Source organism: Bombus bifarius, unplaced genomic scaffold (assembly GCF_011952205.1).
Source record: "Bombus bifarius isolate JDL3187 unplaced genomic scaffold, Bbif_JDL3187 scf7180000007992, whole genome shotgun sequence".
Lineage (NCBI taxonomy): Eukaryota > Metazoa > Arthropoda > Insecta > Hymenoptera > Apidae > Bombus > Bombus bifarius.
Window position 1 is genome coordinate 4,138,108 of NW_022884373.1, and position 136,588 is coordinate 4,274,695.

General features: G+C 40.9%; 22 protein-coding genes, 1 long non-coding RNA gene and 1 pseudogene across 24 annotated transcripts; 3 read left to right on the top strand and 21 right to left on the bottom strand.

The window, feature by feature from the left end:
* Window positions 1–17,649: 17,649 nt before the first annotated feature.
* LOC117205680 lies at window positions 17,650–19,625 on the bottom strand. Its single transcript, XM_033444348.1, has 2 exons — window positions 18,731–19,625; window positions 17,650–18,599 (listed from the first exon to the last, which is right to left on the bottom strand). Exons 1-2 carry the CDS (start codon window positions 19,284–19,286, stop codon window positions 18,337–18,339), a joined length of 819 nt encoding a protein of 272 aa, XP_033300239.1. The 5' UTR covers window positions 19,287–19,625; the 3' UTR covers window positions 17,650–18,336.
* LOC117205683 lies at window positions 18,521–26,212 on the top strand. The gene is made up of 4 exons (XR_004487271.1): window positions 18,521–18,607; window positions 25,232–25,697; window positions 25,751–25,874; window positions 26,101–26,212. It is a non-coding gene; the product is annotated as an uncharacterized LOC117205683 (long non-coding RNA).
* LOC117205681 lies at window positions 21,991–23,129 on the bottom strand. Its single transcript, XM_033444349.1, has 2 exons — window positions 22,871–23,129; window positions 21,991–22,642 (listed from the first exon to the last, which is right to left on the bottom strand). Exons 1-2 carry the CDS (start codon window positions 23,069–23,071, stop codon window positions 22,094–22,096), a joined length of 750 nt encoding a protein of 249 aa, XP_033300240.1. The 5' UTR covers window positions 23,072–23,129; the 3' UTR covers window positions 21,991–22,093.
* LOC117205682 lies at window positions 25,043–26,164 on the bottom strand. The gene is made up of 3 exons (XM_033444350.1): window positions 26,061–26,164; window positions 25,568–25,929; window positions 25,043–25,490 (listed from the first exon to the last, which is right to left on the bottom strand). Exons 1-3 carry the CDS (start codon window positions 26,162–26,164, stop codon window positions 25,210–25,212), a joined length of 747 nt encoding a protein of 248 aa, XP_033300241.1. The 3' UTR covers window positions 25,043–25,209.
* Window positions 26,213–26,921: 709 nt separating the features above from the next.
* Window positions 26,922–31,531, bottom strand: LOC117205679. The gene is made up of 4 exons (XM_033444347.1): window positions 30,062–31,531; window positions 29,732–29,964; window positions 28,892–29,643; window positions 26,922–28,190 (listed from the first exon to the last, which is right to left on the bottom strand). Exons 1-4 carry the CDS (start codon window positions 30,705–30,707, stop codon window positions 28,052–28,054), a joined length of 1,770 nt encoding a protein of 589 aa, XP_033300238.1. The 5' UTR covers window positions 30,708–31,531; the 3' UTR covers window positions 26,922–28,051.
* Window positions 31,532–37,238: 5,707 nt separating this feature from the next.
* Window positions 37,239–38,001, bottom strand: LOC117205757 (keratin, type I cytoskeletal 10-like). The gene is made up of 3 exons (XM_033444466.1): window positions 37,976–38,001; window positions 37,835–37,938; window positions 37,239–37,777 (listed from the first exon to the last, which is right to left on the bottom strand). Exons 1-3 carry the CDS (start codon window positions 37,999–38,001, stop codon window positions 37,239–37,241), a joined length of 669 nt encoding a protein of 222 aa, XP_033300357.1.
* Window positions 37,934–39,452, bottom strand: LOC117205758. Its single transcript, XM_033444467.1, has 4 exons — window positions 39,286–39,452; window positions 38,582–39,000; window positions 38,264–38,362; window positions 37,934–38,191 (listed from the first exon to the last, which is right to left on the bottom strand). The coding sequence occupies exons 1-4, from the start codon at window positions 39,450–39,452 to the stop codon at window positions 38,031–38,033; spliced, it is 846 nt and encodes a 281-aa protein (XP_033300358.1). The 3' UTR covers window positions 37,934–38,030.
* A 1,106-nt stretch (window positions 39,453–40,558) lies between these two features.
* On the bottom strand, window positions 40,559–42,905 carry LOC117205627. The gene is made up of 2 exons (XM_033444237.1): window positions 41,567–42,905; window positions 40,559–41,483 (listed from the first exon to the last, which is right to left on the bottom strand). Exons 1-2 carry the CDS (start codon window positions 42,087–42,089, stop codon window positions 41,101–41,103), a joined length of 906 nt encoding a protein of 301 aa, XP_033300128.1. The 5' UTR covers window positions 42,090–42,905; the 3' UTR covers window positions 40,559–41,100.
* Window positions 42,906–47,477: 4,572 nt separating this feature from the next.
* Window positions 47,478–50,858, bottom strand: LOC117205715. The gene is made up of 2 exons (XM_033444410.1): window positions 49,411–50,858; window positions 47,478–47,915 (listed from the first exon to the last, which is right to left on the bottom strand). The coding sequence occupies exons 1-2, from the start codon at window positions 49,874–49,876 to the stop codon at window positions 47,578–47,580; spliced, it is 804 nt and encodes a 267-aa protein (XP_033300301.1). The 5' UTR covers window positions 49,877–50,858; the 3' UTR covers window positions 47,478–47,577.
* A 718-nt stretch (window positions 50,859–51,576) lies between these two features.
* LOC117205714 lies at window positions 51,577–54,074 on the bottom strand. Its single transcript, XM_033444409.1, has 3 exons — window positions 53,338–54,074; window positions 52,949–53,134; window positions 51,577–52,163 (listed from the first exon to the last, which is right to left on the bottom strand). Exons 1-3 carry the CDS (start codon window positions 53,558–53,560, stop codon window positions 51,772–51,774), a joined length of 801 nt encoding a protein of 266 aa, XP_033300300.1. The 5' UTR covers window positions 53,561–54,074; the 3' UTR covers window positions 51,577–51,771.
* A 2,398-nt stretch (window positions 54,075–56,472) lies between these two features.
* LOC117205716 lies at window positions 56,473–58,652 on the bottom strand (annotated as a pseudogene).
* A 1,731-nt stretch (window positions 58,653–60,383) lies between these two features.
* LOC117205700 lies at window positions 60,384–62,759 on the top strand. Its single transcript, XM_033444380.1, has 3 exons — window positions 60,384–61,232; window positions 61,453–61,918; window positions 62,330–62,759. Exons 2-3 carry the CDS (start codon window positions 61,660–61,662, stop codon window positions 62,515–62,517), a joined length of 447 nt encoding a protein of 148 aa, XP_033300271.1. The 5' UTR covers window positions 60,384–61,232; window positions 61,453–61,659; the 3' UTR covers window positions 62,518–62,759.
* A 447-nt stretch (window positions 62,760–63,206) lies between these two features.
* LOC117205699 lies at window positions 63,207–65,985 on the bottom strand. Its single transcript, XM_033444379.1, has one exon. It carries the CDS (start codon window positions 64,556–64,558, stop codon window positions 63,776–63,778), a length of 783 nt encoding a protein of 260 aa, XP_033300270.1. The 5' UTR covers window positions 64,559–65,985; the 3' UTR covers window positions 63,207–63,775.
* A 2,709-nt stretch (window positions 65,986–68,694) lies between these two features.
* LOC117205637 lies at window positions 68,695–70,567 on the top strand. The gene is made up of 3 exons (XM_033444249.1): window positions 68,695–69,497; window positions 70,125–70,307; window positions 70,389–70,567. The coding sequence occupies exons 1-3, from the start codon at window positions 69,212–69,214 to the stop codon at window positions 70,535–70,537; spliced, it is 618 nt and encodes a 205-aa protein (XP_033300140.1). The 5' UTR covers window positions 68,695–69,211; the 3' UTR covers window positions 70,538–70,567.
* A 209-nt stretch (window positions 70,568–70,776) lies between these two features.
* LOC117205687 lies at window positions 70,777–71,951 on the bottom strand. Its single transcript, XM_033444354.1, has 3 exons — window positions 71,585–71,951; window positions 71,428–71,487; window positions 70,777–71,340 (listed from the first exon to the last, which is right to left on the bottom strand). Exons 1-3 carry the CDS (start codon window positions 71,949–71,951, stop codon window positions 71,099–71,101), a joined length of 669 nt encoding a protein of 222 aa, XP_033300245.1. The 3' UTR covers window positions 70,777–71,098.
* A 2,182-nt stretch (window positions 71,952–74,133) lies between these two features.
* Window positions 74,134–76,515, bottom strand: LOC117205688. The gene is made up of 2 exons (XM_033444355.1): window positions 75,291–76,515; window positions 74,134–74,756 (listed from the first exon to the last, which is right to left on the bottom strand). Exons 1-2 carry the CDS (start codon window positions 75,769–75,771, stop codon window positions 74,335–74,337), a joined length of 903 nt encoding a protein of 300 aa, XP_033300246.1. The 5' UTR covers window positions 75,772–76,515; the 3' UTR covers window positions 74,134–74,334.
* Window positions 76,516–76,593: 78 nt separating this feature from the next.
* On the bottom strand, window positions 76,594–78,529 carry LOC117205686. Its single transcript, XM_033444353.1, has 3 exons — window positions 77,902–78,529; window positions 77,604–77,776; window positions 76,594–77,521 (listed from the first exon to the last, which is right to left on the bottom strand). The coding sequence occupies exons 1-3, from the start codon at window positions 78,153–78,155 to the stop codon at window positions 77,202–77,204; spliced, it is 747 nt and encodes a 248-aa protein (XP_033300244.1). The 5' UTR covers window positions 78,156–78,529; the 3' UTR covers window positions 76,594–77,201.
* Window positions 78,530–83,196: 4,667 nt separating this feature from the next.
* Window positions 83,197–85,736, bottom strand: LOC117205684. Its single transcript, XM_033444351.1, has 3 exons — window positions 84,611–85,736; window positions 83,981–84,483; window positions 83,197–83,727 (listed from the first exon to the last, which is right to left on the bottom strand). The coding sequence occupies exons 2-3, from the start codon at window positions 84,462–84,464 to the stop codon at window positions 83,438–83,440; spliced, it is 774 nt and encodes a 257-aa protein (XP_033300242.1). The 5' UTR covers window positions 84,465–84,483; window positions 84,611–85,736; the 3' UTR covers window positions 83,197–83,437.
* A 1,252-nt stretch (window positions 85,737–86,988) lies between these two features.
* Window positions 86,989–89,903, bottom strand: LOC117205596. Its single transcript, XM_033444178.1, has 3 exons — window positions 89,372–89,903; window positions 88,965–89,140; window positions 86,989–87,852 (listed from the first exon to the last, which is right to left on the bottom strand). The coding sequence occupies exons 1-3, from the start codon at window positions 89,626–89,628 to the stop codon at window positions 87,458–87,460; spliced, it is 828 nt and encodes a 275-aa protein (XP_033300069.1). The 5' UTR covers window positions 89,629–89,903; the 3' UTR covers window positions 86,989–87,457.
* A 4,600-nt stretch (window positions 89,904–94,503) lies between these two features.
* On the bottom strand, window positions 94,504–95,986 carry LOC117205731. The gene is made up of 3 exons (XM_033444433.1): window positions 95,560–95,986; window positions 95,373–95,475; window positions 94,504–95,255 (listed from the first exon to the last, which is right to left on the bottom strand). Exons 1-3 carry the CDS (start codon window positions 95,893–95,895, stop codon window positions 94,921–94,923), a joined length of 774 nt encoding a protein of 257 aa, XP_033300324.1. The 5' UTR covers window positions 95,896–95,986; the 3' UTR covers window positions 94,504–94,920.
* A 6,307-nt stretch (window positions 95,987–102,293) lies between these two features.
* Window positions 102,294–109,801, bottom strand: LOC117205759. The gene is made up of 5 exons (XM_033444468.1): window positions 109,294–109,801; window positions 108,563–108,914; window positions 103,489–103,931; window positions 103,291–103,407; window positions 102,294–102,634 (listed from the first exon to the last, which is right to left on the bottom strand). Exons 1-5 carry the CDS (start codon window positions 109,799–109,801, stop codon window positions 102,366–102,368), a joined length of 1,689 nt encoding a protein of 562 aa, XP_033300359.1. The 3' UTR covers window positions 102,294–102,365.
* A 6,718-nt stretch (window positions 109,802–116,519) lies between these two features.
* Window positions 116,520–118,875, bottom strand: LOC117205658. Its single transcript, XM_033444298.1, has 5 exons — window positions 118,712–118,875; window positions 118,342–118,481; window positions 117,791–118,112; window positions 117,508–117,701; window positions 116,520–117,339 (listed from the first exon to the last, which is right to left on the bottom strand). The coding sequence occupies exons 2-5, from the start codon at window positions 118,457–118,459 to the stop codon at window positions 116,963–116,965; spliced, it is 1,011 nt and encodes a 336-aa protein (XP_033300189.1). The 5' UTR covers window positions 118,460–118,481; window positions 118,712–118,875; the 3' UTR covers window positions 116,520–116,962.
* Window positions 118,876–120,219: 1,344 nt separating this feature from the next.
* On the bottom strand, window positions 120,220–125,191 carry LOC117205719. 2 transcript variants are annotated; one of them, XM_033444415.1, is made up of 5 exons: window positions 124,886–125,191; window positions 124,159–124,769; window positions 122,820–122,993; window positions 122,337–122,629; window positions 120,220–121,967 (listed from the first exon to the last, which is right to left on the bottom strand). In XM_033444415.1, the coding sequence occupies exons 2-5, from the start codon at window positions 124,607–124,609 to the stop codon at window positions 121,545–121,547; spliced, it is 1,341 nt and encodes a 446-aa protein (XP_033300306.1). In that variant the 5' UTR covers window positions 124,610–124,769; window positions 124,886–125,191; the 3' UTR covers window positions 120,220–121,544. The 2 variants fall into 2 exon arrangements, with proteins under 2 accessions (XP_033300306.1, XP_033300305.1); XM_033444414.1 differs by having other exon boundaries at window positions 122,820–122,939; window positions 124,036–124,769.
* A 4,179-nt stretch (window positions 125,192–129,370) lies between these two features.
* LOC117205741 lies at window positions 129,371–132,712 on the bottom strand. Its single transcript, XM_033444451.1, has 4 exons — window positions 131,971–132,712; window positions 131,170–131,437; window positions 130,720–130,980; window positions 129,371–130,130 (listed from the first exon to the last, which is right to left on the bottom strand). The coding sequence occupies exons 1-4, from the start codon at window positions 132,196–132,198 to the stop codon at window positions 130,033–130,035; spliced, it is 855 nt and encodes a 284-aa protein (XP_033300342.1). The 5' UTR covers window positions 132,199–132,712; the 3' UTR covers window positions 129,371–130,032.
* Between the last annotated feature and the right edge of the window lie 3,876 nt (window positions 132,713–136,588).

Genomic DNA, 136,588 nt, shown 5'->3' on the forward strand with positions numbered 1-136,588 from the left:
AACTAGCAATTTACAACGTCTAAACCATTAATTTACAACACTTAAGCTATAAATTTATAACATTTAAGCAATTAATTTATAACATTTAAGGAATTAATTTATAACGTCTAAACTATTAATTTATAACATTTAAGCTATTAATTTACAACATCTAAACCATTAATTTACAACATTTATCCTGTTATTTTATACAATTATGCCATTAATTTCTAACATTTAAACTATTAATTTCTAACATTTAAACTATTAATTTCTAACATTTAAGCCATTAATTTCTAACATTTAAACTATTAATTTATAACATTTATGCCATTAATTTATAAAATTTAAGCTATTAATTTACAACATCTAAGCCATTAATTTACAACATTTAAACTGTTATTTTATACATTTATGCTATTAATTTATAACATTTAAGCTATTAATTTACAACATTTAAACTGTTATTTTATACATTTAAGCCATTAATTTCTAACATTTAAACTATAAATTTCTAACATTTAAGCCATTAATTTCTAACATTTAAACTATTAATTTGTAACATTTAAGCCATTAATTTGTAACTTTTAAACTGTTATTTTATATATTAATTCATCCCATTAATTCAAAGTAATTATGCTCTTAATTTATAACAGTTGTACCGTTAATCGGATGTAACTCTACATTCTTTGATTTAAATCAATACCATCAATTCGTAGTGAGTGAATTAATGATTTATTTTGTTTTATTTTATTAACGAAATCTATCAGGTCTTTGAAGTACTGTTTTATTACTATATAGCATTATTTTTTAATTTTAAATACAGTACTTAATTTCTCATTTCGCTATTTCGTATAAACCAGTGGTAACACAGAGTGTAATTTTAAGATGTAATTTTCTATGTCTGCTCAAAACCAAGGAAACAACACCATATCCATGGAATCAAGGAAGCAAGTGCAATTTAACCGAAGGCAACAACATCTTATCTGTAGCTGCACATGAGTCAAAGGACATTTCAAATCAGAGTCAGAACTCGACATTCTTGCCAATAGGTTGAATATCGAGAACGATGCATAATGTTAAATAACTCATGGGCGGGTCTCGTGCGTAGTCACCTCCTCGTGGTGAGACCTGGTAATTGGCATCCTTTTCCAAAAATTAATCAGTTGATTAATCTTTGGAAAACGATACCAAGCCAAGAACTACGCAACAGTCCAGTTTGGGTCACCAAAAGCCTCTAAGAGAATTTTGGATGATCTAGACTGGACTGCACCGTGGGACATCGTTGGACACCGTGGGACGACGTTGGTCCAGTATGGATCACCAAAAGCCTCTAAGAGAATTTTGGATGATCTATACTGGACTGCAACGTGGGACATCGTCGGTCCAGTGTGGGTCACCAAATGCCGCGAAAAGAATTTTGGATGACCTACACTGGACTGCAACGTGGGACATCGTCGGTCCAGTGTGGGTCTCCAAATGCCGCGAAAAGAATTTTGGATGATCTACACTGGACTGCAACGTGGGACGCCGTGGGACAACGTTGGACACCGTGGAACATCGTTGGACACCGTTGGACACCGTTGGACACCGTTGGACACCGTGGGACTCCGCGGGACACCGTGGGACACCGTGGGACACCGTGGGACACCGTTAGACACCGTTGGACACCGTTGGACACCGTTGGACACCGTTGGACACCGTTGGACACCGTTGGACACCGTTGGACACCGTTGGACACCGTTGGACACCGTTGGACACCGTTGGACACCGTTGGACACCGTTGGACACCGTTGGACACCGTTGGACACCGTGGGACACCGTTGGACACCGTGGGACACCGTGGGACACCGTGGGACACCGTGGGACACCGTGGGACACCGTGGGATATGTCTTGGCTATGTCGAATCCATTCTGAGCCCATTCTGTACAATGATACTTATCTGACTTGGAACGAGATATAAAAATCTATTCTTTTTTTCCACTGAATCTTGCGGTTATTTTGTGCACAGGAGTGCGTCGCGTGAGTCCATTGATTCTTCTGAAAGATCCCGATGTATGAAATCATTCTCTTATTTCAAACCAATTTTTAACGAATTATCTTATTGTTTCAAAGTGAGTTATAACGTCATAAACTTGCAAATTAGTAACAGGTAGATTCAAATACCTCGAAACAAGGTTTCGCGCGCGTTTGCACAGTATTCTTTAAATATATTTAGTGGCGAACTTTTGAATTCTTGCAAATATTTTCCATTATTTAAAACACGCGACTGTAGTGTATTATTGGAATGTATATTTTGTATTCTAATAACGAAAATTTACAGTATATATTCTAATTGCGAACAATATAATTCTTGCAAACGATTGCATTGCATTTACGTTATTCATGAGCATTTGTTTGCTATCGAAAAATATCTCACAATTTTCAACTAAATAATATTTTTCAAACTTGTTCCAATTTCTTAATAATAATTTTTAAGCGTAAAAAAATAGCAGTATTTTCTAAATAAACGTTCGATAGGAAAAAGAAGAAAATTGTCGAAACGAAGTTTCGCTTCTTCCTCGCCCCCCCCCCCACCCGCCCTTAAACAACCACCATTTCCACCACTGGACTTTACACGGTTCCTGCCTGATGTTAGTCTCCCTGATGACATTCGCTGGGATACCGCAGCATCCAGGGTAACGTCCTCTGTTTCTCCGCATCGAACGGTGAGTCGCATGCATTTTTGTTCCTCCGGTCACTCAATCATGTCGTAGGATGAAAGGTCCGAATCGGCACGGGTGACCGGTTGTATTACGTAGAATTTTGTTGCGAGCATAGTGACCGCGGGTATTTTTATACCCGTGAGTAGTAACATTCTTTTTTGAAATTTATTAGTTTAGGATAGGTCTTCTTGCACAGCGCGAGTATAATAATTAGTTTAAATACATACACTTGAGAATATATTCGTGTTATTTATAAATATGCATGTTAACATTCCTTATAAATATTTGCAAATGGCAAATATGTACACGAATATACCTGTTTAACATAAACATACTTGATTTTAAGCAATGAATTAATCGTGACAATATCAAGTCACGTTCGTTTATTTCATTTCGGTTAGAATTTAAAATATGAGTCAAAATTCATTTTTTCCCGTACAAGAATGTGTGAAATTTTACGTGCAAGAAGACACTTCGTGACAGGCAGATTTTTGAATCAAAGCAATAATTTTGAACACTGCTTCTGCACTTTCGAGTATGTGCTTTGATAAAGAGATCGCCTGAGAATATTTCTTTCTTAGTAATATATTTAGAGTCAATTATTCCATTTGATCGAGTCTCAGTCTTTTTCAATTAACCTTTTTGCAATATTAAAGTTTTGTTCTGATTTATTAAATTAATAAAGTAGAGTTACTTAGTTATTATTAAATTAATAAAGTAGATTTAATCAGATACGAAGTAGTAAAATATAAAATCAAAGAACGTTAGTCCGTTAAATAAAAATTACACGAACTAATCATTTCTTTTAGATCAGGATTTTCAGGTTTAACCCTTTCCGTGCCCATTGTCAGGATCTCATTCACGTGCCCAGGTGCTACTTGAATGGGAGAAAGACACTGGGCACGATGATCTAGAATTAAGTAATGTAATAATTTGTCAGCGACTGACGATGCGTTAGTGTACCGTGCACGACGTATTTTCCACGTTATGTGTGTGTGTTGTTAGGCCGTGGAACTGCGTCGCTTTTTTTCATTCGTTAAAACATCAAATATTAAAAATGTCGAAACATATATCGATTCAATTTACGTCTCGATACAATCACAATTTGTGATAATATCGCCCACGCGATTAAGTGTAACCACGCTTTAAATATTGACGTAAATTACAATTATAATTCCAAGTTTACTTACATTTATTTTAACGATATCATTTTCTCAGACGTGTTTTATCACGTTTTACGCAATGGTCACTAGCCTTCGTCAGTCGATTTCAGGAAAACGGTACGTACCTTAGAGTGTGCATGGTGTGTGTTAAGCTCGGGTGTCGGAGGCGTCCCGGGACGTCCTCTCTAGTGTAGGACCTTTGCGCCCGAGCGTTTGTGTGAGAACCGTGGAGCGAGTGTGTTGGTGTGTCTGTTTTGCCATTTTTAAACATAGCGCTAGGTAGGATAGGTAGTATACTTTCTGGTATGTCTGTTAATTATAAGTAGGTAGGGCCGGGCAGGTTGGCACAGTCTCTGGTCGGGTAGGCGCGTTTTCGTGTGACCAACCTGTTTCTGGAAATCTAATTTGAAAAATCGACGGTGAAACTGGCACGAGTAGAGCATGCACTCGTCTCTGGTTTTGCCTTTCGATTTTTCGAATTTCGCGGTCGCGGTCGCGAATGGGTCGAAACGAACGTTTATCGCTCGAGCACGCACATGCGAGTGAGCAACGATCACTGCTGCGATCGTTGGTCAGTCCATGTGCACTTCAATCAGCTTCCGCGGTTTATATTTTTATTTTCAAGTTTTTTTTTTTTGTTTGCGATTTAGAAGTCTCGAGCTTAGATGTAAGTTTCAGCGGGCATTGCGCCCGAAGAAAGAAGAGGCTATAAGCCGAAGAGGCCCGGCAAACTGCCACTCAAGAGGGCAACTACTAATGGCTGCCCATCCTCTGGGTCATCCAGAGCATGGGAAGTCATTATTGTTACTACTTTGTCACTATGCTCGATTTTAGTATTTGTAGTAGTAGAAGTAGTAGTAGTTTGCTTTTTGGCCGATGTACATATCGGTCCATCGTCCCATTGGGCAAATCGCGATTTTTCTTATTAGTGTCGCGATAAATTAATTACGGGTTGTATTAGAGTTGCGAAATAACATCGCGGCTTTTAATTAGTGTGGCGAGAAAATGATTACGGTTTGAATTAGAGTTGCGATAAAATGATAATCGCGTTTGCTTTAGAGTTGCGAATTACGATATCGCGATTGTCTTTTGCAATTTTTATTATGAATTTTTATAATTTCTTATAGAACTATACGTATCAGAATTTATCTTGTTTTCTATTGTTTAAAATTACATTATAAAAATGTTAGTTTTCAATTAATTTATTAGTATTGCAAGTAGCAATACCAGAATATTTGAAGTAGCTTTTTCATATAGTAAATAGTAATTTTCATTGAATTCACTGTAAAAATTAGCGTTGCGATAATGAATGATCGCGTTTTGTTAAGTAGAGTTGCGTTTACAAAATGCCCAAACCCTCCGACTGCATTTATCGGACACTGTTCCTGGATCACACGTACAGCTACAAGAACTGTATATGTGTGATCGTCCGTCGGCAACCTCCTAAATGGTTGCACTGCGATATATCGGCCCTCCACTCGCGATTTTTCTTATTAGTGTCGCGACAGATTAATTACGGGTTGAATTAGAGTTGCGAAATAACATCGCGGCTTTCTATTAGTGTCGCGAGAGAATGGTTACGGTTTGAATTAGAATTGCGATAAAATGATAATCGCGTTTGCTTTAAAGTTGCGAATTACGATATCGCGATTGTCTTTTGCCATTTTTATTATGAATTTTTATAATTTCTTATTGAACTATACGTATCAGAATTTATCTTGTTTTCTATTGTTTAAAATTAGATTATAAATATGTTAATTTTTAATTAATTTTATAGTATTGCAAGTAGCAATACCAGAATATTTAAAGTAGCTTTTTTATATAGTAAATAGTAATTTTTATTAAATTCACTATAAGAGTTAGCGTTGCGATATTGTTCCATCGCGAGTTCTGCTTATTTTTCCTTTTAGCGTTGCGATAATAAATGATCGCGTTTTGTTAAGTAGTGTTGCGTTCACAAACTGCCCTAACCCCCCGACTGCAATTGTCGGACACTGTTCCTGGATCACACGTTCAGCTGCAAGAGCTGTGCAAGTGTGATCGTTCATCAGCAACCTCTTAAATGGTTGCACTTCGATCTCTCGCTATTAGTGTTGCGTATTGCTAAAATACGAGTGCGTAGATTTATACTTATTAGTGTTGCGTATCAAATATCGGGAATTTTCAGGCTTAATTTTTTTTTTTTTTAATGGTAGATTATCGATATTGCAGATATAACGAAGCACTCGTCGCGGTTTGATTTTGAAAATTTTCTGCTTCATAAATATTAGTAGTAAATTAGTGTTGCGAAAAAAGAATATTCAGTTCCACTCTCGGCGTGTTGATCGGGTTTATATAGAGTGGAATACGATTGAATTTTAGTAGCCCTTCTGGCTACTGCTTTGTTTCCTTTTCAGCGTCCCCTATTACCACGTTTATTACTGAAAATACTGCTATAAGACATGTTTCTTGGTCAGCGTTAACGTTACCATAACTGATAAAATAAAAAACTTTATTACGAATGTATATTATATATAGATTTACATATATGAAACTGTGAGCGATTTCATGCACAACAAAGTATTATAATGAAATATCTTAATGTTGCTATGAAGGCTTAAAATATTTTTTAAAATTTAATTCATTGCAATTGGAATCAGCGCTGGTGATTGTTCGTTCTTAGAACCATGACTTTTAACATTTTTTCGATCGCGATATTTTCAATCTTTTAACAGTAATATAGAATTTTATAAATATTCGAATTTCATATTGAATTTTTAATTCAGATTAAATTCAATTACTTAAAATTCTTGTTTCCAACGTAACCCTAGTTTCGATTAAAAAGATACAAATGATTCACTATATTTGCTAAAATTTAATCAATAGTAATTTGATCTATAATTAACCATTATTAGTAGTTTATTTTTCATGTATAAAATGTTCTCGTTTTAAAGATACCTGTTTCTTTCATATACCACATCAAGTAAATGAGTTTGTTTCAAATTTATCAACTAGCAGAAAGTAGATTTCAATTACATACATGAACATTTCATAGCATATTAAATATGTATGCTAGATACCGAAATGATTTTTCTTCCATTGTCTGATTGTTCAGGCTTCTTCCCGTTTCCCCATTTTTAAAAGAAGCATATTGCGGTAACGTTGGAGTATATAACTTTTCGATATTTTCATAAGTTTAGTACAACGAGTCGTATGTCTCTTCTGCAAGATTCTAAATTGTATATGCAGTGTCAATAGTTTCATTTCCATTCTTTCGTTCCAAGTTAGACAAATGAATCATTGATACCGAATGTTGCCAATACGGTTGCGAATTATTGTACAATGCTTGTACTGATGGATGCAATCGTTTTCGCAGATTCATCAGTTGATTAACTTTTGGAAAAACACTACATCGATAAGTACAAACATTGCACAATAATTCGATACTAAGATAAGAACCACGCTAATACAGTCCAGTTTGGATTATGAAAAGACACGAAGAGAATTTTGGATAATCTAAACTGGACTGCAACGTGGGACGCCGTTGGACACCGTAGGACGCCGTTGGACACCGTGGGACGCCGTGGAACACCGTGGGACGCCGTGGAACATCGTGAGACGCCGTGGGACATCGTTGGACACCGTGGGACATCGTTGGACACCGTGGGACATCGTTGGACACCGTGGGACATCGTTGGACACCGTTGGACACCGTTGGACGCCGTGGGACGCCGTTGGACACCGTAGGACGCCGTTGGACACCGTGGGACGCCGCGGAACACCGTGGGACGCCGTGGGACATCGTGAGACGCCGTGGGACATCGTTGGACACCGTGGGACATCGTTGGACACCGTGGGACATCGTTGGACACCGTTGGACGCCGTGGGACATCGTTGGACGACGTTGGACGCCGTGGGACATCGTTGGACGACGTTGGACACCGTTGGACATCGTTGGACATCGTTGGACGTCGTTGGACGTCGTTGGACAACGTTGGACACCGTTGGACGTCGTTGGACGTCGTTGGACAACGTTGGACATCGTTGGACATCGTTGGACACCGTGGGACACCGTGGGACACCGTGGGACACCGTGGGACATCGCTGCACACCTTGGGACACCGTGGGATGCGTACGTTTTGTCTCAATTAATTGTAAGGTAGATACCTATGTTAAGTGCATTGTGAGCTCATTCTGTACAACGACATTTATCCCCCTTAGAACGAAAAGAAGAAAAATCTCGTCTCCCTTCACTCGCTTACCACACAGTACTTATTGTACTCGCGATTTATCGGTTCGCGATCACTCAGTTCTTTCAATCCGTAGCGTGACGTACTCGCTCGCGCGTATTCCGCGTACGTGCGGGTCAACGTGCACTGGACAACTCTTTGGATTCGTAAGTCGCCCCAAGGACACCGCTGTCTTGGTGACTGCTCGACGACTGCTCGACGTTCGCATCGTATCGCGGGAGTTGTCGTCGCGCCGGTGATGCCAGCGAATCTGTTGTGGATTCAGTCGTGGATCTGCAGTCCTGTCCGATTGGTACTTTGGTACTCGGTCAGGGACCTGCAATTTCACGTCCTCCGTAATTCTGTTCGGGCCCGCGGGAGTGGACCCCACTGTTCAGTTGAGGTCAATGCCTTCGTAATCCTGTTCAGCGGTCCCTCCCCGTGAGTGGACCCCACTGTTCAGTTGAGGCCTCTTGCCTTCGTAATCCTGTTCAGCGGTCCATCCCCGGGTTCCACATGTTCAGTTGGAGTGTGTTAAGTTGCTGGCCTATGTGCTGGATCCACGGCTGAATTACCCGTGGATCACTGGCATCATCGGTCGGCGCCATCGACCGCGACTCGTGTAAGTTTCGAACGGCGAAACAGGAATCGAGTTACGGTCAATTCTTGGGCTTTCCGCTGAACCTCGGGGTTATCTCGTGTACGGGGGTACGTCGCGTAGGTTTGTTAGTTCTTTCGAGAGATCGCGATCTCGTTCGTTTCGGGCGCGCCGCGATTTTTTCCTTTATCATCTGATTCATCGGGCATTTTCTTGTTTACCCATTTTTTTTTTTTTAAGGGATACTTATTGAGATCACGTTAGAGTTTATAACTTTTCAGTATCTTCAATATCTTACAGTGTCGCAAAAATAGAACGATAACTAGTTTAGTACAGCGACTCGTATGTCCCTTCTGCGAGACACGAAATGGTATATACAGTGTGAGTAGCTACATTTTCTTCTTTTCGTTCCAAGTTAGATAAATGTGTGTTTGATACCGAATGCCGCCAGTAGGGATGCGAATTATTGTATGATATTTGTACTGATCGATGTAATCGTTGTGTGGGAGATGGATGTTGCGTTACGTAGGCTTTGTTCTACGTTTGTAAAGATTCATGTAAGCGCTGCGTTGGAGATATGTGTTTCGCAGTTAGGCTACGAAACAACTATTTCCATACGCAGGCCCATGGTTAAGTAGAGTCAAAACTCGACATTCTGCCAACAGCTTGAATGTCGTGATCGATGTGTAGTGTTACATAACCCATGGGCGGGTCTCGTGCGTAGTCACCTCCTCGTGGTGAGACCTGGTAATTGGCATCCTTTTCCAAAAATTAATCAGTTGATTAATCTTTGGAAAACGATGCCAAGCTAAGAACTACGCACCAGTCCAGTTTGGATCACCAAATGCCTCTAAGAGAATTTTGGATGATCTAGACTGGACTGCACCGTGGGACATCGTTGGACACCGTGGGACGTCGTCGGTCCAGTGTGGGTCACCAAATGCCGCGAAAAGAATTTTGGATGATCTACACTGGACTGCAACGTGGGACATCGTCGGTCCAGTGTGGGTCACCAAATGCCGCGAAAAGAATTTTGGATGATCTACACTGGACTGCAACGTGGGACATCGTCGGTCCAGTGTGGGTCACCAAATGCCGCGAAAAGAATTTTGGATGATCTACACTGGACTGCAACGTGGGACATCGTCGGTCCAGTGTGTGTCACCCAATGCCGTGAAAAGAATTTTGGATGATCTGCACTGGACTGCAACGTGGGACATCGTCGGTCCAGTGTGGGTCACCAAATGCCGCGAAATGAATTTTGGATGATCTACACTGGACTGCAACGTGGGACATCGTCGGTCCAGTATGGGTCACCAAATGCCGCAAAAAGAATTTTGGATGATCTACACTGGACTGCAACGTGGGACATCGTCGGTCCAGTGTGGGTCACCAAATGCCGCGAAAAGAATTTTGGATGATCTACACTGGACTGCAACGTGGGACATCGTCAGTCCAGTGTGGGTCACCAAATGCCGCGAAATGAATTTTGGATGATCTACACTGGACTGCAACGTGGGACGCCGTGGGACAACGTTGGACACCGTGGAACATCGTTGGACACCGTTGGACACCGTTGGACACCGTGGGACTCCGCGGGACGCCGTGGAACACCGTGGGACGCCATGGGACATCGTGAGACGCCGTGGGACATCGTTGGACACCGTGGGACATCGTTGGACACCGTTGGACGCCGTGGGACATCGTTGGACACCGTTGGACACCGTTGGACATCGTTGGACGACGTTGGACACCGTTGGACGTCGTTGGACAACGTTGGACACCGTTGGACGTCGTTGGACAACGTTGGACACCGTTGGACGTCGTTGGACGTCGTTGGACAACGTTGGACAACGTTGGACATCGTTGGACACCGTTGGACACCGTTGGACACCGTTGGACACCGTTGGACACCGTTGGACACCGTTGGACACCGTTGGACACCGATGGACACCGTGGGACACCGTGGGACATCGCTGCACACCTTGGGACACCGTGGGATGCGTACGTTTTGTCTCAATTAATTGTAAGGTAGATACCTATGTTAAGTGCATTGTGAGCTCATTCTGTACAACGACATTTATCCCCCTTAGAACGAAAAGAAGAAAAATCTCGTCTCCCTTCACTCGCTTACCACACAGTACTTATTGTACTCGCGATTTATCGGTTCGCGATCACTCAGTTCTTTCAATCCGTAGCGTGACGTACTCGCTCGCGCGTATTCCGCGTACGTGCGGGTCAACGTGCACTGGACAACTCTTTGGATTCGTAAGTCGCCCCAAGGACACCGCTGTCTTGGTGACTGCTCGACGACTGCTCGACGTTCGCATCGTATCGCGGGAGTTGTCGTCGCGCCGGTGATGCCAGCGAATCTGTTGTGGATTCAGTCGTGGATCTGCAGTCCTGTCCGATTGGTACTTTGGTACTCGGTCAGGGACCTGCAATTTCACGTCCTCCGTAATTCTGTTCGGGCCCGCGGGAGTGGACCCCACTGTTCAGTTGAGGTCAATGCCTTCGTAATCCTGTTCAGCGGTCCCTCCCCGTGAGTGGACCCCACTGTTCAGTTGAGGCCTCTTGCCTTCGTAATCCTGTTCAGCGGTCCATCCCCGGGTTCCACATGTTCAGTTGGAGTGTGTTAAGTTGCTGGCCTATGTGCTGGATCCACGGCTGAATTACCAGTGGATCACTGGCATCATCGGTCGGCGCCATCGACCGCGACACGTGTAAGTTTCGAACGGCGAAACAGGAATCGAGTTACGGTCAATTCTTGGGCTTTCCGCTGAACCTCGGGGTTATCTCGTGTACGAGGGTACGTCGCGTAGGTTTGTTAGTTCTTTCGAGAGATCGCGATCTCGTTCGTTTCGGGCGCGCCGCGATTTTTTCCTTTATCATCTGATTCATCGGGCATTTTCTTGTTTACCCATTTTTAAGGGATACTTATTGAGATCACGTTAGAGTTTATAACTTTTCAGTATCTTCAATATCTTACAGTGTCGCAAAAATAGAACGATAACTAGTTTAGTACAGCGACTCGTATGTCCCTTCTGCGAGACACGAAATGGTATATACAGTGTGAGTAGCTACATTTTCTTCTTTTCGTTCCAAGTTAGATAAATGTGTGTTTGATACCGAATGCCGCCAGTAGGGATGCGAATTATTGTATGATATTTGTACTGATCGATGTAATCGTTGTGTGGGAGATGGATGTTGCGTTACGTAGGCTTTGTTCTACGTTTGTAAAGATTCATGTAAGCGCTGCGTTGGAGATATGTGTTTCGCAGTTAGGCTACGAAACAACTATTTCCATACGCAGGCCCATGGTTAAGTAGAGTCAAAACTCGACATTCTGCCAACAGCTTGAATGTCGTGATCGATGTGTAGTGTTACATAACCCATGGGCGGGTCTCGTGCGTAGTCACCTCCTCGTGGTGAGACCTGGTAATTGGCATCCTTTTCCAAAAATTAATCAGTTGATTAATCTTTGAAAAACGATGCCAAGCTAAGAACTACGCACCAGTCCAGTTTGGATCACCAAATGCCTCTAAGAGAAGTTTGGATGATCTAGACTGGACTGCATCGTAGGAAACCACGGGATATGTCCTGACTATGTCAAGTCCATTGTAATTCCATTTCGTACAATGATACTTATCTGACTTGAAACGAAATATAAAAATGTATTCTTCTTTTCCACTGCATCTTGCGATTATTTTGTGCACGGGAGTGTGACACGTGTGTCCATTGATTCTTTTGAAAAATAGCGAACTCGTTTATTCGCTCCGCGATTATTATTTTATTCTCTGATCGATCGTGGTTTCTCTGTCGTTTCTTCTTGCATACTTTGAAGTGAAATTTCAAGCATATCGGAGTTTGCAATTTTTCGATATTTCCAAAAGTTTAATGTCGCGAAAATAGAATGTTTAAAACAGTTTAATACAACTCGTTTCTTGTTCCTTTCGCAAGACACGAAATTGTATATACAGTGCCAGTAGCTTTATTTTCTTTCTCTTGTTCCAATTTAGACAAATGTGTCTTTGATACCGAATGCTGCCAATAGGGCTACGAATTATTGTACTATGTTTATAAAGTTCGATGTGATCATTGTGTAGGATGTAAACATTGCATCTATACATGCTTCGTTTGATATTTGGAAAGATTCGTGTAAGCGCTGCGTAGAAGATGAATGTTTTTGTTGATGTTTATATTTTTTTTGTAGATCGTTAACTGTGTTCCTGATTGTGTCACCGGCTCGTGCGTCCCCTCCCCTTCCCCCGCCACTTTGGAAGATGCACAGCGAAACTATGGTACAAGAAGTCATTCAGTCGTCTGATTTCGTACCGATAACGTGGATCGCGTTGTGTCAGGTTTGTAACGTATTCTAACCTATTGGTGGTGTCGGTTCTTTATTGTTATTATTACTATGTTTTGTACTATTCATTATTATATCTTTTACCATCGTCTATATCTCGTTATTAATATCGTTTGATTAATACACATTTTAATTATTTATACATTTGTTTTAACTTGTAGTTATTCTTTGTGCAGGTTATTGATCGATAGCAGGGATAATATAGAAGTAACTGTAGATTAATGTAGATTAATGTAGTAGATTAATGATGAATCCGATGAATTTTCATGGAAATTTAGTAGTGTTTAATTTATTTTAACCAAGACAGCTGTGTATGAGCAATTCTATTGCCTTGTTATACGAGCATGGGTAACATTTGATATTCAATTTATATTTACTTTATAATATATTTGATACATATTTCATAATGGATAATTTCGTAATTACTTGGAATACTAAGATGAAAGTAAATACGATTAAATAAATCATTGTTTTAGTTCGAACATATGAAATCATTCTCCTGTTTCAAACGAATTTGTAACGAATTATTTTACTGTTTCAATGTAATTTGCGATATAGAATTCTTGATAATTTAACGATAGCTTCTTGTAGACAGTTTAAAACATAGAAATCTTAATAAAAATAGCTTTAACTTATTTTGATAGGCATTGTAACATTCACATATCGAATTAAAATTATTTTGGTATATTATGTGAATTTGCTACAGTTAACGTCATATACTTGCAAATTCGTAGCTTATATCTTTTTCATAGAGGTGGCGCGCTAGTAAGCTCAAACACTTCAAAGCAAAGTTTCGTGCGCATTTCTGTAGTATTCTTTAAGTATATTTAGTTATGAACTTTTGGATTCTTGCAAATATTTCTGAATATTTATAACACGCGACTACAGTATCGTAGTGCAGTGTATATTTCATATTCTAGTAACGAACATTTACAGTATAATTCTTGTAAATGATTGCATTACATTCACGGTATTTGTAAACATTTGTTCAATATCGAAAAATATCTTATAATTTTCAACTAATATTTTTCATACGTATTCCAAATTCTTAATAACAATTTTTTAGGTGTACAAAGAATAGCAGTATTTTCTAAATAAACGTTCGATAGAAAAAAGAAGAAAGATACCGAAACGATATTTCGCTTCGTTTACACCCCCTCCTCAGTCCGCCATTACACAATTTTATTTTTAGAGAATATTTGGGACCGAGCACAATGCGGTTTGCAGAGTCAGTGTTTGCTATGCAAAAGTATTTTTTAATACTTCCAAATCATGATAGTTTTGATGAAATTCAATCGAATAATCACACACGAAAGTAATAAAATTTTAAAAAAGAAATTTGTACGCTATATTAGAGTTTTTATATATATACTCTTTTTTTTTTTTTTTTGAACATTCGTTTTCGGTATTAGAATCATTGCATCTCTTAAGAAGGTAAAGCCTATCCAGGAGCTCAAGAATGTAAGTAGTTTTATATATTGTACTTCACTTTGCTCAGTTTTTTGTATTTTGTTTCAATTATTGTTAATTACAGAATAAAAGTGACCGATAATTTAAAAAGCTATAAAGGTTTTTTTTAATTGAAATTGTCTTAAAGTGTTAACATTCAATTACAATAAAACTGTCTGACACGCATCAAAAGTCAGTGAATTCTCAATTTTTTGATTTCAAACTTTTATATTAGAATTTCAATTTACACTACTTATTGAAGTTTATTAGAATTTCAGTCCTTATTATTGCTAAAGTTCCAAGTTTGTTATTATGTATTAACAATATTAATGATATCTTATGTTTTGTTATAGACATACCACTGCTTCGACTTCTTCATTTTTTTTTGGAATGTTCTAACAGTGACTCAAAAGCCAAGAAGTAAGTGTTTTTACATATCGTACTTCAATTCTGTCTATTCTGTATATTTTTCTTTGATCACTATCAATTAAGAAATACAATTTGATTGTAATTTGAGAGGTTAGGATCTTCTGAGGTTATTCTTTTATTAAAATAATATAAGTGTTAAAGTCTTAATACCGAATTATGAAACAAATAACTAACATATTTAAAAAATCATTAGATTCATTAGATTAATTTTTAAATTTTAAACTTTCATATTAGAGTTTAAGTTTTTACACTTATCAAAGTTTATTAGAATTTCAATCTTTATTATTACTAAAGTTACTAAAATTAATAAACTTTCTAATTATTATAAATAATTAATAACTTTCTCCAACTTTTCTAATAGTCAGCAATCACTCATCGTGTTTTGTTTTGTAACAGATTTTTCGCAACCTCCATTTCCACCATTGGCCTTTCAACGGTTCCTGACTGATGTTAGTCTCCCTGATGATATTCGCTGGGATGGTGCAGCATCCATGGTACGTCCTCTGTTTCTCCGCTTCGAACATCATGTCGACAATCATGTCGTAGGATGAAAGGTCCGAATCGGCACGGGTGACTGGTTGTATTACGTAGAATTTTTTGCGAGCGAAGTGACCGCGGGTATTTTTTATACTCGTGAGTAGTAACATTCTTTTTTTAAATTTATTAGTTTAGGATATGTCTTCTTACACAGCGTGATTATAATAATTAGTCTTTTAATAATTAGTTTAAATATATACACTTGAGAATGTATTCGTGTTATTTATAAATATGCATGTTAATATTCCGTATAAATATTTGCAAATAGCAAATATGTACACGAATATACCTGTTTAACATAAACATACTTGATTTTAAGCAATGAATTAATCGTGACAATATCAAGTCACGTTCGTTTATTTCATTTCGGTTAGAATTTAAAATATGAGTCAAAATTCATTTTTTCCCGTACAAGAATGTGTGAAATTTTACGTGCAAGAAGACACTTCGCGGCAGGCAGATTTTTGAATCAAAGCAATAATTTTGAACACTGCTTCTGCACTTTCGAGTATATGTTTTGATAAAGAGATCGGCCTGAGATTATTTCTTTCTTAGTAATATATTTGGAGTCAATTATTCCATTTGATCGAGTCATAGTCTTTTTCAATTAACGCTACCTTTTTTCAATATTAAAATTTTGTTCTGATATATTAAATTAATAAAGTAGAGTTACTTGATTACTATTAAATTAATAGAGTAAATTTAATCAGATACAAAGTAGTAAAATATAAAATCAAAGAACGTTAGTCCGTTAAATAAAAATTACACAAACTAATCATCTTTCTAGATCAGGATTTTCAGGTTTAACCCTTTCCGTGCCCATTGTCAAGATCTCATTCACGTGCCCAGGTGCTACTTGAATGGGAGAGAGACATTGGGCACGATGATCTAGAATTAAGTAATGTAATAATTTCTCAGTGACTAACGATGTGTTAGTGTATCGTGCGCGACGTATTTCCCACATTGTGTGTGTGTGTGTGGTTAGGCTGTGGAATTGCGTCGTTTTTTTCATTCACTACAACTTAAACTATTAAAAATGTCGAGACATATATCGATTCAATTTACGTCTCAATACAATTACAATTTCTGATAATATCATCCACGCGATTAAGTGTAACCACGCTTTTAATATTGCCGTAAATTATAATTATAATTCCAAGTTTACTTACATTTATTTTAACGATATCATTTCCTCAGACGTGTTCTATCGCGTCTTACGCAATGGTCACTAACCTTCGTCAGTCGATTTCAGGAAAACGGTACGTACCTTAGAGTGTGCATGATGTGTGTTAAGCTCGGGTATCGGAGGCGTCCCGGGACGTCCTCTTTAGTGTGGGACCTTTGCGCCCGAGCGTTTGTGTGAGAACCGTGGAGCGAGTGTGTTGCTGTGGAAATTCGCGATCGCAAGGTACGCTTTTATGAATTTCCATGAGTAAATAGATTTAATGTTCAATCTACCATTTCTTTCGCAAAACGTCGCGCGGAATTGTCTACGTTTTTGAATATTGTTTTCTTCTTCTTTATGATTTGTACAAGGTAAGCTACCGCCCATGTGTCGTTCAGTTTGATGATTATACTGTCTACCCCGCTGCTTAGGCTGACCTTCTTTTGTTCGTGTAAGGAGGTTTGCTCACATGCAGGGATATTTTTGGCCGATTTTTAATTGTCAATAACTAAGAAACAAAGCCGAAAAGGCTATCATGTTATTGTTGATTTTCGTCTTCTTGATTCATGGTTTATTTCGGCTTCAAGAATCACCTCTTAAATTTTTTGATATCTGTAGCCGAATACACTGTATATATGATTTCGAAACGCAGCTATGTACATAGTACTGGTCAGTAGATTTACACACTCTGTTTGAAGATACGAAATTAATTAATATTTGGAAATTATAATCAACTATTTCTTTTTTATATGAAATCGAATAATTTTTTTCGTGAAAACTTTCGGTTTTATCTCGTTAATATTTATAAGTATTTGTTATTCCAATATTCATACTGTGTTTTTTGTATCTCCTTCACCAGACTTTAACAAATAAAAATGTTTATTCATATCAATTTGGGAAAAATTTATTAAAAATGACAAAGACTGGGAAGAACGTATGTCTTTTAAGATTACCTGCCTTACAGTAATTTATGGAGTATGGCACTTTCTGACGCTTATACTCCCTACGCGATCAGAATTATTTAACTTTAATTAAAGGAGAAAGCACATTGGTCTGCACGTCACATACACGAAATTTTATTAATCCTTTTCTTGGAACAAAATTTCAATGAATACAATTATTCGCTAAGGAAAAGTGTGTAAAAAATAGGAAATCATACTTTGTTATTCACATGTCTTTATTAACAAATGCGAGGGGATAATAAATAATCGTGTCGCGCGAGTAATAAATAAAATACAACAATGTCCTGGCGATTGTTAAAAAATGAAAAACTCTTAAGCCAGCCTCGAAATTCGACCTCTTCGACTCGTCGTCAATCGAGCCAGGTGCTCGTCTCTTTATCCTATCAATTTCTTACCGAATCAGTTACCTTTTACCGCGTACACGTGTTGTTGAACGAACGGTCCTAATGTTCCATTCTCCCGTCTCTAAACTATCAATTTCTAATTTATCAACTTTGATCTCAAAAGAGTCATAAATAATTTGATTGTTCGCACGACGAGATAATAGAACTTTTCTTCCGCTCTGTGTGGCAGAATGATCGACAATCTTCGATCGATCGGTCGTATAGCACAAACTAGCATCGATCGACGATCATCCATTGTGGTTCTGGTGGTTATTTGGCGTGCGTCTCTTTGGTCTCTCGATCGTACGATCGATCCATCGTTAAGAATATGAGTTAATCATAGAATGAATCATGGCGCCGATGGCAATCGACGTATTTTTGTAACCGCGATCTAATAGTTTCCTGATGAGCTACCGGAATTGATCGACGACGAGGAGGCCGAGGAGGACGAGGAAGAAGAATACGAATTCGATCCGCTGCCTGGCGAGTAATAGGAGTATGCGAGATTCTGGGCTTCCACACCGTTGGTCGGCGTCCAGACGCGGGAATACGGTCCATTTCCGTCCCATGTGTTCGCTGGATCGTAGCTCGACGTGGTCGAGGGCATAGGTGGAGCTCCGTACGCCGGTGACGCAGCTGGTTCCATCGACATTCCTGCAACAGTAAGTTTCGCTGTTCTCATCTTTTTCGTCGAAAATTGTTGTTCGCATTGTAATGATATTGAATAAAATGTCGGTTTTCTCGATACCTAATGGAATTTATCTGATTATAGTCGCAATACATACCCATTGGCATCATCATTCCACCCTTCTTAAAGAACTGCACAGCGATGAATCCAACGACTAAGAGGATCGCGAGTTTCGAGAGCACTAGAGCCTTCAATGCTTTCAAACCAATGATAGCAACGAAGATAGGCATCAAAGCCTTCAATTTTAGTTTCAACAACAACAGGAATGGCAACAGCAGCTTCTTCTTTAACATTCCCCTAGCTTGACTGGTCGCAACTTCGTTTCCTTTGAATTCGATATCCAAATCAGCCAAACTTCTGCTGGGTCTGTACTTGAGACTAGCATCCACGAAGGGTAAATCGATTCCATAGTCAAAGCTCTTCAGGTACTTGAAAGTCCTCGCAACGATAGCTTCGTCCACTGTATCCAACGACCTAGCTTCCGTGCTAGTCCCGAGTTTTCCATCTAAATATCCAAGCACCTCTTGCTTCAAGCAAGACATCCAAGAGTCCGCGGCGATGCACTCGTTGAGAGACTTGGAGAGGAAATCTTGACTGGCCAGGCAGCTTCCTGCCATCAACACAACTGCTACTGTCGCTACGAAAATCCTCATGTTGATCCTTTGATTATCCCTGGAATTAGTTATCCCAAAGTGGTCTTCGCTGCACGACTTCTACACTTTGTTTCTCGAACAAAACGCGAAACGATCGATCGTCCACCCGTATGTGTGCGAGCGAGCGATCGCCGATCGAACTGCGACTGGCAGAGGAGTGGCCCGCCCCTTTTATTTAATTTGCCCCCTGTGAATCTATGTTATTCGGTCGCGCATGCCGGGAATTGACGATCGAAGGAAAATTATTCAAATTTCACTGGCACATAGAGCGGCTTCTCCTCTACACCCCTCTCTCTCTCCTCCTTAAGTACGTGCGTGCACGCGTCCCGACGCGTTTACGACCGCGTATACGTATGTAGCGTCGCGTATCGCGTACACGATGGCATGCGCGACGCCTCGCCACACGGGAAACGGAACTTGTCCCGCGTTCACCATCGATTCGTGCTCTCCTCAACTTGGATGTCGTTTCTAACGCCCCACTCGCAAGCACGCGATCTCTATGCCTTCTATGATCTGTAAAGAACACACGCTTTGGACAACGAATAACCGTTCTCGTTGTACGTCGACAGATGGCCGGTGAACGGGAACGTTTTAGTTTCCACCGACGATTTTTGATCGTTTGACACGATCATATATGGATCGATGGAATGTTTGCTGGGTTTTAATAGATTGTGCTATTTCAATAAGTCGTTGGTATGCAGGTTTCTTGGCTGGTGTTACTGTTATAGGGCATTTCATAAAGTGAACCGATCTGGTTATATTATTATTTATTTGTGCAATTATTTTCATTAATATTCGAGCTCTTTAAAATGGTATAACTTTTTTAATATTGGACTAAACGACTTGAGTTTTTTTAAGAACTTAGAAGAATCAGTTTATTAAATGTCGTGTAGGAAAGATTTTGAAAAAGCTGCAATTGGCCAGAACTGGAAAAAAAGGAAGAGAAATAGTACAATACATTCTTTACAATGTTTTTTATCTTAGTCTGTACTGAAAATTCAAACAATGCGTTTCGTAGATTTTTGTCAGTTGCATACGTATTAAAAATTTCATCGAGATCGATTGATTGACAGAAACAAGCGGCAGGCACCGAAAGAGACTAACAATTTTAAGACTTTTTATTACAATTATAGGTCAAAAGTTATGAAAAACTGTGATTTTCCCTAGCCTTAACTGTTTTTAGCTCATAGCAACGTTTACAGATTTTGATGATATATTGTACACGTATATAACTTACATGAATTTACAAACGTATTTAAATTTTCATAAAAAGAAATGAAGGAAGTGACTTCCGCTACGTTTTTTAAAATTCTGACAAACTGCAATTTCCTTAGAATTTTTTTCACATCTAGTAAATTAATTCTTCTAACTGATCTTTCAAAGAAAAAGAAACTCGTCGTGTAGTCCAATTTTAAAAAAGATATTCTGTTTTAAAGAATGTCCGAATATTAATGAGAGTGACTATATTTTTTAGGGAAGTTTTGCATATGTGAAAAGATTATTTCACAATTAAGCTAAATTTTATATATCAGTTAAAAAATTCGATATTTCAAATGACGTAAAGATGGAACCTTATAATTTCAACTGTGCGTACGAGATTTACTTGCAAGAGATACGTTAGACTATTGAGTCCGATTTAAAGCTTCAATTATAAAATATCAACTGTTACTCCTAAGATGATTAAAAAATCGACGCTTTAGTGGCCTGCAAGAAATGTGTATAACTTTAAAATGCTGTAAATCGTTGAGTGAAATGTTGCACTTCAGTGTGATAATTGCATATCATCTACTACGATAACGACATAATCGGAAAGCGTAGTTTCGAATAAATGATGTTTAAGGTTTAAAGAAAAAGGAAAGCACAAGGTGCTGGAAGATCACTGCAAAGACGAAACAGGATTTCCATTTTATAGGAACACATGTGCGGAACAAAGCGATGATTTCCAAGCCAAGCGAAGTAATAGCTGCGTCTGATTATTGTCGGGCATAATCTTCTTGCAAAACCGGACTGCGTCTGATTCTACTTAACAATAATTTTTTATCGTGTTTTTATAATTAATTGTCGACAAGGATGGATCGTATCAATTACAGGGGAGAAGTTCCATCGCCATTCATGCCGTTGAGCTATAAAATGAGCTACACCGTTAATGGGCCATTTACGTTCATGATGCGATAAACGTTGCTTGAAATAGTTTCACGCATTACCGTGAACGAAGATCTGATTTCTTGCGTGTTAGATGAGACACGGGGCCATTTAATAATATCATTTAATGAATCGTTTTGAATCTTCGTCGATGTCTTTTTGTTCTCAAGATTGGGTTCCAGGGCTATTAGGATAATGATAGTAATAACAGGTACATTCTTATTGTAACACGGTTATATTAGATCCTACAAAGACATCATTGTAACGTGATCAAAACCTAAGGCTACATATTATTACAACGATAATCTAGATTATCATCTTCTGTGAATTATTTCGCAGGTTAACATTTATTATGAAGAACTTTCTATTACTTTTACTTCAGACTCAGATTGCTAATTTTAATCTGAAATACTCCTTTCAATCCTTATAAATAATGTTCTCTAACAGATTTCATCCTGTTATTATCCACTACTTATACACATTAAGTACATACTTCATAAGGATTATGAAGTTATTATTGCAGTATAGGTGTCTATATAAAGAGAAAGTCAAACAGGCCGAGTAAATTGCAATAATAATTTATTAAATAAAGAGTATAGAGGAAAGGTGGAAGACAGGTATTTTACAAAAGTCGCGACAGTAAACAAGATGTACGGGTGAGTGTTTTACGATTGCGCGTGTCCAGAATACGCAAGGTTTTGCGCGAATGACGCCAATGGCTGTTCGTCGTCTTGGAAGGATCTATATTGAGCTTGGTACTCCCATGGTCCGTGAGCGGTCAATGGAGCTGCATGACCGTCAGCGGCAATTTTCTTGCACAGCTGGAAGATCGCCATACCGACGGAGACGATGAAGCTGAAGAATGAAAGTTGAAGAGCGTTCCAGGCTTTAAGACCAAGGACACCGATGGCTAGGGGGATGAGAGTCATGGCCTTGAGCAAGACGAACACCAGGATGGGGATGACGACCTTCTTCAACTTGGACTTGCGAGCCTCTTCGACGGCACGACCTTGGCCAAACTTGACGTTGAAGGTGAGCTGATCGTCGTCAATGTCCCTGGCGCTCACCTTCACGGACGAGTCCATAGGCAGCTTAAAGGTCACGTCGTGAGAGGTCAGGTAGGTCTGCACATTGTCCAGGAAAGAGCCCTCGCTGCGAGCCGAGACTTCTTCGACGGGGTACGAGTTGCGAGTCACCTCCACGGTTTCAGAGACCTGCGACCGACAAAGAGGAAAGTGAATCTACTTTCGTGAGCATTGGGTTCAAACCAGGTTAAACGAAATCATGCAACGCCATTTCACTCTCTAAAACTACCAAACCGTAAAAGTGATTGGGTCACAACCACTGTGGTAACTGGTTGTGGATAAGGTGATAAAAGTAAAGCGAGAATGGAAAGATGATTGCTTGCATAACCGGGTTGGAACGAGTTAGCAGACACTTGCCTTGAAGCTGTCTTTGCGGAAGATCTGGTCCAGGAGATTTAAGACCTTGAATTTCATGCAGGAAACCTCGTCGTTCTTTTGAGAGCACTCGATTTTCGTCTGATCAACCATCTGGTCTATACCACTACCCTTCCAGAGGTCGTTCTTCGCGGGTTGAGCGGCCGCCAGGGCCAACATGGCGCACAACACAAACAGCTTCATGATTTTCCTAATGTGGAGACGAGAACTCGTGGTACCCTGAAGAAGATCTTGAGGACGATTGCACGACGACTGATGCCAATGGGTTGGGCATCAGGCTATTTATACGGAGCCCCCGTCGTCGAATCGTCGGACGTTCGTCGCGTAGCGGAGCATCCGACATACACGACGCCCCCACTTTCATCCGGCCACGAATTTTCTTTTCTTTCAGTATGGTGTTCGATTATCGAGGCCTCGAGGTGATCGTGACGGGAATATGGGATTGTGCAAGATCAGCAAAGCCGAAAGAAAGCTTCGCCGCGACCGATATCTGTCAAGAGAGTCGCGTGCTACGTTAAAGACACGCTATTATGCTACACGATAACGGCAAGTGTTACGTTGATCCCCACCAGGAAGAATTTTGTTAACTATTAGCTGTGCGTGTTTTGTGCACTATTTTGTAATCTACTCTCGATTGTGAGATCAAGTTTAATATTGATTTAGTATAAATTACATTTGGTATTTATATCTTAGGGTTGAAATGGAAAATAAGACATGAGAAAGGTAACTTTACCATATTGCGGTTTCGGTTAATAAGTATTATATCTATGATTAGTTTTTAAAATTTCTGCTATTGACATAGAAGTTGTACAGTTGATATTACTTTATGTCAGAATTGAGGGTTCGCTTGACATTCATACCAAATTGATCAAAATATCTATCATTTCATTAACCTCGATCATGTATTCATAAAAAAATCCACTCACGCATTAAGCTGGGCGAAACTTTCGAATATTTGGCCTGCTATCATACAGCATCGTTTTAGCTAGCAAAGCGGAAGTGGCGTGCGCAAGCCAGTAAGAACAGAAGACCCTTCATCCTTGGCACCAATGCCACCGTAACATTGGCATTGAATCGATCGTTCATTCATACCACGAACACGGTACTTTCCACACGTCTGTTTCATCAACACTTGAGTGCTCCCCACCCCGTTTCGAATGATGACAAGATATCTACCCTTTGAATCAATCTTTGAAAATTAGGCATACCTGAACGATACAATTTTCATTTTATTACATATTAATCTTTATTTCATATAGAATAACCTTATAAAGTTTCCAATTTTATTACAATTTATAAAATTCACGAAATATCTTAAATATAATAAAACATGGGATCTACGAATAATATTTATAGACACAAATTTCATTCGCTTCGTTTATTTTCTGAAACTAGCTTTTGAGAAATATATTTATTTGATTTATTTGGATTATGATGTTTAATGAAGTTTAATGAAGATTGATGCGTACATTTTACTCTTTAATGTTTCAATTAAACCTCGTGTACTATCTGATTTGATAAAGGAGTTGTTCTAATCACATTAGAGATGCGCGTTGCGTGCGAGTTTCTCGTGCGAGAATGTGCGCGTGGGGTTGTGACAAGACACTTTTGTCCGCCTTGCCGACTTCCTTCTGCTCGTAACAATGAACCGGTAATTGGAATTTTGGGTCGAGTTTGCATAAGCATTCAGGACGTTGTAGTGCCATCGATGTCACCTTTCCGACTCTTCGAACACTCTAATTTTTCCTTCGTGAATTTCCACGCTCACGACCTGTATTTTCCCCGTTTACGTTCCCTTTTGGCTTCCTGTCCACGCAGAGCCGTGGTCGATATGGAATCATGGAACACGGGTTTATTGTAATGAAATTGCACTCTGAAATTCGCGGAACTGTTTAGAATGAAGAATTAATTCTAGTTAGCTTCATACATCGATTTTGACAAGAACAATATCTACTTTTACTATGTCATGAACGATCTCAGACTTTGCTGTTCGAGTTGATCGATTTAATTACTCCCACGATACTCGATTTCCAGCGGATCTACCTGAACGACCACTGAATGCCAAAGTAACTTTTTCCACTTTCTCGGTCATTAAACACCCACTTTGATCGATTCTCATCGCGTAGGCAAATGAAAAAAAGGAAAGTGATCAAATTCGCCCATTTCTTTTTTTCTTTGATGATTAGGGTGAGAATGACAGATGGAGACAAGATATGATGAGACCATGTAAGAAATTTTATTTATAAATAAGTCAGAGTCGCGCTTTAATAAATAATAAATAGAACGATTCTAGGGGGAGGAAATTGAGGTTCTTCGTCAGCTTATTTTCTGTACCCCCTATAGGGACCATGAGCTGCCGTTTCCCAGTGTGGTGGGTGCTCTACTGGTGGGTGTCCGTAGTGCACGACCTCGTAGGCGACCTTGGGTTTCGTCAGCTTGAAGATCATCATCGCTCCACTGAGCACCATCGAGAGGAGACCCAGGGTGAGAGCTTTCCAGGTCTTCAGAGCAATCAAGGCAAGAGCGAGCGGCACCAGAGCGGTAGCTTTGAACTTCAGACCCAGCAGGAACGGTATCATAACCTTCTTAACGAATCCACGGCCTATAAATATCATCCAGATAAGTGTATGAGATCAGTTGTATTTTATTTCTTCCTCTTTATAAAACAAATTTTGTTACCTTGACCGTTCGAGGAGTCAGACAAAGGAACAGTCAAGCTTCTGGGCATGGTATCCACTAAGGCTCTCGGCACAATATTGGAGCCAACGATAGCCTCAGGCAGCTTAGCCTCCAGCTGGTGACTCGACAGGTACGCGTCTAGTTTCTCCAACATCAAAGACCTAAGTAGTTCTTTCCTTGCAGGATCTACTGAGTCGTACTGCGGAGGGTAGTATTCTTCATTGCTTTCTTCGGCCATGTTTCGAGATTTAACTATTGCTAAGTCGTCCGTAATGGCTAGTCTGTCTTCTTTCACAGCTTGGCTAAGGTAGGCCAGAACTTTGGGTTTCACGCATGATAACATGGACTCGTTGTCGATGCATCTGTAAGATGAAATTAATTATTGATCGCTAAATCCAGAGCATAATTTTATTATCTTTGTTACTTTTAAAATATATTGCAATAACTTCATTTTTTTAATGAATAAATTTTTTGTTTTCATCTTCGAGCTCACCTGTAATAAATGTTTTGAAGAGCGTCAGCTGTTGTTTCAGTCCTCTGCGCAGCGGTGAGGGCGGCCAGAAGGGCGACAGACGAGACGATCGTTGTGAACTTCATGACAGTACCCACCGATTTGCGAGTCTAAGCACCGAATGCCGACTCGAATGAAGACGACGCGGTTTTATAGTCGATGGAAGCCACGCACGGCCGATGAATTTTGATCAGGGACGTGTGCCCGGCTGAAAAGAAAGAAGAAAGCCTCATTATCTAGGGTGCCGATGTTTTCACGGCTCCGTATTCTTTCCCTATGGGACGATTTTAGTTTCGACATTCGCTATTTCCGGCCCATTTTAGCTCCACATATGACCCGAAACTATATAGAGGAAATTTTTCGTTTCTAGCTGTCGTGGCGCTCGCGAAATAACACGATTATGGACGATTCGGGAAGACAGCGTTTAAAAAAGAAGGCACAGCGTGATAGCTACTTCGAGCAAAGGAAAACTAACGACGACGAAGTGAAATTGTACGAGGGTCAATCGTGAGAGGAGAATAGATGAAAGTAAAAACTGTTTATGTGTGAGGAGTAATGAGGGCTAGTGGAAACTGGTAGAAAGTAATTTTATACGAGGATTTGGCTCGCGCTTGCGTAAGATTCGTGTGAATGGGTGGCGCAGTGTTTGTTTTCTTAAATAAGGTACGAATCACGAGCGTAAATTGATCTTACCGTAGTAGAATTTCAGCTCTGCACAGTGAAAGATAGATGATTGTCGATATATTAATTAAATGAGTTTGTCATTTCATTCTTCTAATAATTATGATAGAAATATGTTCGTGGAATGCTTAGCAAATAATAAATTTATAACATCGACCGAGGTTTCGATAAGCATTGCATTATATTATACTGGTTTTGGTAATATAAAGTATGATACAATAGTAGTTGTTCTTTTTACATCATTTATTACGAACGAAACAATAATATACGTTACAACTTCGAGGTAGTGTAATCGAAGTATTAGTTTATCTTTGTACAATACATAACTTACAGACTATACATAACCTAGTTGTTAACGCGTACAATAAATAATAGTTGGGTATGGCACCCGAGAAGGTAATAATAAATAATCATATCTAAAAATAAATAAATCATTGGATGTAGTATTAAGATTCCCGTATTCGATCCATTCGCACGTATAATGTATCGACTTACATTTGAATTAAATTATTTATAAATTACACATACATAAATTACCACTTTCTTGTGACTACACAACGATATCGTACTGGGTAAAATGTCACAGAGAAAATATTTTTAATTGCATAAAATATGTAAGAAAATCTACTATTGAACAGTAGTACTTGGAGAAACGTGAAACTATCATAATCACGCAATCCAGTGCATGATCGAGGATTGTTATCTAAGAGTTACATTTCTGTTACTTTCCTGACAAAGTGTCAAAAGAACGAAGTTTGACATTTCATCAGAAAATTTCATTCTGCTTCAGATAGTACCGAAGATTGAACAAGTGCTTAAGAAACACTTCGTAACAAAAACTCCAAAAAGATCTTGTATTTACATTCCTAATAGAAAGTATTTAATGAAATCGAATAGAAAGCTCGTTTCTTCTCGATTTAGTATTCGTCCCATCACAAATTCCACGTAACGCTACCATGACTGCAAGCACTAAGCTTCACAAGGAACAATCGAAGTACTTTTACATATTACAAAAAGTGTCCTTATTATCATAGAATACTTTAATAAATTGGACGTAAAATTATCTGACATTCTCTACCCAAATAATCAATTCATGGCCTTGACACTAACTAATAGCCTACAGCCGTGTCCGTGGCCGCCTTGATAACGCCTAGCGGAACAGACCCACCAGTCGTACCCATGTCGGAGACTTCAACGCGTGGCGATGTGATGCCAGAAGTTGGTGACTTCAACATATGTTCTTGTCCCCACGACAATTCTTCATTACTTAGTAACAAAAATTCACACCGAGTTTATTCGGTATTTATGTGACATGGATACGTTCTCAAGCAATCTCCACCATCTTGACCCAATCTAGCCGCGTTGAAATATCTGTGGAACTTCTTGCTGGACGAGCTTTCGGTCCCCGTACGTTTCAACTCCTGTGGATCTCTGAAATAGAAAAGAAAAATTAAAATCAAGTTGTTAATGTACTCCTGACACCTTTTCGCATCGAAATCAGTCGATAATCATGTTATAACATAAACCCTGACCCTGTTTTCCTTACCAACGCTTGCATCTAGTCGACATGCGTGATACTTTCGCCATTTAGCGGCTCTAGGTTCGCTAACAAGATAATTTCTCTTTAATAAACGAACTACGGAAGAATTTGCCAAGTGATTGCATTACTTCCTGCTGGAACTAATGATTCTTTTGTGAGCCGCGTTTATTGTTGTCAGAGAACAGTCAACGGAAAGAGCGTAAGAAGAAAAAGAGTCGAATCCGCATGGAACGTGATTCAACGTTCCGATTCGAGCGATTCGGAGCAGTGGCCACCTTTCTCTTTATGATTGACGCCCGAAGTGATCGAATTCGAACGTGGTACACAGGTGAATGAATAATTAATAGCACGATGATCGATACGACAACGATGGAATTTTTGCATAATTTATAGATTAAAAGAAATTAGTTTTAGAAGAACTACAACGGTAGTGGAAGCTATTCTTCGTATTTGTCTACCGGTAGACGAAACTACATAAATTCGTTCTCTTTTCCACGCTTTCCAGTACGATCATAAATTAAATCAGCTTCCTTCGGATAATAATAACGAACGATGGATTTAGTTGACCGTACGATTCATCTTTTGCTCTTACCTGGACAGTTCGTTCGAAACGAGGTTGCTGTGCGGCGTATACACAGCCGGATTCTTGTACATACTGCACACGAGCCTCTCTTTGCAACTTTCTTCGACGAATCTAAGTTGCTTAAATATATCTTCAAGTCTGTTAATTATCGGTCCATAATATTCATCGTCGTATCCTGATCGTTGCGTAACCACTGTTGCTTTCGAATCTATCTGACTGCTCTTCGCCGAAACTTGTCTTGCATTTTGCTGTCCAAACGCAATGTACGAATTCTTTATATTTGTCGCAGTTGGCAACATCGTTGACGGCAGATTTGCAGGATTTAAAGGGACATTGACGACAGTTGGCGAAGCTGGTTGAACAACTGTTCTACGATTATTATCAACGTATGCTGAGTAGGCCAGATTATGAGCAGATGTCAGTGGACGTTTTTCTAAATACGGAGAAGCTATTGGCTGCGCGTTTGGCGCATACTGAGGAATACCATACGTTCCAGAGTAAGTGGGCGCTGGGAATGGCGCCGGCAGCACTCCTGGTGGAGGTCGAGCTGGCACCGTGCCAGCTCCTACAGGCTCGGTTTGAACTTCGTAAGGCTCTTCGTAAGGTTCGATGCCCCATTCCTTCAATTCCTCGATGTCTTTTCGATATTGAATATGAGGATGAGCATAATCGTAGCCATCGAATTCATCGTCGTGATGGTGATGGTTGTAGTAAGTTGGAACTGGTACTGGAACTGGTACGTGGTGATGATGATGCGCTACCTGGAATAGTAATGGAATATTAATGGTAATATTTTAGAGATCAGCCCTTATTGACATCAAAGTGTCGTTAGAGTGATGTAATAATCACCTGATGATGATGGTGGTGGTACTTTGTACTGTGCGCAGAATAGTAGCTCGAGCATAGCTTAAAAACGTGCGCAAATGCTGGGATAAAGAAAAGTAACAATTTCAGGAAGAGCTTCTTCGCTGTGCCGACACCGAACAGGAACGGTATCACGAACATGAACTTCAATTTGATTAGCTTGATGATGAGCAACAGGGCTAACAAGCTTGTCATCAGCTTGTTCTGTATAAATTTTCCTGAAATAGGAAGGGTCGATTAAATCCTTCAGAATGTTTAACTCGCTAGAAAGATATTGATATGTATTATCACAAATTAAATAATTATTCATCGTACTAATTTTCTTGAAGATTCTTCCTTGGCTTTCTAAGCCTTGCTGACCGAAGTCTACTCTAACCAAAGCGCCATTTTCATCAATCTCACGAGGACTTATTCGAATCGTGGCTCCTTCGAAGAAAAAATCGGGTAATTGAATCTGATAATCCCTGGTCGCGAGAAATTTCATCGCCCTCTTCCGCAGCGCGTTAGTCACTTCCTCCAAAGGTGACTGCTCCTCGCCGAACTGTCGACCTCTTTCCTCTCCCTTCTCCTCTTCACTTTCCTCTTCGTCGCAATTATCCTTACTGGACCTTTCCACCAGATTCTCATCCATGGAATCATCTTGATCACTCTTCCTGCGACACGTTCCATAATCCAAATTATTTTTCGTCATAGTCAAACCCTCAAACACTGTGATATTGTCTCTCTCCACGAAAACATTGTCTAGGTATGTGTAAGCATTTTTCTGTATGCAGGAGAACGTTACGGATCGATCACAGTCCCTGATCAATCCTTTCCACAATTCATTCTCAGTCTGGTTTAGCGACAAACCACTGAAGTTAAATATCTTTGCGTAATTCTTCAAATTCTTAACATCGAAGAACTGGCAGTTTGCATGCACCACGCACAAATATACGATCACGATCACGGATCTTAAATGCATCCTTGACGAAGACTAGATTTCACCGGATAAGTATTTTTTAAATATTTAAATAGAACTTCACCTGTATCTGATTGAACAAGATTTAGCACAATCAAAGATATAGATAGTTGAAGCGTGTATAGACCAGAAATCAGAACGACGATTAATACACTTTTGATTTCGTCACACCGATATTACCCTATCCACGTGCACCTTTTATCACTTCCGTTGCCCCCTCCAATGATCACGACCTCGATATCAATCTGAATGGATCACACCTCCTTCAAACGTTTTAGGGATCGGCGATTCCTTCCTTCGATTTCAAACAATCCAGTCGCATCGTAAATTGTTTATCGATTCGTTCGACATGTCCGTGTCATTTAGCCGGCATGTCACATCATCTTCGCCCAACTTGTTCGCCTTCTCCGTTCCTTCTCGCGAGACGCGTTCCGTTCGATCTCCCGCTCAAAACTAACCACAAGCTTCTCGGTTCTCGGTTACAATTCACCTGAGCGTCAAGTGTGTCAAAGACCCTCCTACTCCGTCTACGGCCGCTCCGTGGAAGGTCATTATCGTCTCCTCTCTGACTGCAACCGGCCACGCGTCCAGCTACACGCGCGCGCGTGTTAAAAGGCGTTGACGAAGATTTCGGACTTTGTATGCACCGTCAATCCAAGCTCCTTGGCAATGCGCACGGTGAAAGCGGCTGGGAAACCTGTCAACTTCTCTTCGCAACGTTTTCAGTCGAGTTAAACCGCGTGAATCGCATTATGGTCACCGAGGCATTTTGGTCACGTGCGACGGCACTCGACGCTGATATGAAAATTACAAGTTATACCAAGTACTGGAACCTCTGTGATTCAGTTTGTTGCTGCTATTATGAATATTACGGGTATATAAACTCATTAAGCATTAACTTAAAGCTTACTTGCATTTAATGGCAGGATTATGAATAGCGCTAGATATTATTAACTCGTTTTATTGTTGTATCTGAGAGGACTCGAGCCTAACAATTATTTTAGATGTTAAAAAGCTACTGCAACGGTATTATATAAACAATTTTCTATGTAACATATTAAACCGTTAACAAGTATCCATTGTAACTGTCGTGACAGACAAAAAGAATTCGCAAACTTGCGACAAATGTCGTCGTTTCTCGTTAAACTTCTTCTATGGATTCAACAGAAACTGCAAATCATTGGACCGTTGCAGATTGCTGTTTATGTGCCATCAGACCGGTCTGGTGCGAGTTCGCAAGTGATCCCGTTTCGATTATCTCTCGATTATAGCCGCGGGACGTCTAGGATTGCTTCTTGCGGTCGTAATCGGCTACCAAAGAGTCACTGTATATTCGAATAAATGCAAAACATAAGACAAAAGTAAAAAAGTGGAACGCGAGAGTGAAATTCAGAGCGTTCCGTGAAAAACGAAGCGCTAAATGAAGAAGTCCACTGTGTGGAATATTAAGTAATACTATCTGTTCGTTACTTTTCATATCGAGGTTAATTATCGTGGAAGATCGCAGCAAAATTAGAGATTTGACTCGGTTAGGAAGAGGAAGTAATTATTACACAGCGATCTGGAGCAAAATCCAAGATGATCGCCGGGTCTTTCCAATCAGTGTCTGTCGCTGTGTTCATATTTTTCGTTTAAATGGCGTCGTCATATACTTGGAGGATACTTTAATTGCATTGCGTTTCTCCTTTAATTAATCGTGATTATATTTTTAGTAAGCTTTTGCAAAGGAACAAGCGTTGTTAGTTGTTCTACATGTTAGAATAAATTCGTTACATCATTCTGGAGTTATCTACAAACTTCATCTGCAAATAATAATTCTTTAGTTCTTGTTGATGAATGTAATAGCTCTATCATGGACATCACACTGTTACGAATTCTCAGCCAGGCTCCACACCGGAGTTTTCGCTAATAGATTGTTGGTGAAGGTGTTCCCATTATCGGGATCGACGACTCCAGCGTCACTTCGACAACCTACATTCGAGAAGAACGGTCGATAAGCGTATCATCGCGTGGCTACAGGCACAATTTTCATCGATCAATGTTTTTGTCAAGGAAAAATGATTTCAGTGTCGTTTCTTCTCGGCTAGGAAAATGCGACCTTGAAACGGGAAACCGGAAACGTAGCAACAACATATTTCACAGCACGCTTGAAACACCTTCTAGATTACGGATAATTATAGAAGTAATTGAGTTATGCATAGTTACAGAATGTGGCTGTGAAAGAGGGCAATTTCACTGGTACTCTACTTCCTCCAATTGTTCTTTTAAACCTTATTCTTCTTACGTAAAATGTTCAATATCAATTAATTTACAGTGAAGAGAAAGAAACTTCAATACAAAATCAATCAACATTATAGAAACTGATTACTACTACTATTACACTTCATTTACATCATTTATTACTTCCACTTGAACTCAGAAAAATGTTGCATCCTGAGAACTATCTGAAGTACCTTATACAATCTATACATCTTGCTACGAAACACATGACGTGTCGAGTAACGTTATTCCACCTTGCTTGGTTATGTTGGGTTCCAAGATCGTAAGGAGGATCGGGTGGGTCAATACTGGCGAACGTGGTCCGGCCGAATGAATTCCATTGACCTACTATTGATCTGGCCGGTAGGTAGGTAGGTTGAGCGACGACCGGCTTGGTCGCTCAATGACCGCCGAAAAGCGATCTTGTAGAGCGTACACGGCATTCACGGAAACGAACGCTCCTACGCGCGACTTCTGCCTCTTTTTTTCCTGCGGCCCTCGATACTCATGGAGGAAGAACGGGTACGTTTCAACCAGCCTAGATATTAGTACCAATGCGTAGAATTCCTTAACAGTGGTTTCACATCGTACACACTCTACCATCTAATTAGTCAGGAGGATATTCATAACAGTGGATCGCTTTAATCCTCCGATCGCCATTGCTCAGATTACGAACTTGTTCATTTTATCAAATTTTGTTCATTTCTACCTCTATTGAAATATTGATACAAAACATCAGGCATAATAAAAAATGGACGAAATCAAACATAATGCCAGCAGCATTATGAATTAATATATCAAACCCGATAGTAGACTAAAACGTAAACTGAAACACATTGGAAACTATCAAGTTATTTATGTTGTTGAATAAATGAAAGCTGGTATCTGCTGGTATCTACGGAAATCGGAGAATGAAATCTTTTTTTACTACAATTCCTAGGGAGATATGAATCAACAGAACTCAATTAGATTGGAATTTTCTGGTTGCTTGTTTTATGTAAATTTCATTAACGATTTCATGAGATTCTAAGAACCGATAATAAATAGGGGTTAGACAGACATGGATGGACTTGAAAAACGACTAGATGTGGCGGGTAAACAAAAAAGAGAAACTCAAGTGTCGAAGTAGGCTGAAAGAATTGTGTCGCCATGTACGATAGGAAATTCCCCAAAACGCGCGAATCGCGCAAGCTGCTTCGAATCGTAAGCCTATACGCGTTTTCAAGTGAGAAACCCAGGCCGCGTCGCGTCGGCCGGCTGAAAGTATTTGCACAGACACGGTGCATCGGAACTGGTTTGCATGTGCTTGAAGTGAACCAAGCAACTGGGACACGTTACATATATTGGGTGGACAGAAAAATTTCGTGCGTGCATGGCACTCCTGTTCGACGTCACGTACACAATCGAAAATTAAGATCGAGAGTTTAATACGTATTATTAATCATGTTCTGTGATAGCTTCGAATATTTGAAATAACACGGGATGATTAATATCGGAATGGTAAAAACGGTGGGAGGAATGTCGAAATGGTGAATTTAAGAATTCAGAAACATGTATGCTGTCGAGAGTCCTAAATTTATGATTTATGTTTCTATATGTATAGGCAAGATTGACCTACGAAAGTCCAAAAATTGCCATCTGTATATTTGATTATTAATTTTATGGAATAAAAGATAGCATGAAGCCATTCGATACTTTATGTTTAACACCCCGTATACAGGAACAAACGACTAAGTGGTCGGTGAACTATAATCGTTTCCATTGAAGCTTGCGTAACGTTAATAGCGTATTCAAAATAATTAATAAAGACCTTCACCGAAATAGAAGGTCAAGAAAGTTTGTGTACTGAGAAAAAATGAACGGGACATGACATACATTTGTAATGCGGAAGAAGAGTAAAATATAAAACGAGGCTTTTACCAGGATTCATCGGAATCATCACCATGTGCGTTGAAAACATACAAACATCGTGTACATGTGAAAACAGATACAATTTCTGTACTCTTTAATCTATCATCCGCGATTTATGCCGTCATGGGAAATGACTAGATCACAATAAAATCGTTTCACATTTGTGTTCATTTTACTCTCAGGTTGCTTCTTCGTGCGGGTAATTTCTGTTACGTCAACGAAGGATCGGGCAAAGATTCATCGCGAGACACGTGCTGCGCGCGTAGGAAAGTGAACCGATCCGCGAACTGTTGGCGTGACACGTTCTACCTATTTCTGGCGTGATAGCAGTCCCGTCTGGACTCCTACACTGTAACTTTCACCGATTTTCCAATTCTTTGGTTTCTGTTATTCTCTTGTCGATCGATGACTTAATACTCTTTCCATTAAATAATTAAATCCTTCACTTTACGTTTTTATCGTCTAAATCTCTTAATTGAGAGTTCAGTACTTTCTGTATTTACGTTACTGATTATGTGTGTTTGAATTATCGATTCTATGAAAGTTTTCAAACGTGTCGTAAATTTAATCTAAAATACTTCAAGCTTAAATGAAGATAGTTTGCAGAATTAATGTAACTTAATAATTCGAAGTGATCTTTGTGGAGAACAACCTAACACTTCGATTAAATTAAAATTCATTTGTATTCGTAATAGTTTCGAGATATTTGAATCTTTCTACGAGAGAAGAACGTTTCTTTGAAGTTATTGACGACAAAGAAGCAGTTGAAATCGTCAAGCGTTGTAGCTGAAAAATCCGTTATACCTTTCAAATCAGATCGCGTTGTCTCCAAAAATGCTACGTGTTATGAGTATAAAGTGGCTAAACTCGTGGACCAATGTGGGTCAGTTATTGTGCAGGGTCGATTCTAAGACGAGCTCGTCAGCACATTCTTATGTACAGCATCGAGACACGTATTGCGATGTGCGGTTCAATTCCGCGACGTACAGTTATCGCTCAATTAATGTGTGTACGAGTCATTTCTATGCGTACCGGTTGTGTACATTATGGAATCATCGATCTGTTACGTTGCTCAAGGTACTCGTTCCATGTGGGTTACCTAGATGGTAGCTAATTTGAGATTCGCACGCTGCATACTACTATCATCTAATATAAAATATCTAATGTAAACATCAGACATGTAATATAAAATCGCGATTTGCATAGAATTTGATGCAATAAACGCGATATTTCGATAGAGAAGGATTAAATAGAACAGAAAAAGAAAATTGAATAGATTAAATGGAGGGAGATTTTAAAAAGTTTCCTTGATAATTTTGCAATTTAAGATCGTTGAACGAGTAATCCAGATTTCGCGCTAAGAAAGATGCCTATAAATTATAAACAGACCTGATACTGGATCGTAAATTCCACTTCCTCATGATTACGAACCACTGGAGAAGGAAGAAAGGAACGTAGAAAAAAGTTTAATGATTATCAATTATACAGTCTTAGAAGACATCGCTGCATCGTCACAAATAAGTTAAAAGGTGTACGACTTTCTGAAGATAACTCGCACATTGTACGCATTTTGTAGACCTAGCTATACTGTAAATATTATTATTATATACATATTATTTGAACTATTCTGAATTTCATAGTGGAAGTCGGCCGATGGCTTTGGACACCTAGTGACAGTGTTCTTCAACTTGTAACATCTTACTCAGTCGATACCGCGCTATCCTGTAGTCACAGACAAAAGATAATATCTATTCAGAGATCAGCTGAGAACCATAGCACTTTTTTACCATATATGTAGGCAGATATCTTCTTGATTTCTTATTATCATATTTAGATATTTATGTAGGTAGGTGGTTTTCCTCAAAGCTTCTTCTCTTGTTCATTTCTTATAACGACCGTAAGATCAAACATTTCGCAAAACTTATTTAAAAATGTGAAATTTATGTGGTATTGGTAACGTTAGAAATTGTTCAATCATTAAAGTGCTAAAAGTGCTCTAGAGTGTTGAAACGTACATGGGACGGTAAGTCTATCTTGTACCTCACCTGCATTTATGCTTCCTCTTTGCTTCAATGCTACGAGGAATACACCTAGCGAGAACAGGTAGAACTCTCACCTGTGAAGAGCCTTAGTCAATTGTTCGAAAGATTGCGCCACCGCCTTGTGACCAGTGATACCGAGTTTGAAATCACGGTCGCTTACACATGAAATTATTTATTGGTTTCAAGCCACTTTCACAGACAAAATACTAAACTTTCAATATTAAATTTATTTCCAAACGATACATTTAAATTGACAATTTCTCTAGGATTATATTACATTCACCATACAGAAGAATTTTCAATATTCGAACTCCTCACTTTCTCAAATTCTGCTCAAATTTGATGAGAACTTTTCCTCCGTGGGTTGCCATTCGTCATTATATACCGAATGCATTACACTCGTATCATGATTGCTCGCTACATGATTTGTCGAAGTGACATGACCACTATTGTCCAAATAGTTTGGCTTTGAATCTGTCACATAGTCTCTCGAATCACCTATCGAATCATCAACCTGATACGTTTCAATGTCGTAATTATCGGATTCTGAGCGCGATGATGGTTCCATTTTATCACTGTTTACCACATTAGCGACGTTGTTAGTCAAATATTGGTATTTCTGTGGTTCCACGGTATTGCTGGAGTTCCAGTTCAAGTATGTAATATTGGCAATAACAGAAGGATGTCCATAATTCTGATAGGCAATTGAGTCTGTCCTTGATACAAGTTGTTCTGTTTTAAGGGACGAATCTTTCGATTCTGTCGCATATCCTGTTTTCCCAAGATTGCTTGTTATAAACCGCCTTCCGAAGCTGCGGCCCCAACCACCATAACCGCCACCACCACCGCCACCGCCACCGCCTGACGGTGCACCATAGCTCGAAGGCGGTGGAGCACCATAATCGCCTCCACCACCACCATAACCTCCTCCACCTCCACCACCGTAACCTCCGCCGCCTCCACCACCATAACCTCCGCCACCTCCACCACCATAACCTCCTCCTCCTCCTCCTCCGCCTCCACTAGATTTTGTTAGAAGAATGATTTCTTTGTACTGACCTGAAAATATTAAAGTAATATCGCATTTAATTCATATCGTAATAAAGTTGGCAATTTACAGCAATTCATGATAATGTTGGTAATTTGTGGCATTACCTCCTCCTCCTCCTCCGCCGCCGCCATTGCCTCCTCCTTTCATATACTTTTGCATCAGCATTGCCATGGATATCATTAGGGACATCCCAGCCATCATCATGCCCTTCATCGTCGCTACTCCTGATATTTAGAAATTTGATTAGGTATTTTAGAATGTCGTAAAGAAATAAAGGGCTACAATTTATGCGTTACCCATGAATTTCATTTTGAGCATCATAAGACCAGCCATCATCATTGTCTTACATTTGCCACCTTTGTCTTTGCCGCCTTTGCCTCCTCCTTTGCCTCGCCCTAAAGGAGAGCGTATGTTTTAACTCATTTAGAATCAATTAAGACAACACTTATAATAATGTTAGAAATACTTCAATTATTTTTGAATTTTGTAAAATTGTAAAATCTTGTGTAGAAGAAGCAGTGATGCAAAAATTATTAAACGAATCCTTAGTATTTCTTTCCATAGTTAATATAACATTTAATTGTCACTCGTACATCAAGTATTTTGATACAAACCCTCGGAAACAGGAGTTTCGTCAAACATAACATCTATCTGATTTTTTTCTCGGTTCCCATTCCACCTGGGTAGTGTAATTCTTAAAGCAAACGTATCGAAGAAGTCATTGATACTTCGTTCTATAGTGTCATTGCTATCATTCACGGATCTATGGTCGTTAATCACTCTGGTTTTCACTAGTTTAACATCTTGACCCATTAAATAAATCTCGTTTAAGTCCCTAATAGAGTCCAGGAATCGGCCGAGACGTTTCTTCGCGCAGATTAGCGAGAAATCGATGACACAGCGGCCTATGTCTGTCGTTGGGAACTCTGGGAAGTCATCGTCTTTCGCAGAATCGTTTTTCAGTGACGGTACCACTCGAATATCCACTCTAAAGCCGTTCCTTCGGAAATCGAGCACTTGTCGACCAGCGCTACTAAAAATTTTAATACAAATATCAAAATTGAATTAACCATCATTTTATTTAATAATTCAACGAAGATTTTATTTCTTCGACTATCGTAGTTATTTCTTTAATTATTTCACTCATCAGAGACTATTGCACGCAAATTGAATTAACCATCATTTTATTTAATAATTCAACGAAAATTTCATTTCCTCCACCGTTGTAGCTAATTCTTTCATTATTCCACTTAGCAAAAGCTACATAACACTCAATAATGAAATGGAAGCAACGATTACAAAATAAATTTCACAGTACTATTGACGACCGCTGGTCCCAATAATCTTGTACGGATCCACGTTAACGTTGCCATCCGTGTGTGTTCCATTGTTTACTTGATTTCGAACTTGTTTTACGATCGAAAGCACTACAATCGCTACGAATATGGATCTGTGCACTATGTAAATAATCTTCAGCGTTGACATCGCTCGAAACCCGATGATCGATCTCGTACTTTACCGTCAGCAAAGACTGAGTTCCGTCAGATCGTAATCGCTTAAATACAATAGGATTTATGTCATTTGTCAGATTTTTTCAATGCCTTGTCACGATTGCCATTTACTAGGCCGCTAGGAAAATAACATAATAATACGTCTGCCTCGTAGTTTGGTCTTACCGCGGTTCCTAACCTGCGAAACAAGATCCCGCCTTTCGAGATTTCAGGGGCAACTCGATGACTTCCTGCGTGAAGAATAACGAGGGCTCAAGATCTAGTCTATAGAACTGAAATATTTTTTTGTCGGCTATTCGAAAGTTGTTAGCGTCCGCTGAGTGATGGTTGAAAGAATCTAGAATGTTTAGAGGAAGTGGTATGTACGTTGCTGTTCAAAAGTCTTAGGATAATTTAATTCATTTTTTATAAAAATGTAATGTATTTGATGCAGATTATGAATTTGATGCAGATATGTATTTTTTAGTAGTATCGTTAATTGATTAGCTACTTTCTTTGTCATATAAAGTATGTTGATTATAATTTTTAGTTCACTTTTTCTTTAATTTCGAAATAAATAATAATTAAATCGTGGATGTTTGCACATATTTGAGTTAAATCGGGATATCTGAAGAAAACCAAAAGGAATGAAAGATCTCTATCCTTCGAAACGAGGTGACTCACTTGTGTATGTTAAAAAATTCCTTTCTATTCCTTCTCAATAAGGAACGTTCGAATCCGATTACATTTGTTGGCTGCACCTGAGAAATTATGACCGTGCGCACCTCGATGACCAGAGAATGTCTAGGTAGCCTAACGTACGCGCCTAGAAGCGGACGACCTTGTTTCGCATCAATTTAATTGAGTAACCATTCGTCTCGTAATTACGATGCGACACATATAATTTTCTTTGCAGCAGACCGAGCAAAGAGCTGTCTTTATTTTGCGCAAACTGCTACTTGATTCCAGCCACCTTTTCTTCCACTATAATCTATCATATAGTGAATCAAACAGAAAAAAGATTCGTCATAAATCTTCAGAAACCATAGTTGGTTCCTTTCGTAAAACGTGATGCGATCTTATAAGAACGACAGGGCCAGGGAGCTTCTTAAAAACGTGATTTATTAAAACTTTACACTGCGCATAAATACATATAAATAACAAGAAGGAGAAATCATGTACATGATACGAAAATGGTCCATGTGCAACGACGACCAGCTCGAGCCGTGTGACCGTGGGGAGTAGAGGTACGTGGGAGCATGCTTGGCAAATAAATACCTACGAATCTACGAATATAAATTGGTGATGGTGGTGATGGTGATGGTGGAGAGACGGGGCGATGAAATGAGACCAGGCGATGTGACTGAAGTGACGGACAGAGGCGCGAGCAACAAGAAAGCGAAACGAAGTTAAAGATGGGAGAGACGTGAAGGAGGAGTAGGAGAAATATAGTTGATGGCAGTGGAGAGCGTGATGAAGAGGTGGAGGTGGAGTAGGAGCTAGATACAGATTGAAAGGAACCGTGAAGTGTGAAAAGAGGATAAACGGAAACAAAGTGGACTCGGTGAGGTAGAGACGTGCTACTAGATCTCTCGCGTGCCACCAGCTGCTCCTCGCTGGCGGCTCCTCCGATCACGAGTTCGTTAATTTTGCCGGAATAGCGATCGACGATCCCGCGCGTTGCCATATTTCAGAACGGCCTGCTGGACGCTGTCGTGGATCGTGTCCAAGGATCTCCCGTATCCGGAATGTCCATAGCCGTGGCCGTGGTGCTCCTCGGAGCTGTGAGTATGAGAACTCGAGTATACGGGTTTACTGACAATCTCGTAGGTAGTCTTCTTTTCGCCACCACCGGCCAAAGATTTCAAACCAACGATGGCTGATAACATGAGGGCCATCAGGCCAGTCATCAGAGCTTTTCCGGCGAGTAGGGCGAGGGCACCGAAACCGATAGCGCCGAGGGTACCCTTCATCATCATCAGACCAGCAAATAAACCATTCATACCGCCCTTCTCCTTCTTACGTCCTATATGATGATCAATGAAATCGTTATCATGTGTTTTCATTCACGATAATCTTAATCTCTCTCTAAGAAGAGTAATTCCTTACCAGTTCCGACACTTTGTCCACCGCCAAGGCCAAGTTGAGCCAACGTTTCCTCGTTAAAATTCCTAGCAGCCTCGAAGGTCCTGGGGTCGAACAATTTGATGGATATCGAGTGGCTGTTCAGGTAGCTTCCGACCTTGTGAACCAGATACGCGTCCAGTCTCTTCTCCACGTCGTTAGGGAAATCCCTAGCCAGATTGGCGACAACCTCGGAAGCTGGCATACTGGCAGAACTATTTTCTTTGATCACCGACACTCCCGGTAGGATATTGATGTCTTCCTGTTCAGATAATCTATCCAGGAAGGACACCACGTCTAGTTTCAGGCAAGTGGCACTGTAGGACTTGCCACAATCCTTGCTCAGAGTAGAGGCTAGAGTCTCCGGAGATTCCTCAACCATTTGTTTCGAGGTACGTCTCTCGATCTCGCCGACAACGGAGCCGACGAGAAGAAGAGGAAGCAGCAGCAGCAACAGGGCCTGCTGACGATAGACCGACGACTGACCGAATACCGCAAATCCCTTCATCGTGCTGCGCGAATTATGCGACGTTTCTGAACCCGGACGCGACAAACTCTGATCTTAAAGAGATCCTGCTGGAGAAGGTCCGGCGGTTGGGATAAACGGCGTAAAACGGACTTGTTGCACGTGGTTAGGATTCGATCTGCTGACTGAAGCTGACGGACGAGACGCGTACCGTGCACTGGACATACCCTCGGATAGTTGCAGTATATATAGAGCGAGTCACCGGGTAGTCCTTTTTCCTTTTTGCCTTTCGGCCGTTCCATACATTCTCCTAAGTCGAGAGCAACGCGCCGGCGACGGTGTGCTCTCTTCTTTCACGGTGGTCCAAGAGAGGAGGCGAGGGGCTCTCTCGCGTCCACCACCGCCGCTGCCTTGTACGTACGCGGCGAGAGGGAGCGTCAAATAGAGCGGAGAATTCGAATCTCTGTCGAATTTGCGGAAAAAAAAGGATACCGGAGACGTTCTAATGAGAGCGAAGCCTCGTGATCTTGGACTTCCATTCAATTGTCGCCACGGAATCATCTCAGTGAATTCGCTCAGTGGTCATTGTGGATGCTGCTCGGCCAAACTTTCTTCGATATCGATTCCGTTTGCTCTAGAAATCGTTACACTCGCAATCTGGATTCAGAAAGTACTCGTATCGCGCTTCGTACGCTGATCACAGGGAATTATAGACAGCTGTTAAAAGATGGAGTGGATTCTTCCTGCATCGATAATTCCGTCACGTTTAATTATATTTATGAAGTAAATCAACATCTGTATCACTAGTTGTTAAAGTTTAATTCATAGTTTTACTGGGAAAAAGTAGCTCCTGTATCTATGGACATATATTTCAGCTCGTTTGATCGATTGGATATTGCTAGCAGTGACTTTTTTCGTACTCAAACGTACAGATCAATCGAATAAGCTAGGATCGCAGATCGTCTGTGGCCGATGGCGACAGTGACGACCCGACATGAACCACTTTCGATCTCGACGACGAAATCGAGGCGGTCGATGGTCGGACAAAATCGAGCCTCCATATCCGGCTATGCGAAGAGCATCTGAATATTTAAGAAAACTACAAAGGGAGAGGGAAATCACGGAGTATTATTTCCCTCGACTGAGCGAAACGAGACGGAGCAGGCCTACTTTAAATTAGCCCAGTTAACTCGCGGGAGATCGGATTTTCGCGCGCCACGCTCGAACGACAGCGCAACAGACGGATCTGACGGCGAGAAAGTGCGCGGTCAATTTTCACAGGATCCACGCGCCAGAGATGCATCCAACGTTTACTACGCTTTGGAAATCGCGTGGCCACTTACGCGTTCGAGGAACTTGCATGACTTTAGACTCCATATAGTCTGTTCGATTTTATCGAACTTTTGTGGGTCAATCGCGTGGCGATGGTTAAGAATATTGGTTTCTTGAATGATTTCGAAGAAAAGGAATTGAAAATAACAAAGAAGATACAGTACGAAGAATACAATAAAATAACATAATATTTATAATATTGCGCGTTAATTTTTTTATGAACGATATAATCTTGATTATAATCCTGAATATAATCTTGATTGAGTAAAGGTATCTCTTCCAAGTAATTGATAATTGAAGGAAGGACAAGTTTGGATAAATCGATTTCTATTTTGAAAATAAAGAAGAATCATCGCTCCGGGCTACTGAAAATAAATTCCGATAAAAGTCAGAGATACGTATTTGATCAAGTTTCACCAAACATTGAGAGCTTCTCATCGTCGCATTCGAACTAAAGTGTTACATTTACGCGGCCGCACGCGAACTCGAGAAAAATTCCAGGCTGCGCATTCCGTTGAAATTATTTATCGTCAATAGGGCATGCAGTTTCGAGCGTGGTGAATTCGCGGCGTGAACACCGCGTAAGGCGTTCATGGACGTTTCGTACGGCCGAAACGATGCGCTCGCATGCTCGGCCAGCAGGTGTGTCGGAAAGGAGAGGATTAGCCTTCTTTTCCAGGTATCTATTTCGCTACTTGTTACTTCCTTTTACCGCAACGCCTTCCTTTCGTTAATAATCGCGCGATCTCCGGTGAGCTACTCTTGTTTCGATCCGGCGCAGAGTCGGCCAGTCGCTCTGTCCTTTGCGACCGTAGTCTATCGAATCGTATAAGTTCCCACAACATATCATATTCTTTCAAATTTACAGTAAAACTCTATTTTAGACAGTTGGCTGAAAAGTGAAACCCCATTTTAAACAGTTGAGACGATTGGCGTGAAATTTGTTTAAGAGCTTGCAAAAGTTTAAACGTATAATATCGATATTGGTAGAGTTAATGGAAAATGTCGTGTTACAATGTTACGGTTTGCCGATTAGATTTGATACTTGATTTTCATCGATCGATCCTGGTCATGCCTTTCCAATCACCGGCAAGTACCGAACGTACGCGAACTGTGCCGCAAGTGAAACGTGAATGGGCGCTCCTCCTGTTTCCCATAACTGTTCCTGATATACTGTTACTATCCTTTTAATACATTTAATACGTAACTCGAACGAGTATATCGAACATCGGCCGAATTTCCTCGACGGTGTCGATCGCGCATTATTAAATCTTTCTGTCCTCGACAACCTTCTGTTGGAGAGTCACGCTGAACAAAAAGTTATAACAAATAGAAACGGCATTTCCTACTCTACTTTCCAGAATCCGCGAAAGCGAAAATTAAAACCATTTGACGATTTTACGATCGATTTGCAATTTTATAAGCGTCCTTAATTCTCTGGCCAAGTTTCTACAACCATCATCCGAATGATATAACAGAATTTGCCAGCTTTCGACCGCTTGAATTATCGAAATATCGTACGACAAATGTGAAATAAGTTGGACGAATTAATCGATGGAAAACAACCGGGGTTAATAAGTGGAAGGTTTTCAACTTCGTAATAATTAACATGGAAATCAGAGAAAACAACTGGTTAAAGCGATCGAGTTGTCCATTCAGTCGATAGCTGTTCGATTTTACTCCACTGTCCCTGTCAATGCCACAATTGGGACAGATCTTGTTTCCGATTTCTTCATACGATTCTGTTTTGTACGTGTTTAGTCGCTGGATTCGATTCAACGCGTTGTACATTGGAAACGGTGAACGTAATTGCATAGCATTTGCCGATTGATCGCGCGCGGTTAGCCCATTTTCGTTTCGAAAATCGAGATGGACGTTGAGAAAGTCGCTATTAGTCGCTAATGCACATGGACCACGAGAATTCCCGTAAGATCCACTGGAGATCCTCGAAGGAAACGGCCCGATCGTTTCCCGGCCAGGATCGCCGGTGAACGGCGCGTTATTTGGAAAACCGTGTCGCTTGGAACGAAGAGCGACCGCGTGTCTGACCAGGACGGATCGCTTTATTGTTCCGCTCGGAATTGGGCAATTTGCGATTTGCGTAGTCCTTATGGATTTGGAACTTTCAATCCTTTGCATGCAGGAGAACGTGCTGATAGTACTTTTTGTAATATCGTTTTTGTTGATATTTTTTGTTTTCTTCCTTCGTTCCAAGCTTTTACTTGAGATACGAAACTTTCATACAGACGTATTTGCAGTGTTGTAAATTTTCAAAACATACGGGAGCTCCGATTTGTCTGAAAGCATTCGATGTTCGACATTCGTACGTTGAAGAGCAATTCAGGCTTGAAAACTGTTTACAGTATAAAAAGCCTGCAATATTTTGGACATTTCTAATTCCAAAAGCTTGCAATTGATTAAATTTGCTTCACCAGAATAACATTCCAAAGTAGAATATGGATTAGGTGAAACTATCCTTTAATCCACCTCTATTTTATATTAATATGCTCTCATTGTGATTTACACAAATATCGTGTAGTTTCTTTAAACCGTACACCTTCTCAGGCTGTTCATGCGCACGTGCATTCGGTTAGTTTAATGTTCTCAAGTTTGTTGAACGCATTTGCGTTATCGAACCGTGGGTCAGACGGTACAAAAAAAGTCCGAGGTACATCGACAGCGACTGATGCCGGTTGCTGGCCGAGTGGCTGCTTAGACCTCATTAATTCGACACAGAGCACCAGTTATGCGCTCAAAATGCATCGTGCGCGATCATACTTTCGCATTTTTTCAAAGTCAATTTGTAAACGTCATGAGTTTCCCGTTCATATCTAGCCATTGTCCGAGCAATCGTTCTGGTATCTACATTTTAAATATTCAGCAATGAAAGCATTGAAAGATCAAGTTTACCGAAATCTCTTGAAAGTTACCAGGATTTGGCCTGAAACTATTTTTATGATAGTTCGTAGAATGATGCGAAGTGTGTTAATTGAAAGGACTTCGATATAGTATACTTTAAATCGTTTGCTCACTTTACTTATCAGAGAAAATCTTGCTTTTTTGAGAGATATATACATGACTAGTATGTTTTAAATAAAACTTTTAACGAATTAAAAAATCACGGTTAATAAACTTTTTATCGACTTCGGAAATCAACAAAGAGCATTCAGAAATATTTCAATCAACTTCTGAACTCGACAAAGGAAGAGAAGCAAACTCACTCTTAAACCAAGACATTTATAACAAGACCAATCTTCGATAAAAATGAAACAACAAGTTCATTAAATTAACCTTTTCCTACTGAAGATAGAGAAGAGAAGATTTAAGAGAGAGGAGACTTTGTAAAATACTCCAAGTATGTATTCTTATCGATTTGCCGAAATACTTCCAAAGAACTTTAAAATGCCCGGTGGTAATCAAATTTATCAACAAAACCGTAACCCAGCATTCGACTCATTAACTTCTTTTCGCCTCGAGTTCTCCATTCTCTTGACAGTGCTGTCCTCTCGATCGGCTTGTATATACCCAAGGTTTCTGCCCTCTCCACGCAACCTAATCACAACTGATACCGTTACTCGCCGTCTCTCCACTCTGAATGGGGGGAGGCAATGATCGCTCGACGAAGAGGGGAGAACGCAAGGTGGGAGTCCACGTGGAGGTAATGACCCAGTGCCCTTGATCCTGAGAATTCACCCAGGGGGAAGCAGAAATGGCCAATCACCGGCTCGGCCACTTTTCCCACCTTTCCTGTCACAGTGACCCCGATTCCTTCCTGTTCCTACTCCCCTACCTCTTCCTTTCTCCCCACCTGTCGTTCTCTCTCCACCGAGCGCGTCGCACGACTCCTATTTGGGTCGTTAGCCTTCCCCGTCTCCGTGATAACCTGCTTTACCTCGGCGGTTATAGATTTCCAATTATTTATTTAATTATTTTAGCTGTCAATGGCTGTCCGCTCCAGCGGAGAGAGGAAAGTGCATCGATGTGTTCGATGGTTCACGTATTCGAACACTCGTGGAAAATTCGAGGAATGAAAATAACGAAAAACACGAAGATTAGGAAGGGTGGAAATTAAAAGAAAGCGCAAGATCGTAGAAACGAAAGGACGCGATGTCTTTATTCAACACAATGGAAATAACAGAGAGGAGATAATAAATAAAATGAAGGGATGAGAAGATGAATCTTAACTTGAAGACCGAATTTAAGGGATGTCTTGGTAGGGATACTGCTCAGGCCCGAATTCCGGGGCCCACCCTCTGTACGGTTGATTCACTTCTTCCTGTGACCTGTGCCAATGTTCGTGGTGAACTTCAGGTTTTACTATTCCGTACGACACCCTGGTGGGATAGGAGGGTGGTGGTGGTGTTAGTAGAGCCTTGAGAGCGACCGCCCCGGAAAGAAGAAGGGACAGTAGACCTGCACCGAGTCCCTTGATGCCTATCAGACCGATCAGAGTGATGGCAATAGGAAGGACGATCATGGCTTTGAGTTTGAGAGCCAGTAGTAACGGCAACACGATCTTCTTCAGCTTGGTTCGGGCTGGAACGAAAGCGAAACGATGCAAAATCTAAAATCCACGTAATCGTCGTACATTACTTTTATCGTAGATACTCCGTAGATCTTAGAAATTTGTTAAGAAATATAAAAATAATAAGAAGAAATTGAACAAAAAAGAACAAAAGTGTTCATTAATGCGTGTCGACGAATTTGATGGATCGGATGAATCGTCAAGTGAAATTCATCAAGCTGATCAGACTGCGAATCTGGAAGGGGTATCTAGAAGCCTCTAATGGCCATTTATCGGCTATCTACTTTCTTCGACATGTGGCACTCTCGTTCAAGGTCCTCGTTCGTCGTGTTCTTCAGGCAGCTGTCCCAGAAACCCGGAATCCCATCGATGGCCCACTTTATCTCAATCCCTGCCACATTAACGTTTTCGCGGATGCAGAGGAAGTGGGACGCGTCTTCGTGGCTTTCTATGCTCGACGCACTGCTACTTTCCTCCCTCCATTCTTCATCGCGTTCCAACCGTTTATTCCTTGCGTGGGGAACGCAGGATACATCCCGACGACTCAGTTCGGGGAGAAGAAAAAATTTGTGAAAACTTCGAGGCGCGTAAAAGAGGCCGAGAAAAAGAGCAGCAGGCAGAGGCGTTGGTTCGTCGACGAAGCCAATCGGAAACATCGCCATCTGAAGTCCCACTTTACGACCAATCGTTCCTCGTCTTCGTGGCTTACTTCCATCGTATTGGAGAGAGTTTAGAAAGGCGAGGTACTATAAGTTCGTGGCCGTGGTCCAGTCGATTCACAGCAGCGATTCGACGCGACGGAGATCCACTTGTCTTGACGTTGAAGTATAAAAGTGTCTCCTGGAATTTAGTTCCTCCTCGAGATCACTTCGGGAAATCATGAATATTTCCCCTTTCTTTCAGTGTTTTACGCTTTGGTAGTCGAGAGAGTGAGTCTCGAATGCTGAAGATGTTAATGTAGGCTAAAGGAGAGATCGAAGGAATACTTGTAATAGAAAGTTTCTTCGATTTTTCTTCGTGATAGATTCTTACTTCTGTTGTCTGTTTTTGATTGGTTCTTTTTCGAGCAAAAGCTTCGCACCTCTTGCACGATTTAAGTGAATTTTCGTTTTCTTCTTGGGACATAGTCTCCCTTTCTCTGTAGATTTTTCGATGATTAAAAGAGATTGAAAAAAGCTGTAGAATTTAGCACATCGTAAACATCGTAAACAGTACATGTGTCCAAGCTCGATCTACGATCGAAATCTTTAAAATTACAATCAAGATTGATGTTCATCGCGACTGCAAAAGTTGATTACCAATATTTAAAGAGTTATATAATTAGAATTTCGCTTAGAAAGTAATCAAATACTTCTAATAACCTTCATACCAATACTGAAAAAGTTTCATACAATCAAAATTATACTTAAACCTCACCGTTTCGAAGCAAAATGACGTTTGGAAACATTAAATTTCTTCAACCAACTTAAAAGTCTTTTAACATATTTTCTAAAAAATTAATTTTACCTTCAGAAGCTCCTGTAGTCAGACCTCTAAGGCCAATCTCCATGTCCTTCTGTCCCATAGCTCTGCCAAACATGTCGGCAGAAGATCCATCGCTTGGTAGATGTACATGAATTTTCCTGTTCCTCAAGAACTGTTCGATCTTGCTCACTAGAGGGTCCTGACTAGCTCTTGCAGCCTCTTCATCTTCCACAATGTCTACCTTCTCCAAAGTGATCATATCACCGTAGATCTTGATGGTGTCCCTTTTATTCAGTTCGTCCATCGTCTTGGTTAGGCTGATCTCCACGCTTCTGGCGTCTTCAGCCGCGACGATGGCGATCGAAAACAACGCCAATATCGCGATCAATGATTTCATCATGATGATCGATTGAACTGGACGGACACGAGGATTTTGACTGTTTGTCTCGAGGTCAATTTTTCTTTTATACTTCGACTCGTGATCGATGGTGGGGTCGGTTTGAACCATTTGGCAAGCGACGTGCAAGGGCTGTGGTGTCAAGAATTTTAATTTCGGCGTCTCACCGGCTAGCCACTGCACAACGCGTACATTTTCATGACGTATCGTCTAACGATAGAAATTAATTTTCCTTTTCAGCGAGATCACTTTCGAGCGATCTATCAACTTCGTCTATGATCTGTGTTTAAATTAGACTTTAATCAACTGAAAGTAAAAATCGATGGAATACTAATTTTATCACTTCCACGAGTGATATAAGTTTGACAGTTATTGTACTGAAGCCGTCGAATACCAATTTTATTAAACTTTAATAACCACTTTTTGAGTTCGAATTAAATTTTAATCGACTGATAAAGGAATCGATGAATTACAGATTTTACTACTTGTTGGAGTGGTAAAAATTCAACAACAGTACTGTTCATTTTTAAAGTGCGAGAAATATAAACGTGAAACACAGGTTTGTAGAAACCTTGAGGATAAATAGCTGTTAACTAGAATGGACTGTCTTTAGAGTGATTGAAACCTGGAAAAAGTTGAAGGTTTGTCAAAGGTGCGACTGATTTGTTTTGGAGGAAAGTAGGAAGTTTTCTTTCAAGCATTTCATTTACCAAAGAGAAAAGTTGGAAATTACAAGCGTGATTTATTCGAGAAGTGGGACCAATCCGTGGAACTGTTGTTCCTCGTTCAAACTGTAAAACTCTCTCTAAATTCTGTCCACGAAGCGGTAAGGGACAGAAGACAGTATCGTTCTTCAGCGTACAATGGAACGTCTCGTTTCTGGAGTTGGAAGAATAAAAGGGAGGCGCCGAAACGAGCGTTCCTTTGTCGAGTTGACACAATGGCGTGTTTCCACGACCAGAATCCGCTCTTTCAATCGTGGCTTCGACAATGACAGAGCCACTCCCGCGTGTTTCTCGCGGTACATCATATTCACGTGACAGTTGGTAATAAGTTCTTCGGTGAAAATTAGATTTCCGTGTCTGTTCGCGCGTGTGACACGGAACGGCATGCAGAACCGACTGTCGTGTCCCGAATCTGTTTTCGGTCGGAAGTGGGAGAAGGAGAGAGAAAGAAGGAGAGAAAGGAATGGAAGGATAAGCGAAGAAAGGGGAAAGAGAAGGCGCAAAAATAGGGTACAACCGCGGTGGGAGTGCAAACGAAATGGTATGTCCGATCGGAATCGCATATGAGCCAGACCGATTGTCGGCTCGATCGACGATCATGTCGATATTTCGCGCGCAGGGCAAACACTAATCACGTACATACCGTTTTCTATGCACCTTCTCGCCTTGCGTCGCTCGCACATGCATAAATAATCTCTTTAAATTAGAAATCGTCTTTCCTTACGATCTAACACTCGATCCCAGCTGGTTAAAGAGATGAAAACTGATAAACGAACCTCTCAGAAGACAAAATGACCAACACCACCTTCGTAAGTGTCACAATTTGATTGTTCAGCTACACGATTAATCGTCGATTCTCAAGAAACGATTGACTTACTTTCGCTTGTTGTATTCTATTTAGCTATTCGCATATGACATAAATGATAGCAAATTCCAAGATGAATTTTCAAAAACGATGCTTGTAACGTTATTACTTTTCTCTACTTTCCAATTCTGAAATCGGTTATATCGAACTATTGAAATTTTGCAGCTTTCTCAGTGACTTTCAAGTGATTCAAATACACGACAAGTATGTGATAGACAATCTGCAATAGTACAAATAATTTATTAATACAAAGGATTATTAATAATTTACTCGGTCCATAAGTTATTCGCTTAAATATTAATCTAACAGTCGAGAACGAGTCTAGCGAGTATTACACGCACTAGATTCGAGAGATATGGCCCCCAGATAGCCTGGAGTCTTTCGTTCCTCATAAACGTAGACTCAGGATCGTCGTTTCAATTGGTTTCGTTCGTGATCGGCGCCTGCGCAGAGTATGCCATCGAATGGGCGTCTATTTTTCCATTTTCAGCGTCGAAACTTCTCTTGTAGTAGCCCTGAGGTTGAACACCTGCTGCGACATTGGCTGCCCAGCCTTGGTTGGCGTTGTCAAACCATCCAGTCGATGGTTGAGGATTCTTGCTGAAAAAACTAGTAGCTCCAGAATTGCTGCTGCCGAATAATCTCTGGAAAGCCAACACTCCAGCTAGCAGAAGGGCTATTTTGCCCACGAAAAGGGCCTTCATGACCAGGAGACCAAGACTTCCGAGGAGAATTGGGATTAGGGCGAACAATTTTATTCCTGCGGCGGCGATCAGAGGCAGTGCTATTTTCTTTATTTTGGCGCGACCTGGAAACAAGAGTTACGGAGTGAAAATTAATTTCGGTAGCGGAGATATCTCTAATTTAAAAGAGGTGAAATAAACATTTCGAAACTTTGCTTTAATAGATAAATTTTAAGTTGAAGCATCGAATTTAGAGAACAATGGATAATCGTAGAAAAGTAGATTTGGAAGTTTCATTCTAAATTAGAATTATTTTAATGCGAAAATCTAAAAGAGAAAATTTTAAGCAATTTTATCTCAATAGAAAGATTGAAATGCGTATATTCTCAATGTAGGAGTTGCTAAACGATCTAAAAGTAATGATATCACCATTCTTTAAAAAATTGCGAATATATTCCCTGTATATTTCATATGTTTTGCTTAAAAATCGAATACCACGGTACTAAAAATGAAACTTCACTTCCCCGAAATTTAATCTGTAAACGGAACATTGAAGAATAAGAAGACACGAAAGACAACATAACAAATGAAGCATATTTGCTCACGTCACTTAGCTACCCGATCCTAAGTGTCGCTAATTAATAGCCTGCGTGTTATCAAGCGCAGTGAGCCCCTTTTTTTCTCTCTCTGGAGGCGATGTATAATTTCAGAAGGAAAGCGAATGGAGGAGGTAGTGCGCGAGGAACGGGTTTATCCGGAACAGGTTACCGCGGCGCGTATAGATATCACGAAGGTGAAAGGCGCGGTGAACAGTTTATTCGTTCATACCGGTGACGCGTCGGGGCGTCATCAAGGTGGGAAAGATTACGTAATAGAAGCATCTCTATCATAGCGCAAGATAGAAAGTTACCTTCATCCAGAGCGCGGGATATCGAGCCCTCCTCGGGCATGCTCAGCTTCAAACTATGGGACTTCATAAACGACAGGGCTGATTCTACCAGCATAGTGGCGAGCTTAATGGCCCTGTCCGACGTGTCTCTTGGTAATTCATTCATAATATCGACCTCCGTCTTCAAATCTTTTCCGCTACGTTCCACTAAGAAGAAGAATGACATATAAAACTTCAAGGAACTCAACGATGTTTGTTTGAATGTCAAAATTTGCAAATCGTAAAATAGATTAGATAGAATTTATGTGGCATTATCAAGGGATTAAACTTCCAAGAACCAAGTAGCTACAAATTTAAGCAACTCTGCGAAGGACTTAAAAAATGTTAGACAGAATTGAACTTAAACTTACTCGGTGTTTCCCTCACGAACTTCACACCATCGATGATCTCGATGTCGCTAGACCTGGCGGCTCTATCCAGCGCGCTGACGGTCTTGACGAACATGCAGCTAAACAGCGCGTTCTCTTGCTCGAAGCAATCGAGATTCCTGTTGAGCTCAATGTTGTTAAGTTCCGGCGTGGGCACAGCCACGGCGGATGTAACGAAAAGACACAGTATCACTATTTTGTTCATCTTTTGTGTCTGATCCAACGTGTTAACTGATAATTGCAAAGAAAACGTATTGAAGAGGATCGAGCACGTCCCTCGGAAAATTTTCGGAGCAAAGTGTGATCTGACCCTCCGTAGCTTCTATCTTTATAGGTCTTCACCAGCTGGGACCCTCCCCAATATCCCCACTCTAACCGATGACGCATGTGACGACGACAAACGACTAAGACACACAAGGCGTCATCGCTGGTACATGTCGTTGCCCACCTCTCCGTCAGAAGAAACTTTCTTCAACAATTTTTTAAACAAACGACCGACCACTTCCATGGATCAGCGGAGTAGTTGAAGCTGGGCGGACCTTAGCATCGGCGATCCCTGATATTAGTGGCCCAGCAAGATTCTAAGAATTAGGTTAGTAGGGGAGACGATGACGTTATAGACGAAGGGATTTCGATGGTCCATCGATGCACCTCGAAATGAATTATATTAATACCATGGTATAAACGAAGAAAAGCTGAATTCTTTGAGGGAAAATCATTGTTTTAATAATTATAGCAAAAATTAGGCTCATAGTTTTATTAATTATTGGAAAAATAATACAAGAGATTCCCATTTTTTATATCCAAATAATTCTAACAACCTTTCTCGAACTTATCCACCTCTGAGAAATTAAGTTGCATCGGTATTACTCTTTAAATTTTGTGATATGCATATATTGTATATTGTATATTATTAATATAAATTGCAAAGGCGTCAGACGATTATAGTGTACCCATCGATAAGTTACCGTCTTTAACATCGAGAACACGTTTGATCGAGATTCTGCGCATATAATTCACCTTAATTTTCTCAGGCATTCAGTAAATTCTATTCTCTAAATATTCCTACAACTGGAAAATCTTCCATGATCGAGACCGATGTTTTCAAATATTTCCACGTGCAGCAAGCAGCTCGCCTTGGCCCACAGACATGGCCATCGGTCATGCCAAGCTAGAAATTGCATCGTGAATATATTTTCTGATATAAGACCCACTCTAAACAGTTTCCCTCTTGTGAATACCAGTGTCATTTTCTGTAACTTCTGCGTATTTTATTCAGATAATCGTCTCCTCTCGGTGTAAACTGTTAAGTACAATGTTTACAAAGTATGTTTTCGTGGGGGATGGAATTTTTTGTGCTTTTAAGGTTGTACCATTCACAGATCGTCGAAGAAAATTCTACTTTCTCCGACATTGTTTGCTCTGTCAATAGCCGGTATACTAAAGTGTGGCTCAATGGGACAGAGTAAAAATTACGATAAGCGAATTTCTTGCCAGTGCTTCAACAGTTGCATTGGTAATTATTCTCGATATTCCTTTTTGGATTGCTTTCTTAAATAGTGCATAATAGCAATTATTAGTTAGATATTATACCTAAGCACTTGGATAACTGTTCTCTTTTTAATAAGGATTTAACGCGAATTCCTGATTCGATAATGGGCGCGAAGTAGTCCAGCCGATGTCATTCGTACAGCAAACAATATCCAGCAATGCGTACATCTCATCGGGACCGTTTCTTTTTTTCGAATGGCGCATGCCTCGGAATGGCAACTGCCTTATTCGCGAGCGCTGCTCCATTGTCTCGTTCCGGGTCTCTTTAAATATTTAACAGTCGCGCGGAACTTCGTCATCTTCGCGTTAACGGTATCCCTTCGATGGATTTTCACGATTAATTTTCTAGGTTACGTCCGTTCATGAAGTCGGTGACTTCCGATTGTTACAACGAACCATTGTGCCTTCCACCAATTCTATAGAACCTCATCACGTTCATTTGCATGGTTAACGCAATAGAATCATTTATAGTAGCGATCCTGTAATTATTTCTGGTAGCGTAAATTTTATACTGTTATGGAGAACAGAAAAGAATACATCGAGAAAAGTAGAATGAAGATGCTGAATAGGTATATCGGATGTTAAATGGAGAAATTTCTTCGCGACTGCTCACTTTGCTTTCAACGATGATTCAGTTTCTGCTGTTGCGTCTGAATGACTTTCTTCTGATCGTCGTCTCATCTGATTTCGACTTTCAACCGGCACGGTTTATCTAAACGCGTGATTAATAAGTGTTTCGAGGTTTGAAAGCTATGTAATATTAAAATTAATAAAATAGCTTAAAAAGCTATGTATTATTAAAGCACAGTGGAAGGTTGTAGGTTTTAAGGTCGACGACTTGTCCTATTTAATAGTGGCTCATTCCTTTCTTATCTTTATCATTTCCTGGGTTTCTTAGATGGTTGTGGTATCTTCCGTGGTTAATTTTTTTGTCTATTCTCGACAACGACGATTTCACAGTTTTATAAATAATAATCTCCAACTTAGAAAATATCTGTCAAAGTTCATACTTCTTCTTTCTTTAACCGTGCTACTTTTTATTTCTCGATACCGCTTTAGTTTCAACCAAGAAGACTTTTAATGTTTTAAAACGATCTTTATAATACAGTTGGAACAAAAAATTATGCGTATTACGATAAATGTTTTTTCATATTTCCTTCAAATTTAGCAATCTTTGTATCGATGTTAACCTGAAGTGAATAAATTAAATGAAAAATACGATTCGGTCGAAAATGATCTAAAAGACGCAGGTTAATTACTCACAATTTAGTGAAAGAAGATTTACGAGTAATTTTTAAAATAAGGTATAAAATACTTAAAATAGTTATGAAAATTTAACAATGGAAATATCGATTTGTCGATAAGGTTTATCAGTAACGATGCTTGCCACACGAATTTATAATTCTGGTAATTCGAGATGAACTTTCACTTGGAGTACCAGCGGTGCAATTAATCACAATCATGACAGGTTAGAGCAATTAATTATACGCATTGTATAGAATTATACGCACTGTATAGAATTATACGTATCGTTTCCAAGGAATCGAGCATCCCTTACAGCAAGCACGATTTGATTTGCAAGAGTAAAATGATAATTCGCTACCGTTCGAAAACACTTTCTACGGTTCGCTTCGTTTTCCGTTTATTAACCTCTCGGCTTTTTTCTGTTGCATTATGGAATAATTAGCAAGTTTCGTTTGCGTCAGTTTGAACGAGGAAAGTTTTATCAGCTTTAAGCTTGTTTGACAGAACAGGCAATGGATTCTCTGCGTATAGTTAAGTCACGGAATAAAATTAATATTTGATTTTCTATCGACCGACGAATTATAAAATACGTAGGGGTCGAGGGTGAAATGAACAAAACGTTTTTAACATTTTGAATAATAATGAGTCTTTACTTTTTCCTGTGGCGTTCCCTATAAAATTTGTAAGGCTCAGTGTCCATCGTGTCGTCGCCCTCAAAAAGGTCCTGTCTCTTGTATTTATTCACGGGCATATTTACCACCTCGTAGCTTGTGGAGTGAGCCTGAGCGACCTTCTTCAATCCTACTATAGCTGCCAGAATTAGACTCATCAAACTCAGAACCACTGCCTTCCCACTTAATATAGCCAAAGTTTTCAACGCGATAGGCAGAAGAATCGATTTGATTAATATAACTCCTACAATCAAGGGGAGGATGTATTTGTTCAGCTTGTGTCTCTTCTTCTTGCGAGCTGCAACAAAAATGAACGATATGTGTATTATAAACTAATTTCCGATTCTAGTGAAAAAGAAGTGTTATAATTGTAGTGAGAAAGAAATATGATAATTGTAGTCAGAAAAAAAATTCGAGTTTAGATTTGATTATTTCATGATATTTGGTCATTTAATGCTTCATATATTGTCGATCGCTATAAAATCGGGTACCGTTTCTATGTCATCGGAGATGCACCAGAAAACGCAGGTCATCGGAAGCAAAAAAGAAGCACTTCTTATTAGTCACGTTCATGAAATATACAAGGTAATAAGGTGAACTGGAGTGGAAAGCATTTATGGCTTTTGTGTTAACCGACCACGCACTATGAACAACCGAGCTTCACATTATGATACACATTAGACGTCGCTAACTAGCTGGTGTGACGTTCCTTTGTTACATGGAACCAGTCGATTAACACATCAACGTAACGCCCTCCAAGCTATCGATCACACGAATTTCTTACATTCACATTCTTACATTCACGAAAAATACTCGATTTTTGACAACTAAATCCACTAAATCGGATTACAGTTGTTAGTACTAATGGATTATTATTAACTGGTAGTAAAAGCTCAATTAAATCAAATTACAATTATTAATAGTAACGAGTCACTAATAACTAGTAGTTAAGGAACTCTAATATCTAATAGTAGAAAGATAAATAAAGGACCATTGAGAATCTATAGTCTAGTCCGTATACCTTCGAAAGAAGAACGTGTCACAGGAAGAACATCGTCCACAGCGTTTAGAATGCTGTCACTGATCCAGTCCGCAGGAGTCGTCGAATTTTCCAACTGAGGCTTCCAACTCTCCTGCATCATCGTGGGCTGCGTGGTTTCGGTCGCCGTTAACAAAGGCAGAAGAAACAGCGGGTATACCATCAGCATTCTTCTGTCTCATCTGAGAATTTCCTTCACCAGTAGTTAATATTCTACGGAGAATCGAGAAGCAGCGCGGCACACGCTTCGTGAGAAATAAAAAGATTCAATTTATCTTACTAAAATTCACAAAAAGAATGGATGCCACCTGAAGGCTGTAGTAAACTATGATTCACGATCATCGAAGGATCTGACGATGAAAAAAGTATGACGGCACAAGATGATGACAGGCGAACTGTCCAGCTGGCAAATGAAATGTTAACTGACATTCGCCCTAGGCCGGACCATTAGTTTATATAGGTGAAACGTGAAAAGCCCAGAGAAGGAGACCGCCATCTAACTTGGTACTGACGCGTGACGAAGGATTCACTGTCCATTCACGTCCACCTCCGTCTCTGTTCTCTCTGATCATTGGACGACGTCGAAGACGATGGGTCTTCGTAACATTTTCAGCGGTGGAAGAATCTGTCGATCGTCGACGACGATGAGACGATGCGAGATTGTGTCCCGTTCTCGATCGTTAATCGAGGTTCGTTTCACACTCGAGTAATCGATCTGGATTGTTCAAGCGTGGTCTGTTTACAGGGCGGTGTCTTAGCAAAGTGGAGGCTGGCAATATAACTTATATGACGACGCGATCACATCGCGAAAGAAAACGTTCTGGCTAATCGTAGAAATCGATTTTGTTGAGATATGGTGACTCGAATTTTAAGGAAAATTATTGGTTAATTCGTATAATTGGATCTGGAAGAAGAAGTATTTTTGTGTTTATGCATGCTTTGTTAATTGCTTGATTAACGTGTATGAAATCATCTACTCGTTAATTACGCAGAATCACGTAAGAAGGATCGTCTATAAATTTTCACGGTGCATCATGCTAAATCGCCGAGTAATTGCAAGTAGAAGGATAAGCTTTCGTGATTCCGGATGTAAACACGATCTGTTTAACGTGTTGCGTGCGCACAACGGATCTTCCGATTATCCTTAATTATAATATGTTTTACTATGGGATCAATTAAAATTTCTTGCGCTCTGAATCAAGTGATACGCACAATTACTTAATTACGATTGATCAAAGAAAGTATAAAATAAATCATCTCTCTGATTGAGTTCTCTGAAAAGATATCACGATCGTTCTGGTTATCGCGCCGTTTCCGATAGTTTTTGCACAGACATCTAGAATCGAGTTCGTGTTCTTCGCCATTTAATCGTCAACAACACTCGACCGTTATATTTCTTTGGAAATAAAGCGGCAATATCGATCATTATAACGACATGCAACGCTCGAAACAAAGAACAAAAGAGGACCGCAATGATGACTATGACTTTGCAGGTCTAGGCTTTTCGTCCTTCCTTTTCTTTCATCTGTTTCCCCTTCTTTTTGCTATTTGTCCCGTTTCTCGCGCAATTATTCGCGTCACCGTATTCACGCAGGAAGCTACGAAATTGCCCTTCGCTTCCTCGTGGAACGTTACAATGCTTTTTCAGCTGGCACATGAATAGAACTGCTCCGACAACGTTTCTGTTTTCCTCGATTTGTACACGACATGACTATTTCTGCTCCGGTGGCTCTTTTCTGGAAGACTCGTTTCAAACGAGACTTTTGTGTTAATCTTCACTCCATTTCTTCAATTGAACGTTCATTCTTAGTTGAACGTCCGACTTCTTAAAATTTCATTTTCACGAAAATCCAAGCTTTTGAGAAATTATATTGATCTTAATTGTGATCTCGAATAATCCTCCCCTATTATTATTAGCTTACTATTATTTTTAACGATAACATTGTGCATCTCTCTATTATCTCAAGCCATAGAAAAGAAGGTTTGGAAAGTGTGTTTATGGGCAATAATTGTAACATAATTTCCCAATTAACAATACGATGTCAATGCTTGTGATGTACACTGCATTTATCCAGAGGAGAGCAACTTTCTACGATTATATCTGTACATACGCGATTAACACAAGGATTCTGTCTTCATGTTAGATCGTCGTAAACTGTATCGCGTGCTGTTCGCCGATTTCCCGTGGAATCGCGGTTCCTCAATTCCAGGAATTCCGCGCTACAAACCTCGTAACAAGCGGAACTGTTAAAACTGCAGACCTTTCATCCCTTCTACTTTTATCTTTTCAAAAATTCGCTATCACTTTTTTTATCTCAGCTTGCTGTCATTACTCTATCAAAATAGATTCAATTCTTCCTATCTCACACTAACACCCAAATACATTTTACCCATTTCAACTATGTTCTTTTACAATCTTGAAAATTGGCATTTTTTCCTCTCTTCGTTATTATTGTTCTATGCAAACTTTCCTTTTGTAATTTTGGAAATTTATAGATATATTATTTTTCTCGCTCCGTTACTACTATTGGAAGGAAAAGGCTTCGGTTCTTGCCATTTTTCATCCCCAATTTTCTTTCCCCTTGTTCTTTTACCACATAAGTACCAGCATTCATACGTGTTATTTTGACTGCACCACCCAGATTCAAAGACATTCAACTTCACTTTACCATTTTTCGTTCTCAATCCCCTTCCTTTGTGCTTCCATTATATAAATACCAACGTTCATACATCGTACTGAGACTGCACCACCCAGATACAAAGCAGTTATCGATCAATCCCACTAGTCGGCTTGTCATCGGCCCGGTTAGCAGTGCAGCGTAACTAAAAAATCATCGTTTACATGGCACAATCTTTGGTACTATGTGATTACTCGCGATATCCGCGCGCGCACCACCTCCCCATTGTTTTTCCTTCTTCGTCGTGAACGTCAGGGTAATCCGCTGTACCGTTCGGCAATATAACCTGACACATATATTGCCGTCGACAATTTGGATCATAGCGCTTACCGCACGCATATATTGCCGCCTCGTCGCACGGTGCTCATTTTTCACGGACTGTCGATCCTGCTGGTAACTGAAGCGTGCCCGGCGTGGTACCCTGCCCAGCCCCCCAGGTCGCCGTCGAGGAATCAAGAGCGCATCAGTTAGTTCGCGGTCGCGGTTGCACGCTGTTGCCGTCCGCTACAAACCTGACAACGACCATTTCGTCATTTGCATTCGAACGTGAGTGTTGTAATTTGCTATCGTGAACGTTTCTCAAAACAGATCAGATACAGGCGTTGATGGAATTCGAGGAACACACGAAGGAGCACTCGCACTGTGTTTTTGGAAGCTTCGTCGAATGATCGTCTCCGGAGATTGGATAGAATCGTAAGTTATATACTTTGATATGGCGAGTATTTGAGATAGCTTCCCTTTCAGGGAATCAATCTTCCCTTTTCTAATTTTTAGATGAAATTAGTTCGTTGAGCAAATTTTATTATCTTTGTAATTTTGAAATATTATTTCGCAAGGCTATGAGTTTAGCTTAATAGTTATTCTTAAAGTTAGTCATTCTACACCAAACTAAGTTACCATTTCACGCTTTCAGAAACATCGAAATAGACAATTAAGGAAAGCCATGGTTCGGGTAGTATTGGAAGAAACGGCTTTATCGTGATCGCCGGAAGAACGAAACTTTTAACGGATCGAATGCGGTTGAGGATCGTCGTAGACCGAGGAACTGATCGCGAATACATCGACGATGTAATTGAGAGTCGTGTTTGATCGTAAATAAAACTCACACGAGCTCGAGAAGATGAAATCGAAAGTGAATCTAGTTACGATTTTATTAACTCTGAGCTGCGTATTACGCGTGATGGAAGCTTTGAAGTCGAACAATCAGCATGCGAACCACAAGGAGTATCCTGTTGCGAAAAAGGTTATCAAGGAGGTTCACAATAAAGTTGTACCTAATAGTGCGGCTCTCCTACGTGGGGAAGATAAAACGAAAGTGGTGAAAACTCTAACCAGGAATACTGGTTTGAGTTTGTCGAAAGATTACTTACACGCACCAGGTAATATCGAATCCCCGTATTCATCCAACAGATTTCTCTTAATATTTCTGTATATAACAAGTACATAACGTTGAGATCTCTTTCATTGGAATTATCTAAATTTTGCACGTTTACAGAGCTTAAATATCTTTGAATATTCATTGGTAAAAATTCAGGAATTAATCGATAGCGATTTTATGATCAAATAACAACAGTTAATAATACAATTTCCAATGTCATTTATTAATTCTTTAACATCTACATTAAAACACACACAGAACTTCTCGAAAAGATACGTAGTCATTAGTTACGAACAAAAGGGAATTCATTCTTAAATAAATAATTTTCTAACATCTATAATAGACTGATCGATTGTAAAACAGCGGCAATCAACGAAGAACTATGACAATTACCTCTTCCAATCGGTTACAGACCGTCCTCGCCGAAAGAAGCGGAAGATGGATCGCACAATCATGGCGCTGCTAATGGCCTACAAGCTGAAATTCGTCGCTCTGATTCCAACCATGGTCGGAGGGTTAATCCTGTTAAAGGCCACTGCGTTACTCGCGGGCTTCTTCTTCGCGTTATTCGCCGCGGTTCTCGGTCTGAAAGTAAAGTGAGAACAACACCGCTGTCAAAGAACGAGATCGATACTGTTCCTTTCGGTAACAGAACGATCGTCACGATCGGTCGATGCATTTAATTTTGAATTCTCGATCGCGTAAATCGCGAACACGTATCGTCTTGCCGCGAACCACATGCTCCTATCGGACGTAGGCGTAAGAATGTAACATATTATGTATCTCGTTTGTGTAGCGAAAGAATAAGCGCTAAAAATGATTAAATCGTTGTATCTTCCTTATTCACGTCGATTACGTGCCTGTTTATTCGATCTCAGTCTTGATCCATCGGCAAAGTCGATGTTACAAAAATCAATGGGTTAACAATAGTTATATCGTAGTAATAAATATCATGGCGTTCAATAAATATTATATAATTCGTATCTTAGGTAATTAAATCATTCGAGAGGTGAAGCTCGAAGTATTTGCGAAAAAACGATTACAAATCGGATTTAGAAGCTATTTTCGTTGTTTACAGGTCGTTTCGAACGCAAAAATGTCTCGACTCGGTTCCGTTAGAAGCTCGCGTGCGTGGAAACCATTCCGTAGCTATTATCGTGCCGAATGCTTTCCCGGTTGACGGGAAACGAAAATGAGTGACAGCTGGAGTATACGGTGTATCGACCGTCGCGTGACGGCATCTGAAAATGTCACTGACGTTCACGGTATGCATTTAGCTAACGATTGTGGTAAAATTTCGGCTACGATCACTGCTACGTGTGTCGCCTAGATACTTCTCAAATTAATTTCTATAGGATAAAATTTAGAAGAAAATAATTAACCAACTTTGAGACTTAGATGATTCGCATGTTTCTTCATAAATGATTGAACAATATACATCGAAACGCCAACGATTTCTTGAAGAGAGACTTGGTGTTTCTCGTGGAAGTTCTCACGGCTATAATATTCCCTTCCACGAAAAATCTATAAACGTCTAACGCTCAACGAACATCTCTCTATGTAACAAAGAAAATCGCATCGTCGCTGTAGAATTGTTAGTCGAAATTTCTGTGCAGAGACGAGAAGATGTATATCTTACGTATAGATATAGAACTGTATCATACGTGCCTATTTTTACGATTCCAATGAATCTATCAATTAGAAATTATCAACCAGATCCGCATTCTTTCGCTTACTTATCTTCTCGTCTATGCACTGTAAATACGTCGGTCAGTCTAAAACGTAGAACGGCTACCATTTAGGTGCCATGCACGCCGAACGAAACCGGAAGGCCTGCTATTCCCCTCGTTTGCTGCGATCAGTGCTGATGTCGCGCCGAGTAGGCCAGATTCTGCGCGTAGTTGCGGGTTAGTTCCGTCGTCGTCGACGACTCCGTGGAGCCGAAAACATTCTTGAGACTCCTGTCCCAACCTCCGCCACCCTGCTGCCAACCACCGTGATCGTGGCTCTGCTTCTGACTGAAGAGTTTCTTCAGTCCAATGATGAGAGACAAGACAAGAGCGATCTTGCTGATGATCAAAGCCTTTCCAGCTAACAAGAAGAGCACTCCAAGGGCAATGGGAATCAACGCAGCGAGTTTCATGGCCATTCCCATCATCATCATGCCCATCATCTTCTTCATTTTACCACGTCCCTCTTCCATGCCTTGTTTCAATTCACCAGGGCTGGTTCTAGGCAATCGAATTTGAACGTTGAAGCTGTTCAGTAGCGAAGCCACTCGGTCGAATAGAATCTCGTTCAGAATCTCGTCTTTGCTGGACATAGTTCTACCAAGGGTGGCTTCTAATTCGGACACAGAACTCTTCGGCGTTTCGTCCGTGATCCTGATTAATTCAAAGTTCTCCGACAGAGGAAGAGTATGCATTCTGCCTAACCTCTCGAAGAACGCGATCGCCTTCTTCTTCAAGCAAGGCGAGACTGCTATGTTTCGATGCTGGCAGTCCTCGTATACCCTGTACATCGCTCTGAAGCTCCTGTCCACGAGACTGTCCTCCTCTTTAGCAATCGAAGACGCGTAGCAGACCACACAGCACGCCAACAAGACGAACACACACTTGGACAAATCGATCATCTTCATCATTCTCCTGGTAATAATCTTCCGCGAGTGTTTAATCCTCGGCGAGGGACACGGACGAGCGTTGTGTCACAAGAACGTGAATATTCACGAGATCACTGAGCGCACTTCCGCAGTCTTCAGGATCTAGACAGGGTACTGGCGGTAAGCAGCATGCGCCCGGACAAATATATACCATCCAGCGATCCGCAGTCCCTCGCGAACCGTGCTGAGTTGTCTCCCACGTAAGGAGCTGTGCCAACAGCCCGAAGACTGTACCACTGGTACACATGACAATGCCCCGCGCATCTTGAGGGTTCCCCTGGAACGGCCTCTAAACAACCAACCTTCTCTGTTGTTCTCTTTGTCGCTTCGTCTAGTCGCACTCGCTTTACTCTATCTATGTATCTCCTTCCTCGCGTACCACTCGCTCCCCGCGAAGATTCTCTCACACCGCGAGCATACGATTCGCTCTGACACACAGACCCACTCAAGCATCGAGATCAAGATAGAAGAAGGTGGAACGACCTGACATTAAGTTTCGCTGATGTCTAAAGGAATAAGAGAGGGGGATAAGATACAGAAGGATGTATCTTATAGAAGCGCCTGGCACCGTGACCTTGTTGACCTCTCATCACGATGGTTGGAAGTAGTTTTAGGTCGTGGACGAACCGCGGCCTTAACTCTCGCGCGTGTCCCTTCCACCTATCGTTTCTTCGTCTCCGTATCTTGCGACATCCCGGTCCAGATTCGGTCTATAGTGAATCGAATGATATTAAAGCGATTTGTGCGGCCGTTACACGAGAATTTCCTTGAATCGTTTGATTGGAATTATTGATCAGGTTTTCTTTGATAAATACGCGTATTTAATCTATGAATCGCACGAAGCATATGAATTTGCATAAATGGTCATTGTCTATTAATAAATTGATAATCCTGTTTGACGCGGTTTTCAGTAATATGCACAATACGCAATATGTTAGGGTAACATATGTAGTAATAGAGCGATGGAAATTATTTGGATCGTTTCACCGTGAATGATGAATTAGAGTTTCGTTAGACAGGTTGTAATTATGGAACAGGGTCTGGAAGATTGTTTTTCGGTGTGTAATCCTGAGATGTAGACAGTGCAACGAATCACGTAACAACGAGAGCAAATTACGGTCGTCTCGTCAAGAACGAGACCTCGCTTTGTACCTTTTTCGTCTGTTGCACTAGACTGCAATTCCTCACCTTCACTCAGTCTTCCTCTTTTTCCGCGGCCAGCTGGGCGTGTCCGCAGCGAGGAAAACAAACGCCTGCAGACGGTGGAGATTTATTGGAACCCAGTAAACTCACGATCTTCACTCTCTTATTCTAAACCGCTATCATACCTGAATACAATTTTCATTCCATTAATTGCCTATTTTGGACTTGCAAGTTTCCATAGAGGTTGATTCATAAAAATGAATATTCATAAAAATCTGACTTAAATTTCCACCTAAAGAAATAAGGGACAATGTGGATTCTCTTGACAAAATCTGGTTCAACATGTTTTTTCCAAGGCTGCAGATTTAGAAGTTCGTTATTGCTAAAGCGTAAAAATTTAGAAAGAGCAGCGAAACGCTTAAATCGATAAAAAACGGTCACGATGCTTCAGACCAACCGACCGGACTGCACGTGACGTGGGTTAAACTTGAAATTTTGAAAGGATTATGAAAAACAGTTCGATCGAACGGTATGAGTCACCGTACCGATCTCGCGGCAATACTAGTGTACACCCGATCGAGGTTAACGCATCTCTAATGCGACAACGACGCATCCTCGATGCTTGCTTACCTACTTAGCGATTATCCCATAGCTAGGGTCGCGGCGAACCGAGACGAACAGTGTTAACGCGCGTGCCACATTCGCGGCACGCAGGTGAATTCACACAAACATCGCCGTGGACGAATTCTATGGCAAAGAATAGGACGAAAACTGAATCTCCACAACGCGTAAAGGCACTAGCAAGATCGGACAACCGATGCTCTAAGGAATCATGGAAATTACATTGAAACGTGTGAAAGTACAGGTGTCTGGCTATGATCTGATTTTACGGTGAGTTTGTGAGAAAGGTGTCAGTGGTGATTGGAAATGTTATCTTCCTATTTCAGATATATCGAGAATATGTACGTAAATTGGGCGTTTCGTTCGAATTAATGTAATAAAAACACTGCTCTTTTGATATTATGCTTTATAAGTTCTTGTTTTTCTACATTAGAAATATTGCTAACATGTGAAAGAGAGTGTTCTATTTGAGAATTAGAAGGTTCGTGTAATAGAGTGGTCGCTCATTTTGGTACTCTGCTTTTTTTCTTTATTTCTTTTCCTTCTGTAATAATATCATTGTGCTACTTTTTTTTTAATACCGTAGTTTATATGTCTTTCTTTTTTATTTCATAATTATGTTATGCTTATAGTCATAATAAAGTCATTATCCTGATTTGATGTTTAGAAACTAAGAAATTCGTTTCATGTTTGCTAGGAAGACGCAGTCTACTTTGTTATAACACAATCAAGTAGTAAACGTGACACTGGTACGTTTCCTATTGTTGGGAAGGAAAGTTCTTGGTTTACTAGTAAACGGGGACGCGCGAAATTAATGACCGAATACGTTAGTGTCACAGCATGAATAGTTCCGCGTGTTTCTTTTCAAGTGGCTTTACAAACGCGAAGATTCACTTCCATTCACAGGATACAAAAGCTGCCTGAACGCGTTTAAAAGACGAAAACGTGTCCACGATTACAGATATCTCCTAAAACGTTATTAACAATTCTCATGACACAAAGAAATTCTTTAACTTGAAAGTGCTATACATTTCACATCATAAATATGATGGTACGTAACAACGCAATTGTTAATAATTATTTCCTATAGAAACTTGAACGTGTGTATTTTTTAATCTAACTCTCACTCTAGTTTATAATTAATCTGACATTATGTTTTAGACAATTATTCTTTAAATCGTTCATTTTGAATTCCTCATTGTTTTATCGCACTGTCAAACAGTGTAGAAGCTCGTTTCCAAGAATCTCTTCGATCATTTCTGTCTGTAATCTATTTTCCTCGAGTTTACACAAACGTTTACACGTGTGACACAAAATTTAATAACTTCACAGAAGCTGGGTGAACATTTCAAAGTATAAGATGAGGAAACTAATCCAATACCGACGAGAAAATACTCTCCGGAAATAATTCTCGGCAAATAATCGACTCTCGTTAGATTCAGGTCAGCTATCCGCAACTCGGAAGGTTTTAACCTGGCTCATTAGCTCCATGAGAGAGCCACGAATTTATGCTCGTTGTTTAGCTACTGTTTGATTTCGCCTCGAGCTAGCTTTCTGCCATAGATTCTCGCGGCAATATACTTCTCGAGATATCATGCTCGAATCTCTATCATGAGATGAAAGTTCACTGATGCGTGAAATTGTTCATTGGTTGCCTTTAACAGCATAAATTGAATGGCGAAGGTGAAGCAGTAAGCGTAATCTTACGATGATCGATGTAATTTGTGCATTAAGTCATCCACCGGTTGTTGTGGAATTTTGTACTATTTATTTGTTTTACGTTGCAATCGTACTTAAATCGTGAGGTTCATAATCAAGGTTTATTAGATAATCTTTACTCGTTAATGAGTTAATGAGAATAAGTTCTTGTCTTCCATTTTATCGAACCCGTTGTGGATAAACAGTAAACACTTCCAATGTGAAATTTTCATAAGAAAAATAGAATATTTCGTGGAACAAGGTGTGGAGAAGTTTCGTTGTTTGCACAGTTTCAAGTTTCAAGTCGCGCGTAACCCGCGACCTTCGCAAGCTACGAGGATAATCCTGCATACCTCCAAGCAGTGAATCGAGGATGCTCGATCGGCCCAGTGGCACACAAAGCTACCGAAGAAAAAGGTGCTACCTTTTAAACCTTGTTTTCTACTTCCTGTCGTATAAACCACGCGGAAGGCGGAGCTAGGGAAGTTGTCTCAGCTTCGATACAATGTTTCATTCTATCTACGATCGCAACTTCCAGCGATAACTTTGCAGTGGTTAATAGACGCGTTAAGTGTTACACGTTTGAAATGTTCTCCACGATATGCTTTACAAAACCAATCTTTGATTCCTACTTCCAACATCAAGTACATGTAACTCATCGTCAGCCGTGATTAATTTCTGCTACTTGATGATATTTTCCATTCGAAAAAGTCGAAAAATTCAAAATATGGAAGATGGACCTTAGGTAAGCAGTAAGATGTAACAGATGTTAATTGGCACTTGGTGTTTGATGTTACGTTCAATATTCTGCTCAACATTAATTTTTTTTTTGTACTAAAAAACGGTTTATCCCACAGAACAGTAACTCGACCATCATGTTTCTTCTAACAGTTAGTTACTCTGTGTATTACGCGCTTTTTCCAAACCTCGCGTAATTAGCCCAGATCCTTTTGATTTCAATGCATCAAGATATCGTTTTTTCACACTGGACGACCATGGTGCAATTAACAGGGAGTACAGAGCGTGGGTTGGTTTTGCTAACGGACTAGGCATGTATCGTATCCGCGACGTAGGATCGAACGATACCGCAAAACAAGTTGCATAGAAAAACGTTCCGCAGCTAGATTCACGGTCTGTATGTCGTAATCGCTAATTATATCTGTTTCTATAAAAATGACCATTCGTTCGGCCGGTCAGTTCGCGTCGAACATGCTTCGGTGTACGATCTTCGTCGTACAGCTGTTTGGTCTTCTGGCCACATGCTGTTGCACCTTGCTATATAGAAACACGTATAACGAGGTGCCGACTCCGATCAATTGCAGTCAGGGTAAGAATTCTACCGAATGTATAACCAGAACTATGCAGCATACTGAAGATAGAAGGAATGAAGCATCGGGTAGAGAATCCAGGATGATTGAGAAAGAAGAACTGGGGAACGCTAACTCTGGTGTCGAACAGGGTGAGTAGTAGAATGTGATAAAAATAAAATAATTGAAGAATTGAAGTGTCCATTGATAGGAAGCATTCGGATGTTTCTATAGATACTTGGTTCTTATTAATTAACTCGAATATAAATCTAATTTAATATCTTCTCTTATCCGTATTTCTATATTTTCTATATTCTTTCTTATCTATGTGTTCGTTTATTTTATATTTTTATTTATTCTTTTACTATCATTCATAAAAGATCTTCATTGCGAAATTTACGTATGCGCGTGACATCTTGCTTTAAGGAAAATGAGAACGTTCCGGTCAGATACTGAGTAACTTCATAGTAGACGTGTCGAACGATTCTTTTTACGATATCTTGCTTCGTTTTGTTGTGTACACCTCGTAGAAATATGAAGTCCCGTTTCATGAAGATGATTTTAAGTAGTTACTTAAGTTACATGGTAATCATTCAATTAACGCTACCGTTCCAGTGTTTCCTTTTAACGCTATCTTTACAAACAATCTTGCACATCGCGTGACAGGACAAGCTTTTTGTTATTCATGTTTTAGTTTCTGTTGTAGATAGATGTGCATCTGAATTTAGTATTGCGGCAACCGTATTATTAACAATTAATATACAACTTCGTTTTCTCAGTTACTGGACGAAGGAAAAAGAACAGAGGGTATGGACAGATGTTGCTGTATTTCTTAGGTGCGTCTAAACTGACTATGCTTTACGTATTAATTAATGCTGTTGCTGCGATTGCTGGGAAAGCTCTAATTGTAGGCAAAGTTGCTCTAGTGATTGCAGCCGCGGTCGCATTAAAGAAAGCTTTTGGTGAGTGAAATCTATTAAAATATACAAAGAGGAATATTCCTTTATTCCTAGAGCGTTAATAAATGTTCATTTTGCTTTCAGAACACAAAGAGAAAGTATCGTATGAGATAATCAAACATCCATATCATAGTTACGAGCATAGTTTCAGCACAGACGTGGACTACGACCATCAGGGTGGATTTGGAGAATATGGTTATAACTATCGGAAACGACGAAGAATTTTCTACTAAGAAATCGATTAATTAGAATTTAAAGTAGAAATATATAATCCGAAATATTTAATGTTATAATAATGTTGGATAATAAAAAGTACAAAATAAATTTGTCGATTATTATTTTATTATTGAATTAAAAAACAAGGAAGGTTCGAAGTTCTCAGAAAATATAGAACCACTTATATATAGAATTACTAGAAGATATATATTCAGTTAACATTGTTTATTCATGTCATGTTATTCATGTCATAATATATGGGTGACGTATACACAAGATAAATTAAATAAATACAATATTATTAATTTTTGGTATAGAGTATTTCACCAGCTATTCTGAACAAATAGCAAGTTACTTAAGAATATCTAAATTAAAAAGTACACTTAAACTCTTAATAAATATTACGTAGTCGTATTTCACGTAATAATTTCTTCAATTAATATCACTCAGATACAACTATCAACAACGTCAAGATTTATTTTATATACAAACGAAAAACATCTCTATCCGTTATACTAGCTTATCCTAAACAAAGTATCGTACATGAAATAAATTAAGTTTCACAGGGTTTAATCGATTCAAGTAGGAGAAACACCGTCGACGGACCTTTGCCAGCCACCCCCGTATCCTCCTCCGCCATAACCACCACCATGATGTTCGCCACCTGTGGCGTAGATCACTTCATGACCTCCGCCTCCTTGACTGGACACCAGTTTCTTCAATCCAATAATTGCACTCAAAACTAACGCTATTTTAGCAGTAAGCAAGGCAGTACCAGCGAGGAACGCGATTTTAGCGTAAGCTAACTGCGCCATCATAGCTAAAAATTAAGTTTTCACCAGTACTTGAACATGTGATACTTTTATATTATAATTTTTGTTGTATTTTTTATTAATTTGTAGTTTACCTCCCACTGCTAGAGCACCCATCATGAGAGCACCGTATCCTTTGTCCTTCTTCTTTCGACCTATAAGTGAAGAACCCAATTTTTTAATTCTCTTTAATTAAATTTAATTTTATTCGAAAGGAATTTATAATCTAAATAACTCGAATAATCTGCATACCTTGAAACGCATCTCCAGGAATAGTAAGCTTCACGTTCCTAGAAGTAATATACTCGTAGAACTTGTTATCCAGCTTTTGATCCAGAGTAAGCTCCGTCCCATTTTCATCCTTGAACGACCTATCGCTCCTGGCAATCGCTGCAGGATCCCTTCCAATGGAGACGTAATCGTTCAACACGTACACGGTATCATCGTTGATCGCTGAATCCAGAATGTCCAAAGCTTTTCTTTTTAAACAGTCGAAGGCGTTCTTCTCTCTGACGCATTTGTCGAATAACTTGGTATACTCGTTCTTACTCAGCGCCAGGTTAAACAATAGCGTCAAGTGAGTGATAAAAATGATGTAACGAGTCCTGTTTTTTCCCATCGTGTTTCAAAATACGCGATATTATAAAATGGAGAAACACCGAGGAGTTTGGTCGCGTAACATTCCACGCCGATCAAGTTAACCGCTCGAAAAATATCGCGAACTAATTCGAATCGCTGCGTCGTCGCTCTTATATAAGGGTATTTCACGTTTCTCCTACCATCGGTCAAGTTGTCCTTACGACGTTAACTCACACCTGATCTACGCGCTGTTTAACGCCTCCTCCTCCAGGAGTAGGGACTCTTGAACCAAAACAATGTCGTACAGCCCCGTAAGTAAGTATCCCTCTGACCCTGTTGCCAAGTGAAGCAGAAACCCTCGTGGAATGGCTCTCAAATGGAAATTAAAGGCCGCTTCTAACAAGTATCGCGAATCCAGGCTAGAATAAAGTTCCTTGCGTTTCACGCATTATTTTTTATATATAATCACCGGTTTCTCTGTTTCTTAATAAATAATCTAAAGGATTTGATATAAGAATTCTTTGGTATAGAAGTTCTTAATTTATTTACGGTTTAGGAGTTTTGGCGTGTAATCAGATATGATTTGAAGATCGCAAGTATCTTGTAATAGGATAAAAATTTATTATGTAACAAGAATTGAATAACGAAAGGAAACTAGAGAAATCAAGTTTCATATTCGGAGTGTTTTTATTAGGCGGCGAAAGTTCATGTTTGCATTCGTTAAAGATGAATGCTCGGTAAACGATGCGTCGTACCAAACAGATGATTCTTTAATTATGCACGCCGATGAATTAGTCACCACGAATTAGTTAACGCAATTCGCCGAGATACTGTTAATCCGACACGGATTACAGACCATGACGTGCCACATCCGACAAATGACCGGGGCAATTATGCGCGCATGAAATTTTATATGAAAAATGTCCACTGTTCACGGCTGTTCGAGTTGTGGCCTGAAAAATCCAGGACACTCTTCTCAACATTTATCGTACCTCCTTGTCCGATGGTTCGTCATCTCTCCGTGCGTCATCTCAGGTAGCAGACGCAATTACCCTACTTCGTACCAGAGGAAAGAAGAAACCTTAACAGCCTTATCACGGTGTCTGGCAAAAACCAAAATTCCGACGTGTCGTTGGAACCTCGACACAGATAACAACGAGTATTGTCTCAAAATTCAGGACGCCCTTCTTTCTACTCGTTATCTCGTCGATTTCGTCGTTTCTTGTTGTAGATGATGACCACGATTACCCCACTTCGAGCGAGGGAGAACAATTACCAAAGGAAATAGATTATCACCATTATTCGATCTTTTACGATGAAATGATTTTATAAAAGATTCCTGCGTTTAAACGCGGAGAGATTTAAGCATGATAACGAATTCCATAATGACGGAAAAGAATGAACCGTTACATCGTAACGAATCCCGTCGTCACGCACGTTCGACCAGGGCAGCCAAGTGCAGAAATAACTCAAACAGCGACGAAGAATAGTAGAAGCCACGAGCTGTGGCGGTGGCGGAAAACGACTAACTTTTACGGTCGACCGTCGATCGTCCTGGTAATGTATGCCGTGTTCATCGTCACACTTGACATAAGGAGCTCTGCAATCACGTGGTGAAGCTATGCGGGCGTTCACGGGACCATGAACGCTATTACCTTTACGAGCAAAAGCATTTCCCGGACACGATACGTTCCTGCGAAGGAGGAAGTCGACGATACAGTTACACGCCACAACAGTGAACTGAGAGTGATGGATCTGCGGAGAAGTGAAACCCGTTCTTCCTTTAGGACGAACTCCGAAAGGCATATGAAAACGACAGTGAGAGATATGAAATGATGTGGTATATGAAACAGAGATCAGTGAATGGAGAGGATGTAAATGTGGAGAGGATTTTCGACTAAAGAGGGTTTATTGAGGTTTGGATTATTACTGAAGGATAATTGTAATTTCAAAATTTTTATTAATTCATCTTCTCGATTCCATCATAATGAATTATTCTCATCATCTGGAATTCAGGCGCTAATGAAGTTAAATGCGATTCGGTTGAAGATATTTAATTGTCAGGAGTATCCTTATTTGGAAAATGGGGAAGAAAAGCAATGATATTTATTAAGAAGGAAGGAAAATTCTGTGTAATTGGGACGAGCGCGTAAGAAACGGTTGCGCGCTGAATAGTTTTGTTCTTGAAGTTAAGCTTTATTCAGTGTTTCATTTTAAACATGTACGTTTCATGGAAAAGGTTGTAATATTGAATAAATACATCCTGTCAGTATCAACGGGTATATAATACTGTGCAATATTGTGCGAATTTAAAAGTTTCTTCATTTTCCAGACTACGTTATGTAGAAACATTCAAACGAAGTCAACTTTTTATGAGATATTACCCATATCGATCACAGTAATAGAAAGCATAAATGGTCACATCAGCTACTTTTTACCCAGACGAAATTCTTGCCATTCCGTTTGTTCTTCCCCACTTCCTCCGTGTTATCGTAAACGTCGACGACCTCTCTAATCACATGCTGACTGTACGGTTCGAAGTCGTTGCCCTGAAATACCCTATACGGTCTATGATGAAAATTATAATGTTCGTAATACGGAAATCCTCCGACTGGTATCTCGTGTCCATGCGTATGGAATCCTCCCCCTGGATAATTAGGCGGACCAGTAGACAACAAAGAGTTCCAACCCAACAAACCACTAATCACTAGTGCTACCTTCGTCAATAATAAAGCTTTCTTCGTGAGAATCAGCAAAAATCCAAATAGCAATGGAATAAGAGATGCCAAGTTGAATTTGAAGCCTAGGAGGAACGGTATCAACAGGTGCCTCATCATTTGCCTTCCTGAAAAAGTTGTATGACAGGATTTAAGCATGCCGTATTCACATTCTTAACCTTGTTACCCAAAAATAGAAATATTCAAAGTGGTAGAAACTATTAATAGGCAGCAGACGCAGCGAAAATCAGATTCGTAATGTCATAGATATTTCAGTAATATGTTTTCTATGAATATTAAAATATTCTAGAATTATGAATGGCGCGTTAAGCCTCTTCAACGTGAATGGCCTTGACCGTGCTGCCTACTAGAGGTGCTTCCTGAAAGTAGCACGTGGCGAACGCCGCCTCAGCGAGGATGCAAACCCTGGAGAACGCGGGTTCGTTTCCGCGCTTATTTCAAGGTTGAACGAATTACTTATCATAAAATCGAGATAATTTAAATTTTTCTTAGCACTGATCAAATTTAGAACATCTAAAATTTGCCTGGACGATACAGATTCTACACGACGTCTAACAAATGTACAGACGATTAACAAATGATAAGAACAGAAATTGAGAATATTTGATAAGAAAATAGTTCATAGAGCATCTAGGATTCACCTGGACCAGCTTGCCTATCACCAAAAGACGTTGCTCTTTCACTGATGACGAATTCCATAATCCCATTCCCATTTAACATCGGTCCAGCTCGCAACTGCAATCCTGGATACAGGTTATCTAAATTCCATTTAAGACTTCTACGTTCAATCAATTTAGTCGTCGCTTTCACGATGTTCCCAAAATCCTTTGGATCGTAATCCCAATCTAGAAGTTGTCTACTTTGACCGTCAGCCCTTTCCAAGTGCACGTTTCCAAAATCCAGATCATCCTTGTGATTAAGCGATTGAAGAGCACTTAGGGCACCACGATTGACACATTCGAAGGTCCCAAATTCTTTTCGAGCCAAACAGGCAGTGAAAGCTTCGTTGAAGCTGGTTGGATCTTCGCTAGCCAAGATTGATTCCTCGGTTGGCTCCATGATCGCTGTGATACCCGTGGAAATGAAGATTAAAAGACACGAGCTTCTCAATCCGTGCTTCATGACAACGATATGGGTTTCATAAATAAGAACAAAACTTTTAGAAGATCGTAGAGAAAGTTGATAAAGTTTTCATATGGATTGTTCCGTGACGGAAGTTTCCTGTATGCGACTAGGCCGATCGTTCCATTCTGCGTAAAAGAGTTCGCGTTTCAGTAAATTTATCGAACGTACAATCGATCCATTTTCCCTCAAAGTAGTCGATTCTCACCTAACGAAACTATTCGTCGTCATTTTCGTTGTCGAAGGAAAGAAATTACGTGAAGATGGAAAATTTCTTAAGATAGGAACAACGAACGAAGTGGAAGTAAGGCGACCGGGTTCCAAAACAATACTGTTGATCCAACACCCACGATCAGTCGACTATATAGGCACCAAGGGGGCGTTCACACGCGACGGAACAATCGGTTTCACTCGGCGGATCTTACGAGCAGCGAAAGTACGTCTGGCTCTTTTCATTTCGTACGAGAGATCGAGGGTCCCTCGATACACCGGATGCACCGGAGCAGGTCAATTTCGAGAGTACGAGAGGCGAATCTCGTTAAACTGTCAGAACGTCGGTCGGGAAGCAACGAAGAGAAATTCTGCCACGAAGGACGAATAAAACTAATTGTAAGAATGACGATAGTCTATATTGACGTGGACCGATAGAGAGTGGATATGTTGGAAGAAAGCAGTGTTTGAATAAATATCGATTCGTGTTAACGTAATAATGGTTCGTTAGCACGTTCGAAGAATAAGGTTCGGAGCGTCACACGAGACACGTGAAACTCAATTTACAAGAAAAGGAGAAGGATTATAATATAATAATATAACAAGCGTTGCTTCCGTATAAAATTATATTTATTTATAAATAGTTCGATAAGTTACATGGCAACCCGAGAAGGGTGTGATATAAATAATCATTGGATGAAATCTGGTAGCCCTGTAAAAGTACTGACTACAAGTCCGAGCGCGTTCGACCCGAGATCTACGATCGAGGTCGCTTCGAAGCGTTAACTCTTAGAAAGATACCACAATTCGGGGATGAGTCGGGGGTGACTCGAATACCACCGTCCACTGTTACTAGTAAAGTCTGTCTGACAGCTTGCTGCTTGTGTCACCGTAATGATCGTAATCCGGCAGTGAATTGTCCGGACACCACATTTTAACAACATGTCTTTAACAGTCTGAGCTAACGTCGAACAGTCTGATCGATCGTCAATCGTCACAGTTCGTCACGTTTGGTCACTGGTCACGCGCAATGGAACGATAGCCTCTTAATAAAGTGTTTACTGGTCGATTGAAACGTTCAATCAGATCGATTACACGTAAGTTTCGAAGTCCTCGAAGGATCGAGTCGTGCAGTCCTCGGGTGATCGTCAGCGGCTGACCGATCACTTTGGTGAACGAAGGTAGTGAGTTGAAACGAAGAAACTATGGCGGCAAATAAACTATTTGGAGGGTTTGTACGCGTTGTACGCGAGATCAGAACCTGCTGATCTCGCCCATCCGTGGTGGTCGTGGTGTTCTTCGTGGCCGTATGAATGCACTGGGTGAGCCACTACCTCGTAACTTTGCTGTTTGTTACCGAGTAGTTTCTGAAGACCGATGATACCGCTGACGATTAGAGCGATTTTGCCGATTACGAGAGCTTTAAGGGCCAGGAGAGCCAAACCACCGAGAGCGATAGGGATGAGGGCTGCAGCCTTAAGCTTCAAGAGCAGTAAGATTGGCAGGAGAGATTTGACGATTTTCTTCTTCTTTCCTCGAGCTGCAGTAAAACGAAGAAGGTTAGAGCAACCAACTCGATACGCAAATTTTTCTTATTAATATTTCCTTATTAATAATTTTACCTTCGTCGAAAGAGCGGGATATTTCTTCAGGAAGACTCAGTTCGACAGTGTGGGTGGAAAGGAACTTGGAAGTTCTGTCGAGGATGGCCTGGTCGATGGCGGCTTCTTTGGCTTCCGTTTCGGCTGGTAAAGTACTTTCGATGTCGTTCAAGGATCTGCCGTTGTCAGCACGGCTGAAAAGTAAAACCCTTGCGTAAATTATTATGAAATTGCACGAATCGATCCAGAACTCCCACTTATCTTCATTCATCTTGAATCGTCTCTACGATCCATTCACTTTTTCACGGGCGAGCCTTACCTATTCTTAGCTTCTTCGGTCTGCACGATCTTGAATCCATCCACAACATCGATATCCGCAGATCTGGCTACTCTGTCAACGAATCGCAACGCCTTCAGTTTCAAACACACTGATATGTCCTCTTCGCCGGAACAGGATGCGTACACGTCCAAAGCTTCCTCGAGGATCGACGGCTGTTGGCCGTCAGCTTGGCTCGCGGGGGCAGCTAACACCGAGGAGGCGACAAGTGCGGCGACTACCACGAACTTAAACATCTTCTACGATCGTATACTCCGGAATCACTAGGTGAAAAATCCAAAAAGAGATGTATATGTATATAGCTGTATACTGGTCCTTTCACAAGCGTGCACAGCTGGAATTATTGCAACGATCGTATCGACACTGACTGAAAGAATCACGATTGCTTGCCTTTTATCCTCCTCGCGAAAGGGGTCCGCGTACGTTTTTGAAATTTTGATGGCCCCCACCGACCTGGTCCCCGCCTGGGTTACAACCCATACGAGCTATTGGTTCTCCTCCAGGCGGTCGTCCCGTGTTTCCCTGTCGCGCGCGTCTCTCCCGTTGACGCGCCTCTGCGCGCTTGCTCGCTCGGTCCTTCTCGCTTCTCTCCTCTCTGGCTGTGGCAAGCTCGAACCAGCCCTGACGCTCTCTGCACACGCGCGCACTCGCCCATCAGATGATTGGTCATTGGGAACCAGAGAGAGAGAGAGAGAGAGAGAAAGAGAGAGAGAGAGAGGACATTACTGGAAGAAGCGTGCTCACGTGTCTCAGCCCTTTCCGAGAAAATTCGGGCCTCTGGCCTCAGGGCTGCAGTATGTTCTATGACTTTTTGATAAAGAATTCTTGGCATCATTAAATACCATTTTGTACTATCGACGAGGGTGAAATTGTGGTTTCGGTTATTTAGGAAGTAAACTGATTGACTACATCGGTTTGGTTGTCTTGAATTTGTTAATTAGTTGGGTATATTTTACTGCTGTGTTCCACGTTGAATCTTTAGGTAAATCAGTGTTAAAGCGTGATAATTATTTGTGTAAACGACAAAAGGTTCGTAGAACTCGGTTACTTTCTCGTTCTAGGGTACCGTATTTGTTTCTGGAGAGAGACGAGCAAGGTGTATTTAGAAATCGAATATTCAGGGTCAATGATATTCACGGGGGATCGCTGGTGCTGAGAACTCGGCTGTAATGGTTTCTCATAGCGTTGTCTCAAAATTTCTTCTACAAATATACCACACAATGGAGTTACTTTCTCACAGAATATTACTACAAACCTGTCTGTATTTTAGAATAATCACCTACATTTTAAAATATTGAAACTTGGTTTTGAATATAATTACCACGTCCACATAGTAGTAGTTTATAAAATAACTTTGCGAGAAGCTTGCCCGAGAAAATCATAAAATTTCACGACCCGTAATACTTTTTGAAAGTCGGGGTACATGGAAGGATCGAGAAGACGGAGGAGCGAGCGATAACCGCCGCGATTTCGCTTTCAACAAACCGTATAATACCTCGCATTATGTAGAAGATACTTCAATCTCACGCCTCCGCAACTTTCCTCGCAGCGACCTCCTATTCAACGAATCATGCGCACCCAGTTCGCGAATTCTTTTCTCCTTCTTCCTTCTACCTATTTAAAATTCCGTTGTTCTATTCCGCTGCGGTGTGCGAACGAATCTCGATGGATTTTTTTTCTATGCCCGTAAGTTATCATCAAGTCTCGCATTCTTGGGTAGATTTTTCCACCTGTTCAGCATCTTATTCGTTAGAATCGAATATCAGTAACGATGCGACAGGTTCAGGTAGACTGTTTGAAATTAATGTATTCCTGCGACAGTCGCGCGTAACGTTTAACGGTTTTTCATGGAATGTCCGTAGTGCGTGGACGAGTTGGGACTGCGCCAGACCTCGTCAAGGAGAACAACCGGCCGCGCCTCGACGTGACCCCGAAGACACCTAGAAAAATGTACTGAGAAGGAAAAAGATGAGAGGGCAAAGGCGTCGTTTCCGATCGACGCGAACACGAGATTGGATCGCCGCTACTTTCTCCGCGAACGGACTTCCTTGCTTCAAATTCCTTAATTCCAAGCTGTCTTTATTTATGACTTAATTCTGCGAAGAGTTTTTTTATCTTGCGTTTTAATAGAAAGTAATTTAAAGAAGATATTAGTATGGTAACGTGAATCTCATCTATTTTTTATTTTTTTTATTTTAGGTATATTGCCCGTCATGAATATTAAAACACCTACTCGTATTTAATACATATTAAATGCTCATTGCTTTTACTTTCTAGTTATTTTATCATGAATCTATCATTCCTCTCATTTGCATCACACACATGTATTTTATAACGAACAGTAATAATTAAGATGAGATTTATTAGAATTTTTCAGTAAATATAACGAGTAAGTGTCTTATTGCCGATGAATGTTAATAATTTTTTATTAGACTGCGGATTTTTATGCAAAAAAAGTAGGACCTCTGCAGAAAAGTGTTTTATATGCCAAGTATTATAGGCAATACTATACTTTGGATATGCCATATATTTTTTCATATTGTATGCATTCTGTGCCATTTTGCGCTTTGAAATTTCCTATAAGTGCATGAAAATCCGTAATTATAATAAAGAATTTTAAGATCATAAGATATAATGTAGAAAAACATCTACTGAAAAAATTCTTCGGTAATGATTGAGCAATTACAGATTCTAACGCAGCCATCATCCAACCACCTAGTCATTAGAAACGAGTTTCGCGATTTTCCATTCCATAAAGCGAAAGTGTGTGCAAACATCTCGCGTATCAATAGAACCAAACGACGAGAAAACTCAACAGGACCAAAATAAGACAAAATCGCCAACGTTACATTCTCCCAAGAAGAACTTTCACTTTATCTTCATGGCTGGCTACTAACGTCGCGTCGGTTAATTTCGATTCTCTCTTAAGGTAAAACTTTCTTATCATTGATAGATCGAACGATCTACTGATCGATGAAACGTATCGTGAATGAAAGTGCAACGCGCGTTATTTTGATGATTATTACGGATGGTTTGTGCGACTGTGCAGATATTCTCGATGACCAAAACGCTAATCTCGATGGCAGAACGAGGTGGCTCAGAACTGAGCGTGGTTGGTAATGGAACACTTTCCTCTCGACGACGCCGGCGAGAGTGAACTCGCCCGAGGATCGAGGTCAGGTCAAGGCCCTCACGAAGCGAGGCTTCGAGCTTCTCGTGCTTCTCTCTTTCTTCCTTGTGCTTTCTTCTTTATCGTACAACCCTGTGAATATAGAAAATGTCGATCCGTACGTTATAGGAAATGGTTCCTTGTGTTTAAATCATGTCTAACCCTCTATAATAGAATTTCTCATTGAAACGATCAGTCACTAAATTCTAGAGAAATAAAGTTTCAAATTGGATGAATTTAGTTCGTAAAGAGGTTTCAACGTGTACGATTATTGGTTGTATTATATTATGTGTTCGTTGACAAATTTGTTAACTGATCACTTTTGTACGGAGTGAATCTATCGTGATAACGCAGCTTCTTGATTACTTTGGTACTCGAAACAGACGATCTTCCAGCTTAAATTCAGTCTATGAATGAAACTACTCCGGAGAAGAAAAAGTAGCACACGGCGGAGAATCGGAGACGCGTCTGGCACTAATGAATGAACACGATTTACGTATATCTGATCCGACAACTCTGATTCGCGCATTTTGTGCCCAGTTGCTATTAGCCGAAAAAAGAAAGCTCTCCATATACATATATGCACCTACGTGAATGAGTTCTCATTCTTCTCTTTCTACATTCTTGCTTCTGTAATCTATAGCATCATCATCCTATACAATCTTCAAATACATAATGGAGAGGAAAACAACTTCAATTGTTACCGATATTTGTTCCACTTTCCATCCCATTTTTAACGAATCATAATCCTACGATTAACTACTGTGATCTATTCTTCTGCAGTCTCATATTAACCCCCAAATATAATACGAACGCAATAAAGAAGAGAAAGAACTCAAATGGTAACGCATATTCGTTCTACTTTCAGTACTACTTCTAGCCGATCATAACTCTAATTCCAAATACACAATGAAGATAAAGAAGCTCGAACCGCAACCTATATTCAGCACAAATAACTCAATAAATTCTAATAATATCATATTAATAACCAATTAATACCATATCAATGATTCTAATTCAATCTTCTACATTACACTCCTACGTTAGCCTCTCACATTCGAATAGAACGAATGAAAGAAAAGAAACTGTATTCGTTCCACTCTTGATACTACTTCAAACAGATCATAATTCTCATATTACGCACCAAACAGGAGAACCTAATCCACTCTTTTTCAGCAATCTTCCCATTAATGAAATCTCGTGCAACACGTGGAACAGACGGAAAGTCGGTACGGAAAAAGGAGGTAAATGATTCGTGGACTCTCGGGACGACTTTCGGAAGTGCCGAAAAGGGCCGAGGCATCTTCAGAACGGGACCACCTGACCCAAGATGTGTTTGAGGATCGATGAACCTCACATCGTCAAGAAGGTAGAGGGAGAGAATCGATCGACCGATGGGTAGGAGGGGATTGTGCCAACGCATGCTGGGAGAAAGAGAGACACAGCCTTTTCTTCAGAATGATAGAGAGTGTTAGACTCACGTTGAAAAGGCTCGGCGCGGATGCTGACTGGCCTGGTCGGCCTGCTCGGCCTGGTTTACTTCTCGATCGTGTGTCTGGCTCGACCGTGCGTGTGTGTGCTAGTACGCGAAGCTTCCAGGTCCGAGGCAAGTGCGTAAGGTGCTCGCGCGTTTCCAGTATGTAGGTAACGCGTCTCTACTCTCTTCGTCTCGTCTCTGGCTTGATCGCGACGCAAAAGAGGAAGAAGGCGGAAGTAGGGACGCTCTCGTGCCCTGTATCGAGCGACGCGAAAAACACGATATCGAATCTTCTGGTCGTGTCGCGGTTCGTTTCATTCAGCGTTACTTTCGATGAGCCTTGGAATTCGCGGACTGTAGAATCTCATACGGATCTGCCGAAGCTTTACTCCGTGGCATCGAATTGCTCGGAGTTCCTTCTTCGACATATGTTGCCACTTTATTGATGTTATTGTTCGATTAATTGAATTGGGAAATTGTTTAAGAATACGGGTGTACGAGCAAGGTAAAGAACAAGTTCGCCGATGGTACAAAGAATCTTAATATATTTCCATATCTATAAATATACATTGCTGCCTGGCAGCTCCACGCAGAACAATAAATACTGTGAATGAGACGATCAAGTGGTCGATAACGATGATCATTTAGTAGATGTTAAGAGGAAAAACATGATAAAGAGAGAAAGAAACGATAAAGAGGGAAAAGAAGAATGGAGCGGAACAAATAGAAAGAAGGAGTCGTAGAAAATGGGAAGATGAGAAAGGTGAACAGTCGAAGAGGAAAGCAACATCCGACAAACATCACACGGATGCCTCGTGAAAGCGAAGTCTAACGAGATTGAAAATACGTCTCGCTGTTGCCCCTTTGTTTTGCTAAGTAGACGATGGCTTGTAGGCAGAATAGGCGAGATCGTGACTCGATCTCGCCCACCCGCTGGATCCGTGGCCTCCGGCAACTTGAACGACTTCATGACCATGATCCCCGCCTCCTGACACTAGTTTCTTCAAACCGATGATGGAAGCCAATACTAGAGCCAGCTTGCTAACGATCAAAGCCTTGCCAGCTAAAAGAGCTAACGCTCCTAAGGCCAATGGTACCAAAGTTCCACCAATCAACAGAGGAATAGCTAGCAGACCCCCCATATTCTTCTTCTTTTTACGGCCTGCAAAGAAATATAATCGAAATTTAACTAAACGAATTTCATGGTTTATATTAGAGTGCTGAAAAATTAATTTGGTACGAAAAAAAAATGTTTGTTGTATGAAAGACTGCAGCGGGAAAAAGAGTGGGCCGTACGGTCTACTGGACCGGGAAATCAGAACTGGAAACTTTCTTTTTTCGGATGAATGCTCTAACGAGTTGACACGATAAGACCAGTTCTAATGTTGTATATCGACAATTGTATAAATTCTCACCTTCTTCCACCAAACTCCGTTGAAGTTCTTCTACATTGGGCAGCTTCAATTTCAACGTATGGCTTTGGAAAAATTTCATCACCTTGTCGAAGATCATGGTATTCAACGCATTTTCTTTGTCGTCCAAAGCCCTAGGTAGCCCGGCCTCGATCTCCTGAAGAGATTTCGGTGGTTCCTCCGCGTTAGAGATAGGCTCGTCCTGAACGAAGGTAACACCGTCGGCAACGTTCAACTGCGTGCTCCTAGACACCCTGTCTACAGCCGACAGCAACCTCACTTTCAAACAAGAACTGATATCCTCGTCTGCGCATTCCTTGTAAATCTGGTACATCTGTCGAAGATCTCCAAACACGTTGCTGTTTCCGCTAGACCTTGCTGTCTCTTCATTGATGGAATTGGTCGTGGGATTAGTCTCGGCTGATCTAGCCGAAGCCATGGCCAGCAAAAAGGCCAGGTACACGGAACAATAAGCAAAATCTCTCATTTTGTACAATCTAAAGAACCTGGAAACAAAAAAAATGTCTATATGTTCCAGAGAAAGATCTTTCGATGGAAGTCCTAAACCCTCGCACCCACTAAGAGGGAAATTTAGCAAGAAAATGTGCGCGAGTAGAAACTAACAGAACCTACTTCTGTGGACTTCTGCGCGGTATTTTGGGAACAAGCGTCGAAGCTTGTTAGCCACCGGTACTCGAGTTGTTTGACACTTTGGGCCGCGAGATGCGTGCTTACACAGAGCACTGTAACTGGACTGTCCGTAGCGGAAGCCCTGCCCTAGCTCTATATATCTGGTCAGGTGTACCTCCGTGGCCGGTGATATTCTCCCCACCGTGGCGGTGCGGCGCGTACGAATACCACCATTGTGGGAGAATTTTCATTGCCAAGGATCATTTGAGAGCGGAGACCGCGTCTCGCTAACCACCTGGGGTCCACCACAGGTAGAGAGCAGAGTTGCTCTCCGGATCAGTTCGGAATTCGCATCCCTCCTCTCCTACCGTCCCAGCCCCACCAACTCGCCATCGATAAAACCGACGATTCCGGCGAATCGTTTCGCTACTCTCGACCGGATCGTCGTCCTCGCCCTTGTCGTTCGACTTCTTCCGCTCGACCGGTCTGACCAGATCAGATGTCAGCGTTTCTGATCGGAAGTTCATGGCAACCAGGTGTGTACATGTCTTCTACACGAATGTCCTTCTACTGTGATTTTCCCTCGTGTTATCGTCGTGTCTCGATAAGCCTGAAATCGAAAGCATCACGGGAGAGATGGTGGTTGATCGACCTGATCCGCTGGAAGTATCGGATTAACCAGATCATGATACGCTCGTATGTTGTAATCACAAATAACTAGGTTCTTTCTTTCTCTTTCTTTTTATTCTATAGTAAAACGGAGGTATAACGATGCGCGTAATATATGTTTTGAGACGATACATTCTACATTTATGACACGAACAAAAATAGAAACGAAGCTGTGTCAATTAAAGATAACCGTTAGTCATTGCCAGCGTTTCAGCCGTCCTGGTTAGCGTTCCCAGCGGCTGTTTTCCCTCTTATCCTGCGGTACCACGCATCCTTGCCATCTTCGTCCTGGCTGATGGAGACCGGACTGGTTAACTGGGCCACACCAAGTGAAAACGCGTTACATGTGGTAAACACGCGTAGGCCACGGACCCTCGGAGGGGGTATCCTTCTCTTAATGTTCTGGTTCATGAGCGCAGTGAAGCATCGGAAAGCAGCGAGCCGGCAATGAAATTTCGGTGGGGAACTGGCCCTGATCCGCCTCGATTTCTTTTCGTTCTTTCTAGCTCGTTCTTCTCCCGCGCTTGGCTACCGTTTTGATTCGATGAGTCGGTCGATGATTTGACGATTGTTTCAATGACTCAACGAATTGTATAATTCGAATGCTAATGAATTTTCGCGAATCTAACGAGGTCACTGATAGAGGAGAAACAAACGAAGAAATCTCCGGTCAACAGAATTTAGTATGGTAAATTAATAAAATTGATATATTATGTCTCGTCACGAGCTCCTCCATGACGAGTTCGCGTCACGTACGTAAAAATGATGTGAGAAATGGCGAAAGCGAAATGTCGCGAGCGCCACCTTGACATCGGTAGGAACCATGATTTCCGGTTCGACAAGCAAAAGCGTGTACACCGGCGACCCCATGATTTTCTGCATCGCCATGTTTATTAATGAAACCCCGTGTCACGCGTCACTTGCTCGCCAATGAGACCGTCGTGTTCACTCGCATTTGGCCTTGCTCCGATCAGTGAACACGAGCATGCACACACAATCCACGTGTGTCAGTTTGCCTCTCATTATACGGTCGGTATGCAGGTTACCGGTTGGAAGTTCGCGGTGCATCCGGTTTCACTGTACCATGAGTAATCTATGCAGTAGTAATGAGGGTGCTTGGCGAAAAAGAGGTAAACTTTACGAGCCATTAAACGACCGCTGGCCGGAGCTAGGTCAGTAGCGACACGGTCGAGCGAACGCTCGCCATTATTTACTACAGAATGCCGTGAAATTGACATCGCAATGTGCCTGGATGTTACTAGACAAATGGAATGTCTCGTCGATCGATGGTGTCAGAATAAGACGAATTACTACGGGGAAATTTCCGAACTTGTCCTTTTTTCCTTTTTCCCCTTTTTTAAAAAAAAAATATAATTCAATTGCATGAAAGTACTTTCTACTGGTTTATCCGAAATCCTCTATAGCGGTCGTACTTGCTAGCAGCTCATTAAGTCGTATCTGGTTCGAGTATCAATGGATGCACCGACGCGTTCCTATACTACTTTCACTCGTTTTCATAAATATCAAACTCGCGAGAGTCCTGTCACGTGACGTATGTTGCACGTAGAAGAAGATTTCTTGCCTAGATCGTTGGATCCGCGCAAAATTCCTCCAAATGTAAGTATAAGGCATAAATAAAAGAGAATAAGCGGACGTAACCGCAAACGATCCTGAAGGGGGTTTTACGTTCTCCGCATTCTCACACTCACGTATGTTGTACGTTTTCCTTTGGACAAGACGCAGCGCGCCGTTCGCCATCTCTTTATTATAAAGAACAAATGCAGGCAATAACAAATAGCACACGTCAAATGAATAAAATTAAATAAATACTAAATCATATTAGGCGCAATGAATAAATAACAAAGGCTCGAGTTACGCTATACATGGAACGAGTATCTCGTGGAGGCACTGGTTCGTCGTAGAAACAGAAGAGAATGATTCTAAGGAATTTCTAGGGAATTAATTTCTAGGAAATAATAGGAAAACAGGACAGAACGTATGAAATATTCAGGTAACGACGAGGATAGGAATAATAAATATACATAAAACAGAGAGCGGTAGAGTCGCGAAGAAAGGAAACAAAAGAAAGAATAAAGGAAACGAAAGGGAAGAGATGTTGAGAGGACGAGGAAAAGAGGAAAGTGAGGAACGTCGAAGAACAAAAATTTTTTACGAGATTCTTCATGCTTGTGATTGAGGTTGATGAGCGCGATAAGCCAACTCGTGAGCATCTTGAGGTAAACTCCTGGCCCAGCCGTGGCCACTGCTTCCGGAATAACCACCGCCATAATCAGCGCCACCGCCACCGTAACCACCACCATGGCCGTCATCGTGGCTGACAATGTGGCTACTGCTGTGATGAGGATGCGACACAACTTCGTATGTCACGTGCTTTCCTCCGCTAGAGCTGAGCAGCTTCTTCAACCCAATGATGGCGGAAATTACAAGGGCGATTTTGCCAACCAGAAGAGCTTTACCAGCAATGGCGGCGATCGCGCCGAGAGCCAAGGGCAACAGGGCTGCTGCCTTCAGGGCCAGGGCCATCAGTAACGGACCAAGGATCTTTTGTGCCTTCTCTGCAAAGGAATTCGACGATCGTTAAGTGAACGGTGGTAACGGTAACGTTCGGTAGAATTTTGTGGGTTAATGTCCCCTTGAAACAATCGCAAGAATTTTAAAGCGCTGTGCCAATGTATATAACAATGAAGAAATTTCAATTTCTCGACCATCAAAAAATTTATGTTCTAAAAACTTAGAAGCATTCGATTTCTTCGTCGTTTGGATAACACGTTAAAGTTCCAGAACCGAGGAGCTCCTGAAGGTGGTGGCCGTTTTATTGGTAATTTTCTGGTCAGCCGCGCGCGGAAACGACGCTTAACGTAGCGTGACTACAATTTCTCATCGATTACGAACATACAATGTACGGAAACCGAATAAGTATTCTCATGAACACGGGAATACGACGTTTGAATACTCTGAATTTCTCACGAGGAGGCTGAAAACGTTTCACGAAAGAACACGACCCGACCTTTCTCAGGACGATACGCGCGGAGAGATCTCGAAGTAAAATAGGCGAAGGTCAAGGCGACGTACCCCGCGTACAAAGGAAAGTATGTCAAAAATCTCGCGCGGTGAGATCTCGAGAGGCCTATCTGTCTTTCTCTCTCTCTCTCTCTCTCTCTCTCTGCTCACAGGTAATCGTATCTTCGTCGCTCGAGTCGCTTCAAGGGGAAGCGGAACCAGTTTCTCAGTGGGTCAACGTCTCGCGACCAGCTTCACCGGCTCCGTCGTCAGCGTTGTCATTGAATAGTGCCAACGACGAGGCTTGGGAGCTGGCACGGTGCTGTTGACTCTAACATCGAGTGAATCCCAATTACCCATGCACTTGTTGCGTTAAGTAGCGATCTGATTAGCCTATCGTGCGAACCCCGATCAAAATACTCGACGATGCCTGAGTTCTTATAATTAATAGATAGCCTCTTAAGGCCTATTAAGAAAATACTTTGAGTTTGGAATAGATAATTGAGTTAATGTCAAATGAAAGAAGTATATTGTAAAGGAATTTCGTAATTTTCTAAACTGAATAGATAGATTTAGCTGGAGTCGAAGCGAATGTTTTCAAGTGCCTTTTATCGCTAATCGATACGGTTGAGGGCTCGAGTTAGTTGGAGGATCAATTTATACTCACTCTTCTTGCCACGACTTTCAACAGCATTGTCGGTAAAGTCCTCGAAACTTCGACCAGCAGACTCAATGGCGCCAAGGATATCGGTTCCCTTGAGGTCGACTTTGACAGAGTGCGTCCTCAAGAACCTGCCCAGACGGTCGAATAAAAGAGTATCCAAATCGCTAGACTCGATTGATCTGCAAGAACACGTTAATCGATTAATGTCCATCAAAATTAATCAAATAAATTAATCAAGTAAATTAATATAACGATGGAGACAACTTGGAATGTACCGAACAGACAGAAATATCCAAATCATATTTGAAAAGTATTCTACGAAACACAAAATTCCATTAAATCAAACTCGAGACTGATGTCCGCTTTTTAAATTTCGTGCAAGGTATATCTTTTCACGAATGAAAACCGACCTAGGTGCACCTTCCTCGGCGTTCGACGTCTTAACCACAGTGATGCCGTCCGTGAGCGTGATATCCTCCTTATCAACGAGCATCTTGTCCACGTACGAAAATACTTTGTATTTGATGCAATTAATCGACTCCTTCTTCAGACAGTCGCTGTAGATGGTCGCCATTAGGTCGTTTTCGTTTCCAGGTTTGTCATTTGCTGGCAGGGCCGCGGCCAGCACCGGAAGTAGCCACAAAATGGTCACAAAGTACTTGCTCATGTTCCTCGAGTGTCGATCGAAACGTACAAGGTAATAAAGAAAAAAAAGAAAGAGAAAGAGAGAAAGAATCACCACCGTGCGTCTACGAAAAAGTTCGAATCGAAGAAGACGAAAAAGTTGCTGTATTATCCTTGATACGATCGCGCGGTGATGTGTCGTAGCCGATTCACGGTTGGAGAGGACGCCAGGATGAGCGTCGATCGAACCTCGTGTGTTACATCCAAAAGAGGTTGCTTTGCTTTTATACCGAAGTATCGCACGAGGGGAGACCTCGTGGGCACAGGCCACCGAGAGTTCGCGTTCGCGTTCGCTTACTAAGAGCTGTCTCTCTCTTTCTTACTACTTGTAATCCCCCCTATGTCCTCTCTACTTGCGCCTCCTCGCTCCTCTCTCCTACCCCTCTCTTCGACTCGAATCCTCGCAGGCCTCTCTACGAGGCTCTCCTTCCCCTTTCGTCATCCCTCTCCTCGAACGAATCTCGTTATTTCGGCGATGCAACAATTCTTCTCTAAACTCGAGGAGGAACAGAGTAAAACACACAGGACCAGGATACCGGAAATAGCCGCAGGGGAATAGAAGAGGGAGGCACTTGCATTTTCTTCCTCGTCGTTTTCCACCGTCAATGGCCCCCATGACTTTGGTCTCCTTGTTTCCTTCGTCCTCTTCTTCTTCTTCCTGCCGCCTGCAGCAGACCTACTTCGGCCTCCATTAAGGTTTGATGGTAGAAGGGAGGCTCCCTCCTCGGTCGAATGGAGATTCAACGAGGGAAATCTACGCGGTGGAGGTCGTGGGGAACACGAGCATACACGGCAGCAGCTCCCTCCTGATTTCTCGCACGACTTAACGTGTCTCTCTTTACCGATTCCTTCGATCGTAGCTATTATTATTAGCAGGAGAGCGCGATACCAGTGCTCGTCCACCGTACGTCCAATCCCTTTTTGCATGCGACAGAAGAACTCGTAAATAAACGGTTGACAGCGAGAATCGAAATCATGACAAGGAGACTAGGACGTTTCTCCTTTAATCGTTCCTCGTGGTTATTTTCTCCGGATGTCATGGGATGCACGAAACTTCTTACCGACCTATTTTAACGAACGTTTATGGTTTAACATTCTGGGTAAATTGGTAACGTTGTCGCACGGAGATTCGGAAATGTTACAGTCTTCCGGAATAGCATGGCACGGGCTTTGAATCGAAGTTACCTAGACTGGTATTGGGCCGTTTACAGTTACCCGAAATTTAATGTCGTTAAATTCTTTCCTTGAAACATATTTCTACGTTTGGGTGCTCTCTGCCCGTTATTCGTCGGCATAATTTACTTTAGGGATCCTAAGTTCTTTCTGTAGCTTCGTAACATCAAATTACGAGTTAGAAGTATCGCCTTACCGTTCCCATAGAAAACTACGTGTGAATTTCGTCACTGTTCGTCCGAATGCAAAAAGTATCGAAACGATTCTCATAGTAGGAGAATCGTTAACGACCACAGAGGTTGACGTGAATGGAGCATCGAAAAATTCATCGGCGAATGATGGACGCGAGATATTATCTCGGGAACGGGGTCGCTCACCCATTTACAACTGGGTCGAGTGCCGGGCGTTCATTTCGGCTGTCTCGTCTCTTTTTATCTCTCTCGTTCTTCCAACGCACCTGTCTTCATCTCACCTCGATCCATGTCTCTTCCCCTCTGGAAAGACGGTCTCCATTGGTTCAGCCGGTTTCGGGGATCAAGATCTGCCGATCCTCGAGAGCGAACGTCGCCTCGGGCGGAATCATCCACCTGACGCGGCGTTCACGACTCGCCGCGCTGACGAACGCGTGCACGTGAAGAAAAGCGAAGGTACCTCGGCCGGTGGATGGCCACCCTGAATAAAAAGGTTGTGAACTGAACAGATATCGTGAAAACAGAGAAACCTGACGGAATGAAGAACGGTTTCTAGTGGCGGAAGTCGCGGTATCGAGGACATTATGGTTAGAGAACTCAGGAATCAAAGGTTAAGAGCCCGTGTGAGAGAGTAGCTGAAGAGAGACAACACACTTTCATCCGATCAGAAAGCTGTCGTTGAGCCTCGAGACGTACCAAAGTTAGACGGTTATCGAAAGTCCGCGTATTCAGAGACTAGATGAGAGACGCGAACGAGACGAAGAGTGTAATTTGATACGCGGAAGAATCGTGGTGGTAATTAGATTTGGATGGAATGCAGACGAGCAGTCTGTAAGGCGACCTGGACGAGAGCGAATGGAACTGCGGGAAAGAGTAACGGGTCGACTACAGATTGTTGTTTCGAAATTCACGGCGAAGTTCAAGGTGTTGCGTGCCACGCCACTCGAAACGTCGATGGGACACACGCGCGATGGCGTGCATCGCACGACTTCCTCGGGAAATTGGAATTTTCGTTTTGCTTCTCTCGTTTCCGCGTAACATAACCTAAGAAAACACGGAGTACAAAATTACAGAGGATGTATAGATTCCCTTACTTATGCTGGTCTTCGTTTAGCATTGATTTTCTTGGTATAAAATTATTCCAACGAAAAAACGGTATTCTCAACTACGAAACGATGAAGCAACGTTGCGGCTCACGAACAGAGCCGAATACGTTATTTTCGATAGGTAACCTGGTTCAGAAGAGGCTTCTGAAAATCGAACATCGAAACTTTCCAATTTCCAATCGAGTTGTTGGAAACAGACTCCGAAGCAGCGTTCCACGATAGAATCCGTGTCGCGCGCTTTTACCAGATTTTTACAAGGGCCAGCGTGATTCGAATCACGGTGACCTGTCGATGTCGACGAACATCTGTCGGCGCACGGTGCGGGCCGGTATGCGGCTAATAAGGCACTAGGAAACCTACAGGCAACCAGAGAGAATCTAGTAACCCAGTGACGCATGAGAAACTGCCGGGGCTAATCGTGACGTGAGAACCGTACCGAGATTTAGATACGAGCAAAGCCGTTCGTTCGGCTTCACCACTTTACGACTCTCTAATAATGAGATAGAAGGCTCTCGCGTTACGAGCACAAGGTGAAATTCCACTTTTGTGACATCCAAAAGAAAGCCTCTATTCATCCGCTTGCAGATCTGTGACGCTCGCGGGGCGCAGCGCCAATTTTCATGGCTGCTTTTTCTTTCTTTCCTTTCTTCTTTTCTCTCTTTCGTTCTTTTCCTTTCTGTTTGCCCTGGCTGCGCCGCCCCTCTTTCTTAATGGATGTCGCGTTCCGGTTTTTCTGCTCGCGTTTGCTCTCCACGTTCGAAAAAATTGGACGATTTACAGAATCGGCGGTCTTGGGTACACGTCGACGAATAAAAATATTACACTGCCGATGCGTTTTTACAATAAATGGACAGATTGTTTTCGTTGATTCATCGATTCTAGAAGTTGGAACTAGTTCCGTATTCTTTGACGATGTTTCAACGATTGTGACAGGATAGCTTACGTTCGCGGTGGTTAATGTACTTTGATCGTGGAAAGAGAGACAGCAGTCTGAATAAAGACGAGTTGCCTCAACACCGCGTCGCGATTAATGCACCGTGTCTCTCGCCGCGTGACTTCGCCACTAACGAAAGTCTCCTCTTCCTTTCAAAATAATTCCGTATCTTTTTTCCTTGGGATCTCTCGCGATCCTGTCGCGGTACGGGCAGACGTAACGAGCCGTGACACTCGTGTTCTTGCTATTCCGATTCGTTTCACCTTCGTTCTATCAAACGGTTCTATCCTTTGACATAACTCTTACTAATTATCTTAATCGTTAACTAATATTTTCCCCGATATGCAATTTATATTCAATACGAATATCGAATGAAAATTGCGAACAGATCGTCGATCTTTATTTTAGAAGAATTCGAAAAAGAAACGTAGGTATAAGGGGCGAATTATACTTTTTCGTTTCTGCAAATATTGCGATTCTCGTCAAGTCTGAATGTTTAGTGGCAAAGCAGTGGAGTCACGTCGAAGCTCGTGACATTAACAAACAATAAAACTCGAGCAATCCATCGTACGAATCGTGACTGTTTTACATTCGCGCCTGGTCGGCGGCTGCAACCACTAATCAGCCTGTGGGTCGCACATCGAACGTTGGCCCAGAAAGCCTCGGCAAAAAGGATTTTTACTGGCGGGCCCCGGAGCGACTTGACCAGCGACGACGGAAGAAACGGCAATTTTGCGTCAACCTCCTTTCCAGCTGCTCATTTTCCTCCTCTATCTGGGACTTAAGGACATCGGTCGTGGAAGATTTAGTAGAATGTCCGTCCTCTCGACCCGATTAAGAATGACGAACGCGAGCCTCGGCCTCTCGACCTCCGTGTGTGTCTCGTGAGGAAGCTCTAGCGCGTCGTCGTGCGTCTCGCTTGACCGGATGTGCACCTTGCCGGTGCACTTTCCCCTCGGCTGTGGTTCGCCGCGCACTGCTCGATCGCGATAACCATCTGGCATTTCCATCTCAGCATTGCGTCGGCTCGATTTCGTGACGCGCGGGGCCGGTTTCGAGGCCGACAGCTCTGAAATTTCGCCGGCGAAACACGCGAAGAGAGTCAGTTTCGGAGGTTCTTGGAAGTTTGGAAAGTCGGTGAGTGATTTCTCTTTTCGCCGTGGATCCGGGAAGATTTTCGACGATGAGAAACTCGTTCGACAATTTGATAGATTGCTTTTTGTTTCGACCAACGATAACTGAACGATTTTTCCTTTCTCCCTTTCTTAAGGAACGGATGCATGATCTTTTTCTAAGGGAAAGATTCGCTGGGCGGGCGGAGAGAGGATAGCCGAATGAAAATATCGTTGTATCATATAATTTTCTACAACTTCTGTATTTGACGGCTGAACATCAGTATTACAATGATTCTCAGGTAGGAGTAATTCAACGAAGTTCATCTAAATCGTATTGGACTAGATGTTGTTTTGTTCGGCTGCGATTGGGAAGAAAAAATGGTACCGAGCGACATTGGTCACACCTGAACGAGCTCCGGATTGATGCGGAAGCGTCGCGACTAGCCTCTATGTTTGATTCCAAAGTCCTTTGTCTGTCCATTCCATTCGTATACCCTTACAACGATAACATTATTTACACGTGGGACCACGAGATGGTGGTCGCTTAACTATTCAAAAATTGGATAAATAAACAATAAATAGCTTTAATCGATCCAGTAATTATCGACACTTTCATCCATGCTTCCATAATTCTTGGATCGACGATGAGAAGGAAGGATGAAAGTAAAAGGGAAAGGAGAAAGATAAGAGGAAATGAAAAGGAGGAAGAGAAAGAGGGAGAAACTGATAGTTTACACGAATAGATCTAATTTAAAATTAGTGATGATATCCGGAGTACGCTTGGCTCTGTCCGTAATTGTGGGAATCGTCCCAAGAGCCACCGGAAGACCATCCTCCGGTCGCAACTGGCGCGGACCATCCAGCATTGCCGCCGTTCCACCCATTGTAGGGGGTGACATCGGATTTCTTCGACCAAAGTGCCTTCAAGCCGATGAACGCAGAAATGGCAAGTGAAATGAGGGAGGCGAAGATGGCCTTCTTAGCTATGAGACCGATGGCAAGGTACGCCAGGGTAGCGAGGGCTCCGACTTTCACTTTCGCCGCGATCAGCAAAGGCAAGATCGATTTCAGCATCTTCTTCCTGCCCCGACCTACAAATAAAAATGAGAGAATAAAAGCAAAGAGATTCTCGTGAAATTTTTTAATTCTACAGATTTTGTAATATAGATTTTGTTGGTAACTAAAAGTACATATATACGTGTGTGTACCTTCGACGACTTCATTGACGGCTTGGCGAATCTCTTCCGGCGCGGAGTCACTGATGGCACGGGCAGATTCTCCGATCTTTTCAAAAACGGGAGCGAAATTGATCTACGAATCGAATAAATATTACGTCAAATATATCGTATTGAATAAGATAAATACAAATAATCGCCTTGACGATCGTCTATTTACCCTAAGACTGCGACCAGTGAGGAACTGTCCAGCTTCCTCGCTGACAAAATTCTCGAGAGCACTTTGTCTATCTGTGACACTGTTAGCCGCGTCGATTTCCTGCTCGTACATCAACTCTTTACTAGTCCTAGAGCTTCTTCCCTGAGTGTCCGCGCTCTTCACCAAGCTAACACCACTGAACAGTTCGAAGCTGTCCTTGTCGAAGAACTCCTTCGCCTTCCGATACAAGCTCTTCTGCACGCAAGAGATGCTGTCGCTCTGCAGACAATCCTCCAAGCTTTGCCCGGCGGCCAGAACAACGGCTGATATTAGAACCACAACGGCGATTATCTTCATGATTCTCGTGCGACGAAACGGAAAGTCCAAAACACGAAAACGAAATATAACGGTCGGTGTCACGGCGATTGGGATTATTTTCCTTTTTCGAAGCCCGTCCCGTCGGTAGTGAAATTTCGTGTGGTCCATCGTGCAATCTCTTTAGCTTATATTTGGCGGGCCCCTCCTCTGCGCCCCTACACGTCACCGCCCCACCTTGTCTCTTTTTTCTTCCTATTTGCCATACAGGAGTGTCGTCACGATGTTTCGACCGCATCGCTGTGTTCCGTTCGGACCGTTTAGCCGGCCTAACCGACGAAAGTATTCGGACGGCGAACGCGGATAGGTGTTCCTCCACGCGTTACAGCCGCCCATCCATCCGCTACGACCTGCGACCTGCCCACGACCAACGAATACGGGACGACCGTGGGACGCCCAATGAGACCTTCTCTTCCGTTGTTCCCTTTCATCTTACGACCACGTACGTTACTTTACTCCTGTCGCCTTACGCTTCATCCATAGTTTGCTTGTAGTACTTAACACGGAAGGTTAACTTTCATGTGGAAATTCGTTGGAAAATTAAGGGCAGATGAAGGCAGATAGGGTAGATTGAGATAAGGGTGACCTACATTTAGGAATTGTCCTAAAATTACAGCTAGTGGTTCAATAGCATGTTGGTAATGGCTTGTACTTGAAGGTTTAGGAAGAATCTTGGACTAAAAGATGACTAACTTAAACTACGTATCTGAAGCCTAAATTGATCTAAAGGTACAAAATCATATAGTTCGATATTTCGACATGCTAACACGGTTTCTCTTGAGAGAAGTGTTATGAAGCCAGGAGGAGCAATTAACAAGAATCCAGCAATTAACCATAGCTAGTAGAGAGTGGTAAAACGTGTACATGAGCTAACAGCACTAAGCGCAGCAGATAATTAAAAAAGGTATAAAAACGAAGAAACCATTGGCGTAGACCACAGAGCTGTACCAAGACAAAGGTCCTACTAAACGTACAAGTGACTCCATCCGATTCGAAGCAGTAAATTCATCGTATCGGCGCCGGTGTACATAAGTGAAGAGTCTCGTAGTAGCTTGTCGATCGTAATTTCCGCAGGAAGAGGTCAGAAATTGGTGTGACTCTCTCCCTTCGTGACCATCGCGAAGCGCAATCGTCATGAATGAAAGAAAACTGGTATAGATCAGGTTCAAACATCCCGGATCCGACCTTCATCGCGAGGTGAGGTATATACGCGGACACCACTTTCTACTCTGACCCCGCGCGACTCTCACGATCCCGTGTCGATAACACGCCTCTTGTCGTTTTCGTTTCGCTCCTTCCGACCTGAAGCGGTTACAAAGCGGTCGTGGAATTTCGGTTGCGAAATAGCGGCGCGTGTAGGTGCCATCAGTGGAATTTCGTGCCGACCACCGGCCGCTAGGTCATTGGAATTCCGAACGCGTGCCACCGACACTCTCGTCGAACAAGTTGGATAAATCCGGGAAATCGATCGTAACAACGGTCTTAGAAAGTAGTTACACGTTTGTGAAGTTTTGGTTTCGATTTCCATTTTTATTCTTCATCTTGTATTCTTATCTTTTCACGTTTATTGATATTGTCCCTTTATGTTCTGCTTCTATTCTTTATGTGTTGAATTAACTACAGAAGTTTTGCGAATACGGAATCAGTTTAATTATGAGAGAATCACGATTTTGCAATTTTTATTTAGTAAAAATAATTATACAAAAATTTTAATCACCCATAACATCGGTATAGTAGTGTTATACAGTCTGACCGAATACCTTTATAATCTCCTTCGCGATGAATAATACAGTAGGCTGTCTAATCTCTACTAATCTCCTGCTGGCAGATAATTTTTAATCCAGTCAAATCTCCATAATTCTATATTCTATGTTTTATAGCTTTGAATATATTAATTCCCCTATACTAATTACTCAAATTCGATAATTACCCAAATAAACAAAAGCGTCGCGTAACACAACGTGTCGCGTTGACATAATTGCTGAGCGCGACGGTCGTACTAATAAAACGAGACTTCTTTCCGCACAATGACGGTGAAGGGATCGAATCGGAAAAGGAAATCCGGCTGATCTTACGTCAGTGCTCATTCATCCTTTCTCGAGCATCGCAATCCTTTCGTCGATCCTTCGTTCTCGTGAGGAAGGAGAGCCGTTCAAAAGTAAAATGAAGGTTTCTCCTCCGTGGCGTGCAACAGAAAGGAACAGACACGCCCAGCCGCAGGTAAAATCGCGTCTAGAGGAACGCTCGGATTATCTGAACGTAGATCGCGAAATTAGGTGTGCGCCTGATATCGCTCGTTAAACGGATTATGTAAACTTTCACCAAGCCTCCACGATTTCTTGCATCCTCTTTGTGCGTTTTCCCTTGAGTTTGCTCGTTGGAGGGGATACGAGCGCCTTTGTCGCTATTGAATGATTATCGAAATTTGTTTCAGAAAATTGTTTGTGGCGTAATTTGGAAGGAAAGATTTAAGAATATATTTTAAGGCTTGAGAGTGCTGGAAATAGTGTCAGTAGGGCAAGCAAGCTTCTCGTACACCAGAGTGCAGCCACTTTCAGTTTTAGCAGTAATTCCAAGGGACTTGAAAATGCTGACACGCGATAGTTTGCTAGGTGTAATAATCGTAAGAAGAATTCCATACATAGAAATTGATTTGATGCGGGATTATTTGACGCATGAGCGAAGTGTCGCATCGTAATGGAATGTTTCGTGAATGGCTGATGCGACCTACAAAGTTTTTGGGTTTGACTATGTAAGAGAAGGATAGAAGAAATTCGTTTCCTTCATTTACAATTTTATTTCGTGTTTACCTCGACTTATTGCCATTCTAGCGCTGCGGAGTTTTGTTTCTAATTTCGATAGCGATTCAAAATAACTTATCCATATTTACGTTTAAACGCCACGTTTTGTCATCTAGATCGAAATATTCGAATTTTGTTGATTCCTTTCACGAATTCCTTTCGACGATTCGCAACGACATTCCAAAAAAACGAGAACTCGAAATAAGTGTCATAGCACATACACGTTAGCCTGGACGTTAACGTTTCTCTCTGGCTCGACTCGCCTGGCATACACGTTCGAAGTTTCACTTAAACCAGAGAAACGTCCGATGACACTCGTCTGCTAATGGCGGACCGCGTATTAACCCAGAACAGCACGCATCGTGCACGCAAGATTTCTTGCAAATTCCCTGTGATTTGTCTTGCACTTCGACGAACTTCTAAATTGCAAACTTCTCGTAAAAATAGACGAGAGCGAAGTCGGTCGGTAAGAAACAGGAAAATTGTACCAAGTAAAGTTTTTATGTTCTTCATAGCCATTGCTGCAAGAAGCGTTTGGAGGAAATGGAATTTCCATCTTGTAACAGTAAAATAGAAAATATTAAATGAGAATGGGGTCAAGGCTGGTCAAACGAAAGAGTCGAAGAATTTCGCATAGTCCACTTTTTGGAATAAGTCACCGATTTTGATAACTTGTCAATTCTGTAATTCTGTGACGTACCTTTATTCTCATGACACAAATCCGAGGTGGATTATCGACAAACGTGCATTAATCCACTTTCTTTTGTTCTCGTTAGTTAATATCAGGTTTATGGACTAAGCTTTTGCACATTAAGATCTTTACGTCTTAATTAATTACCATCATCTGGTGATTTTTTAAGTTTCTTGTCGTTCGAAACTGAGTTTAAACAAGCAACTATCGCCTTAGAAACTGCGTCAGAAATTCCTTAAGAAATTTTAAAATTCCACAACAGAAGAATTCAAAGAATTCGAGATTCCTATATCCTCCTCTATATATCAAATCGTTAATCCTCTATCTCCCATTCATCACTAGCGTAATTCACACGATCGCGCCACTTACAGAGCTACAAATATTTCTATTTTCAAATTAAGCAACTTCCATTCTATAATACCTTTAGCATGAACACTTCAACCAGCAATCTTAGATTATTCAGAGCAACGATAGGTCATCGTTGACACGCGCGCCTTCGTAAAATCGGTCGACGTCGTCGCATTTGAATTTTAAATTTTCTTTCGATCAATAACGAGCGTGGAATATAACGGACTACTCTTTCGTACCAAAGTATTTTCTTTATGTTCGGTCTTCTTGGATGTTGCAATATCGATGAAAATGTCGCGTAGAATTTTAAGAAGAGGAGACTTGCTGGATCCATTGACCTGACTCCGCTCCTTTCGCATTCGGAAACGAGAAGTGTCGCGATTTTGCCGGTCCATTCACGAAAACGTTCTAACTTTCGTTTTCCCTTGGCGATGCAGCTGACGTCAGACGCGTCGCGCTCGAGTTTACGGCGCTACAAAACTTTAATCGCCGTGTCGCTGCCTGTCCTCGGGCGGAGAAAGAAAACGAAAGCAAACCGAGAATTACGTGCCGATTTTGATAAAGCCAGATGCCCGACAGGGGTTTGTCGAATGCAAGAAAGGGAAGAAAATGAAAGCAGAGGAAGTTGCGGGTATAGTAAGTAAAGATAAAATTTCAAGAAGAGAAGAAATTTATTCCCGTTCGTGATCTATTGCAATTTATGGTAGTAGTCGAGTGAGTAAAAATGAGCGAGGAATTCAGTCGAAAGAATTTTCCATGTACATACAAAGTCGACAGCGAGGTACGTAACTTATTTCCTAATGAGAAGAAGAAAAATACCTAACCCATCGATGAATAGTGAGAAAGCTTATGGACATCCACAATAGCAGAAAAATAAGGAAAAGAGTGAAATTATAAATTATACTCCATCTTTAAATAGACGAAGAAATTCTCGAGAAATTTATGTAGCAATAAATTTCAATATTAATAGCAGAAGATTACATCGACGGGACGAAGAATGGCTGCATTTCCGCCATCGGTTCATCATCCGTGAGTTACGCAGCGATCACTGTGCGATCTGAGTCGATTACCAGCGCGTTTCCCCCGTTTTATGATATCTCAGACGTAAAAAAGGAAGCGTCCGGAATGTGTGCCAGTGGGTCTCGGCCCCCGAACACGCTTTTCCTCCCTCCAGACCTCCGTCGAGGAGAAGAACGCGGAGAACGAGCCTAGTTTGAAGAAAATCACGTCGAGTAGGGGAACAGGTTACCCCAAGTGGGGAGGAGAAGTTGCATAGAAAGAGGAGCTCTGTGAAACTGCGCCGATTCTCTCGATCGACCGCTGAGCGGTTTCGATCGTCGCTATTTCTCTTGCGAAGAAACAGTCCGTATCGAAACTTGCGTCACGAAGAGTTTTCCAAAGATAGGAACTGATCGTTCAAACCAATAATCGAATCGATTTTCGTGGAAAATGTTTTAAAATGCCAAACAAGGAATAATCGTATTCGTATATACGATCGAATCGCAAGAACGATAAACGATATTCACGGTTGTTTCGTTAAGTAGGTACGAACGATTAAATCGATACACGAATATCATTAATTAACATCTGGCTGATCTAATACCGACTCTTATGGTAATTGCGATCACACTACGGATTACACTGTTCTTAAAGGCTTCAGTTCCTCGAAGAACGTTTCACTTTGCACGATTTCTTACACAATCGCGTCGTGCTACTTGCGAGACACGCTTACCCACAACCGTCCCACCAACACGGACATCCGGATTACGAGCGGTCAGGAAGAATCCTTCGCACAAAGTTTATTTACCGCTTTATGCTCGTTAATCCGTTCGATTAGAAATAGACTAGACTAGAGAGTTTAATCGCGAGCTTCAAGCATCGTAAGCACGAGGCAGAAAGAAATATGCAACGCAAGGTATGGCGACTCGTTGGCACACTTACTTCGATCGGCTCCGATTCCATTGCCCGATTTTCCTACACTTGATCAAATCCTACCGGCCGATAGATCCTCGACACATCTGGTCCATCGTTCTCGTTTACGAATTTTCTTCTAATAGATGGAATTTACGAAGATATTTTTTCTATCTTTCTTTTCTATCTTGACTGGGTGACTTGGTTGAATGGAACACACGCGCGAACTTTTGGTCAGGTAATTAGTTGGATACTTTTTATTCGATTGCGCAATAAATAAATAGTACAAAAGAGGCTGAATGGATGAGTGTGTAGAGAATGAAGAATAATAAATAAACATGCTTCGACAGGGTGTACTTTGGTTTTTTCAGCGTCCGTCCGTGTCGTCGATTTTCCGTCCCATAATCATCGTGGTCCACAACTGATCGTTACATTTTCATCACTATACTGTGTATACGCGTTTCACGTGCAAAACGAATCTCTAAAGCGTCACTTTCGAACATTCTGTCCGTCATGTCTGTCACTACTACCGTGTCGATGTCATTGTCACTGTTGAGAATGGCCGTCTTTGTCTCGTGTGGTATCTCGCGGCACGCTCGTAAAGTCTCTTCGAACGCGGTTTAATTATACTGTATCGGCTTGACTCTCGAAGAAGATCTACGACGAACGGCTCTGTGTACGTGTGTGGAAGATCGATTGGATCAGGACACCCGCGAATCACCGAACAGGTGCGCGTAGCCTCTATACGGAAGATCGTGGTCTTCCTCGCTGAGGGACCGTTTCTTCCGGTAGTGATGGTGGCCGACGTCCTGCGCGTAGACTACGTGATGTCCACCGCCGCTGTCGTGGCTGCTCGCCAACTTCTTCACGGCGACAATCAACGAGAGCATGAGCGCCAGTGCCGACACCATCAACGCCTTCATGGCTAGCAAACCGAGAGCACCGAATCCTAGCGCCGCCATCATCTTGCCTGGAAATCACGAGAATGCTATTAGATAGTCAGCTTTCGAGATCCGGGAAACTGGATAAGGCGTAATTTAAAATGTTTAGCGTTTGACTCTGAGATTTAGATTTAGATAATAGATATTTCTGTAGAGATTCGCGTTTGTATCCTGAAATCTGAAAGTAGATTGATAATCCTATGTGAATGTTGGTGCCTGGATTCTGAGATTCACGTATGGATAAATATCTCTGTGAATGTTGATGCCTAGATTCCAAAGTTTAAGTATGGATAGTTCTATAAACGTCTATGTTCGGACTCTGAAGATTAACTCTAAGCGGACATTTTTAACGATCCTGAGGAATAAGATTCCAGTTTAATGGAGTGAACTTCGAGCTTTTATTCGCGGGAAACTAGTATCAAATGGTACGATTGAAACCTAGAGATTTGTATCATTAATTACGAGAATTTAATTCCAGTTTAAAAAGAAAAAGAAAAACTATTCTTAGCTATCAAAAAACTTACAGATTTCGAAACATGAGACTGCGAGATACTACTCAAACAAGCAACAAGATACTTTCTTTACAACTCTTCCAAAAGCTATAAATTGTACAAGTTACAGAATAAAAATGTATCCAAAGATTCATCTAAAATTCTAATGTATTATATTTAGCGAATCATTTTACCCATCATCAGCGCCAATAGCATTATTCCGCCATTTCCGCCCTTCTTTCCGCCGCCGCCACCACCACCGCCGCCTCCGAATCCACCGCCTCCAAATCCGCCACCACCACCTGCTCTGGCTGAAATTAAAATAAAATTTGTCAAGTATCCGACTCCGTAAAACCACGATTATCGTCCCAAAAATGGAATCTGCAATCAACCTTGATCAGCCGGTAGACTCTCTTGGAGAGCACTCTCGATATTTTGCGGCAAGAAGCTTGGCAGCTTAATTCTGAGTTCTCTTCCCTCCAGAAACTGCATCAGGGTTCCCATATTTCCAAATCCTTTCATGAACCTTCCTTTACGAATGGGACCAGTTCCTGGTACCTCGACCAAACTAACGCCATCAAAGATCTCGATATTAGGCTCCTTGCTAGACTTCTCTAATAGCTGTTGCATGATCTTCCTGACTATCCTAACTCCGTAGCAGGATACAGATACATTTTTGGAGTCCGTTGTGGAGCAGTCGGTCGCAAATCCGCTGAAAGAATCCTTCGTATCGTTGGCGTCCGCGGAGTAGGCCTGTTTCGTGGTAGAAAGTAGGCAAACGATCAGCAGACAGAGGGCCAAACAACGACGTTGCTGTCCGCGTATAGACGCGCTCCTGAACCAATCCATAGTGTCGATCGTAACCACGTCGATCCTCGATTCGAAATTTCCGGTCCGCTAGTAAAACGTCCGTTAAAGTAACAAACTGTTGTGATATCGATCAAACTTCACGATTCGCGGGCAGATACGCGCTAAGAGATTAGAGATGCTACGGAACCTACGGCGGAGGTCCGAGTGTTGCATCTCGTCGGTCTTCAAATCTCATTTATATAGTTGTACGTGCCGGTCGGTGATTGTATTATAAAAAAAGCAACGAGAGCATCGCCACTCGAGACCGGCCAGAGACCATTCTCTTATTCGTGTTGTTGGCCGTGTGCATTAGCCTGCAATTTTTCGTTCGCTCGGCCGATCCTCTCGTAGCTTGTGTTTTTTTAATTCTTGTTTTCGAAGCGTTTTAGAGCGTTACGCCGCGGTTGGCTGAGAGGCCGCTCCAGCGAAGGAGCGAGCAGGCGCGACTAGCTCGCACAACACGAGCTTACGCCTCCACTTCCTATCTCCGTTCATCTTTCACTCGCCTCTCGATTTCTCTCCGTTGCCGGATCCCATACCTCTCATCTTCGCGTCTCTTTTATTCTAGATCAGTAGATATCAGCGTCTTCTGATATCGTACCCTGCCCGCCCCACGTCTCCGGATACGACTTCCTTTCCCTCTTTCCGTGCTTTAGTGGAGCAGAAGAGAACGTGGCCGATTTCGAATCTCTCTATACGCGCGTGCCTGCTCGTTGTTCATCTTTCAATATGCAATTAACGGACAGAGCCACGCAAGTCTCTCGCGTCCGCGCCAGATATTAGCAACCATGAAGTCTGTTTTCCATCGCCCGGGAAACTCATCGTAACACCGTGAATGCAATAAGATAATCACGTGAGACTCTAAACGACGATTGTTTCTGGTTCCGACAGACGGAACCAGCGGGAGGAACGATCGGTCTGGCTCGATCGGCACCGGGCCAGATCGTCGAACAAAACTAGTTCATCTCTGCGCATACCTTTCTCTTCTGTTCCACTTCCCTTCGTGTGCTGCTCGAACGATACACGGTATACATATACGTAACGCCGGCTGGTAGGTATAACTAGGCCCGGTTCGAAATCATTCGCTCGTTCCTTGCCACGACGCCACGCCACACGGACGATCGTGTATCCTTGAAACCCGATCGACGATCGTATGGGACGATTCGCGATCGATTCGAGTCTTCTTCCTTTCTTCGTTTCTTTCTCTTCTTCGTTTCTTTCTCTTCTTCGTTTCTTCTTTCACATTGATTGACTACCGAGGGAATGGGGAGGGTGCGTGAACGTTTCTCGTACTTGGATTTCGCGGATCCTTCAAGGGCGAAGGCGAGCTTCCGCCGCTTGAAACTGGGAAATTAGGAGAAAACTTTTGCGGTAGTTTGGAGGTGTATACCTTGGATTCTTGAATAATAGAAAGTTCATGAAATTATACTGGATTAGGTGGGAAACTATGGGTTTTCAAAAAATTCGTTCGAGATTTCCTTTGAAATTTTGTCACCTATGATCTCTGTCAGAGTAACTCTTCGTCTTCGCAATTTAAAGTTTCATACACCTAGAATTAGAACTATTTTTCTCAATGACATAGCAATTTTAATTAACGAGTAGTTTATTTTTATATCTTTGTTTAAAATGTTCATAGATATCGTTGTAACGTCAGTTCTAAATATTACGGTTCTATAGCATATGAATTTATCTCGATAAAATTCACGCACACGAGTGTTCCCGTTTCTCTGATAAAAAAAGCTAACAGCATTTAATCGATTCCAAGTTTCTCCAGAAACTTCTGTAATCTACCGCAGTGGTAGGGAGGGTGTTAGAATTTATCGCGGAGACGTTTTCTCCTTTCGATAGGCGAAATGTGTGTCGACACGGGGCAATCGATCATTCACAGACTCGTCGACACCGTTAACGCTCCTTCGACATCCTCCTGCGTCGGCAATAAGAAGATCCGATCGATACATCTAGATACTTTCTCCTCTCGCGACGAATTTCTCCGAATCCGGCGAAAACACGCTTCCGAAAAGAAACCAGGCCACGAATTTTCGATCGAGGAACGTATCATAATTACGATCATACGGGATAATAAAAAACAGACTAAAATATTAACTTTTAACAAGCATTTGTAATTCCTTTAACGTGGAATATGTGACATTTCGTTTCGATTAAAAAATTATCAAAATTAACTCAAGGCTGATTTAATTATCGAACTTTAATAATTAATAAATAATCAGGAAGTGTATATCGTGGTCGTTTGGAAAACGTATTTTCTATTTCGATTATATAACAGTTAGATCAAATCATATAAACTTTGAATCTCCAATTTGAAAAATTAATTCATCATTTTTCATGATCATATGATACGATTGACCCACGTGTCGATTTTTTCCGACTTACGAGCATCGGTAACTGGGTCAACGATGACGGCCACCTCTCTCCCGTACCCGAAACCGAAAGTTGATGTCACAGTGAGAGAGGAAGGGATAGAGAGATTCTTTCTCCTGAGTGTCCCTTATCGAGCCTTCATCTCCTTTCCGATCCTTCCCAATCGAGGTGGAGAAAGCGGCTACCGCGAAACGAGGACAACTTATTCGAATGAGAGAGATACTTTGTACATCGCGGTCCTCCGGTAGTTTTCCCTTCGTTCCGGTCATCTTTGACATCTCCGAAAGTTGACATTCCTCAGAGTGGGGAACGCCTCGAGGCGTCGAGAATTTGAGGTATGGGAGCCTGAGAACATTTGTGCTTTTGTGAACGATGGCGTTGAAAAGTAATTTTTAATCTTTTTCCAAAAATCCCTCACTTGAAAGTTATGGAAAGCCTGCATATTTTTATATCTTTCTAATACTAATTTTTATTTTTATTTTTTAGAGGTCTAGGAAATGGCAATTATTTGTTTGAATAATCGAGAAGATATTTTCAGTGAATTGACAGATTTAGAAATTTGAGATGCTTCTAAAAAAAAAGATGATACTAAATCAAATTTCTAGGATAAGCCGACGCCGTCGTCACACTTGATGTTAAAGTCCCGCTAAGTTCCGCAAAGCGAAGCACGACGTGACGAATACCACGAGACATTCGACATATTTTTACAATCGAACAGCTAGAAATACGCCATCCAACTTTCATATAGTCGATGCTACGTCTAATCGTACATAAATAAATTCTACAACGGTTAAGTTTTCTCTGTGTACTTTATATACTGGAAATAAATGATGACGATTGTTTTCCATCCAAATGTTTTGAATGAACATTCCTACATTTTTAATTACACTCCACCGGTAAATTGTCAATTAGTGAAATCATAAAGATTCTCAAACGGACTCGATTTAGATTTCCAAACGGTAAACAGACCAAGGATAACGAACTATTTAGTTCGTTAATTTTTCATGATAGTATAAAATACCTCAAGAATGTGAACATGAAATACTTGCGTCGAATTGAATATCCTTTTTCGTTCTTAAGATCCCTAGAAAAAATGGCAATCTTGTTTAGCGAAGCTACTTAACGAGTTCCGTTGCCACGTTCTTATTCGGATTTAATCATAATTGCTGTGCATAATAGCTGTAATAAATAATGATAAAATGACACGTGTATCTAAACGTGTAATTTCTATCGCTACTCACAAGTACCGTAATTCAAGCTAATAGTCCACAATTAACAACTTACCTTTTCTTTCTGGTTGGGAAAAGAAATAATTGAATTGTGTGTCACCTGTCTCTCTCGCAATGATTTTTAAATTACGTGAAAATACGCGAAGAACGAAAACTCGCACGACTCGTTTACCAAGAAGCGATAATAATAAATTAGATAAAGCACTTTTCAGAATTCAATGACCTTTTTTATCTTTTTACACGCAGTACTATTTTGTTTATTATTATTTTAGTTATTTTCAAAAAAGAAGAGGAAAATAAATATCGGACTAATTTTTTACACAGGATTAACCAGGCATACACGTTTTATAAAAAACAATAAATATTTATTTATACAAATAAAATATGACATAAACAAAACATTATTGTACAATCTGCATCCAGTGATGGTGGAACGGGCGAATAAGTTAATCATAAATTAATGGATAAATAAAGTATAGTTACAGAGGGAGTATGCAGCAGTCCGTTTTCGCGCGTCCGTAATTTTCCGTCTCTATGGGAGCGTCTCGTTCGTCCGTAAGTTATCTACGATCGTGATTCGACTTTCTAATAGCTCGTGAGTATGCGATTCATCGCTAGAAGTCAATAGAACGACAAATACACACGAATTATGCCATCGTGTCATTTTAAGCAATCCATTAAATAGTCGAAATCTTTGTTTAAGTTCTTTTTGTCCAAAGTACACTGTGTCGCATGCCGTCTATGTCTATTGTCCGTCCACAGTCAAGAAAGGAAGATCACCGTTGAAAAAGGTAGAAGAATAGACCAAGTAGGAAGGTAAAGTTCGAGAGACGAGAAATAAAAAAAATGAAGAAGATAGAAAAAAGAGTGACAGAGAGGAATTAGATACTAAATCTAACGGCAAGAGAGTGTTGGCAAGAATCAGTGGATCTGACAAGGTCTAAGAGATAGCAGACGGTGTCATCAGGTACCACGAATTCGAATCCACGGGTCTAACACCTCGACTCACTTCGCGTGCGCCGAGTAAGCTAGATCGTGAGCGTCTGTCTGTCCGGAAATCGGACCTTGACCATGGAAAGTTCTAGCCCAGCCGCTGGAATAGCTGTCCCCGTGTCCATGATCCAACGTGTGACTGGAAGTGTGATGAGGATGAGCGACCACCTCGTAAGTCACGTGCTTCTGTTGCGAGAACAGTTTCTTCAGACCGATTATACCGGCCAGTAAAAGAGCGATCTTGGAAAGGAGCAACGCTTTGCCGACAAGTAACGCGAGCGCCTTGAAGGCCAGACCACCGATCAGACCGATCTTCAGCACCGCTGCCGCGATCAACGGACCCATGTTATTGTTCTTCTTTCCGCGACCTGAAAGTTGGATGTTGGATGAGCCTGTGATGTCACTTTCCACGAGGAAGGCAAAACGCTTAAGACTTTCTATGGCAATAAAATCTGGCGAGGCGTGACAAGATTGCTACATCGAAGGATTTGTATTTGAACGTAATCAGAAAACAAAGAGTAAAAGTCAAGATGAACGATGTAGGTGTCAAAGGTAGAAATCTCTTGTTCTAAGATGAAAAGGAAAAGTTTCGGATGAAAGAAAGTCTTTAGATCTCACGAAGAACAGTTCTCTATAAATGGATTCGTTAGTCTTTTGGATGGAAAAAAAGATTATTTCGTTTCTACCACCACCTTAAATTTTACATCCTAAGTGTCTATTATCTATGAATAGCAAAAATATTATTACCATCCTGCACTGGAATATTGTCCGCCCTTTCGATGGACAAGCCAAGATTCAACGATCCGTTCTCATCCTCCGAAGCGGAAACAACTACGTCATCTTCCGGTAGAATTCTCCATTTGATACTTCTAGACTTGATGAACGCATACACCTTGTTGGCGACAAGGTCGAGGACCTCAGACTCATCGTCGTTGCTTCTGCCAGCTTCGAACGTAATCACCTCCTCGGAGGCTTGGCTGGTTTTTCTGATCTCGATATCGTCTGTCAGCTCGATCGACGCCTTCTTCAGTAGCTTGTTCATGTAGGTAACCAACTTCAACATCACGCAGCTGCTCATGTCGTTTTGCGAGCACTTGGAGTTAAGCTTTCGAAGCAATTCCTCCTCGTACTTGGCCCGATCCGTTAGCGTCACAGACTGCTGCTCGAGCACGCTAATCTTGTCGAGCTTCTCCAATGGTGTCGCCAGGCACATAGCCAGCCACGAGATCGGCAACAATAGCAGAATAATCTTCATCTTGTTTTTCTGTAAAAACGCGTACAATTTAGTTATAAATAGTAATTCGATTCTTCTTTGACAGTGGTGATTCTGTTTGTTGAGTTTGACAAACAATGAATTCTAAATTTGACTCTAGAAGAATGTTTCTAAATTATTAATTAACTACATCATTGACTCGAAGTAAGGCGAACAACGTAACTGTATTCGCCGGAATATAGGACTCTCACGAAAGTTCAAAACAGAGAGACAAAAATCACAGAGGAATAAAACTAGTTGCTTAGTTAACGATAAAGAAACAAACAAAAAGGTACAGATGACCGGAATGAAGGTACCCACCAATGTTTCGATCGTCCGATTAGGAGAACAGAAGCTGGGAGTCGAGGCCACGCTACCGAGAGACGGCACCTCTTGCCTGTCCCTTCCTGTTTGAGCTTATCGCTGGGCAGAGGTGTCCCTTGACGGTGTGGTGTCACCCGATGCGTGGATCGAGCGTAGCGAGTATTCTGAACCTATCGTCGCGCCCCAACCACTTTATATACCTAGACGACAGGCCGAAGTTGCGTATGCGAAAACGTGGTACACAAGCACCACCTTCCTACGGGAGGCGCGGAAACCTACAACATACACGGGGGCGGGTGGTGCCCACTTTTGCCTTTGATACGAGCTGGCTGGCTGACTGGTCGACACGGTACCAGGTGGTGGGATCCATCGTGCACGAACTACCTCCTTCTACGCGACTCGATCTCGCTGAAAAGAGCACCGACCCGAGAGATCCCAAGGCGAGGGCTCGCTTATCCGCAAACTGGTTCCCCCTTTGCCGGACACCTTCGGATACGCCATCGACGGAGATCGACCGCCGTCGAGTCGTTTGTTGCCGTTTTACGTACACAAACGCGCAGATTCCTGGACGCGTAGGGACCAGCCACGACCCACCGCGAGAACCGTGTCACGGATGTGGAGCACGCACGCCAGCGGCCGAATGAGCAGCCGCTTGCGGGCGCAATAACTGCGACACGATCCGTCGATGCTATCAGTAACGTCTCGATCACGATCTTTCGCATCGAGCTATTGATGAGTTTGTCCAATATTGATAATAATGTTTATAGTGTATGATAGTTATTTGGAATCTTGGTTGTTGGTAGAGTATGTTAGGGCTGGGTTTGATCTATGATGCTCGAATGCTACTTGGGTGATACTTTAGATCACTTGAACGCTAACTTGGCTATGGTACTTGAACTGTTTTTTTCAATATTAATTTATGGATCATAATTTATGGATTATATATTCATAGGTTTGAGGAAGTGTTAGTAGAAGATTCGAGGGATGAATTTGACATGAGAAGATTCGGATGCTAACCGGGTGGTAATTTGAGTCGCTTGAACGTTAACTTGGGATTACTGCACGCTGCTTGAATATATTGTTCTTGAATATGAATTTATGGATCAGGATATATCGGAGGAAATCTGAAAACATAATCATTTTCCGGATGTAAATGGTATTCGGCTAACGATCATTATCGCTCATCATCTTTTCACCTACTGATTTTTCGGGCAGAGAGCGTAGAACACGCACGTAGGATGCGTAAACAACTGTTGAAGTCGGAACTGGCGGGGAAAACACGATTTATCAATGCCATTTCACGGACTCTTTACTCGTATAATTCGTGGGCTCGACCTTTTTATTTCTCGTCAGTTTTCCCGACTTTTCCTCTTGATTCGTTATACCGGCAATTAAAATGAATTCACGAACAAAAGAATGACGCGACACGTGCACGGAAGCGATTCCGTGACTACGGGCAAGCGAGAACTCGAATCGAGGTGAAAAACACGCTAGAAAGCAACGGGCCAGCGTTATATTACGCTCGTAAAGAAAGTAAATATCGCGGCACCGCGTGCCGTAACAAGAAACAATTACGCCAGGAAGAAGGCGTGTGTGACGAAGTGTGCCAAGTTCGAACCCCGTGTGCTCGTGAGACAGTACAACTTTGTGCAGGTGACTTTGTTCACCTGATTTCCTAAGAAAGAAAAGCTTCGACTTTGGATGTTTTTAAAGAAGTCCTTGAAAAATTCAAGTCCTCGTCACATAGGTATAATTAATAATTAAAAAACTCGATTACCTAACTTTTGTGGAATTAAAACAATACTTTCGAATATTAAATTTTAGATAGAAGATACATTTCTATTTATATAAAAATAGATAATAGAAATGAAAGATATTTGTCGCGTGTATTAAACATGTCTTCCTGGATATTAAAACATTTTTCTGACTCGAAAGAATTATGCTAGAAAGCTGGAGCTAGAATTTCTGCGTGTACATCTCTCATAACGTATAGTTTTGTATAAGAACAGTTAGTCGTTTTTAACGTTATTGCCGAGATCGAACGATCGCTAAGCGATATCGCGAGTTCATCTTGGGTTTGTCTCGTCGAGATCGGATCGGCCAGAGAGAAGGGGAGGAAGCATGCGGAAAAACAACGATATCCGCTTTTCATTCTTGAACCGGGGACGGTTCCTAATACAAGTTGTTTTCGCGAACGGCAAACAAGTGGTCTATTCACGAGCATTGATATCGAACAGTAGATCGATCGAAAATTACATCTGTATTTCAAATGTCCAAATTTTCACGTTTTCACGTTTTCAAACATTAAACTATTACAATGTTGAAGTACTTAAAATATCAATTGCTCTAACTGTTGCAAACATTTGGACTTGAAACTTTCCAATATTCCGAACTTTCAAATATTCAAATTCGCTAAGATAATCGGTCAACCTCTCAATAAATCACATAGTGAAACTAAATTCCAGCAATAGAATTTTAATTCGATTGCCAAGCCAGCGATCAACCTACGAAATCTAAAACGAGCCACTGGAGTATCATTGGCTCTGCAATTTACATTACACACTTGAAATTGCGTTGGACTCGTCGTCAACTGGTTGTTCTATATTTCTCATCCATTTTTCAGCGCCCTGCCACCGAAAACTCGGACACCGTTCAGAAATGACGAAACCTAAACTAGCCGGAGGCCCGATCGACGAAACAACCGGTGTTAAAAAAACAACGAAAAGTATGCCGCCGTGGAATCGTATATGGTAACCGATTATTCGACGTCGACTCGATCTCACAGTCCCCGGAAGGTGTTTTGATACGGACCGTTACATCGAATTCCAATCGGACGATTCGTCAGAACCCGGGGCCGTCTTGCCATCCAGACGGCGTGGGTGACCGGTTTTCAAAGAAATCCACAAGTTCAATTTAGAGCCTCATATTATACTAATAGATATTTTTCGTTACTTGCATATTCGTGCATATTCGTATTTTTATCAAGATAGCTAAGCCTAAGTGGTTTTCATAAAAAGATATTTGTCTATACCTAGTACATAGCATCACGAGTACTACGTTTTAGATATTTTATATTCACCTAGATCCTACGTGCATTCTGCTAATTCTTACATCTTAAAACTTCTCCGGTAATAACTATACTACGAATGTTTATGCGAATTTATGTCTTTATGAATAGAAATGAAGAAATAGAGTCTAGATTCGGATGTGTTTTATCTAGTGAGTGTTGTAACCAATATGGTGTGTTTGATTTTATATACTTTTATAGATGTCATAAATTTCTCCATACTGTTTCCATGTCACGGATTTCATCGTGATAAGAGACGTAAAACGAAAATTTCGGTACTAAAAGTAAAGAAAAGAGGAAGTACAATGTGATAAAATGCAGACCGACACAGTTATACGTTGAAATGCCATCAGATATGCGGAGGAATATTTCATTTCCAGCATCGATTAATATCTCTGCCAAGTCCAACCACGACAATCTAATAGAAAACCGTGTCCGGTACATCTGTCTTTCGGAAACGTCTATTACGCTAAAAGCCCCGCGTTCTATCTCGCGAAATTCGACTAACGAACCAGAATAACCAGAAGGTACATCAATTATAATCTACCAGGTAAAAGCAGACACACTTTCGTGTCAAAGTCTCATTCATCTAACGCGTACGTAAATACATATACATCATATCGCACTCTACATCTTCTATCGCAGATCTTAATCCATCGACGAAGGACCGTTCTCCGGAGCAGAGCTAGCTAGCTAGCTAGCTAACAGAAGAGGAATTTAATTCTTCGCCTAATCGAACAAAAAATCACGAACGATCACGTGCGATCCCTCGTCGATTTGCATTGCTCGAGCGCCTTTGATATCTACCTGTTTCGTTAACTTTCTCCCAGGTAACCTTGTTCCCCCATTTTTTTTTTCCTTCGCACGTTACCGTTCGTATCGGCGATTTAGCGCAACTTGGTTCCGCGGCTCGGTCGACCGTGCCGTACGGGAAATTTCGCTTCCCTCCGCGCCACCCCTTCGAATCCATGCGTGTATCAAGGTCACGATAGCCACTGTTCGATCGGAAGACCATCAACGACCTTGATTTCAAGTCGTCAATATCAATCAAGGAGATTCGTATAGGCGACGTCGTCCTGTATTAATGGTCGGTAGTTTAAAAGTGAAACTAGGAGCATTTTCACGCGTTCAGATGGTTGACGCGCGACTTGGATCGTAATTCCGGATGAAAAGATCTATAACAACAGTAGAACGGATCTGTCGTCTTTCAGGACTCGAGATTGCGACCGCAGAAGCGGATCGGAAACGACGATCGCGACTTTTTTTCAAGATACTCGACAAAAGTGAATAGTAACGTGGGATTAATTGGCGACATAAATAAGTTTTAAAATTACTTCTCTGTAAAAAAAAAAAGAAGAAAAATGGGAAGTGTGACTTACCGTGTTCTTCTCTCGCGGTTTTCATAAGAAGAAAGACATTTGAATGATTATAGAAACTGTATTCAGTCAAACCTACATTTAGTTCTGATTAATTCTCCACACTCGGGCTAATCTTCGATCACCCTGAAGAATCTGAGGAATCGAGTGTCGCACGTGTAACGGAAATGCGGGATTTCATCGTTCGTACAAACTGGTTTGCAAAATCGGTTCTTTTTGCCAGGCAATACGCCATGACTTTCCGTGTTTTCCGTGTATTAGCTGGGGACGGCGGGCCGCTTCCGGTCTTCTGATCGAATGAGGCCACTTGGTCAACAGGTCCGTTCCATCCGATTCTCTGGATCGCGAGTGAGAATCGCATCGAACCGGTTGCCGCGTGCATGCTTGTTCCTCCTTTTCAAGCATACGAAGGAAAGAAAGAGAGAAAAAATCAAGCGTGATCCTTGCGACAAGATTTTCACGCGATTCGAGGCGCTTGTCACGGGATTGTCGCGCGGAGAAAAGAGGGAAGAGACGCGTGAACCACGCTGAAACGTCTATCGACATGAAAGAGGCGAATGGAAGAACTTGCCGTTTGATCGGGAGTATTATTACTGTAACTCCACTGCTTCTCCGTCAATACGTTGGAAATGTTAACGAGAGAAATTGTGTCTTAAGGAAGGGATGGTAATGTAAGCGACAACGTAGAAATTAATATTATCGATGGGACAATTAACATGGCTTTCGATGACACACTATTTTCTGCTAACTCGAAGGATGAAACGTAGAGAAATTTTATTCGTAGAATAATTCATTGAGCTACGCTTTACAGAGCTTTCAATATCAGATTTTAATGTAATAAATTCGATCTTTTAATTAGTCATCTAAAATTAGATAATTTATTGTAAAAGAAAAGAAATCGTAGGTGAAGTTTGAATTTCATATTTACATGATTAATTGAGGTATACTTTGATAAGTTTTTATAGTAGACTTTAACGTCGTGAATTTAGATTTTTATTTAGAAGACATTGAAGACTGACTGTTAATTATTTATGAGTATAGCCCCGGATATTTCAAAAGAGAGGAGTAGCAATAAACTATGAGAAGTGCGTGCTTCTCTTCGTTTCTCGTACTTCCTCAAGAACATCGTAATTCACATCAATGTGCGAAATCTATAAAATCAGAAACTGAATCTGATCTTCTTTACGATATTGGTAGTGTCGTGACCTTATTTTCCAGCGACTTCCGGCTCGAAAAACTTATGATGAACTATAGAAATGAAGAAAAAGGGGTAACAAGGTAATGTGATATTTACGGAACGTTGTACCGCTCTCGAATGATTTCCCATTGAGAAATATATCGATAGAACGATAACCATATCTTTGATTAAACTAACAAATTTTGACAATCTTATAATAAATGTAAACATTAATTCACATGAACGTAGTACAAAAATAAGGAATTGAAAAATTAAATGAATCAAGTCGATGAATTTGTTCGCATCGACCTACTATTCATTATTTTCGTTTCACTATACCTATTAGCTAAGAAAACTGCAATCGACAATGTTATTATTCCACCTCTGGTCAAGATTTCATTTTTCATGTCCAATGACCCAATTTTATTGCAATTTCCGTTTCATTGTATTGTTATCGTAATGCAACACCAAATCAACTACAGACTAATAGAAAATCAGAAGCATCGTTATTATCAGAGAAATTGTTTTACATAAATGGAGACATGTAGATACTTTTGGCGAAATTGATGTTGAAATTTTATTAATGTTGACATTAATATCGAAATCCGATTCAATATTCTATTTTATTGTCATATAATTTTGTATTATAGATAATACTTATCAAATTATAAATAATAATATCAAATTATGAAATTCGTACAGAAAACGATTCAATTTATTAATAATAACTAATTATATTATAAAGCTAGACTTACAAACCTTTAAACGGCGTACACAATAAATAATAGCACACGTATAACATAAGAATAGTACTTTCCATTGATCATGCAAGTATCTACATTCGCACTTCAGTAATATATACAGAACTTAATAGATCAATTAAAAGTTTCGCCTATTATAACCAAAAACATGGCTGATCAGCTAGAGCTTGTACACCAGCTAGAGCTTGGCTGTTCAACAATGGCAACGCGTCCCAGCATAATATAATTTCTAATCTAGGAAGAGAGCTTGTGTCGTAAATTTTCATATCGAAAATTTACATATAAATTCTTACGAATTAGAGTTTCTCAAAAATTTCTTATCTCAAAGACTTTAACGCGATCATATAAAGATAGAAATGGTTATAATCAACGCAAATATCATAATACTATCAGGTCCTTTAACATTAAGAAAGAGAGCGAAGAAAGGCAATGTAAAACAATTTTTTAAATTGAGTGTTTTTATGATTGGTATTGCCGATAGCCTCGATAAGCAAGATCCTGACCAAAAGATACGCTGCTATCTCTGTGATATCCACTTGCATACTCGAGACCATGGTGGTCATCCTGTTCAGGATAAAGATAACTATTGGAATTTTCTTTGTAATAAGGATAAGCTATACCGCTCTGACTATACACTGGTGGATGATAACTCTGCGTGAGTGGCTTGTACAACTTGAAAAATCCAATTAGACCAGGTATCACAATGGCTAAGAAACCGAGGAATTTCTTGAAAGACGCTAAACCCAGGATCAGAGGTAGAAACAGGAGTAACTTCAATTTGAAGAGCTTTAGTACGATGAGCATTGGAATAAGGAGTTTCTTCAATTGATGACGGGCTGTTAGGAGAAAAAATGGAATTAATGATATGCGTAAGGATAGTATTATAATGATATTATAATGATATAATATTATATAAATAGAATAAAATTAATAATAGTTAGTAATAGTACTAATTAGTAAAGAAGCTGAAAAAGGGATACAATTTTTGTTGGAGATGGACTCACAGAAGAGAGTGTCTTTTTTATTCTCAAGAGTGTCAATTTCGTCGGCAATTTCATCCAAAAACCGTGGAGCGTACACTTCATTTTCTCCAGTTTCTTCGGAAGGGATGTGTAACTCGATAGCCACGGTTTTCACGAATTTTTCCGCCTTTCTAAGAACGAATTTCATCAGTTGATCCCATTCAGAGTCGCTAGATCTGAAATGATAAAAGTATTAGTAAAGAGAAATTTTGCGTCGTATCGATCTCAGAGGAAACTACGTAGACGTTCTTAGAATAAATTTCACCTTGATTCCCCAGAATATTCGTACGGCTGACGATTGACTTCCTGTACCACGTCCCTGGACATTCTAACAACCTTTACATAATCATTCAGGTCGTAATGAGAGTGATCAAAGAAATCGGAGAAATAACTCAAAGCCTGAGATTTGAAACATTCCGCCAGGTCGCCGTTTAAGCAGCCTTGATTTATTTTCGCTATGTATGGATCTACATTTCGTCCTGTGCCTAGACCGATCCAGTCGAAAAGTCCTTTACCTTGACGCGTTTTATTGAAAACGACCTGCTCTTGCGGCTCTTGCGGCTCTGGCGGCTCTGGCACGTGGTTCTCTGGAATTATAAATTCAAATATTATTATATAATAATTATAACGTTGCTATTCTAATAAATAGCTTGCTTTTAAATCTCATTTTACAGATATCTCAACATTGACGGTTCTTTAAACGTGTCACTCTTCTAGCAAACTGACGACAGATATTTCTTACAATTATATCCATAAATCAACTTCTACTTTAATTTTAAAGTAAACATTCTTTATTTCAAATATGAAATATCTTACCGCGCGCTTCCGAGCGCTCATAGGAAGTTCCATCCTCAAAGGTAACCGATAGACAGGGTACCAACAGCGTCAACAACAGCACCAGACCGTGTGTTACCAGCAATTGCACTAGTCGCATGCTTCTCACCTGAATGTTGTACCTGCAGTCACGTTTCTTTATCGACACTAGTTTCACGTGAAACGCTCGTCAAACAATATCCCTCGATACGTCATTCACACGAAACAAAGAACCAAAACGAACAAACGAATTATTGACGGATACCGTAGCGCCATTCGCGTTCTGTCAAAATAGCTGCGCCTTGTTCGATTCACAATCAAAAACAGAGAGCAGCGAATAATTTCGAATGAAAAATGGATAGCTATCTCTTACCAGACTCCATCAACCGACTGGATCCCGGCACGACATCGTTTCACGATTTAGTGGAAAAAAGAACGCTGGTCGCGATTCACGAACCGTAGTCGAGTGTCTGGCAGAGACCAACTTCGATCGTAACCGCGCGGTAGATATCGAAGTGCCGTTACCTCGACGAACCAATCCGGAGTCCTGGTTCAAAGGAACCGGGTCCATAACCTTGTATTCCGGTCGCGCGTCCATAGTATTTGTTACGCCGATCACGCACTCTCTTTGATCGAGCGCCAAATTTTCCAGCCACCAAACTTAATTATGATTAATTTTTTTCGACTCTACAATACGTTGAACGATCTCGTGGAAACCTTTGTTATTTTACAAATAATTGCGAAATACAAATACAGCGAACGATATGTTATTTCTTAATCATTAGGGGTTAATCTTCGTTAGACCTTAATATTTCGTGGGATTTTGCAAGATTCAACTTCGAAGACTTGATTCGTACATCGATATTACAACCCTTAATCTATGTAAACGTTACATCTTCTTATAATTCCAATTACATAATAATCTAACTCCATAAGCATTTCACGTGTGATCATCAGACTACGAGATTTATACAAATTTATATTTTTATAAAAAGCCAAAAGAATAGAACCTACGTGAAGATACGTTTTTAAGTGCATAAAAGTCCGCAACTCAGTGACCACAAAATTCCACTGACGAAACAAATTTCAATAATTCATTCCATTATTTTAAACCAAACCACTTTTCGTTTACTAAACCGGTACTAAAATATTAACCTTATCACGATGTTACCGCAATGGCCATGCTTCAACCACAACAACAAAATTACACTGTCAAATTAATATCATTCTGGAAGAGACTACACAAATTACAGTCGCGAGCGCGACTCTCACCTTTTCGACGGAGATGCAGGATAGAACGAGATCACAGCTAATAACACCGGAGGATGAACTTAGAGCAATGCGATGCATCCGCTCGCATCTGATCACTTCATTTATATGAACGAGCGTTCATACAGGGTACAGTGAAAGGGGAAGGATGTGGGTTGACGCGGGAGCAGAGGGAAAAAAAGACGTAAAAAAAATCAAAAGTGAAAGTGGTCCCCGGATATAGGACCGGAACCGGGCGGTTTTGAACAAAGAGGGACGAGCAGGAGCGACGAACGAAACAGAGTCGTTGGACTTTCCTTCGTAATCCATGATCGAGCGTGCGTCATCGCTCTGCCCCTTTCGTTTTCTCTCGTGTCCAGCGCACGCGTACATAGTACGTGTGTTTGTGTCTTCTGTTTGATCATCCTTTCTTGGAACCATTCTACAGGTAACAGCTTCCTCGAGCTTCTGCGGCAATTAAAATTTCACCAAGACACATAATTTTTTAGGTTATCGATTGCGCACGTAGAACGTTTAGTTTATGTAACTCTCTTGCTTATAGTAAATAGAACAATTTCTAGAAGAGAAAGAAAAGATCGTAGCGCATTCACAGCGTTTTATTCACGCACTGTACAAGAATTGATTGCGTTGACCCGCGTCGGATCGAGTCTCTTATCGAATAAATAAATAGACAGTAATGGTCCGTGAGCGTTCATACGCCTCGCACTATTAATTAATAAATTAAGAACCACGATTCCTCGTGGCTAATAAATAAATATCTAAGTCCGCGGAGCGTGGACCGACGCACATTGGAATTAAATAGGAATTAAAGAAACGTCGTGGTCTTAAGTTCCGCGTCGTACAATCATTCGATATGTTATTGAAATTAAACCGCTAAATCGCGAATGACTGCGTTTGATTGGTGGAAAATCGAGGCGTCCTCGACGTCGCGACACCACGATTTTCCATGATTACTCAACTAAATATAATCGAGCATCACTATATGGAAATTCGAACCTGGCAGTTCGAAACATCGAATTCCACGAATACACGGCCATAAAATTCTTTCTTGGTAAATCGTGCGTGTCTCTAATCGCGTATTATTTGTCGGACCTACTTCTAACCATGGTAAGTCGACTATTACGTAAGAGCGTAACATTCGAATACCGGTAATGATATACAGCGATCCAGCTATCATGTACCGTTATCACGGTCGACCTAATGATTGCCATTTGTTTCCTTCGTTGTCAGCCTTCTGACCGATTAATTGCGTGAAATTGTTTCGTATTAAGCATCTTTGATCTTGTTTGGACTATTGAGTACGTAATTGCCCGAGTAACAATATATGTCGTCGTGTACAGAGATAAGCAGGTATAGAGATAGCGATCTTTGAGCCTTGGTGAGTGATCTTTTAAATATTCTGAACAGCAAGGAACCTGAAAATATATGTAAGAAGGCCGTGTGTAATTAGGCGCTACGGCGACCTCGCGGAGATCTCAACGTCCGCATAGGAAGCGCTCTCCAAACTACTCTTTTGTTAAACCCATAAATATCAAAAGTTTCGATATTCAGATTCCATTTAAATTAATCGAAACTTTTTACAATTTAAAACTTTTAAAATTTAATATAATTTAATGAGTTATTAAATATCCAAATTACGTACTCGGTGGTCGTATGAATAAATGATCGAACCATGGAGCCAAATAATAAAAATTCATAGTTGAGGTAAATTCACCGATTTCCTAAATTACTATTATACCTACTATTCAGACTATTTTCAAGAACTGTACCCTGCAACTTATAATCGCCACAGAAATTCGCTCAAAGTGCTCGATACCTGTATACCAAAGTACAACCAACGACGATCAACGAATCACAGGTAACCGAATAGAAACACGATTTGGTTTCAATCGGTCGTTCAGTCCCAGGATTGAATCCTCGCTGTTCTATCTTCTTTCTTATAACTTCCTCGCGTGGACGAGCTTGTCGATGTCCTGATAGGTAGCCAACATAGCCTGATTTTGCCTGAGAGTTTGATCCTCTCGTGCAATTGCGCAACTCGCGTACGCATCCTCGCATTTCACGCCATCTTGTCCGTCTTTCGCGGCCTTCATGTATCGGAAGAACCTCAGGACATCGGGATTATCGCTACTGGGTCTTCTTAATTCGTTCAGCTCTCTGGACAGCTGTGCTGAGACCAGATTCGAATACGGTGCGTACCTGGCGGGGCTTCGGTACATCGCACAAACGGCGTATTCTCTGCAACCCTCCGTCGTGTGGCCCAGACGAGAGAACACGGCATCCAGGCGAGATAACAGAGGTGAGTAGAATGGGTCGTAGTTAGTTAGCAGCAGCGAACTCGTTGGAATTTCGTGGAACACCTGCTCATTTTTTTACGAGAACTTTTGTGAGAATTTTGATACATGAAAATTGTATTTTCGTAGGACAGTGCGAATAGACTGGATAAATGTTAATTATTACCATAGATCGTAAGTCCAAATTTGAGGATTTGAGATCTGAATGACGATTTGTGAAAATGAGATCTTCAATGGATATAACGTTAACAATTAATTGAACTAGGAAATTTGTTGGAGAAATTTTGAATAAAATAGATAAAATATCGACAACTGTATGGGTACGAGGAAGGTTGAGAGATCTTGAAGAAAAATAATGAAATCGTCAGTGAATGTAATACTATAACAGTCGATGATTTATTGATTTAGAAAATTTGTTAGAAAAAGAGACATTACCTTAAAGTCTTGCTTCTTAGAAAGTCCATGAGCAGCAACGTGGCGAGTGTAATAACGATCAGCAACAGCATTGGCGTGAGTTATTCTAGGATCGACGAAGGAATATCTCGATGCGATTTCTGGACTCTTCTGAGACTGCATCATACTTTCATCGTACATTACAGAGGCTGGTAATGTTCCTACCGGCTGTCGCGTCAGGTAGTCATCGCTGTACAAATCGGAATTATCCTTGAACTCGAAATTTTCTTCTGGCTGCGCCGTGGTATGCGATGATTGCGCAAACGATGAAACTCCTACAAAGCAAATTGGATCAATATCCGGATTTTTCTCAATTCGATCACGAAACAAGACAAACAGATAAACTAAATCTGTTATCGCACGTTTCAGTTACCAATTTAAGATGACTACTATAAGTGAAACAGTTTGGATATCTAGAATTACAGAATCACATTGTCAATTAAAGTAAGTGGTACAAGTACGTACCTTTACCGACGATATTACCGATACTTCCGATGATACTGGGCAGGAAAAGCGCCAGTAGGACACTCTTAATGATCTGTACACCAAAGATCAGAGGTAGCAGCAGCTTCTTCAGGCCAAATGCTAGAAAACCAAGTCCGAATCCTGTTAAAAAGGTACTCTTTCCCTGAAAGATGGCTGAAAGCAAAAGTACCAGCAAATTAAAGCCTTGCGGTTAGTCCTGTAAGCCATGCTGCAGCCAGCATATATGTATATATATATCTCTCTCTCTTTCTCACTCGCCTTCTCAGTTACTTCACACAGTGGCAGACATAAGATCTCTTTCTGAAAAATCATTCAACATACATGTAAGGTATTTCTCGAATTGCCACGATGATCTTAAATGAATACAATTACGCAACGTTGGTGATTGTCGCGAATGAAGCCGAATCTTTCGTTTTGCCAATCAGCGGTGAACCAGCTAACCGTCTTTTTTAGCATGTTTTAGCGAGAAGCCAATCAGTGATGTGTGAAAAGCGTATCGTCGACGCGCGATGGCGGTGTTGTCCATTCGTTTCGTTACGCGACTCTTCGCCCTGTTGGCACCAGGGCAGCGTGTATTTTCGTGTATTGCGTGTAACATTTCTCGAAAAGCGTGCTTGGGCCTTGATCGCAGTGTCATTTGGTCGAAACCAGTCTTCCGACTTTGGACAAAACCTGAATCGGCGGATTGGAGATTCAGGCGTAAAAATAAATGAACCGAAAGCAGGTTTCTACCTTCTGACAAGTCAAACGTTTACTCTTCTCTTCCGCCATTTCTTTCACTTCTCGTGATTCTTGTTTTGGGAAAGTCGACTTGAAAAACTACGCAAACATGCCTACTTTCTCGATGGTGTTGGCCATCCAGTCCATTTGTAAAGGAATTTTTCAACATGTCCACAAAGGAACACTATAGACAGATACCGCATGATACGCCCACCTTTCATTTCATACAGATACGTAATATTGTATAGGAGTGAACGCGAGCAACTACAATCAAGACCCAGTTTTACCAGCTCGAACGCGTTCCACGACTCCTCAGCGAGCGGGAAATACAGCGACAAGCAAACGAAATCGGTCCGCGGAAGAGGCAACAACGTTCATGGCAACATAAAACAACGATCCTGCGAAACCCGCGGATGCGCCGTTGGTGCGAGCGGAGATTACGAAAGCGTGACACGAACACGTTCCGTAGACTCACCGTTGAAGAAGGTTCTAGCTTTTCTACCGGGTATTAAGTCCTGGCTCAGACGTATCTTTACTACGTGTTCTCTTGCGAACCGGCGAACTTTATCGAGTAGGCTTGCGTCCGGCCGGTCGTTACCTTTTTCGTCTTTCCTGCCGATGACGTCCCGATTTCTTATGATCTGCACCGAGTCGGTCACGTTGTACGTGTCGATCCTGGACAACCTGTCGAACAGATCGGACAGATCCTTTCGCGCGCAAGGCGTCGTCTTGTTGTCCTGGCAACCCATCGATTCCAACGGAAACGTTGTAGCGTTCTCCATTCGCGTCGCCTCGATCTGATACTGTGACCTATCGTCCGTCTGTATCATCTGATTAATGTTCGTGTCGAGTTTCGAAGGTTTACCGGGCATCATGTGCGGATGCTGATCCAACTCGTCACTACTGAACGATACCTCGTTTTCAATAGAATCCACTTGAACTGGATGGTCGGTCTCGTTCAAGGCCGCCACGTGGTCCTCGACCCCGACCGTCAATCGGAGCCACGCGACCGCCAAGATGAGCAAGACGCCGTCTCTCGATCCACCCATGTTCCCCCAACTTGGAACCTGTCTCGCACGATTCTCTCTTTCTCTATCTCTCTTTCTATCTCTCTCTCACCAACTCTCTCTCTCTCTTTCTCTCTTGACTAGCTTCTCTTATTGCCGAAAGATAACTGCATCTCGGTCCGCGACGTTCGCTCGATGTCTCCTGAAATAATAAAAGCAATGCGATCTTGTACAACGGATCTCTGAACTGAGGTAGCGGAGACGTATGACAGATGGTATCCCAATCGAGTAAATGTCAATTGAGTAAGTAATAATTACCGTGAACGAGTTCTTCTCGGAAATCAAGGAGCTTAATTGATAGTCGAGAATTCACGGTCCTCTGACTTCTTGGTTCCCAAAATGATCGTTCGTTTGAAGTGACACCAGATACACGAGACTGTCTATTCTCACAGTTATAACACGTAAATGACATGAAAGTGTGCAACCAACTTTGCAATCGTCTTGTAGAAATATCGAAGAATTTTTGGAGAACGTGTGGGTTTAGATATTTTGTTTAGAATCGAACACTGTAAAGACCTTGGTGAATGGAACGTCGAAGACGTCGGAATGGTGCGCGACCATCGACTCGATACTACTGCCGAGCCTCCGTAGCATCGCCTCGGCTGATCCGATCTGGGTTACCCGGCCATCCGTCTGTCCGTCCCTCTGTCCGTTCCTTTCTACCTTCCTCTCTTCCACGTTCGTTCATTCGTTGGTTGCGCTCCCGCCACAAACGCTTCGTCTCTTTTCCTCTGGCACGTAGACGGTCGTCGTTCTCCTCTGATTCAAATCCAATCGAATTCGACGCGGGTCTAACGACCGCCGGACCGATTTCACCGGTTGGAATTTCGGCTGATGACGCTCCATCTGAACCATTCTTTACCTTTTTTTTTCGATCTGGTCCAGAAATCGTATTAATTCTGATTTCAATTCGAATTTTTGACTCCAGTTTTGTAATGATGCGACATAATGTTGTAACCAAACTACGGATAGTTATGCTGTTTTTATGAAAATAACTAAAGGGTCTAGGGAGAAATGTGTTTCGCCTATTAAAAATTTAGCAAGTACTGTACTTTGTATATTTTATTATATATTATCCTATGTCCTTAAATATTATCACCCACAAATACATAGAAATTCGCAATCTTATTATAACGATAGCGTTTTATTACTTATTTTATGCAAATCATAATAGCGTCACAAATGGCTGAGTTTTACTTGTTAGCAAACATATTAATAGAGAAATGTCTATTCGTAAATTCGACTAATTGTATCGTGAAAAGTTATATTCCTTTTTTTTTTTTTTTTTTTTGTTTCTGAAATATAAGGTTAAAAAATACTTTTCTTGTTCCTCGACGCACTGTAAAAATAGTATTAAAAACTAAATTCAGTTAAATTTGGTTAAGGAGTTTCCCTATTTATCTGTTTATCACTGTGTAATAACAAGGATTAGAATACTTCACTTTTATCGTTATCATAGCTGTCAGTTTGTAATCAATTCGTTCGTTCATTCTCGTGAACGGATCACCGAACTATGACGAATAATTAAAAATATTTCGATAGATAAAAGGTGGTGCGATCAACACAAGAGTAACTATTATGCTTGTCAGAGACGCGACGTCGAATGCAAGGAGAAATCTAATCAGATTCGATAAATGCATGACACCAAAGCTTGCGCGGAAAGCTCGTCGTGGAAAATCACCGGTATTCAACTCGTATGTCTCCAGTGTCGTTGCACCATCGACATAAATATTAACACGCGTATTTTCAGATACAAGTAGGCCGCTAATCCGGTTTCGACTTTATTTTACTTCCTGTCGAAAAGATCGCGCAAAGAAAAATCGCAAACATCTTGCATCCAGAAGCCAGCGTTTTCATCACGCGCTCGTTTGAAGTAGTACTCGAGAGAGCGTTGTTCGATACGAACATGGAAAAAATCATAAACGTTAATGACGTTAATCAGGAGAAAAGGGTGTCTCGTGTGTAAGCCCAAACAGCCTGGACACGAATACACCGAGCACACTTTTACGGACGATTTCACTGTGGCCGCGTCCCGAATTCACGGACGGCTCGGATTCCTCGAAATCGATGATCGTACTCGAGAGTTTCACTTGGAGCCAAGGAAAATTCGATTGGACGCGTGGCAAGAATTTTAATCTCAGAAAATAGATCCGATCGTGTAGATTGTATCCAGAAAGCAAGATGCGTTTAGCATAATAGAACGGAGAGGTTTGGGTTAGATCGATATCGGAGTGTTTAAAGTCTTGGCGTGATAATTAGACAAGGGTATACGACAAAAGATATCTAAGAAACGAATGAAATATGGAAATGTCGTTAACTCGTTAAGGGCTACTATTTACCTTACGACTATAATTCATTAAGAAGCTGGAGGCATCGGTTCGATTTCTTAATCATTATCGTGAGCTGGTTCGATGGCACAGGTACATCTAACCGGTAAAAAAGTTTTCGTTCCAGAACAGGGTCACGATAAAATACATCGTTCCCTTTTTTTATTTTCAAGAACTTCACGCCTACGGCTGTCATCCGGAGATTGTAATGGTTTGGGTTAGATTTCTGATCGATTTAATCGTTTGAAGATATCAAGCGGAGAGAAAGGATCCACGCGACGGGACTACGTTTGTCTATGTTTGTATTTTGTTGTAAGAGAGAGAGAGAGAGAACGATAGACTAAATCAGTTAAATTTTGTTTAAACGCTTCTCGTTATTCAAAGTAATTTTTATTATCCATTTAAATCTTAAATGCTATTCAAGATCAAATAAATTTCATAGATACTCGCGTCCGTGGAATTGGGAATTGAAACGGGTTATTAACCTTCTAGAAATCGTCTTAAGAAATTATTAATGAACTGCTTCGTAGTTTTGACAAGTCTTGATGAATAATTCAATAACTTTTGAAAGAAATGAAAGAGGTAGAACATCGAAGTGTTAGCAAGTTCCAATTCGAAATAACTCAAGAGAAAATTATATTGTTTTTGTGACCATATTTTAGACTAATTGTACGTTACGTTGTTGTACGTCTGCTTATCGGACCTGCAGCGAACTCTACTAATCCAATTTTGTAAGAAAAAGTTCGAAAAATGTAAGTATTATAAAAGAGAAAAAGTCAACCGGTTTTAGAAAGTGCTCCATCATTTGCTCTGTATCGAACAGATTCCTCCATGCAGCTTTTACATGCGCGCATCAATCTTCCATAATCGTTTCCTTAAAAACGAAACGAAAGACCTCTTGAACCGTTGCGTTAAGGTTAAACGCTTCTCAGATTCCTTAGATTCTCTTACAGATTCTTGAGAATTAATATCGAAGCAAACGTGCACGTAACAACAAACCCTGCTTATCAAATATCAAATTTACCTTATTTTGTCTTAATCTTATTATTATATCTTATTATTTATCTTAAATACCAATTTTTTGCCGAGTTGTTCGATTTATTAGATACCGAAGTTAAGCGAATTTCTAGATAACCTGACATTCTCCGTTCGAAATAGAATTGAATATCTGTCGCAAACAGAGATTTCACTATCTTACTCTCTATACGTGAAATGAATACAGAATTCACCTTGACGCTTCTTATTTCACATTCTATCGTTCTTATCGATTCACTCGAATCTACGTTTACTTTTCATTCCAACTTCTAATTGCTTCAGACTCTGTTCTTTTTTTCCTACTCGCTCCAAATTACGATTACTCCAAAACTCTGTTCGCTCTTCCTCTAGCTTCGATCTACATCAACAACAAACGCAACCCTCTCGATTATCGATTCGCGTATCGATTAATTCAACGCCATTCGAACCAACCCATGGTATATCGAACATCGGGAGTACACATAGCGCATGCCGTTATGTTAATACTCCGTTCCCTGTCGGTTATAACGTAACGGTCGAGTTACAGCGAGTGCAAGCTGCGTGTCGGCTATATCTCGCACTGATCGCAGGCCCAACTGTTTCAATGTATTGACTGGATTATTGTTATTAAATGCAGCGAATGGTTAACTGCTATCGCGTGCAACGATCGCGATACTCGCCCGCGGATTTGTCGAACGCGAAGACAGCCGCGCCACATTCGCCTCGAACTCGTATGTGGCCCTATAACGGTCTTCCCGATCGTGCATGCGTGCATGGGTCAACACGCGCGTGCGGAAGCACGCGTCACACGCCGGAGCGGCCGTCCAAATCTGTCAGTGGGTCATTCGTACAGGGAACCGCCGCGCCTCCTTTAAGTTTCCAATGACCTTGACCATCGCCGTTCACCTGCACCGATTGATCGACCATCGCCCGACTTCATTTCGCACTAGAAAATTGGAAGAGGAAAATTTAGAAGCTTGTGAAACAATTGGATGTATTTTTGCTATTTCAACGAGTAATGGCAACTACGTATGTATATCTCTTGGAGAACGTTGGAAATGCACGAATGACTTTTAGCCAGCGTTAGATATTACATATGTAGCGATGATCGTAACGGAGAAAAGATTTCTAGAGAAGGTCGACGTCATTTTATGCTGGAAAGAAACATCGTGCGAAATCAGTTTGCATCTGCAAATGTGAACGTCTGGTAGAACGCTTACTGTTCCGAAATCAGAGGTCATTGTCATACTGAGACATGCCCTTACAACTATGGTAATAAACAATGCACGGCCATTCCTGCATGAATAAGAAGTTCCTAACCTTCAGATAGATTTTTCCAAACCCGTACTATTACATGCTAAAGGAACAGTATGAAACATGAAGTCTATCTAGCTTATCCTATCTTAAAGGAAGTAATAAATCATTTCTTTATTCGTAACTTTATTTAACCAAAAGTTATTTACTATCTGGTCACTGACGATCGCTCGCTACTATACAAACTACGCGTCTGTACATTCTCGAGCAGGCCACACGCTTCAACCCCGCCCTCCGATTATTAGCCCGGAAGTGATCAGCGTTAACATCACGCGAGGCGTTGTTGTTCGCGAATTCGATTTTATTAGATTACGGTACCCAAATATTCACGGACGACGTTGGAGGCTCGCGTGCCACGCAACAATACTCGCGAACAGTTTCTGCAGTTTGCAGAAGAAAATCATCAGACGCGTGTTCGTGATTGCAACGTTTACGTACGGCGATGCTCATTACCAATTTTGTAACGGTAGCGAGCATGGCGTGTGAAAGTCATTTCGTGACGAGGAACGCACTCGATAATCATTGCTAAATATAACTCGTTTGTAGTTTGTCGCCTCATAATTAGGATGTTTAGGAATAAAGAAAGGGGATTAGCGAGTCGCAAGAAGAAAACCGCAAATGCGTAGAGAACACAGTCGAAAGTTGCTAAGAGAAGAAAGCGGAAGGTGCACAATCGTAGTTCGTCCGTTTGAGTTTCGATGCAATGGCAAGTTGAAGTAGATCAGTGATGTTTTTCCGTGCTCCCTAACTTCATCCATAGGGGTTGCGATAACCCTGGTATCCCATGTAAGGAGAGTTTGCTGAGACGTAATCACTTCTGTGAGACCATGGCTCCTCTTGTCCGTATGCTGAAGAAAATAACAAAAAAATTATATAGACACTGAGATATTTCATAGTAATTTAAAATAATTTAAAATAATTTCCCCATAGTTTATATACCTGGAGATACTTTGAAATATTGTATAATAATTCGAAATAATTTAAAGTAATTGTTGACTCTCCCCAATAAATAATTCGTTCAAATAGAAAATTTCGGAACGATTGAAATTTCGTCCCGATAGAAAAGTCCAAAGTGGCAATAACGCAACTATTGCTCGACAATGCTTATGGAAGAGCGATCGTCATACTCGAGTAACACTCAAATTTTCCATACCCCAAGAAACACGTGCAATTATTAAAATTACTACTATCAATGAGCTATCGAAATGCATTCTATACGACAATTCCACGTTTAGGAATCATCGAGTGTTATATAACTGTAATTAATTGACAAGGAGAGAAATATTGTGTCATCGAGCATTGGCTCAACGTATATTGATGATATTTCGACCGTCTCGGCTATTCTAGTCTCCTATAATCGCTTCTTACAACCGATGTAATTTTCATCGCTTTGAATTAAGGAAGCGTGACACAAAAAATATAATCGTGTTCATTTACCTGTTGGATAATCGACGGGTGTATCAGCGGCCGTACCCCACATGTGATAAGGGTAACCCTGGTAATGTGAATTCGCGAATTTACAAATCTTCAGACGCGCCAGTAACGAGGGAACAATGATGGATGCTAGCACTAGTAGCTTCTTGATGAAATGAACACCGAGGAAAATGGGTAGAAGCAACAGTTTCACTTTCAATAGGTTTAATAGGATTAGAAGAGGAAGGATTATGGAGGTTTTCTTCTTCAGAAGTCTCCAGTTATCTAGATAAAACGATTAATATCATCGATATGAAAATTGATAAAGAATTTATTGGCGAGTCGGTATTTCAGAAATATTTCAGAAATTCACTAATGCAACTATCTGCAATGCTGATAAAACGAAATACACGTTTCTTGAAAACACGGTTTACATTCGAGAGACTCAGTTCAGAAAATTAAGAATATAATTACCAGCAGGGTATTTTCTGCTCTGCATTTGAATAAGTTCATCCTCGTCCATGATCATAGGCGCGCTACCAAAACTCCTGCCAGTGGCAGAGTTGTCAACCGTGTAAACCAAAGCTCGTTTCGTCAGCAGATCCTCCAAGCAGTCCCTGACGAAGTTCAAGGCCTCGACCGCATCGGTTTTGAACACACGTGACTGTGGTAACTTTGGGAGTATCGGTTGTCCAGATATGGATGGGATTCTCACAATACGCAGGGAACCATAGCTGTATTCCTAATAAAAATGAAAATAATTAATTATAATTTTATTGGATTGTTTACAATTTTATTGTGGTTCTACGTCGTCTGATGTTACGAGATGCGAAAATCTATGTTTGGAATTAACTCTACATATAGGCCACGGCTGTACGATTCGATTACCGACAGCGTTAATTAAAAAGTAAAAGTTGACGAAAGTAACGTGGGTACAACGTGTATGTAGATACTCTCGCTGTTGCACGAACACGAATGATAATAATGGTTTGCAGCGAAATCGTTACGGGTTTCAATCAGTTACACGCTACTTCCACTAATTTTCCTCAAAAAGTGTCTTTACCCGTACAACAAAGCACCTTGTGGAAAAGATTGTTTCATTTTTACGACAAGTTTCGAAATAACGAGTACAATGCGGCTTAACAGCGCGGACTTCTATTTGGAGCTATGTAGTGCATGACATTTCTTAGAAGCTAATCGTATGTTCAAATTTCTATCTATCTGTAATCTGATAAAATTCTTAACAAAATAAAGATCGCTATATCACTGTCATACCTTCTCCCTCACAATGTCATGAAGCCACCTGGCAACTTCGTATTTCCCACAAGTGATTATATCTTTGCGCAGGCTGCAGTCTACTCGAGATCTTTCGACAAACGTACTGTTTGAATTATCAAACGCCAATACAGAGGCGTGCTTCGAAAAACAATAAAAAGTCACTAACAAAACGTAGCTAATTCTCTCGAACCAGCCCAACTTCCAATCGTCTCGTATACACTTCATGATTCTGCGAATGAAAATCCAAAAAAACAAAGATCGTCGACGCAACGATCCTCTCTATCCCGAACTTATACAGGAATTTTTTCGATGAACTTTTATTTCCATAATTATATTCACAAGATGAAGAAATAGATGAATGAAGGTACGCGAGCACCACGCCTTGTTTATGCAGACGAGACGACAAGATTAAGTCCACAAGCTCTCTGACGATAGTTACGAGGTGTCCGGACCATTTATATGTAGTACATTTAGGTCGGTGGGGGTACCGGTCCATGGCTTAGATAATCCTGCACAGAGACTTGATTCTTCGCGTTGTAATGTTTGTAAAGGCAATGGCGAACCCGGCGAACGGTGCTCATAATGAAATTAACTATCACAATAGATCAAAAACGTAATTAAAACGTAGAGCAATTTCAGCAAACTCTGTGATAATTAGTCATTATAGTACCAGTAAACGACTTCGTTCGTAATTGCAGAGATATTCGCCAAAATTTGAATTTTAAGCAAAGTTGCATCTACGAATCTTTGGCTGATACTGATCCGATCTAACTAATTAGCATTAAATATAGCAATCATAGACATTTGCATCCCACGACTCTTCGACTTCTTCTCAATGTAACCTACTGCTTCGGTTTAACACATCCATCATGTGACGAGAAAGGAGATACACTGTTGTACATGGTTGGATGTTCCCGACCAGCCTCTTTCCGAGACCGGTTAGTACCCTTCGTTGTTGAAGTAGAGGTTTTGTTAAACGTTTTCAGTCGAATACGAGCACACGTATGATTGAAAGACTGGGTTAATGAAGTGGGAAAATTGAAATAAGATATGCACAGAAACATTTCACATTAGACTTGAAAAAATAAGGATAAGAAATAAATAATAAGAAAAAAATAAGAATGGAATAATTTGAAAATACAGAAATGCCTTTCACATATACTTCACAAAAAATAACTCAAATCAGCAAAGATACATTGTTGCAAATCTACAAGCTTTCTATAACAAATGACAAGTTGAAAGGCAAGAAAAAAAAATTTACATTCGGTGGTAAAAAAGAATAAACTGCAACATTTATCACGATGTTTGATGATCTGCAAGGAGAGCAGGCAGAGGTTTTGCCTACTTTCTCATTGCTTTTTGATACTTACTTCTGATTATCTAACTGGTCGTAATGAGTGACATAGTTTTCTTAACTATCAGTAACATTCTCGAAAACTCGTCTCAATTTTATGATGGTTGTCGAACGAATTGTCCAAACAAGAACTATAAGATCCAGTAAACAAAAAAAAAGCAAACAGGTAAAAATGGTGCTCGGAACTCTAGTTTTGATACCACAGTCAAATATCTTCACAACGTTACATGTATATACAGAACTTATAAGGTAATTAGGTTCTTCCCTTTTACCTTTTATCAAAAGCGGTGTAACGTTTTCATTTACATATAATTTACATGGACTACTTTTCAAAGTATTTTAAATTTACATGTATCGTATGAATGTCACGTATGTTTTAATTGGACCTAGTTGATTTATTAATCAGGCTTACTTGTTTACTTATATTTGTATTATATATTATAATTAATACGTGTAACTAATATTTCTTGCCTGATCAATTATGCCTATTTACATAACTGATTTATAAGATTTCAAATGCAGAACATAACGGCCACTCATGGTATCATTTATCTTAGAAAATATTCCCCATCTACTTTTATGTAACTTTTAAATTTGGGGTTAGTTAAAATATGAAAGGATGTATATTGTTTCAATTTTATGGTAAGATTTTTCATCCTTGGAGATGAATTCTTCTTTTAACGATGGACACAATAATATAATAACATGGACTATAGAACATCCACATTTGAAAAAAATGTAAATTAATCGTAAATAATTTTTGAAATGTCATATATACAATCATTCATAGTACATATAATTCAATGCTCCGATAGGTCTTAATGGCGTTGCAGAAATTATAGCAGCCCAACTATCTTGATGAAAATTATCCTGAAACGTATCATCCCATTGCCATAACCTCGTGAGGGTTGAAAGCATTAAAATCTTATTTGTTAAAACGAGACCAAAATCGAAGTATAAAAATTCAAGAACCATATCAGAATTAATTTATGTATTACACCTTACGATCTCGGTTTATGGGAGACAAGATTCTTCTTTTGACCTCGATACAGCGCAATGAGTTACTCGTTGGTCTTATTTATGCATTAGGATGGCGACGTGACTTGTCCCAAGCAAAAGGAATATTCGCACGATTTTAACTTTTATTTGGATTTCTCTAAACACCATGACCTTGCTTCTCTATTTTCGTGCACATGCAGTTTCTATCTTGGATAAGATCTCCGGCTGTTCCACTATCGAGAAGCTTAATTACGCGATATGTTAATATTATAGAGTTGCGTAGTTTCATAGAGGAAAGGAAGTCCCTGATAGATTTTATACCGAATAAAATCTCGCGATTAACAAACTTTCATCGCTGTCAAGACGATGTTAATCATTCCTCAAAATAATTTACATACCATAATACTATTTACGTCGTAAATAGCTACGTAAAATACCGCGTACGTCGATATTGGTAATTTGTACCCGTATAGCGTAATAACAACTATAAATTGATATCTTGCTAAATTGATATCTTAAAATTTTAATTATTTTAATGATCCTTGATCATGTTAATTAGGTGACGATTTCTCTACCGAAAATACCTTTAAAGTAAAAATTCCTCACCCTTTTTAGAACACCGTTTGAAGTCAATGATTAAGAATGTCTTAGCTCTAAAAAGTAATTTACTGATAAATCAAACATATTTTATCAATGATCATGTGCGCTTCGAAAAAAATGTATGTAGATTTGATTGTAGGGACGACCAGGTTAAACTAAGATACCGATGCCTGGAGGGCGGATTCCTTAGACACGCCACATTCACGATGCAATTTGTTTAACTTGATCATTCGTTGACCCAGTTTTCGCAAATCATGTGATATGATATAAATCGATACTAGGAAACAGGAGAAATGAGCAAACATATAATAAAACAACTATTCGGCCGACGAGAAGATAGGTCATCGTCGATCGTTGCAAATCGAACATTCGATTCAATTCAGACCGGTCAAATCATAACAACGTGACAACGAATAAGAACATTATTAGATCTTGATCGTGAATCGATTTTATTTTGACACCTGAAAAAAAAGAGGGAGAGCAGAATTGCTCATTAACATCGGTTATTTAAGGATTGCGGTGAATATGTGGCTGAGGGAATTGTAGTTCACGGATTCGAACTCGAGGCACGTTAATCACCGTCGAAAGTATTGAGTTGATTAATGCATTCTATTTCACGTCTATCACGATGATGCAGAATTTTGCAGTTAACATCCTATGATGGCATGCATCTGGTTCAAATAAAAAACACAAATGAACACATAACATATGTAAAAAGAAAACAAGTAGACAAGTGTAAAGGCAATAAAGAAATGTAAATAAATCAAATCTGTGAACAAGACAGAAGGCTAAAGAAGAAATGTAAGCAGAAAATGTAAATAAACAATAACTATTGTATAAACAATTTATAATGTGTTGAACGTGTTAAACGATTATCCGAATCCAGTAATATAAGTGAAGTAGGTGATAACTGCTTTATGTAATAATTGTGGGAGTTACTTATAATGATCAAATATTAGCTAATATCTCAGCGCAAAGAAATATCGACAGCGATAGTAAACCGCTTCCTTGAAACGGTATCACTATAACAGCGGTCTTATTTTAACGCGTACCATTCATATGTGGGCAGCGAGTAGGAAACAGGATCTTTATCTTCTTATTATCTGTCAGAAGATAATATAAATATATACAGTGTATCTTAATCGTTAGACCAATATATATGTGTGTGTGTGTGTGTGTGTGTGTGTGTGTGTGTGTGTGTATATATATACCACACAAGCTCTTTATGAAGCAAAACGCGCACACATTAATAAAGATGCTTAATATGCTTCTTACCAATCTTTTTAAAGAAATAATGACGAACGACAGAATTTCTTCGAAGCACCATAAAAATTGATGTCAAACCAACTGGGCTACATTTCACGGAACGAATAGAGGTTTGAATCAACAAACGGCCTCGCAGGAAAAATCGCAGTGGACAATAAAATTTCTAGACTCCCGACCGAAGTAATTTCCTGCTTTGCATAATTTGCGAATAATTTTATTGTTTCGGAAACTCGAGTGATCGCTAGAAATCACGGCTAGAAATGGACGAGGGAAAAAGAAAGAAGATTCGTCATGTCAGGCCGCGTTTACGGTTCGCCTATCGTCCACCTTTGGTAGCCTCTATTTTATACAAAGCCAAGGATACCTAGATTTACGGCAATATGCAATTATTGCTCT

Excerpts from the sequence above, each read along its gene's own strand:
- LOC117205741 (XM_033444451.1), bottom strand. The coding sequence starts at position 132,198 with ATGAAGTGTATACGAGACGATTGGAAGTTGGGCTGGTTCGAGAGAATT. Across the intron at positions 131,438-131,970 it reads ATGACATTGTGAGGGAGAAG|GAATACAGCTATGGTTCCCT; the intron begins GTATGACAGTGA and ends CATTTTTATTAG. Across the intron at positions 130,131-130,719 it reads ACCCGTCGATTATCCAACAG|CATACGGACAAGAGGAGCCA; the intron begins GTAAATGAACAC and ends TATTTTCTTCAG.
- LOC117205700 (XM_033444380.1), top strand. The coding sequence starts at position 61,660 with ATGAAATCGAAAGTGAATCTAGTTACGATTTTATTAACTCTGAGCTGC. Across the intron at positions 61,919-62,329 it reads AGATTACTTACACGCACCAG|ACCGTCCTCGCCGAAAGAAG; the intron begins GTAATATCGAAT and ends AATCGGTTACAG.
- LOC117205686 (XM_033444353.1), bottom strand. The coding sequence starts at position 78,155 with ATGTTTAAGTTCGTGGTAGTCGCCGCACTTGTCGCCTCCTCGGTGTTA. Across the intron at positions 77,777-77,901 it reads ACCGAAGAAGCTAAGAATAG|CCGTGCTGACAACGGCAGAT; the intron begins GTAAGGCTCGCC and ends TTTACTTTTCAG. Across the intron at positions 77,522-77,603 it reads ATCCCGCTCTTTCGACGAAG|CTCGAGGAAAGAAGAAGAAA; the intron begins GTAAAATTATTA and ends GTTTTACTGCAG.
- LOC117205679 (XM_033444347.1), bottom strand. The coding sequence starts at position 30,707 with ATGCATTTAAGATCCGTGATCGTGATCGTATATTTGTGCGTGGTGCAT. Across the intron at positions 29,965-30,061 it reads AAGAATCTTCAAGAAAATTA|GAAAATTTATACAGAACAAG; the intron begins GTACGATGAATA and ends TTCCTATTTCAG. Across the intron at positions 28,191-28,891 it reads GTTTCGAACGAACTGTCCAG|AGATCCACAGGAGTTGAAAC; the intron begins GTAAGAGCAAAA and ends TTTCTATTTCAG.
- LOC117205719 (XM_033444414.1), bottom strand. The coding sequence starts at position 124,609 with ATGGGTGGATCGAGAGACGGCGTCTTGCTCATCTTGGCGGTCGCGTGG. Across the intron at positions 122,630-122,819 it reads CGGTAATATCGTCGGTAAAG|GAGTTTCATCGTTTGCGCAA; the intron begins GTACGTACTTGT and ends TTTGCTTTGTAG. Across the intron at positions 121,968-122,336 it reads CTAAGAAGCAAGACTTTAAG|GTGTTCCACGAAATTCCAAC; the intron begins GTAATGTCTCTT and ends AAAAATGAGCAG.
- LOC117205680 (XM_033444348.1), bottom strand. The coding sequence starts at position 19,286 with ATGAGGATTTTCGTAGCGACAGTAGCAGTTGTGTTGATGGCAGGAAGC. Across the intron at positions 18,600-18,730 it reads TGGAATGATGATGCCAATGG|GAATGTCGATGGAACCAGCT; the intron begins GTATGTATTGCG and ends TTACTGTTGCAG.
- LOC117205681 (XM_033444349.1), bottom strand. The coding sequence starts at position 23,071 with ATGAAGCTGTTTGTGTTGTGCGCCATGTTGGCCCTGGCGGCCGCTCAA. Across the intron at positions 22,643-22,870 it reads TCCGCAAAGACAGCTTCAAG|GTCTCTGAAACCGTGGAGGT; the intron begins GCAAGTGTCTGC and ends TGTCGGTCGCAG.
- LOC117205699 (XM_033444379.1), bottom strand. The coding sequence starts at position 64,558 with ATGATGAAGATGATCGATTTGTCCAAGTGTGTGTTCGTCTTGTTGGCG.
- LOC117205715 (XM_033444410.1), bottom strand. The coding sequence starts at position 49,876 with ATGGTTCAAACCGACCCCACCATCGATCACGAGTCGAAGTATAAAAGA. Across the intron at positions 47,916-49,410 it reads GACTACAGGAGCTTCTGAAG|CCCGAACCAAGCTGAAGAAG; the intron begins GTAAAATTAATT and ends CTTTCGTTCCAG.
- LOC117205596 (XM_033444178.1), bottom strand. The coding sequence starts at position 89,628 with ATGAGCAAGTACTTTGTGACCATTTTGTGGCTACTTCCGGTGCTGGCC. Across the intron at positions 89,141-89,371 it reads GCCGAGGAAGGTGCACCTAG|ATCAATCGAGTCTAGCGATT; the intron begins GTCGGTTTTCAT and ends GTGTTCTTGCAG. Across the intron at positions 87,853-88,964 it reads TGAAAGTCGTGGCAAGAAGA|AGAAGGCACAAAAGATCCTT; the intron begins GTGAGTATAAAT and ends ATTCCTTTGCAG.
- LOC117205757 (XM_033444466.1), bottom strand. The coding sequence starts at position 38,001 with ATGCGATATTACTTTAATATTTTCAG. Across the intron at positions 37,939-37,975 it reads TATTACTTTAATATTTTCAG|TGGAGGCGGAGGAGGAGGAG; the intron begins GTCAGTACAAAG and ends AACAAAATCTAG. Across the intron at positions 37,778-37,834 it reads TGGAGGTGGAGGAGGTTATG|GCGGTGGCGGTGGCGGTGGT; the intron begins GTGGTGGTGGAG and ends GTGCACCGTCAG.
- LOC117205684 (XM_033444351.1), bottom strand. The coding sequence starts at position 84,464 with ATGAGAGATTTTGCTTATTGTTCCGTGTACCTGGCCTTTTTGCTGGCC. Across the intron at positions 83,728-83,980 it reads ACGGAGTTTGGTGGAAGAAG|GCCGTAAAAAGAAGAAGAAT; the intron begins GTGAGAATTTAT and ends ATTTCTTTGCAG.
- LOC117205759 (XM_033444468.1), bottom strand. The coding sequence starts at position 109,801 with ATGAAGATTATTCTGCTATTGTTGCCGATCTCGTGGCTGGCTATGTGC. Across the intron at positions 108,915-109,293 it reads CAATATTCCAGTGCAGGATG|GTCGCGGAAAGAAGAACAAT; the intron begins GTAATAATATTT and ends TCCAACTTTCAG. Across the intron at positions 102,635-103,290 it reads GCTATTGGCGCTGATGATGG|GCAAGATGATGGCGGCGCTA; the intron begins GTAAAATGATTC and ends CGTGATTTCCAG.
- LOC117205731 (XM_033444433.1), bottom strand. The coding sequence starts at position 95,895 with ATGAAGATAATCGCCGTTGTGGTTCTAATATCAGCCGTTGTTCTGGCC. Across the intron at positions 95,476-95,559 it reads TCACTGGTCGCAGTCTTAGG|ATCAATTTCGCTCCCGTTTT; the intron begins GTAAATAGACGA and ends TTCGATTCGTAG. Across the intron at positions 95,256-95,372 it reads CGTCAATGAAGTCGTCGAAG|GTCGGGGCAGGAAGAAGATG; the intron begins GTACACACACGT and ends TTTTATTTGTAG.
- LOC117205687 (XM_033444354.1), bottom strand. The coding sequence starts at position 71,951 with ATGGGAAAAAACAGGACTCGTTACATCATTTTTATCACTCACTTGACG. Across the intron at positions 71,488-71,584 it reads TCCTGGAGATGCGTTTCAAG|GTCGAAAGAAGAAGGACAAA; the intron begins GTATGCAGATTA and ends CTTCACTTATAG. Across the intron at positions 71,341-71,427 it reads GGGTGCTCTAGCAGTGGGAG|CTATGATGGCGCAGTTAGCT; the intron begins GTAAACTACAAA and ends CTTAATTTTTAG.
- LOC117205637 (XM_033444249.1), top strand. The coding sequence starts at position 69,212 with ATGACCATTCGTTCGGCCGGTCAGTTCGCGTCGAACATGCTTCGGTGT. Across the intron at positions 69,498-70,124 it reads TAACTCTGGTGTCGAACAGG|TTACTGGACGAAGGAAAAAG; the intron begins GTGAGTAGTAGA and ends TCGTTTTCTCAG. Across the intron at positions 70,308-70,388 it reads CGCATTAAAGAAAGCTTTTG|AACACAAAGAGAAAGTATCG; the intron begins GTGAGTGAAATC and ends TTTTGCTTTCAG.
- LOC117205758 (XM_033444467.1), bottom strand. The coding sequence starts at position 39,452 with ATGTCAACGCTGAAGATTATTTACATAGTGCACAGATCCATATTCGTA. Across the intron at positions 39,001-39,285 it reads GGGACCAGCGGTCGTCAATA|TAGCGCTGGTCGACAAGTGC; the intron begins GTACTGTGAAAT and ends TAAAATTTTTAG. Across the intron at positions 38,192-38,263 it reads GCTCAAAATGAAATTCATGG|GAGTAGCGACGATGAAGGGC; the intron begins GTAACGCATAAA and ends TCTAAATATCAG.
- LOC117205658 (XM_033444298.1), bottom strand. The coding sequence starts at position 118,459 with ATGCGACTAGTGCAATTGCTGGTAACACACGGTCTGGTGCTGTTGTTG. Across the intron at positions 117,702-117,790 it reads GAATATTCTGGGGAATCAAG|ATCTAGCGACTCTGAATGGG; the intron begins GTGAAATTTATT and ends TTATCATTTCAG. Across the intron at positions 117,340-117,507 it reads TAAAAAAGACACTCTCTTCT|CCCGTCATCAATTGAAGAAA; the intron begins GTGAGTCCATCT and ends TTCTCCTAACAG.
- LOC117205627 (XM_033444237.1), bottom strand. The coding sequence starts at position 42,089 with ATGAAGGGATTTGCGGTATTCGGTCAGTCGTCGGTCTATCGTCAGCAG. Across the intron at positions 41,484-41,566 it reads TGGACAAAGTGTCGGAACTG|GACGTAAGAAGGAGAAGGGC; the intron begins GTAAGGAATTAC and ends ATCATCATATAG.
- LOC117205688 (XM_033444355.1), bottom strand. The coding sequence starts at position 75,771 with ATGAAGCACGGATTGAGAAGCTCGTGTCTTTTAATCTTCATTTCCACG. Across the intron at positions 74,757-75,290 it reads TGATAGGCAAGCTGGTCCAG|GAAGGCAAATGATGAGGCAC; the intron begins GTGAATCCTAGA and ends CAACTTTTTCAG.
- LOC117205714 (XM_033444409.1), bottom strand. The coding sequence starts at position 53,560 with ATGAACAAAATAGTGATACTGTGTCTTTTCGTTACATCCGCCGTGGCT. Across the intron at positions 53,135-53,337 it reads GTTCGTGAGGGAAACACCGA|TGGAACGTAGCGGAAAAGAT; the intron begins GTAAGTTTAAGT and ends TCTTCTTCTTAG. Across the intron at positions 52,164-52,948 it reads ATCCCGCGCTCTGGATGAAG|GTCGCGCCAAAATAAAGAAA; the intron begins GTAACTTTCTAT and ends TCTTGTTTCCAG.
- LOC117205682 (XM_033444350.1), bottom strand. The coding sequence starts at position 26,164 with ATGAAGTTCACAACGATCGTCTCGTCTGTCGCCCTTCTGGCCGCCCTC. Across the intron at positions 25,930-26,060 it reads CTTCAAAACATTTATTACAG|ATGCATCGACAACGAGTCCA; the intron begins GTGAGCTCGAAG and ends TTCATCTTACAG. Across the intron at positions 25,491-25,567 it reads TGACTCCTCGAACGGTCAAG|GCCGTGGATTCGTTAAGAAG; the intron begins GTAACAAAATTT and ends TGATATTTATAG.